Source organism: Capsicum annuum, chromosome 9 (assembly GCF_002878395.1).
Source record: "Capsicum annuum cultivar UCD-10X-F1 chromosome 9, UCD10Xv1.1, whole genome shotgun sequence".
Classification (NCBI taxonomy): domain Eukaryota; kingdom Viridiplantae; phylum Streptophyta; class Magnoliopsida; order Solanales; family Solanaceae; genus Capsicum; species Capsicum annuum.
This window is the reverse complement of record NC_061119.1, coordinates 103,647,279-103,791,457: the sequence shown is the minus strand read 5'-3', so window position 1 is coordinate 103,791,457 and position 144,179 is coordinate 103,647,279. Positions and strand designations below refer to the sequence as shown.

The 144,179-nt window shown below is 36.6% G+C and overlaps 1 protein-coding gene and 1 long non-coding RNA gene across 3 annotated transcripts; both read right to left on the bottom strand.

Annotated features, from left to right (window-relative positions):
* Positions 1-55,438: 55,438 nt before the first annotated feature.
* Positions 55,439-119,625, bottom strand: LOC107842393. 2 transcript variants are annotated; one of them, XR_001665732.2, is made up of 8 exons: positions 119,079-119,588; positions 118,019-118,118; positions 89,089-89,151; positions 68,581-68,695; positions 66,343-66,425; positions 57,782-57,843; positions 56,920-57,107; positions 55,439-55,658 (listed from the first exon to the last, which is right to left on the bottom strand). XR_001665732.2 is itself a non-coding variant. In XM_016686216.2 (7 exons), the coding sequence occupies exons 1-7, from the start codon at positions 119,279-119,281 to the stop codon at positions 56,993-56,995; spliced, it is 741 nt and encodes a 246-aa protein (XP_016541702.1). In that variant the 5' UTR covers positions 119,282-119,625; the 3' UTR covers positions 56,642-56,992. The 2 variants fall into 2 exon arrangements, 1 of the variants encoding a protein (XP_016541702.1); XM_016686216.2 differs by lacking the exon at positions 55,439-55,658 and having other exon boundaries at positions 56,642-57,107; positions 119,079-119,625.
* On the bottom strand, positions 115,950-118,012 carry LOC124887359. The gene is made up of 2 exons (XR_007044947.1): positions 116,348-118,012; positions 115,950-116,256 (listed from the first exon to the last, which is right to left on the bottom strand). It is a non-coding gene; the product is annotated as an uncharacterized LOC124887359 (long non-coding RNA).
* Positions 119,626-144,179: the final 24,554 nt, after the last annotated feature.

Sequence of the window (144,179 nt, the reverse complement as noted above, 5' to 3'; positions counted from 1 at the left end):
GGAGGCATTTTTAACTATCACATAAGAGCACAAGTTAAAAGCAGATACAGACACTGTAAGCATGATAGATCATGAAAGAAAAGAATGATTTCCTAAAACATCTTATATCCCCTTGCTCATAAATTTGGCACGCTTTACACCTATGATCAAGAATTTACGTATCACGGCTTGTTTGACTACCTAGGAATCTTATAACCTTAGACTCTGATACTAAGTTTTTAATGCCCCAAAAATAGGTCCCGAGACGTCACATGGTGCTCAAGACTATGAGTATCCTTAAGCTAACCCTGTAAGCCTTCTATTATATCTGAAGCTCATAAGAAAGAAATATAGGTATATAATCAATGCTAAAATATAGATTCTCTCTGAGCTAAGCTGAAATTATTTGAGCATGGTATCTGAAAATATTATACTTAAAAGTCTAAATAATCAACACTAGAAATTTGAATTATAACTAGAAGTCTAACAAACCTCTGCTACTAACAACTAGAGAGACACTGGGATAAACTCCCAGCTGACTTGAACTATCTATAAATACTGAATCAATTTCTTTAATGAACTAAAAAACTGAATAACTAGGACCCCTGAACTATGAGAACTCACCAACTATTGGGATGTAGATGGATATGCTCGAAATCACTTACACTGCAAAAATTAAGCACCTAAACATACATTATGAGACAATATAGCACATAGACGTATATATGGATTAGTACCTCTAGAATGTACTGAGTATATAAGGGTGAATGCATAAGTAAAACAATATCTCAACATTAGTGTAAATTTGCAAAAGAATGCATGCTAAGTGTATATGACTCACAATAGCTTGAATAATTGAAAACTGAGAATCATAATCATGAGTAATAAAGCATGCGGTATAAATCTAGTGAGTCATAACACTTAGTTCTAAAAGTTGTACTTGTATTCTATCTTGAAATCATATGGTCTAAGTGTAGAAAGGACACCTTTATATCTATAAACTAAAAGTTTAAATCTTATAGCCAATGTCTTATATAAAGCAATATCTGAATAAAGCTGTGGGCCTTTACACTTAGTTTCTAAAAGTTATTCTGTTATTATTTTCTGTAGTCTTTTCTATTAAGGGGTTTCTTCTAATTGACATATACTATGTGAACTATTATAATGTTCAACTTCTAGTTTCCTTATGGGAAGACCTAATGTTGGGGAGAGGTGTCATATTCTTACCAAGGAGTATGACCTAATCTAAGTGATCACATCTGTAGATGTCATCCTTAGAAATCGAAATAATCTGATAATCTAAACCAATGTTGGCTCATAATTTTAGGGCATGAGAACATACCTAACTCGGTGCTAAATACTACTTTCTTTAATATGTATTCTCATTCTGTTGGAAATCCATTTTTAAAACTAGTATAAGGGTTTACAATAAAAACCTCTTGTGAATCTATTTACTGTAAACTATAGTTAAATTTGTAAAGTGGATCGTTCTACACCAATGGCAAGAAAATAATAACCCTCCTAAATGTAGGTCAGACATTGGACTTTATGATAGGTCAAATGGTTTATGTCAGTTATATAATACCTTTCAATATTTCAGTTAGTATTTAGTAGGTCTCAACTCAGGTTTGCTTGACCAAAGCATACAGATTTTCAGTTATTCAGTTATGTAGAATTCGGTCTTTCAAATTATAGATTATCTCAGAAACATATTTATCCTTTGTCTTGCATTTTCTTTTTTTCATGTTCATGCTATTTTTCACATTCAGTACACAGGATCCTCGGTACAGTTTTATAGTCTATTTAATTTTACATGAGATTTACATACAATATTCATGTTTTACCATTTCCCAGTTTTAGTTTTACTTTTCTACAAAAGTAAAGATTTAAGTAACTAAGTGTAGTGATTCACCATCTTATCAGATTATGTGTTTTACTCATGCTTTGAGATACTTCAGCTTTCAATTTATCTCAGTCTCTTGGTGAGTCTACTTGCACCTAGTATGCATGTTTTAAGATTATGTATCTACTCAGTTTTACTTACTGCATTCACCCTCGCTTACTCAGTACATTCCAAAGTACTAATCCACATATATGTCTATGTGCTACAATGACTTATAATGTAGGTACAAGTTGTAGCCTACACATCATAATCAGACAGTTTGCAGCTTCTAGCTAGCAGGTAATGAGTTCTCTTATTTTGGAGACTCCAGTCAGTTGTGGTTCCTATATTTTATTTTGATTATTCATGTGTATTGATTAGTGGTGGTTGGAGTCATGTCCACACTATCAATAGTTAGTATAGTAGAGTCTTCATAGATAGTCATTCGGAGTCATGAAAATATGAATTCCAGTTCTTTCTTCAGTTTTATCAGATTGTAAACTTTATCAGTATTTTATTTATCTAGATTATGTCATGATTACATTTCCGTACAATAAATTTAGCAATTTTATTTATTTTAAATTAGTTGCTCAAGTATCATACCAGTTCATGGGTTAGCTTGGTATCACTTGTGGTTTTAAGCATCGTGTTATGACTAAGGGCAGTCTCAAATCATGAAAAACTTTGGACTAGAGCCTATAGTTTAGCATCCTAGGGTGTCTATGAATCCATGTCTGGTAGAGTCTTCCAGAATGATACGAAGATATTTGTACTTTTCTTGGAGAGGCTATAGGGCATTAAAGAAATGGTTCCCTTATTTTATATCTCAGATCATGCAGTAGAAGTGTTCTATAAGGAACTTGTCCATATTCTTATGTTAATCCATCCGTGCCATCTATGCCTTATTCTTAAGGCAATAGAAATAGCCATCTTAAATTCTTACAGATAGAGTTTTCTTAAACAGTCTTCATAGACAGTTATGGGATTGCACGCAGGCTCAAAAGTATCCCATCAGTTTTTTTAAGTTTTAAAGTTTTAAATATTTCATTCATGTTCATGAAAATCGTGCACTAAGCTAAAGCCATGTGCCCTCAGATCCCTTCTCAAAATCCTATGACAACATATGATCTAGAGTTAAAAGTATGAACCTAGAATTTTAGTAGCAATAAAGTGGGAATAGTATTTATATTAATTTAGTATATTATAGATTTATGGGGCTAGCTATATGAAAAGAGAACCAGTAGGCTTGAAATAGTGTATGCAAGAATCTAAGTATGTTGATTTAAAATTATATAGTGTTGATGTAGGGTATGTTGGTGTAATGATAATTCTCATGATTTAGCGAAAAATATAAGTTTAGAGATGTGATATTAGTAGAATATGAAGTAATTATGGTTCATTAAAGATTTGGGAATATCCATGTTAAGTGTTAGAATCTAAGTTTGAATTGTGGATAGTTGAGGTAATAAAAAGAAAAATTAAAATTCTAGATATTGTGAACTCATGGTATGGTGATACTCCTAAAAATTTTAAGTTAGTCGATGTTTAAGTATTGTATGATGATTATTAGGTCTATAGAAAGTTAAGAGTTTTATCTCAGAAGGAAGTATTAGTAGTAGGTTTTACACTTTCAGGTGTAGTCTTTTAGGGTGAGTTTATTATTTATGTGTGTTCTAATATCTTGGACTCTACAGTAAAATGATTGCAGTTCAGTTTAAAGTTTATTAAATGGGTCCACAGACTTAGAATGATGGCTTAAATCAAAAAGAGAGATGATAGAACAAGTAAGTAAGTTAGTCTCTCAGATTCTAGAATTAATGTCAGTGTATTATAGAACATTAGTAAGGGAGAAATATGTTTGACCCATTCTTATCTCAGTGTAACTTTTTGTACTTCAGTCAACATGATGTCTACTCATGCCTTACACATCATCTTTGTGATCATTGTTTATATTCATGCATATAATAGAGAATCATGTACGCTTCCAGTTCCTAGTAGGAGGAGTTCCTGTTCATTCCGCAGTAAAAATTATATTCGATGAAATTATGAACTCCAAACTCAGGTCATGCAGCTCGTGGTTCATGTACTCATGCTTTACAGTATGTTTAGTTCCAGGTACTCATGCTACACTCTTAATGATTTGCAAAATTTAGATCATTTCATGTGTATCTTCAATTTGATCTCATTAATGAATTCATGCTTTTGATACTCTATTCCTTAGGCCTCGGTTAAGTATCCAAGTAATGTATAGTGTTCTTTTATTCTTTAGGTCTTTATGTTCTAATCTTGTAGTGACCTCTTCTTATGTAATGATAGTGGTGAGGAGTAATTATTTAGATGGGAAATAGTAAATGTCTCATATTGGGGAAAGATTGTTGCATGTTTTTTGTATCTTAGGTTATAAGTCTAAAAGATGATTGAGGTAGAGCTTTGGATATCATGATTGATTGATAATTCTATGTGTGTCTTCCTAAGGATAGTGCAAAAAAGCTGTTATTAATAGGGATTTAGAGAATATGAGAAAGGTGTTTTCTGGGTGTTTGTTTAGAAGTTCATATGTGGTTATACTGATAGTCTTTAATGTCATGTTGGTATATAAGTGGATGGTTGTAGTATGTGCTAATGAATTCCTAGTAAGAGTTTAAATTCGGTTGTTGAAGTGGTAAGAAGAATTATCCTTGAGATAAAAGCTGTAAAGAAGCATGGGTTGTTAAATTCATGGTTCAGACTAGTATTATGGTGTTGTGTGTTGCATCTAGTAATTTTAAGTTAGTCTTGATCATGGTGACAGTATGTAGCTTAACTCAGACGTGGGGTTAAGCTTGAGCATTAGAAGTTGCATTGGCTAAGGCCTAATACATTTATAGCCCTACGTTCCATGTTATAGAATATTAAGATTCCTTACTCAGATATCTTATTCAGAACACTCTATTGAGTATAAGCTTTTAGTATAATTCAGTTCATATATCCAGTAATTCAGTTTAGTAGTCATGCAAATAAGCCCCTATTATTTTCCATCTTTCCATTTATTTTTACCATCCGGAGTTTCATGAATATGGATAGTCCATAAGGTAATTCATTCACGTCTATGCATGTTGTGAATTCAGTTCTGTCCATGCATCATGTTTCAGATTCAGCTATTTATTCATGACTCAGTTCATTAGTGTTTAGTGAATGATCTCAGTTTTTCATATGTTTCAGCTCAAACAGTGTAATACCCCTTATACGATCTTAATCTCACTATCTTATGATTCATAATTACATAAGTTATCATCTCACAGTTCTATGTGCATGATTGCATCATGAATATTTTAAGTGAGTTCTAAACTCTCAGCATGAATCAGCTCCTTATAGTAAATAGAGCCAAGTCAACTCAAAAATTAGTTTCACGATGGTTGTTTTAATATTTCAGCTCGGCTATCCTTTATTAGTAGAAATGTCATATGTACGTTATTCTATACCACTAATACTTCAACAAGTTCCTATCCATCATTCAAGAACGAATGATTCAAGGGGGAGATTATGTAACACCCCGCATTTTCAGGCTAGACTTTGAACTGTCGTTCCTACGTGTATAAACTCAAATCCCATGATTTATATTTGAATACATGACTCATTATCTTAATCATAGTGTGTTAAGTTCTTATGAGGTGAAAAATGTTCACAAGAAAAACTTAGAGCAAAGTTGAGCTAAGAGCCTTTGATTCGGCCATGTTTTGGTATTCAATTCTACAAGGGTCGACATTGAACTTGTATAAATTTTTATATAGGTTGAATTTTTCAGCTAAATATCCACTAAATTTGATATAATTGAGTTAGCTTTCCAACGATACCAATTTCGTCTTAATTCGATACCTGACCAAAAATTTATGGCCTTTTTTATAAGAGGCAATAGGGTTCGAGATTCGGTTGTGGCACGCCGGTCTCTTCCTTGGAATAAGGGGAATGATGCGGATCTCTCTCCCTCGAGATAAGGGATGTGATGTGGAGCTTATTCCTCCATAGTTTCAGATTCTTAAGGATCAAGGGGCACTTTGGTCCTTTCCCTTCAACCCTAAACATCCAAGGCACGAATTATAATGCCGAAAAAGGGTATTATTTTCCCATCATCCTCAAAATTTCTCATGTAGAAACCCTCCTCTTCAAAATCATGAAATATTCAACTTTCTCTCCAATAATTCAAGTATCCAAGATCCAAATTCAAGTTTTTCTTCAAGGATTCAAGCTTTGATTTCAAGATTCCTTCATGAATTTGTTCAATTAAGGTATGTGGGGGTTATGAACAAGGATCCTCTCTCATCCTTGTCCCCAAAACTTACTTTAAAGATAAAAGTTCATGATTTTCAATTAGGTTTCATACCCAATTAGACATGTTCTTGAATTATGATATTTTCATGAGATTAAAGGCTTTAAGTGTATCAAGATTTACCTATATTCAAGTTTCCTCATTAATTTTACATTCAAGCCATGTTATTAGCCTTATCATTTAAATTATGGTTCTATATGATTCAAACCCCAAACTTACCTGTCATGGTTGATCAATACCAAGTCAAACTGTTAAACTCGTATATTTATCCCTATAAATATGATCCCCTTTTCAAGTTCACTTACTTCTATGTCGTAGCCATTGATTTCATGTCGAATCCCTAAATTATGAATTTATCTATGTAATTATGTTGATTTCTCATGTTTAACACATTCCCATGTTCAAGTTCATGATTTTCACATGTTTGATGAAATGTCTATGTTTTGGGTCTTTGAACCATGATCCCATACTATAGTTTTTAATCTTTGTTATCGTATTTTATGGTCATTCAGTGTTGGCAGGTTATGAATACCCAATACCTATATGGTTTACATGATTTTCATTTTTTAAGTAACAAGCCAGTCAAACCATTATTTTAATATCATATTCAGAACACCATGATCATGTTGAGCATTATCAGTTTATGTGTTATAATTACCTCAGAATTTGTATGCATTTTTAATTTTAGAATACCATGATCTGAGCTTATCAGTTATCAGTTATCAGTACATTCACCAATTAGTATTTTATTGTCTTTCAATTGGGAGTAGGATTTAGCACTGAGTGATAAGTGTGGGTTCAGCGCACCTACTTCCCCAGAAAATATGTGTTGCCATAGGTTTAGGAGTCTCGCTAGAGAGTGTTTTCCCTTTCCCAATTTGGGATCAGTTTAGTGATCCATCTAGTTCAGTTTAGGTTCTACTCTGATGGCAAGGATAGAACGGTCCTACTCAACGTGGTCAGAATTTGGACTTCATGATAGCTGACATAATTTATGTCAGTTATATGATACATCCCACAGTTTTAGTTAGTATTTAGTATGTCTCAGCTCAGGTTTACTTGACCAAAGCATACAGATTTTTAGTTATTCAGTTATACAAAATTCAGTCTTTCAGATTACAGATTATCTCAAAAACATATTTATTCTTGTTCTTGCATTCTCAGTTTTACATGTTCATGTTATTTTTCATGTTCAGTTTACATACATGATCCTCGATTCAGTTTATTCAGTTTTACATAAGATTTACATACAATATTTATGTTTTACCATTTTCTAGTGCCAGTTCTACTTATTCTACAAAAGTAAAGATTTAAGTAACTAAGTGTAGTGATTCACTATCTTATTAAATTATGTTTTTTCTCATGCTTTAAGATAATTCATCTTTCAGTTTATCTCAGTCTCTTTGTGAGTCTACTTGCACTTAGCATGCATATTTTAAGTTTATGTATCTACTCAATTTTTCTTATTGCATTCACCCTCGCATACTCAGTACATTCCAAAGTACTGATCCACATATATTTCTATGTGTTACATTATCTAATAATGTAGGTACAAGTTGTAGCCTACACATCATAATTAGATAATTTGTAGCTTCTGGCCAGCAGGTGATGAGTTCTCTTATTTCGGAGACTTCAGTCAGTTGTAGTTCCTATACTTTATTTTGATTATCCATGTGTATTAATTAATGGTGGTTGGAGCTATGTCTCAACTATCTATAGTCAGTATAGTAAAGGCTTCATAGATAGTCATTTAGAGTCATGAAAATTTAAATTTCAGTTTTTTCTTTAATTTTATCATATTATAAACTGTATCAGTATTTTATTTATCCCAATTATGTCATGATTATGCTTCCGCACAACAAATTTAGCTATTTTATTTATTCAAAATCAGTTGCTCAAGTATCATGCAAGTTCATGGGTTAGCTTGGGAGCACTTGTGGTTCAAAGCACCGTGTTACGACTAGGGGAAGTCTTGGGTGATGACAAATATCGTATCAGAGTCTAGATTTTTAGTGTCCTAAGGTGTCTATGAAACCGTATTTGGTAAAGTCTTGTGGAATGGTACGGAGATGTTTGTACATTTCTTCATGAGGCTACAGGGTATTTCAGAAACATTTCCCTTATTTCATATCTTAGATCGTGAAGTAGAAGTTTCTCTAAGGATCTTATGCATATTTTTACATTAATCCATTCATTCCATCTCTGCCTTATTCTTAAGGCAATAGAAATAGCCATCTTAAATTCTTACAGAAAAAGTTGTCTCAGACAGTCCCCACATATAGTTATGGTATTGTATGTAGGCTCAAAAATATCCCATCAGTGCTTTTAAGTTTCAAAGTTTGAAATATTTCATTCATGTTCATGAAAATTATGCACTAAGCTTAAGTCATATGTTCCCTCAGATCCCTTCTCAGAATCTTATGACATCATATGATCTAGAGTTAGAAGCATGAACACAAGAGTTAGCAGCAGTAAAGTGGGGATAGTATTTACTTGATTTAGTAGATTATGTATCCATGGGGCTAGTTGTATGAGATATGAACCAGTAGGCTTAAAATAGTGTATGCAAGAATCAGAGTATATTAATTAAAAATTATATGGTGTTGATTTAGGGTATGTCGGTGTAATGATAATTCTCATGGTTTAGGGAAAATATAAGTTTAGCAGTGTGATATTAGTAGGATATAAAGGAAGTTAGTATAGTTTATTAAAGGTTTGGGGATATCTATGTTAAGTGTTAGAATGTTAGTTTTAATCGTGGATAGTTGAGGTAATAGAAAGAAGAGTTGAAATTCTAGATACTGTGAACTCATGGTTTGGTGATACTCTAAAAAATTTTAAGTTAGTTAGTATTTAAGTTATTGTATGATGACTATTAGGTCTTTTGAAAGTTAAGAGTTCTATTTCAGAAGGAAGTATTAGTTGTGGGTTTTACACTTTCAGGTGAAGTCTTTTAAGATGAGTTTATTATTAATGTGTGTTTTTATATCTTGGAATCTAGAGTACAGTGATTACAGTTCAGTTTAGAGTTTATTAAATGGGTCCATAAACTTAGAATGATGGCTTACATCTAAGGGGGAGAAAATAGAACAAGTAACCAAGTCAGGCTCTTAGATTCTAGTAGAGATATTAGTGTATTGTAGAACATTAGAAAGGGAGGAAGATGTTTGACCCACTCTTATCTCCGTGCAAAATTTTGTACTTTAGTCATCATGACGTCAACTCATGCCTTACATGTCATCTCCATGATCATAGTTTATGTTCATGCACATAATAGGGAATCATGTACTCTTCCAGTTTCTAGTAGGAGGAGTTCCAGTTCACTCAGTAGTACGAATCATATTCCATGAAATTAATTACTCTAAACCCAGGTTATGTTGCCACTTCGATAGATGGTTGAAGTCAAAAAGAAACTCAAAGCCCAACTATTTAACTATTTATCGTCAGAGGTTGAAGTCACCGGGAATTGAAGGGAGAAATTTGCAGAATGGTTGGTTGGGAGAAGTTTGAGAGAAACTGTCGAGAGAGGGGAGAGGGGAGAGGGGAGAGAGGAGAGAGGAGTTAGATGGTTGATTTGGAGATGTGAGGGGCGTGGGTTGATTACTTTTTAAAAGATTAAAAAGTTTTGAAAATATTAATTAAGTTCATAATTAATTTAATCAAGTTTCTTAATTATGCTTGACTCTTTAAGTTAATTAATGTCACCAATCTTTTATTAAAGACTTAAAAGACATCTTTCCTTCAATTTTCTCAAGATACAACTATTTTAGGTATTTCTTACAAAAATACACTAAATATTGAATAGAAAAAAAAATAGGTTATGCATTTATGCAAAGGGAATAAATTTATTTTAGTTCATATGTTAGGGATTTATTATGATTTTAATTCTTGTGATATTTGACCATTCATATTTATCTTTAATTAATTAAAGTGGGTGATTTTAAATTTTTAATCCTCCTACTCACAGGGGTGACCAATTTAATCAATTAATGCTATGAGGGCCAATTTTGGAATATAATATATTACAAGTATATAATAATTAATAATCTTTTATTATTTAACACTTTTTTTTAATTATTTTTTAACACACTAATCATCAGGTCACGTCGTAAAATACATTCCCAATAACAATATTTTGCTTTTTTCCAACTCCATTAATCTTCACTTTCCTAAAACTCTTTTCTTGAACTCTCCGTCTCTTTAATTATCTTTTGCTTAATTTTCTAATCACATCCAATATTCAACAAGATTTATTGAGGAAATTCACGATGGAGCTTACATCTGGTGATTTTTGCTCTGATTATATGGAATTTTCAGTTTCCCTCTTCATTTTTTAGTTCAACCTTAGGGTCTCGTTTTTTTTCATCCTTCTCGGATCAGTTTTTTTACAGGTTTCGATGAAGGTATTTTGGCTCTTGAAATCTATTATTTTTATTTTTATTTTTATTTTTGATGAAGCTATCAAATTGGTGTTTTATCTCAAATATCTGAAGCATTTTCTTATACATAAAATATGCACGGTTACTTTAGTTTAGTAGGTGAATATGCACGGTAGCTTTAGTTTAGTAGGTGATGGGTTTGTGTATGAAGAATTGTTTGTGGGTTTTTTGTTTCGTGTAAATTTTGTATATATTTCTTTCAAAAATTGTCGTGACTTTCTCTTCTATGATCAATGTCGATCTTTAATTATAATTTTAGAACCAATTCTATAAGTTATTGGACTATACAACCTTATGGAGTGAATTGAGTTTCGAAATTTTAAGATAGAGTTCTGCTTTGGGTTTTTCTAATTCTTAACTAGGTAATACTATTTTTAAGATACTAGTTTCTGTAATTTTATTAAAAATCTATGAAGTATTTTTGTTGTTGCCGTATTTCTATTTAAGATGGAATATTTTCAATCTCCCTATCAAGTTTCTCTTTTGGTGTTTACCTAAATGTTTACTACTGTAGCAAAACAAGAACCATTTACCTTAGAACTCTTTATCTTCTTGAAAAAAGGTTAATTTGGATGTATCTTTGATGGTGATTTTTGGTGTTGTTCTGTAAATTCAAGTACTTATAAGTTCTTGAAGAGATCACATAGTTGTTGTGTAAAGAAGAGAAGGAAAGTACGTGTCCCAAATTGTTCAAAAGATCGTAAAATCTGTGTTTAACAAGCTTGTTACCATTAGCCATGCCCAAAAATTAAGAACTTGGCAAATTATAAACAACACAACTCTACAATAATGATAATTTTTCTTTAGCAAGTACCTTTTGGGTTATTAAGAGGTGTGAATGGAAAATGAAAAAGTAATTTTTTTTCGAAAGATATTAAGAGAAAGGATGCAATTTGAACAGATACTTTTTCGGATTGAATGGTTATGACTTTTTCATTGAGTTGCATCTTTTCGAAGAGTTGTACCTTTATGAAGGATACACCTTTATGAACCATTGCTTCTTTTTATGAATCAATACAAATACCTGAATTTTTTTTACATAAAGATAATCATATTTGAGTAGAAAATAATCTTCTTCTTCAAAAAAACTCTCGTATGATTATTAAATCGTTGAGTGTGTTTGATGTTTTTGAAAATTTAAGGTACCGCTATTTTCAGAAAGAGAATTATTTTATCCTAGGAGAAAAGATTTCATAACCTCGGGTACTTGAGGGGAATAAATTTTTTAAGAACACACCATTTATTCGGTGGACTTGATTCTATAATTTTCTACTTTATTTTCTTTCTTAAAGTTGATAAACACTTTATTTTAATAGTTCATTTGATTATTCATTTGGACTTGTGTTTGAAGTTGTTGTAACTTCATTGTAGTTCTTGAATTTAGTATTGAATTTTGGTTTAAAACATATAGATTTTTTAGCCGGAGTAATAATCTTAAGAAATTTAAACTAATTTGTATTACTTGGTTTTACTATTCTTCAGTAAATAGTTTGAATTTTATATTGATAGTTCTTCAACTTTTTGAACTTGTGTTTGAAATTTTTGAAACTTTATTTTGATAGTTCATAAGATGGTTGAACTTGTGTTAAAGTTTTTAACATTTAGTTTTGCTATTTTTCAGAAAATAGTTTGAACTTCATTTTGTTGATGTTCATAAGTTGGGTTGAACTTATTGTTAAAAGTTCAAAGTTGTAAATAGAGAGTTTAAACTTCATTATTGTTCATTAATTTGAACATTTGTTTGAAGTTATTATTGAAAAATATAGATTTTACCAAAATTGAGAAAAACAATAATTTTAAGAAAAGTATAAAAACATTTATTGTTGTGCTTGTTTGGTGAAGGAAAAAAAAATTTATCGCTATTTATAAATCAAGTATTTCGTTAATTGTATTGGGTCTGGTTTTGTAGAGATTAAAATCTTTTGAAATCTATTCCCTCGATTAGGAAATATAAACACTTTATCAAGAAATCAGTGTGGGAATGTCGAAGAATCTAAAAACTTCATTGATTCATAAAATCTCTGTATTATTTTTGGAGTTTATAAATCTTGGGATTTTACTCCATTTGAATTTGATTCTGATTTGAAGTCATAAAAACTTCGTTAAGTTTCAAAGTTCATTCGATTGATGATTTGAAGATATAAAAACTATATCATTGATTATAAACAAGTTGGCTAAAGATTACAGATTTTTTTGTTAGTATTCTGAAATACTAAAGAGTATATCAAAGATTGATAGAAAAATGATGAATGAAATTGAACAACAAATTGATTTGATTGTGAATGGTGTTGTCCCAACGACAATCAATGTTGCATCATTAAGTCGTTCAAGTATTGCTCTAGCAATGAAAACAATAGAGAAATTAGAAAAATATTTTGATGTAAACTTCAAAGAATGACAGCAAATGATATCATTTTGGCTAGCCAAACTTGACATACAAATATTCATAAGTATAGATCCTTATATTCTAAAAAAATAATGATTGAAAATCAGTTGTCTGATTTGAAAGATCTTGCAAGTCATTCTAAGATAAATGAGGATAATGGGTTGAATGAAAAATTATCAATGATGATTGCAAATCCTGTTAAGGATGATGCTCTAAATAATAAGAAGATGAAGAAGTCTTCTAGACAAGAGAAAGAGCAGAATAATAAAATGTTCAAAGGCAATTGCTATATTTATAATATTGTTGACCACAAAGCTCTAAACAGTCAAGTTCTATATAAAGACAAGAAAAAAGATTAGATAACATGTTGGAAACAGTTAGAAAGATAGAAAATTTATGTGAAATGATCACTGAAAGCAATCTAGTTGGATATTCAAATGAATGATAGTTTAATTTAAGAGTCACTAGACATATTTTTGTAAACAAAAAAGTTTTTGCTACTTATGATCCCGCTGACTCCAAAGAAGTGATTCATGAGAAATATGCAACAACCAAGGTTGAAGAAAGTGAAAAGGTATTTTCAAAAGTGACTTCCGACAAGGTATTAACTCTCAACAATGTTCTCTATATTTCTACTATTATGAAAAACTTAGTGTCGACAATACTTCTCGTTAAAAATGGGTTTAAGTGTGTTTGTTTTAGAAAAAATTGTAATAAGAAAGAATGAAATGTATGTAGGAAGGGCTACCTCAAAGAGGGTTTTTATCAAACTTGATGTAATGGTTGTTGAAATAAAGAAAGCTGAGGTTTCTTTTTACTTGTTCGAGCTTAATGAATTGTGTCATGAATGATTAGGACATATCAATTACAAAATTTTGTGAAAACTGATTAACTTAGAAGTTTTGCCAAACTTTGAATGCAACAAATCAAAGTGTCAAATATGTGTGGAATAAAAGTATGCTAAGCATCCATATAAATCCGTTTAAAGAAATTTCAATCTCTTAGACTTAATTCACACAAGCATTTGTGATATGAAGTCAACACTAACTCATAGTGAAAAAAAGTATTTTATAACTTTAATTGACGATTGCACTAGGTAATATTATGTCTATTTTGTAAATAGTAAGGATGAAGCAATAGATGCGTTTAGGTAATATAAAAGAGAAGTTGAAAATCAGTTAGAGAAAAAGATCAAAATTATAAGAAGTGATAAGGGTGAAGAATATGAATCTCCTTTTGTAGAAATATGTGTAGAGAATGGAATTGTACATCAAACTACTACCTCGTATTCACCTCAATCTAATGAGATAGCAGAAAAAAAGAACTGAATCCTAAAGAAAATGATAAATGTCTTACTTATAAGTATAGGTTTAACCCAAAACTTATGGGGGAAATTATCCATATAGCTAACCTAATACTCTATAGAGTGTTCCATAGTAAAACACCATCAATTCCATATGAAAAATGAAAAGGAAGCAAACTCAACATGAAATATTTCAAAGTGTGTAGGTGTCTAGCGAAAGTTCAAATTCGTATGTCTAAAAAGGCGAAGATAGGACCTAAGACTGTAGATTGTGTGTTCATAGGATATGCAAAAGATAGTAAAGAATATCGATTTTTTATTTGTAAATTTGAACATTCGAATATCAATGAAAATACGATAACTGAATCAAATAATGTTGAGTTCTTTGAACATATTTATCTGTATAGAACTAGACGAATAGTCTAATGGAGGGGTCGAAATGACCTTGAGATGAACCAAGAGAGAATATACATAATGATGAGAATCCAAGATGTAGTGCACGTCAATGAACATCAACTTCAGTTAGATCAAATTTTGCAACATTTCTCCTAGAAAATGAGCCTCAAACATTTGAAAAAGTAATGTCTTCTTCAGACTCATCTTTTTGAAAAAAGAAAGTTAATAGTGAGACTGATTCAATCTTGAGCAAACATACTTGAGAGTTGGTTGATCTTCCTCCAAGAAATAAACCTTTAGGTTCTATGGATCTTCAAAAGAAAAATAAAAACGAATGATATTATTGACAAATACAAAACAAAAATTATAGTAAAAGACTTCAAACAGAAGAAAGACCTTGATTATTTTGATACATACTCACCTGTAACAAGAATAACGTCAATTCAGATGTTAGTTTCCTTGACGGCGATATATGGTCTTGAAATCCATCAAATGGATGGGAAAATAATATTTTTAAATGGAGAATTGGAGGAAGAAATTTACCTGGAATAATCCAAGGGTTTTGTAGTTCTTGGTAAAGAAAAAAAGGTATGCAAACTTGTTAAGTCACTTTATGGACTAAAACAAGCACCCAAATAGTGGCATGCAAAGTTTGACCAAACAATGTTAGCAAATAGGTTTAAGATAAATGAATATGATAAATGTGTTTACATTAAAGACACTCTTAATCACAAGGTCATTATTAATTTGTATATGGATGATATGTTGATCATCAGTAGAGACATTTTTGACATAAATAATATGAAATAAATGCTTAAGAGTAAGTTTGATATGAAAGACCTTACAGTAGCGGATGTGATCTTACGAATAAGAATTCATAAAACTCTCCATGGGTTGACATTATCACAGTCTCATTACACTAAAAAAGTACTTAACAAGTTCAAGTATTTGAATTTCGGTATTGCCAACACTCCATTAGATGTGAGCTTTGCACTTTAAAAGAATGAAGGTGAAAGTGACTCACAGTTGGGCTAAGCAAGAGTGTTGGGATGTTTAATGCATATCACGAATTGTACACGGTCAAACATAGCATGTGTTATTAGTAAATTGAGTCGGTACACGAGTAATCCCAATAAAACCTATTAGATGACAATGAAAATAGTTTTGGGCATCTTAAATACACTCAAAACTATGCTTTGCATTATAATAAATATCCAGCGGTCATTGAAGGATATAGTGTTACAAATTGGATCACCAGATCAAATGAAGCAAAATGCACGAGTGGATATATATTTACTTTAAGTGGAGGAGCAGTTTCCTAAAAATTGTCCAAACAGACATGTATTTCCCGCTCTACAATGAAATTTGAATTTATCATATTAGATAAAGCCGATGAAAAAGTTGAATGGCTCTGAAATTTCTTCAAAGATATTTCTTATTGTGCCAAACCATTAGCACCAGTATGTATACAATATGATAGCCAAGTGGCGATAGATAGGGTAGGGAGTATGGTGTATAATGATAAATCTTGTCATATAATAGGGAGACATAATATCGTTAGAGAACTACTCTCTAGTGATATTATCACCGTTAACTATGTGAAGTCAAATGATAATGTGTCAGATCCACTTACAAAAGACCTATCTAGAGAGAAAATTGAGAGAACATCGAAGGGAATAAGTTTAGGAACTAGGGTAAGTTAGTATGACAGTAACTCTACCTAGCAAACTGGATATCCAAGAGCTAAGTTCAAGAAAATCAAACAAAGTTATGACTGACGGTTCAATATTATCAATATACTCAACTCATTCTCATGATGCAGACAATATTTAGGAAACAAGAATGATGCTTATGGTGTGAAGCTTTTTAATGGTTATCTAAATTTGGCTGATTTGACCAAATAGTTTAATATATAAGATTGAACGTTTAGAAATTACCTACGTGAGGGTAAAGTGAAAGTCAATTTAAGGAGAATGTTAGTAAAGACCTATTCTCTGCTTTCTCATGAAACCAAGACCTATTTATCACTAAAACAAAAAAACAGTGAGAATTATAAACGGTAAAAGATTGATTGTGTGACATGTGTTGTCTAGGTGTACATTAAAGTTCGATGGTTCAAAGATATCAAATCTACCGATTGTTCGAGTGCATCTGATACATATTTACTATAGAAAGTTCAAAGGAAAATCCACTTATCTAGATGCAATCAGTTTTTGCTTGTTGATTACATACTTGTCCATAAATTTTTGATAAGATAGTCATTCCCCTTTCATGTGGCGGATTGTTGGGTTATTAAGAGGTGTGAATAGAAAATAAAATGGTGGTTATTTTTTTTGGAAAGACATTAAGAGAAAGGATGCAATTTGAATAGACACCTTTTTAGATTGAATGATTGTGATCTTTCTAATGGGTTGTGACTTTCCGAAAAGTTGCACCTTTATGAAAGGGTGCACCTTTCTGAACCATTGCTTCTCTTCATGAAGCAACACCTAGATGACTATAAATATCTAATTTTTTCTCAGGTAAAGACAAATATTTTTTAGTAGAGAAATAATCTTTTTCTTCTTCTAAAAACTCTCATGTTATCATCAAATCGTTGAGTGTGTTCGTTTTTTTTTTAAATTTAAGGTACCGCTATTTTTAGAAAAAGAATCATTTTATTCTGGAAGGAAAGACTCCATAAGCTCGGTACTTGAGGGGAATAAATTGCTTAAGGATATATTGTGCATTCGGTGGACTTGATTCTACAATTTTCTACTTCGTCTTCTTTCTTAAAGTTGATAAACACTTCATTTCGATAGTCCATTTAATCATTCATTTAGACTTCTATTTGAAGTTGTTGTAACGTCATTGTAGTTCTTGAAAGTTTTTCTTGAACTTAGTATTGAAATTTGGTCTGAAACACACAGATTTTTGTACTTGAAACAACTGTACCAATATTGTGTTCAATTTATTTTTTGATTCTATCGATGTAGAAGAAGCAAATAACTTATCATCTCGACAAGCTAAAGACGCAGAAGAAGTAAATAACTTATTAACACGATGCAAACCAGTGCTTTGTCGTAATAGGTATCTCGAGTCTAACTAGGATCAGAGACCACCCTGTCACCTAATCTAACCAACCAACATATATCCTGAATTAGATGAATTTTAAACATATAAAAAGATGTCGATTTAAAGATATAATGACTTTGAGATAAGTCTACTTCCTAGACCAATCCAACTAAGTCAATATGTCCAATAACCAATCAAACTAAGACAATAATCCAATATGTCTGTATATAATCCAAAACAAAATGGAACAATCATAAATCTAATATAGTCCATCGATGTTAGCCCCAATATCAATGTCAATGTCAAGGCTAATACCATTATCGGCACCGTCCATACCAATCTATAGTAATCCCACAAAGCCTCTAACCAAAAGTAAGATAATATCCGATCGGTACATGCCCCCAATCACAGTCAAAACCATAGTCTATAAAATGATCAAAGTATGTAAAGATATTCATGACATGATTTGGAGCCTTTTGAAATATGGAAGCTCACCACTTTAATCCAACACAAGCCGATCCCAAATTCAATCACTGAGCAGGAAAAGTAGAATGGTCGATTTCTACATCGCGTGGGGATACAACAACCGAAGATGGATTAGCGGGTAAACACTAGCATGCACTCAGGATAAAGATAAAACAATGTCAAACCTTAAAATCAATTAAACAATCATATGCATACACAATTATATAATTTTCTCAAAAAAGGCAAAGAGAAGAATTAGAAAAAGTTTCTAAAACTAAAGAATTAGAGGAAGCCTCTACTTCTAAAACCAAAACAGAAGATTTTAAAGAAACAAAATAAAATGAATGATCTAGATAAATTCGTCTATGCTATGGAAGAGCTTGATCTTAACGATCAAAACTACTATGTTCTTATAAACCATGGAGATACAAGAGGACCCCAAGAAAACTTTAGAAATCCTAAAGAAGAAGGAAGATCATTCATAGAGCAAGTACCAAGGAGTAATTTCGTACCTAAATCTAAAAAATGGAAAGACTATAATAGTCAATACCATATAAATTCTATAGCTAAATTCATGTCGAATAGACTCCCAATAGAAGACACTGAATTCACCCAATTTTTGGATTTAGACTGTAAAAGAGAACCAGGAGAATTTCTAGAATTATGGGATAAAAACCTAGAACTATTCTTCATCTCAGGGAAAGAAAATATTTACAGCAGTGACGAAAAATACTCAATAGCCACAAACACCTTTACTGGAAAGGTAGACAATTGATTTAGAAGAATATTAGAAGAAACTGAAAAAATATTCAGATTAAAAGCTTTAGAACAATTTAACAAATCAACTCGAGCAGGAATAGATCACATAGTAAGATATGTAGGAGTTGAATTCCTAGGAAGCCAAGGAGATATTTCTAAAGGAGAAGAAAAGCAAAAGCTGCTAGCTGCAGAATGGCTAGATAAACTTCAAATTTGTACAATAAATTATATTCAAGAATATACTTGCGAATTTGAAACATACTACTATAATTTATTTGATAGTAGTAAGGACATGACTCCATACTTGGATAAATACTATCAAAAGCTTCCAGGATATTGGCTAGCTATTTTAGAGAAGAATATGCTAAAGAAGGTTAGACGCATGACTCTTTAGGAAGAAGAATAGCCTTCCTTAACCAAAGGATTAGCCATCTTTGTATGTTACATAATATGCAAAGAAAAGATAAAAGAATTAATACGCAGATTTACTGTGAAGACACAGAAGCAGCATCTCAGTGGGGATGTCATGAAAGAAATTCTTTAAGAAGAAAAAGAAAAAACAAAGGATTAATTAAAAGAAAAAAAATTCCAAGGAAAAAATATGTACCAACAAAAAGGTACTTTAAAAATCAAGAAATTTCAAAACAAAATCTACTGATAAATGCAAGTGCTATAACTGTGGAGAAGAAGGCCATAAAAGTTATGAATGTAATAAAAAGAGAGTAAAAATATCTAAAATAGACAGAGAAGAAATTAAGTCAGACCTAGAGTCAGTTTCATCTATTAAAAGTGGAGACCTTTATATAGAACTCTATAAAGAATTCTCATAATCAAGTACTAATTCAGGAGAATGAATCAAGAAATTAAGAATATAGAAGAAACCACTTAAGTTGTAGAGGCTGAAGAATATCAGCAAGGATATTCATTAAAGGCAACATTTGATGGAGAATCGCTAAGAAAAATCCAAGGACTAACATTCAATCTTCGAGCAGAAGATAGTATATTCAGCAAACTACAAAGAATTTTTTCAAGAAATAGAATCTCTTATCATGAATACCAAGAGATTGAAAAGGCAATTGAAATCACTCAAACTACTGGCAGCCATAAGCTCAACTTATTAACAAAGCCTATGATCGAACAAATTTTAAGAACAATTCCAGAAATAAATAGGGAAAAGATGAATTATGTACATCTTGGAGGAATCCAAATAATGGTTAAGTCCACCTTTAAGGAGGAAATAAACTGTCCCATAGTAATTAACCTTTCGGATAAAAGATTTATTAATACCATAGAAGAAAATCTAGGTATTGTTGAAGAAAACTTGGCTTATACTAAATTACTATTCACTTACTACCCTAAATACTGTATATCATTAAAAGATGCAAAGTTTAACGAAGCCTTAAGTTTGCACTTTCATTTAAAAAGGGAAGATTTATTCAAACCATGTATCTATATACGGTTACTAATTCAAATTATGGAAATGTCTAAAAAAACAAAAACCTGGTCAAAATTGACCAAGAATGCACAGAAATAGCCAGAATAGTTGAAGTAGAGATTCAACAAGCAAATATTCCTAATGAATATGAAATTCAGGTGGGAAGAGCTCTAGAAATAGGAAGCTCCACTACTTCGAATCCAAGACTCTCAATAGAATATGAGAGAAACTTCATACGAAAAGGTAATTCCATGAGATTTAATAATGAAAACTTTAATAATGTTACAGAAGTTTTGGGAAGATTCTTTAATGGAAATGACTGGAACAAACAAACAATCCTAATATAGTCAGGATCATCAGCAAATCATGTCAAGGAAAGTATCCTAGATGGATTAATTATCTTTGAAGGTAAGCCTTATATTTAAAAAACATTTGAAGAAAATAGCTATGAATGTTCGAAAATGGTAAAATTATCAATACAACTAGGAATAATTAGAATAAGAGTTCCTTGCTATATTAACAATCATGAAAATGATTACAACATAATTCTGGGAGGAACATTTCTTAATAGCTTGGACCAATATAATATCCAAAAAGAAGGAATCCAAATAACCTTAGGAAATGAAACTTATTTTATTCCTAAAATTTAATGCCTAAAGAAACCTCCTTTAGAGTATCAGTATTTGTAGAATTTATAACCTACAAAACAAAACTGACTTCACGTTGTCAAATAGATAACGGTTCCAAAGTCAGTTTAGGAAAATCTTTTTTAACAAAAAATTGAGATTTAATAATGTTAATACCTCTGTTATTGGTATTATAGGTGACAGGGACAAATTAACGCATGAAAAGAAATGTAGAAATAATTTTAGGATATAAAATTATTTCTATAAAACATGTTTTTGCATATGATAAACTTGAAACTGATTTGTTACTAGGAATTGACTTTATCCAGCAGTATCAAAATTATTACCAAACAATATACATGGTGAGTTTTAAAACCCCATGTAACCACTTTATAAAAATCCATGAAAACATAATCCTTATATTTTAAAAAAAGAAAAGGGAATTTTTAAAAAGGAATTTTTAGATAACCTTAAAAACTACTCTTGTAAATGTCTCAATTTCGAGAAAATAAAACAAGATTTACAAGCCTCTTATGGAGAAAATCCATTAGAAAAATGGAATAATAATCATGAAAAAACAATCTTAATTCTTAAAGATCCTAGTATCATCATAAGAGTTAAACCCATGTTTTATAATTAGGAAGATAAAACTAAATTTAAAATTCAGATACAAGAACTCCTTAACCCCAATTTAATAAGAGGAAGCAGGAGTCCACACAACAGTCCTGCATTTATGGTAAGAAACCATGCTGAACAAAAAGGAGAAAAAGCTCAAATAGTTATAAACAATAAAGAAATAAAAATTATATTTTTATGGATATTTTATCCCAAATAAAAATCATTTAATTAACCTTGCTAAAGGAAAAACCTACTTTTCAAAATTTGATTGTAAAAGTGGTTTATTAAACTTTTAGAGAAATCAGTCCCTCTAACAGCATTTAGCATTCCTAATGAACATTATTAATGATTAGTAATGTCATTTGGGTTAAAAAATGCACCATAAATTTTTCAACGAAAAATGAATAGAATATTTTCTGAGAAAAATTTCCTAATTGTTTACATAGATGATATTTTGGTATGTTTAGAAAACTACCAAGAACACTTATCACATTTGAAAGAATTTTAAAATATTTGTGTTAAAAATAAAATTGTTTTAAGCCAAAAGAAAGTTGAAACAAGCAAAATTGAAATAGAGGTCTTAGGAATGATAATTTCAAAAAATGAAATAGAATCACAAACTCATATTGCTAAGAAAATAACTCAATTTCCTGACAAACTAACAACGAAACAAAAAATACGAAAGTTACTTGGTTGTTTGAATTATGCAGGTGAATTTATCGCAGATCTTGCAAAAAAGAAAAATCCTTTGCAAAAACTCATTCGAAAGTCAAATCGACTTGGATGGACTAATGAACATATTCTTTTTGTTCAAAAATTAAAAGAAAAATGTGCTAAGCTACCAAGGTTTAGACTTTCAGAACCAGAAGAAAACTTAGTCCTACGAACAGATGCCTCCAATTATCATTGGGGAGCATTATTACAAACAGATTTAAATGAAATCTATAGATACACCAGTGGAACATTTAACGAAGCCAAAGTTAATTACTCCACAAATGAAAAAGAATTATTAGCGGTAATAAAATGAATACAAAAGTTTTTCACATTTTTATTACCAAAACCATTTATTATTAAAATAGATAATATACAATATCGGGATTGCTATTTAATAAACTACCTTCAGAACCATAATACAGAAGGTTACACAGATAGAAAGTATTATAGTCATTTTATACTTTCAAAATTGAGAATATTAAAGGATCTCACAATGTTTTTTGTAGATTTTCTTTCAAGAAACATCTAATATGGACAATAGAACTCAGGTGTTGATCAACAGAATATGACAAAAAATGAATATCATTGATGACGCCATAATGAAAAAAGCAACATGTTGTTTAGCATCAGAGATGAACTTGTATCCTTTTCTGAAAAGGCAAAGAAATTATAATTTGAATTAAGTTGGCTTAACACTGATCAAGCTGAAAATATGATAGAATTCCAACTTCTTTGTGAACATCTGGAAACTAGATCCAAGGGATTATAATTCCCTAACAAAGTGGCAGGAGATATCTCACTAGCACCTAGTGCCAAAAACATCTCAACGATAAGCCCAGATATGCTGATAGCGGAGTCTTCGAACAAATACAAAAGTCAAGCACAAGGAAAATTCCTTAACAAAGTAGCAGGAGATGTCCTACTAGCACCTAAACCCAAAAATATCTCAATGGTAAGCTCGGATATACCGATAGAAGAGTCTTCGGACAAAGCCAAAAGCCGAGCACAGAGAAAATTCTCTAAAGTAGTGAAATCGGTGAAAACAGAAAAAACTTCTGATAAATCAAAAAAAAGAACTAACTTTTATTCAGGAAAATAGTTTGCTTCTTTTCAGGTAGGAAAAATTCATCCTAAAGAAGAAGAGTATCTGACATTCACAAAATAAATCTATAATCTACCAGAAGTCTGTAGAGAAACTTTCGGAGTCATTGAGACAAAAAGTCTATATCCAAGGATTTCCATCTTTCCAGGAGGATCAGCTAGTTTCACCGCCAAGTTATTTGAATTCGGTTACTTAGATCGTGTTTATTCTAAACCAGATCTATCTGAATTAGAAGGACTACCAATACAATTGACTAGTTCAATTAGAAATTATGCCAAGGATGTAGCAGTTTATTGCAGATTCTACAATATAGCAATGAAATCTCAAGATGATAAACTACATTTTTTCATAATTAATTATTTAACAACAGAAAAATGAAGAAACTTTAACATCAATGCAACTGGAGTTGATAAAAAGGTTCTTTTTTTTAATAAAAATGGATCCAAACTAGAAGGGCTTTAGGGATGAAGGTAGTATACCACATCCTTAAAAATAAATATGAAGAAAATCACAAAGTCCTCAATAGAGATACATACTGGGTCCTAATGACCAAAGGAAAGTCAAAATCAGTAGTCTTAAGGGACAAAATAACTGAGTTTGAAACACACCAATTTGCAACCACTCTAGAAACATGGACTATGGCGTGCAGATTCTTAGAATAGGACACATCAAAAGAAATGACGATGATAGCTCTTCAGAAAGAAATGACGATGATAGCTCATCAATTTCTGAAGAGATGTGATTTATAGTTGTAAAAAAAATCCAACAATGGCACAAAAGACGTAAAGCAAAAGCACTCACGTCAACATAATTGTCGGTACCAAACGAAAAATGATAAAGAAGATTAAACCCCATGATGTAAAAGCTGCCAATCAGAAAAAAAAAAGAATCTTATCTCTTATCCTGATAAGGGGCTAGAAAAGAAATAAAGATTTTTGAAGGGATGACCCTAAAAAAAATAAAAATTATAATTCTACTCCTCCTTGTATCTGTAAAAGGAGAGATAGAAATTCATAGAAAGACACTACATTTTTTTTGAATCTTTCTTTCTTAAAAAACTGCTGAGTGTCTTCAATATGAGCGACTAAGAAACACTTCTCCCGTCAGGAAAAAGTAACAAATTTGTATATGAGTGTAAGGAAGATCTGACTAAAGATTTTTCCTATATTGTAATATATTCATGAAATAAAAAGTTTATTTCTATAGCCTTTGTCAATCTCATAAGTTGGTGATAAATGAAAGTTGCGATCGTCAGCCTTAGCGGAGAATAAATGAAACAATAGCCTCATGTTAGGCTAAATAGTTTTTCATAACCGGATGGAGATACACTGCGATGTTGATACAGCCAGCATAAAAATAAAGTCAAAAGGTATAAACATAAACTCTTTCGCTCATGAACGTATTAACATAAGAAAAAATTTATTTTCATATCTACTTTACACACTCATACATACTATATGTTGCTAAGTACCTATAAGGAGTATTAAATCATGGATTTTCTATACTTATCATCATGAGAATAGTACAATCACAATTAAAGAAAATTAGAAGAAGGTTTTGAGAATCCAAAGCACTTATAGAAACTCTAAAAAAATAGCAGAGATATAACAAAAATAGAAAACCATCTTTGGAAAATCTATCGTTTGAAAAATACTACAAATATTTCTAAAAAAAATAATAGAGATATAACAAAAATAGAAAATCATCTTTGGAAAACCTATCATTTGAAAAATACTATAATACCTAAAACAGATTTTCAACCATTTCATCTCTCCCATCTCTCTAGAATTTTCTTTACATTCTTCCACTGTAATGGCTTCACAGCTGCCGGTGGAGCATCTCCGTCCACTGGATAAGTCACAATATGTGCACACAATTGATGTGCATAAACAACAAAATAAATCCATCATAAATTATTTCACAAGTGCTCAAAAAGTGCAAAAACTTAGAGAGGTATTAACTCATTTGACAGATGAATAGTGTAAAAATTTGGAGCAAATTTTGGATGAAGAGGAATCTGATGCTGAATCACTTAAGAGGGGTCATAGATTTAATCATGAAAATGATTTTCATGTGCAAATTCTCTGCAAAATCTCAAAAATAGTAAAGGGTGTGGTCACCGGCGGTGGAGCTCCATCGAGATTGATGGCGTCGGACCAATGCTAGGTGAAGGGCCACTCCACCGTGAGTAGACCCCACCAAAAATCCCCAAAAGTTACTGCTCCAATTGACCCTAATTTGAGTTTGAAGGAGGCATCGCCTGAAGTAAATTTTGGCGATGGTGGCACCGCTGCGTCTAAGAAACAAACTAGAAATCAACAACCCAAGAAGATGCGCCTCTCCAAGGAGAACACAACCCATAAAAAAACCCTAAATTCCAGTGAGCAAAATTCCCCCAGTTTCAGTTCTAAAGCAGCGCCACTAATGATGATTTTCAACGATGGTAGCGCCGCCATGGCTGATCGTCAAATCCAAAATTATCAACATAATTTGATGGAAAATTACCCCAGAAATCCTAATTTGTAAAAATCCCCAATTGATTCCACCCAGAATCAATCCAATTTTAAAATTAGGGTTCCAAATTCTTAACTTTTTGGCGGCACTATTTCGATTGGGGAAAACCAAAATTGTTTAAGGAATTTGGTACAATATACTTCAAAGAGTGTTTCCCCTCTGAATACCTGAATACCATGGCTGATTCCCCACAGAAGTCAACCAATTTGCATTCCGATGAATTAAATGGTGTTAATATGGATGGTATTACAGTGCAGTCTATTGGAGATCCTAATGGTAAGTTTTCTTCTTTTAAAACTCTTAGTGGTGCTGCAAATGATGTTGTTGATGGTATTGATGGAGATGAACTTGGTTTTGTGAATGGTGATTCTGATGTTGTTCATAGTTTTGAGGTTGATACGGAAGTGTTGTGTACTGTTGATGCTATACAACCCTTAAATCAGTTCTAAAAGTGTGTTCATAACCCCAAAAAATAGTCCCACAATGGTGAGTTACAAGGTGTGTTCTTTAGTGGAAATGATGATATGCAAGGTGAAGTTGTGTGTGAGAATACTATTGCTAATATCCTACCATGTAACCTGTCCAAAAAACCTGCAACTAACCCTAAAACTAATCATGCAAAATACTCATAAGACAATTATTCTTCCAAAAATAAACCATATATCCTAAACTCCAAACCAATTCAAATTTCTTATAACTTTGTATCCCGAAAAATCCCCGCATCTTGTCCAATCCCTGCTACATATGAACCAAATGAACCAAAAGAGAATGACCCAAAACTATCACAAGAAAACCCCAACACGACTTTTATTTGACCAAAAAATCTCAAAATACCTCTATCTCCAAAACCAACAGTTGCTCATTCAATGACTACCAAAATGAGAGCTCAAGAAGTACTGAAATTAGTCCATATTGACATTAACCCACCCAAAATTACCTCAAAACAAGGATTTCCAACTGTATTATTTAAAAGGAATGACTTTCTGGTGAAGCTAGCTGAAAAGTGTAAATTTACTCTCATTGGTAAATTTACAAATACCATACCGAAAATGAAGGTAATAAGGAAAGAGTTTTTGTTGTAAACAGAGCTTAAGGGTAGTGTGAAGCTTACTCATTTTAACTCAAGGCACTTATACATTGACCATAATAATGAGTACGATCATACAACTATTTATATAGGGGGACATCTGATGAGGTTCCAAATTTGGACCCCAATATTTAAACCCGATGAAGAAACTCCCTTGGTTTCGGTCTGGGAAATCTTGCCAGAGTTACCTTGGCACTGTTACTGCATGGAAGTAATAGCCCCTTTGTTGTCTCCAATAGGTAAAGCTTTGTTTTTAGACTTAGCTATTTATAAAAAGACAAGAAGAAGTATGGCTAAAGTAAAGATCCAAGTTGATTTGACTAAGCCTAGACCACAACATGTGTGGTTTGGTTTTGATGAGGATGAAAATGGTGAAGGCAAGTGTGAACAAGTCCAGTATAAAAGAGTACCAGAATTTTGCACATATTGTAAGCATCAGGGTCAGAGTAACTTAACTTGCACTATCAAGAGATAGAATGATGAGCTTAAGAGGAGAAAAGAACAAAAAGATATGGCTGAAAAGAGTGAAAATCAGAAACATAAACACATGGAAAACACCCAAAATCAGCATGTAATGGAGGAAGAAAACCCTCCACAACAATACACAATTCTGGATACAAGTCATAAAACTACCAAGAAAGCTTCAAATCATGACTAGGTGGACACAAGCAGAGGATTAGACATGTTACAGGAAGATACCACCAGCTTGAAACAAGATCAAGAACAATGGAAAAAGCAAAAAAGAAGAAGAAAAAAGACCAGTGTTTAACAATAAATGCAACAACAAAACCAGGAAAAAATGTACAAACCAAGAGCTTCTCAAGATACTCCAAAATTCTCTAAGAATCAATTTGATATGCTTAAACCTCAAAGCACCTCAGGTATGGATTTAAATGCTTCTGTTCCCTTTATTTCTGCTGGTGTTGCTTCTGGTGAAAAAAGGTGTTACAATCTTCTCCCAACTCCCCTATTGCACCTGTGTGTATTAATATTAAATGTAAAGATGGTGTAGAAGGGGTTGTGGGGTGTTTTGAGGGTTTAAAGGAAAGAAATAGAGAGGACAAACACTAACTTCTTGATGATGTGGTTGTTGGTAGTGATCCTATGGATTGTGAGACTAAAAATAATTCAGTTGCACTTGCTGATTTGGTCAGTGCTTCTACTGACCATTTAAGTAGAAAAAAGAATGAGGTTATAGCACGAAAGCAAAATAAAATGGAGAAGGAGGAGTTAAAAAGGAAGGATAGGGCTAGGAAGAGAGATAAATAGTATAAAGGTCAAAAGAGGTTTGATCTTGTTGTTGAACAACTAGATGATCATTTTCCCCCCTTCCAAGGAAAGATAAAAAGCCTTCTAGTTCAAAGGATTTGTGTACAGAGAATAAAGCTACTTCACCTCTTGAGGAAGATGATTATAGGGTCATTCACTCAGAAGATGAAGTAGGTTATGAAAACCAATCGATTGAAGAAGAAGAAGAAGAGGAAGTGGTATATCAAGAACTTATAAAAGCCTTTGGTCCTTCTGTTAATAGGGAGAAGAACAAAGAAAACCAATAGGTTTCAGCCAAAAAAGTTTTTTAGCAAAAAGGTCCTCTCTCTAAAGCAGGACCCAGTTCATCAGCCAATAGCAAAAAGGTCCTCTCACAAAGCAGGAATTTTTGACATCATGAGGGGTGCTAAGCTTTATCAGCTATATAGAGTTTCCTTTTTTTGGCATATTGTATGTCTCTTCTGTTGGGATATGGTGTTGATTACTATATCATAATAGAAGAGCTCTTTTTTAATGAACAAAACCATAGATTGTGTAGCCTAGTCATTAGGTTGTCTTATTTTCATGGAATTAATCTACTAGGTCTTATGTTAGTTAGCTTAATTTCTATCATTATGTTATCTTTTTATGGGAGGTCTTGGCCTAGTCCCCTTCCTTATACTCTCTTTCTTGTTGGAATAAAAAGCTTAGGGGTGTTGCTCAACCCTTGACCCAGCATAGGTCTACTAAAAAAATAATAGAGATATAACAAAAATAGAAAACCATCTTTGGAAAATCTATCATTTGAAAAATACTACAAATATTTCTAAAATTAACAGAATAAAACAAGAACTAATTGACACTCTACACAGAGCTTATATGCTGAAAGAAACATAGGTTTTTCTATATAAAAGTTATGAGGTTTTGATAAAGAAATTTGTTCTTTATACCGCCTAATGAGTTATTTTACTATTTTTTTAGATAAAAAACATTAATCACCATTCTTATGGTAATCAAATTAAAAAGAAATTTACAAGAAAAAATTCTTGGTAAAATCATTGACTATATTGTTTAAGATGATCACTCTATTCATGAATATTTATATATGGATAGTAATGTTGATCCATACTATTGGTATGATGATGGTTATTTCACTAATTAAGTAAATTAATATTAGTTTTAACAGTGGATTTCCTACAGAATGAGCATACAAATTAAAGGGGTAGTATTTAACACCGAGTTGGGTATGTTTACATGCCCTAGAATTACGAGCCAGCGTAGGTTCAGATTATCAGATTATTCTCATTTCTATATGAATGACAGTTATAGATGTAATCAATTAGATTAGATTATACTCCTTGGCAAGAGTATGACACCTCTCCCCAACATGAGGTTTTCCCATAAGGGAACTAGACGTTGGACACTATGATAGCTCACATAGTGTATGTCGGTTAGAAGAACCTCCCTAATAGAAAAGACTATAGAATAATCATAACAGAACAACTTTCAGTTTTTTAAAGATAGAGTACAAGTACAACTTTTAGAAACTAGATGTTATGACTCACTAGATCTATTCAATATGTTTTTCTATTCATGATTATGATTTTCAGTTTTTTAGATATTCCAGCTTGTGTGAGTCATCTATATTTAGCAAGCATTCTTTTACAAATTTTTAATAATATTGAGATATTGATTTACTTATGTATTCATCCCTATATACTCAGTACAATACAGAAGTACTTATCTATATATACATCTATGTGCTACATTATCTCATAATGTAGGTTCAGGTGCTCAGTTTCAGCAGCGTGAGTGATTTCGAGCATTTCCATCTATATCTTGACAGTTCATGAGTCCTCATAGTTCGGGGACTTAGTCATTCAGTGTTTTTCAGCCTGTTAGTATAAATAATTCAGTATTTTTAGATAGTTCAAGTCAGTTAGGGGTTTGTCCCAATGACTTTGTAGCATTAGTAGTAGAGATTTGTCATACTGCTAGATATAATTTAGATTTTCAGTATTGATTGATCAGACTCTTAAGTTTAGTATTTTTTAGATATTATATTCAGACAGTTTCATTGTAGCTCATGCAAAATCTCGCATTTTAGCTTTGATTATATATCTATACTTCCATATCATGAGCTTCAGATTTAGTAGATGGCTAACAGGGTTAGCTTAAGGCTACTCGTAGTCTTAAGCTCTATGTGACATCTCAGGGCCTATTTTTGAGGCGTTACAAACTTAGTATCAGAGCCTAAGGTTATGAGATTCCTAGGGAGCCATACAAACCATGTTACGTAGAGTCTTGATCATAGGTGTGAAGCACACCACGTTTATAAGCAAGAGGCTACGGGATATTTGTAGAAAATCATATTTTTCTATCATGATCTATTATTCTCAAAGTATCTCTATCTGTTTTAAACCGTGCTCTTATATGACATTTGAATATGCCTCCTCGTTGAATTAACGCCCACAGAAATAATAACCAGCTACCCCAGCCTGCTGACCCTCTAAATGAGAATGTATCACATGCTGAATTTTGGGTTGCCTTTCAGGTGTTTGCCTAAGATATGACTACTAATGTTTAGGGAAACTATCAGGTGGCAGTCCCACTTCAGCAGAATGGGGATTTAGCAACAGCCAAAATTCATGACTTCATGAGAATGAACCCGCCAGAGTTCTTTGGGTTAAAAGCAGGTGAGGACCCACAACTTTATTTGGATGAGGTAAAGAAGATTACCCAGATTATGCATGTTTTTTAGGAGGAAAATATAGAGTTAGCATCCTATAGATTGAAAGATGTGGCATATGATTTGGTGGTCATATAAAAGAATGGTAGAGGTGAGAATGCAGCTCCTATGAGTTGGAAGATGTTTTAGGATACGTTTCTAGACAGGTTCTTTCCGTATGAAATAAGATAAGCTAATGTAAAGGATTTTGTGAAACTGAGGTAGGACTCGATTACAGTGAAAGAGTACTGCCTTAAGTTAAACCAGTTGTCTAAGTATGCCCCTGACATGATGACTGGCCCTAGGGCGAGTATGAGTAAGTTTGTTACTAGAGTATCTGGTTTAATAGTCAAACAGTGTAGAAATGTCATGCTTATTGGGGACATGTATCTTACTAGTTTGATAATTCATGATCAACAGATTAAGGTAGAAAAGTTAAAAAGAAGAGAGAGGGGAAATAAGAAGGCTAAAACCAAGCAGTTTAAGTATGGCCAGACAAAGTATGGATCGTTCGCAGTTTCAAAATCATTCATCTATGCCAGTGCCATATTCAGCCAGTGCTCCCGCTCCTACAGCTAGACAGGAGCAGGGGGTAAGACTTTTATGTCCAGATCTCAAAATAGTGTGAGTGGAAAATCCAGTTATCCTCCTTGTGCTAAGTGTGGTAAGAATTATCTTGGTGAGTGTTTGTTAGGGTAGAAAGGTTGTTATAATTGTGGTAAGTTTGGTCATGGAATCAAAGAGTCTCTGCATGCTAAGCAGGAAAATAGGGACGCTCATCCCCAGACTCATGCTACTAGCGCACCAGCCCCTCTAGGTTGCCTAGTCCCTCCTCAGAGCGCATCATCCAGTATCGGTAGCGGTGAGTGCTAGAATCAGTTTTATGTTTTACCATCCTGTCAGGAGCAGAAGGATTAACCATATGTTATTACTAGTATGGTTTGTGTCTTTCATCTTGATGTTTATATATTGGTAGACCTTAGGTTGAATTTCTCTTATGTGACCCCATTAGTTGCAGTAAATTTTGAATTAGGTCCTGAAAAGATCCTAAGACCTTCTTGGTTTCTACCTCAGTGGGTGAGTCAGTTTTTACCAAACAGATCTATAGAAAGTTCCTTATCATTGTCCTTCATAAAACCATGTCAGCAAACATAATAGAGTTAGATATGATCAAATTTGACCTTATTCTTGGCATGGATTGGCTCCATTCTTGTTATGAATCTATAGATTGCCGCACCCGAGTGGTGAAGTTTCAGTTTCCAGATAAGTTAGTCTTTGAGTGAGAAGGTAATTCAATGTCTCTCAAAATTCATTTCATATCCAATCTTAAAGCCAGAAAGTTGATCTCAAAAGGGTGTATCTATCATTTAGTTCGAGTCAAAGACACTAAGTTTGAGACTCGAACAGTTCACTCAGTCAGTATTAGTCAATGAGTTTCCATATATTTTTCTCGAAGATTTGTTGGGGGTACCTCCTGATAGGGAAATAGAATTTGGTATTGACCTTCTTCTAGATACACAACGCATCTCTATTCCTCCAATATCATATGGCTCTATATGAACTTAAAGAGTTGAAAGAGAAGCTTAAAGATATTTTAGATAAAGGTTTCATAAGGCTAGTGTCTCTCTATGGGGCACTCCCATCCTATTCATGCAAAAGAAAGATGGTTCTTTGCGAATGTGCATTGACTATTGTTAGCTGAATAAAGTCACAATCAAAAACAAATATCCTCTTCCCTAGGATTGATGACTTATTAGACCAACTCTAAGGTGCAACTTACTTCTCAAAGATAAACCTTAGATCCGGCTATTATCAGCTTAGAGTAAGGGAATGTGATATTCCAAAGACAACTTTTAGAGCCCGCTATGGTCATTTTGAGTTTCTAGTCATGTCATCTGGACTTACCAATGCCCCAGCATCCTTCATAGACTTAATAAACAGAGTGTTCAAATAGTATTTGGACATGTTTGTCATAGTCTTTATAGATGATATTCTTGTCTATTCTCGTAGTGAGGACGACCATCCAGACCATTTTAGAATTGTGTTGCAAACTCTTAGGGATCACCAGTTGTTTTCCAAATTTAGCAAATGTGAATTTTGGCTAAGATCAATAGCTTTACTCGATCATATTATTTCCAATAATGGTATTAAAGTTGATCCCTAAAAGACAGAAGTAGTTAGAAACTGGCCTAGACCTATTTCTCTGTCAGGAATTAGAAGTTTCTTTGATTTATCTAGCTATTATAGATGCTTTGTTGAGGGTTTTTCTTCTATTGTATCCCCTATGTCTAGATTGACTCAGAAGAAAGTTAAGTTTCAGTGGTCAAATTCCTATTAGAAGAGTTTTCTTGAGTTGAAGACTCGGCTCACTTCAGCCTTAGTTTTAGCACTACCTGATGGTATAGATGGGTTCGTTGTCTATTATGATACCTCTGGGATTGGTCTGAGTTGTGTTTTGATGCAGAGAGGTAAGGTTATAGCCTATGTCTCTAGATAGCTTAAGCCTCACAAAAAGAACTACCCTACTCATGACCTTGAGCTAGCTGTTGTTGTGTTTGCATTGAAAATCTAGAGGCACTATCTTTATGGGGTGCATATTGATGTGTTTATGGACCATAAAAGTTTGCAGTATATATTTACTCAGACAAAGTTAAATCTTTATCAAAGAAAGTGGTAAGAATTGTTGAAGGATTATGATATAAGTGTGTTGTATCATTCGGGCAAGGCCAATGTAGTGGCAGACGCCCTTAGTAGATAGTCGATAGGCAGTGTTGCTCATGTGGAGAATGATAAGAGAGAATTAGTTTGAGAATTTCACCAGTAAGCTAGATTAGGTGTGAGGTTGGTAGACTCAGCTGAAGAAAATATTTGGGTTCAGAGTAGTTCAGAATCTTATCTAGTGTCTGAAGTGAAAGAGAAGCAGGATAAAGATCCTAGTTTGGACAATCTGAATGGGTCAGTTAAAGACCAAAAAGTCAAGGTTTTTCTCCCAAGTGGGAGATGGTGTGTTGAGATACCAAAGTAGATTGTGTGTGCCATGTGTTGATGATTTACGACAGCGGATTATGGCAGAATCGCATGGTGCGCATTACTTCATTTATCCAGGATCCACCAAGATATCTCGTGATCTATGAAAAGTATATTGGTGGAGTGGTATGATGAAATATATAAAAGGATTTGTAGCCAAGTATGCAACTTGCCAACAGGTTAAGGTAGAGCACCAGAGACCTGGTGGCATATTACAATAATTTGGTATTCCCACTTAGAAGTGGGAAGAGGTGAATATAGACTTTATGACTGGATTACCCCATTCGCATCGACAATATAATTTGATATGTGTTATCGTAGATAGATTGACCAAATCAGCCCACTTCTTTCCAGTTCACACGTTCTACACAGTTGAAGATTATGCTAAGCTATACATCAAAGAGTTGTTTAGATTACATGGAGTTCCTTTATCCATCATATCAGATAGGGGTACTCAATTTACCTCCCAGTTTTGGAAAGACTTTCAGAAGGGTCTTGGTACCCATGTTCATCTCAGTTCAGATTTTCATCTACAGATAGATGGTCAGGCAGTACAATACCCCACACTTTTACCTAGTTTGAAATCATCCCAAGTATGTTAGAATCTTACTTTGAAAGATGAATACACTTTTATATACATGGAATTTTTAAGATTTTCACTTTTTGTCAAGTGGAAAATTGAAGTAGCTTTCCAACAATATCAATTTTGTCCAAATCCGGTATCGGTGTAGAAAGTTATGGCTATTTTACAGAAAGCAGTCAAAACTACCCAGGTACGACGATGAGGGCCGACGGACCATCGAGCTACTGATGGACCATTGCCCAAACCATCGCAGCGGAGGTAGTAAGACCACATTCTGCCTAAGGATGATGGCTCAGGCTGACGGACCTTCGAGCTTGCGAGAAGAGTTTTCAATAGTTGAAGACTTGAATCACCTCAGCTCCAGTTTTTGGCTCTTCCAGAGGGTTCAGATGGGTTCATAGTGTATTGTGATACATCCATAGTAGGTTTGGGTTGTGTCCTCATGAAACATGGTAAGTTCATAGCCTACGCATCCAGGCAACTTAATCCCTATGACAAGAACTATCCTACTTATGATCTTAAGTTAGCAACCATAGTTTTTTCCTTGAAGATTTGGAGGCATTATCTCTACGGAGTTCATGTACATGTGTTCACAGAACATAAGAGCCTTCAGTATGTCTTTTCTCATAAATATCTCAATTTTCATTAGAGAAGGTGGTTAGAGCTCTTGAAAGATTATGACATGAGTGTCCTTTATCATCCGAGCAAGGCCAACGTTGTGACCAACTCTCTCAGTAGAATGTCTATGGGTAGTATTGATCATGTTGAGGACAGTAAGTAGAAGCCAGCTCAGGAAATCCATCAGCTTCTCAGACTAGGCGTTCGCTTAGTCAATTCAGAGGAGGGTGACTTATGGGTTCAGAGTAGTTCAGAATCATCTTTAGTTTTTAAGGTGAAAGAAAAGAAAGATAGAGATCCCAGTCTATTCAAGTTGAAAAAATTAGTCAAGGATTAGAAAAAAAGAGGTTTTCTCCCAAGGGGGAGATGGTGTTTTACGTTGTCAGGGTCTTCTGTGTGTTCCAGGTGTAGATGACTTAAGGCAGTGAATTCTTGGAGAAGCGCATAGTGTGCGCTACTCAATTTATCCAGGGGCCACGAAGATGTACCATAATTTATGGGAAATCTATTGGTTGAGTGGGATGAAGAGAGATGTTGCAGATTTTGTAGCTAAGTGCTCTACATGTCAACAGGTTAAGATAGAGCATCAGAAACCTAGTGGGTCTATGCAGGAGTTTAGTATTCCTACTTGGAAGTGGGAAGAAGTGAACATGGACTTCGTGATGGGTTTTCCTCGTACTCATCACTAGCATGATTCAATTTGGTTCATTATAGATAGAATGACGAAATCAGTTCATGTCCTTCTAGTTCATACCTCTTATTCAGCCAAGGATTACGCCAAACTCTACATAAGAGAGTTAGTCAGATTGCATGTGTTCCGTTATCCATTATATCAGACAGAGGTACCCAGTTCACCTCTCATTTCTGGAAAGCATTCTAAAAGGGTCTTGGTACCCAAGTTTATCTCAGTACAGCCTTTCATCCTCAGATAGTTGATAAACCAGAAAGGACCATTCAGGCATTAGAAGATATGTGGGAGTGTGAAATTGATTTCAAGGGTCGTTGGGATGACCACTTGCCTTTGATTGAGTTTGCATACAACAACAACTATCATTCCAGTATTCGGATGGACTCATTCAAAGCTCTCAATGGTAGGAGATGCAGATCTCTAATTGGTTAGATCAAAGTTAGAGAGGCCTCAGTCGTAGGGCCTAACTTAGCATTCGATGCCTCAGAGAAAGTCCAGTTGATCAGAGAAAGACTCTGGGCTGCTCAATTTTGACAGAAGTCTTATGCAGATGTGCGCAGAAAGGATCTCGAGTTTGATATTAGTAATTATGTCTATCTAAAGATCTCTCCCATTAAGGGAGTGAAGAGATCCTGTAAGAAGGGAAAGCTCAGTCCCTGATATATCGGTACCATCAAAATTCTCAGTCGTTTAGGCAAGGTAACTTATGAGCTCAAATTAGCTTCAGATCTATCCTTAGTTCATCCAGTCTTTCATGTCTCTTTGATCAAGAAGTGCATAGGTAACCCAGCCGTTGTAGTCCTTATTCAGAGCATAGATGTTCAGAACAACCTCTTTTATGAAGAGATTATATTTGAAATTCTTGCCTACCAGACTCGTAGACTGAGGAACAAAGAAGTCCCTCTAGTCAAAGTTCTTTGGAGGAATCAGTCTGTTGAGGGAGATACTTGGGAAGAAGAAGCAGACATGCAGACCAAGTATCCTTAACTCTTCTCTGCAAACTCAGATCTAGCTCAAGGTAACAATTCTCCTTAAGCTTATTCAATTTCATGCTAAGAATTCCATCACGAACTTGGTATTAAATGCCATTTCATATTAAGTCATACATTCATGTATCAGTTCAGTTATATAATCATGTATCAGACATGCATTCTCATTGTGAGATCCTTGGTTCATCAGAACACTCAGTCATGAATTCATGAATCAGTTATACATGCATCAGATATGCATGTTCGATATGATATATTCAGTTATCAATCATGTCAGTCATGAGATCATGTTACAGTTATTCATGTTCAGTATGTACGTCAGTTTATCTTATCCCCTCTCACTCAGTCTCATTCTAGGATGAATGTTCTCAAAGGGGAGAAATTATAATACCCTGTACTTCTACCTAGCTTGAAATCATCTATGTTAGAAACTTACTTTGAAAGATGAATCCACTTTTATATGCGTGAAATTTTTAAGATTTTTTCTTTTTGTCATGTGGTAAATTAAATTATCTTTCCAACGAGACCAATTTCGTCCAAATCCAGTATCGGTGTAGAAAGTTATAGACGTTTTACAGAAAGCAATTAAAACTGCCCAGGTGCAACGATGAGGGCCGATGGACCGTCGCCCAAACTATCACAGCAGAGGCAATGAGACCACATTCTTCCTAAGGACAACGGCTCAGGACGACGGACCATCAAGATAGCGACGGATCATCGCCCAAGCCATCACAGCAGACACAGTGAACCCCAATTCTGCCCAGATGCATTGGTCAGGACCGACGTACCATCGACACAGCGATGGACCTTCGCAATCACCGGCGCATAGTTTATTCAGTTTTTTAAAAGTCATTTTAAAAGGGTATTTGGGTCTTTTTCCACCCATTTTAACCCCTAATTATATCAGGCCAAGGCTCATAAGTTTATTATTTATTCACAACATCAAATTAGGGTTTCCTCTCAAAGATCAATCCCCAAGAACAAGAAACCCTAGGTGTATAATTTCATGTCAAGGATTCAAGTTTTCCTCCATCAATCTTCCAGAAATCATCCACCCAGGTATGTCATGTGTTGATTCATGGGTCCCTTTCACCCATGAAGCTCAGGAATCTCTTTTCATAATCCAAGATTTGTGTATTTATGAATGTTCATGATTTAAATTGAATTGAAATTCATCTTCATGATGTTGTGGGGGTTTGATTCATGTTTGAAATTACATATTCCAATGATTGACCCTAGGATGTGGTGATTTGCATAGTAATTACGATAAACCCTTAAATTTACACGTTGATTGATGTGTCCATGATTATTAGATGTGTTGATGATTTTATAACCAAAGAATACTCCCCATGTGCTCGATTAAATGCCTATGTGAAGGAAAAGTGTCATATTAGTATAATAATATGAAATCCCCATTTACGTACAAGTTTATACATGTCAAGTGTTTGATGAAATGTCTTAGTCAATGAGTTATGGATAGTATGGCCATTGTTGTGCTTTAGAACTTGTACTTCATGAATTCTACGACATTGTACTATGGATTGTAATATTGGTCATGTATTCAAGAAAGTTATGCTTTGTCAGTTTTATGCTATTGAGTCTTGGGGGTACTTGTACCTGATAATTAGCTGTGTGCCTAGAGCCAGTGTCATGTTTTCAAGATACTCTCAGTCAAGCCATGTTTATAGAAATTCAGACAGTCATGTGACTCAAGAAAACTCAGTAAACTCAAAAATCTAAGAAACCTCAGAAATTCAAAAATCTCAGTAGTATTCCATCAGTCAGTAGAAATCAGTAAACTCAATCCAGTCAGTTCAGTTAATCATGTTTAGTGTCTATCCAAATGGGAGTAGAAATTAGCACCGAGTGAACCCAAGGATGGGAGCCCACATGTTATATGAGGGGGTGATTCTTAGAAGCAATCCTTGTGTTCTAGAACTACATAGCCAGCGTAGGTTAAGACATCATAGCCTGTTATATGAGGGTAGATGAGGTGGATTAACCTGTTATATGAGGGTTTATACTGTTTTCACTAGAATCACCTGTTATATGAGGGTTACTCATAAATTGTCCTTACCAGTGGCACGGTATTGAAACCCTTCCAATTGGGGTTACAGATTAGACCCCAACTCAGCCATAATAGCATATTAGGGGCATGTAGGTTAGATGACTACTTCCCATAGTTTCAGCACAGAATAGAAACTTTCAGATACAATCATTCAGTCTCTATAATAGAACTTAGATAGTTTTATAGGATTTAGGACTGTCAGATACAGTCAACTCAGAATAGTATAGAACTTAGCTAGTTCCATCAGAACTTAGAATGTCAGACACAGTCGCTTAGTATCAGTTATTTCATTCATATAGATATCAGTATCTTCTATTATCAGTACTCAGACTCAGTAATCATGTTATCACAAACTCAGTTAAAGTTATTATGTAGTCATTCATGTATTCTCACGTTCATGTTATCTAGCCAGTTAGTATAGTTCATACATGTAAACTCTTTACATTCATCCTACCTCACATGCATACCAGTACATTCAAATGTACTAACGCATTTGCGCTATGGTGTTTTATACTATAGCTTCAGAAGTATGAGCTCCAGACCATTAGTAGCATTCTAGTCTCAGCAGTCAGAGTTAGCAGTGAGTCCTCATCCTTTGAGGAAATAACCATTACTTTATTATCTCATTAATTAATTTATTAGTTGGATTTAGTAGGGGACATGTCCCATCAAATCCTTATCCAGATAGTTCAGTTAGTTAGCAATTTTTCAGACTATTATGTTCAGACAATTTATTTCAGTTACTTTGGCTATTTCATACTCCATCCAGATGTTATGTTTTATTAGCTATAATATCTCAGTTTTGAACCTTATTGCCTTTAAGCCTTTATTTCCATATTTATACAGTATATCATGCAGTGTACAGGTACAGATATCAGTCATGGGTTAGCTTATAGTCCTTTGTGGTCATGAGCACTGTGTAACGTTCTGGGTACCAGATTCAGAGCGTTACAAACTTGGTATCAGAGCCTAAGGTTTAATAGTGTCCTAGGAAGTCTGAAAGTCGCTTCTAGTAGAGTCTTGTGCATGGGTGTGTTGCACGTCACATTTATGTACAGGAGGCTATAAGATGTTTAAGGAACAATTTCCTTTCTTTCAGTATTCATCTCATGCCAGTGAGCATAATCTCCAGTAAATCTCTTAGTCTAGTCTAATTCATTTCTTCCTTTCTTCTACAGAACATGCCTCCTAAAATAAAGAATGGAAATCAGCCAGGCCCTCAGCCTGAAGATCCTTTGGGCGAACATGTTTCTCATGCAGAGTTCAGAGCTGTATTCACTACTCTTGCTCAGTCAGTTGCTGCTCAGAATGAATGACCAACTGTCATTTCGACCAACCTAGTGGCTAATTCAGCTACAGCCAGGATTTGGGAATTTACCTAAATGAAACCTTCATCCTTTCTCGGGTGTAAGTCAGATGAGGACCCTTAGGAATTCCTTGACCAAATTTAGAAGGTTATGGAATCATGGGGGTTACTTCTAGTGAGAGTGCGGAGCTAGCTACATATTAGTTGTAGGATGTTGCTCACACTTGGTACAAATAGTGGAAGTTAGAGAGGGTTGTAGATGTAGGGCTATTAAGTGAGAGAAGTTTGCTACTGTATTCTTAGATACATTATTTTCTCTAGAGATGAAGAAGCTAAAGTGTTAGAATTTATCAACCTTAGGTAGGGCAATATGACAGTGAAAGAGTATTCTCTTAGGTTTACTCAATTAGCCAGATATTCTCCTCATGTGGTTGTGAATAATAGGGCTAAGATGAGTAAGTTTTTTTCTGGGGTGAATGATAGTGTAGTCAATGAGTGCAGGCTCACGATGTTGAATAGTTACATGAACATAGCTAGGCTTATGACTCATGCTCAATAGATAGAGGAGCAAAAGATTAAGATGAGGGAGAAGTAGAATAAAAGAGCAAAGACAGGTAGTTTCAACTTTGCTCAGCTTAAATCAGAAGGAGAAAACCGTTCTCAGTTTCATCCTAAGTTAGCAGTTCCATGTCGTTCTTCAACTAGTTCTCCAGCTCCTAGATTCAGAGACGGTAACAGAGATAGAGCGCTAGGCTCTAAGTCTCAGGGAAGTGTTAGTAGTACCCGCACCTATCCTCTTTGCCAGACTTGTGCCAAGCACTATCAGGGTATTTGTCGAGCTGGAAATGGTATTTATTTTGGATGTGGCAATCCAGGCCACAGAGTTAGAGACTGTCCTCATCCAGGTCCTTAGGGTCAGCCAAACCGTTTCTCAGCTCAGTCCGGTTGCCCAAACCAGCAGAGTGCCACCTCCAGCGCTACTAGTAGGCAACACCCAAATTGATTTTATGCTCTCCAGTCCTGGAAAGATTAGGAAAATTCTCCTGATATGGTTCTTAGTATGTTACAGATCTTTCATGTGTATGTTTACGCTTTGCTAGATCCAGGAGCTTCTTTGTCTTTTGTTACTCCCTACATAGCAGTTGATTTCGGAGTCATTCCTAAAATTCTAGCAGATCCCATTTCAGTCTCTACTTAGTAGGTAAAACTATCATAGCCCGGTGGATATACAGGAACTTCTCAATTATGATATTTTAGAAAGTTACTTTAGTAGACTTAGTCAAATTAGAGATGACTAATTTTGATGTTATTCTCAGCATGGATTGACTTCATTCCTGCTATGCCACAGTCAACTGCAGAAATCAAATAGTATAGTTCTAGTTTCTGAATAAACCTGTCCTAGAGTGGAGGGGTGGTACTTCATCTTTTAGAGGTTAGCTTATTTCCTAACTTCGGGCAACGAAAATGATACCTAAAGGATGTGTCTATCATCTTGTTTGAGTTAAGGACACTAGTTCTAAAACCCCTAGTCTTGATTCATCCTAGTCATGAATGAATATTTAGATGTCTTTCCCAAAGATCTTCTAGGATATCCTCTCGAAAGGGAAATAGACTTCTGCATTGATCTTCTTCCAGATACTCAGCCTATATCTATTCCACCATACAAAATGGGACCAACAGAACTCAGAGAATTGAAGGATCAGTTGAAGGATCTCCTAGATAAGGGATTTATCAGACCCAGTGTGTCCCCGTGAGGTGCACCAATCTTATTTGTGCTCAAGAAAGACGGTTCCTCAAAATGTGCATTGATTACCATCATCTCAATAAAGTCACGGTCAAGAACAAGTATCCTCTTCCCAGAATCGATGACTTATTTGACCAACTTCAGGGTGCCAGCTATTTCTCTAAGATAGACATTAGATTAGGCTATCATCATCTTAGAGTTAGAGAATCTGACATTTTAAAAACAACTTTTTGTACTCGATATGGTCACTTTGAATTCCTAGTTATGTCCTTTGGTCTTACCAATATCCCAGCAGCTTTCATGGATTTTATGAACCGTGTGTTCAAGAAGTACTTGTACATGTTCGTCATAGTCTTTATAGATGATATTATGGTCTATTCCCGTAGTGAGCATGATTATGCAGACCATCTCAGAATTGTACTTTAGACTCTCAGAGATCATCAGTTGTTCACCAAATTCAGTAAGTACAAATTTTGTCTAAGGTCAACAGCATTCCTTGGTCATATTGTTTCCGGTGATGGCATTAGGGTTGATCCTCAAAAGACCAAAGCAGTAAGAAACTGGCCCAGAGCTGTCTCTCCATCAGATATCAGGAGTTTCTTAGGTTTGGCTGACTATTATAGATGGTTTTTGAGGGATTTTATTCTATTGCATACCCTATGTCCAGATTGACTCAGAAGAAAGTCAAGTTTAAGTAGCCAGATCCTTGCGAGAAGAGTCTTCAAGAGTTGAAGACTCGACTCACCTCAGCTCCAGTTTTGGCACTTCCAGAGGGTTCAGATGGGTTCATACTGTATTGTGATGCATCCAGAGTAGGTTTGGGTTGTGTCCTCATGTAGCATGGTAAGGTCATAGCCTACGCATCCAGGCAACTTAAACCCCATGAGAATAATTATCCTACTCATGATCTTGAGTTAGCAGCCATAGTTTTTGCCTTGAAGAATTGGAGTCATTATCTCTATTGAGTTTATGTCGATGTGTTCACAATTCATAAGAGCCTTCAGTATGTCTTTTCTCATAGAGATCTCAATCTTTGTCAGAGAAGGTGGTTAGAGCTCTTGAAAAATTATGACATGAGTGTCCTTTATCATTCGAGCAAGGTCAACGTTGTGGCCGACGCTCTAAGTAGACTGTCTATGGGTAGTATTGCTCATGTTAAGGATAGTAAGAAGAAGCTAGCTCAGGAAATCCATCAGCTTGCCAGACTAGGCGTTCGCTTATTTGATTCAGAGAAGGGTGACTTATGGGTTCAGAGTAGTTCAGAATCATCTTTAGTTTTTGAGGTGAAAGAAAAGCAAGATAGAGATCCCAGTCTAGTCAAGTTGAAATAGTTAGTCAAGGATCAGAAAATAGAGGTTTTCTCCCATGGGGGAAATAGGTGTTTTACGTTGTCAGGGTCGTCTGTGTGTTCCAGGTGTAGATGACTTAAGGCAGCAAATTCTTGGAGAAGTGCATGGTGTGCGCTACTCTATTTATCCAGGGGTCAAAAAAATGTACCACAATTTGCGGGAAATCTATTGGTGGAGTGGGATGAAGAGAGATTTTGCAGAGTTTGTCGCTAAGTTCCCTACATATCAACAGGTTAAGATAGACATTAGAAACCTAGTGGGTCCATGAAGGAGTTTAGTATTCCTATTTGGAAGTAGGAAGAAGTGAACATGGACTTCGTGATGGGTTTACCTCATACTCATCACCAGCATTATTCAATTTGGATCATTGTTGACAAAATGACCAAATCAGTTTATATCCTTCTAGTTCATACCTCTTATTCAGCCGTGGATTACTCCAAACTCTACATCAAAGAGTTGGTCAGATTGCATGGTGTTTTGTTATGTATTATCTCAGCAAAGGTACCCAGTTCACCTCTAATTTCTGGAAAGTATTCCAAAAAGGTATTGGTACCCAAGTTCATCTCAGTACAACCTTTCATCCTCAGATAGGTGGTCAAGCAGAAAGGACCATTCAGACTTTAGAAGATATGCAGGCGTGTGCAATTGATTTCAAGGGTTGTTGGGATGACCACTTGCCTTTGATTGAGCTTTCATACAACAACAACAATCATTCCAGTAGTTGATAGCCCCATTCGAAGCTCTTAACAGTAGGAGATATAGATCTCTAATCGATTGTTTCAAAGTTAGTGAGGCCTCAGTCATAGGGCCTGACTTAGTGGTCGATGCCTTAGAGAAAGTCTAGTTGATAAGAAAAAGACTCCGAGCTGCTCAGAGCCGAGAGAAGTCTTATCCAGATGTGCACAGAAAGGATCTTGAGTTTGATATTGATAATTATGTCTATCTAAAGATCTCTCCCATGAAGGGAGTGAAGAGATTCGGCAAGAAGGGAAAGCTCAGTCCCCAATAAATATGTCCCTTCAAAATTCTCAGTCGTTTTGGCAAGGTAGCTTATAAGCTCGAATTGCCTTTAGATCTAGCCTCAGTTCATCAAGTCTTTCATGTCTCTTTGATCAAGAAATGCATAGGTGACCCAGGGTTGTAGTCCCTATTCAGAGCATAGATGTTCAGAACAACCTCTCTTATGAAGAGATTCTAGTCGAAATTCTTGCCTACCAGACTCGTAGAATGAGAAACAAAAAAGTCCCTCTAGTCAAAGTTCTTTGGCGGAATCAGTCTGTGGAGGGAGATACTTGGGAAGTACAAGTTGACATGCACACCAAGTATCCTCACTTCTTCTCTGCAAACTCAGATCTGGCTCAAGGTAACAGTTCTCCTTAAGCTTATTCAGTTTCATGTTCAGAATTTCATCGCGAACTTGGTATTAAATACCATTGCATATTAAGTCATGAAATCATGTATCAATTCAGTTATATAATCATGCATCAAACATGCATTCTCATTGTGAGAACCTTGGTTCATCAGAGCAATGAGTCATGCATTCATGAATCAGTTACACATGCATCAGATATGCATATTCGGTATGATATATTCAGTTATCAGTTATGTCAGTCATGAGATCATGTTCTAGTTATTCATGTTCAGTATGTACGTCAGTTTATCTTATCCCCTCTCACTCAGTCTCATTCTAGGATGAATGTTCTCAAAGGGGAGATATTATAATACCCTGTACTTCTACCTAGCTTGAAATCATCTATGTTAGAAACTTACTTTGAAAGATGAATCTACTTTTATATACATGAAATTTTTAAGATTTTCACTTTTTTTCATATGGTAAATTGAATTATCTTTCCAACAATACCAATTTCGTCCAAATTCGGTATCGGTGAAGAAACTTATTGTCGTTTTATAGAAAGTAGTCAAAACTACCTAGGTGCGATGATGAGGGCCGACAAACCATCGCCCAAACCATCGCTGCGGAGGTAATAAGACCACATTCTACCAAAGGACAATGGATCAGGCCAACATACAGTCGAGCTAGTGACGGACCGTCGCTCAAGCCATCACAGCAGAGATAGTGAACCCCTATTCTGCCCAGGTCGACGGTCAGGACCGATGGACCGTCGACCCAGTGATGGTCCATCGCACCCACTTTTTCATAGTTTGTTTAGTTTTTTTAAAGTCATTTTAAAAAGGTATTTGGGTCTTTTACCACCCGTTTTAACCCCTAATTATATCAGGCCAAGGCTCATAAGTTCATTAGTTATTCACAACATCAAATTAGGGTTTCCTCTCAAAGATCAATCCCCAAGAATAAGAAACCCTAGGTGTTTAATTTCAAGTTAAGGATTTAAATTTTCCTCCATCAATCTTTAAGAAATCATCTACCCAGGTATGTCATGTGTTGATTCATTGGTCCCTTTCACCCATGAAGCTCAAGAATCTCTTTTCAAAATTCAAGATTTGTGTATTTATGAATGTTCATGATTTAAATTGAATTGAAATTCATTTTCATGATGTTGTGGGGTTTTGATTTATGTTTGAAATTACATATTCCAATGATTGACCCTAGGATGTGGTGATTTGCTTAGTAATCATGATAAACCCTTAAATTTACACGTTGATTGATGTGTCCATGATTATTAAATGTGTTGATGATTATATAACCAAAGTATGCTCCCCATGTGCTCGATTAAATGCATATGTGAAGGAAAAGTGCCATACTATTATTATAATATGAAATCCCCATTTATGTACAAGTTTATGCATGTCAAGTGTTTGATGAAATGTCTTAGTCAATGAGTTATGGATAGTGTGGCCATTGTGGTGCTTTAGAACTTATACTTTATGAATTCTCTAACTTATTGTATAATGGATTGTAATGTTGGTCATGTATTCAAGAAAGTCATGCTTTGTCAGTTTCATGCTATCGAGTCCTGGGGGTACTTGTACCCAAAAATTAGTTGTGTGCCTAGAGCCAGTGTCATGTTTTCAAGATACTCTCAGTCAATCCATATCCATACAAATTCAGTCAGTCATGTGACTCAGGAAAGCTCTATAAACTCAGATATCTCAAAAACCTCAGAAATTCAGTAATCTCAGTAGCATTCCGTCTGTCAGCAGAACTCAGTCCAGTCAGTTCAGTTAATCATGTTCAATGTGTATCCAGATGGAAGTAGAAATTAGCACTGAGCGAACCCAAGGATGGGAACCCACCTATTATATGAGGGTGTGATTCTTAGAAGCAATCCTTGCATTCCAGAACTATGTAGCCAGCGTAGGTTGAGACATCATAGCTTGTTATATGAGGGTAGATAAGGTGGCTTAACCTGTTATATGAGGGTTCCCATCGTTCTCACTAGAGTTACCTATTATATACGGGTTACTCACAGATTATCCTTACCAGTGGCGCAGTATTGACACCCTTCTAATTGGGGTTATAAATTGGACCCCAACTCAGCCATAATGACGTATTAGGGGTATGTCATTTAGATAAATACTTTCCACAATTTTAGTACAGAATCAGAACTGTCAGATACAATTATTCAGTCTCAGTAATAGAACTCAGATAGTTCTGCAGGATTCAGGACTGTCAGATATAGTCAACTTAGAATAGTACAGAACTTAGTTCCATCAGAACTTAGACTGTCAGATACAGTCACTCAATATCAGTTATTTCAATTATACAGATATCAGTATCTTATGTTATCAGTACTCAAACTTAGTAATCATGTTATCATGAACTCAGTTAAAGTTTTTATGTAGTCATGTATGTATTCTCACGTTCATGTTATCCAATCAGTTAGTATAGTTCATGCATATGAACCCTTTACAATCAGCCTACCTCACATGCATACCAGTACATTAAATGTACTGAAGTATTTATGCTATGGTGTTTTATACCATAGGTTCAGAAGAACGAGCTCCAGAGCATCAGTAGCATTCTAGTCTCTGTAGTCAAAGGTAGCAGTGAGTGCTCATCCTTTGAGGACATGACCATTACTTTATTATCTCATTAATTAATTTATTAGCTAGAGTTAGTTAGGGACATGTACCATCAACTCCTTATCTAGACAGTTCAGTCAGTTAGAGGTTTTTTAGACCATTATGTTCAGACAGTTTATTTCAGTTGTTTTGGGTATTTCATACCCTATCCAGATGTTATGTTTTATCAGCTATCATATCTCAGTTTTAAACCTTATTGCCTTTAAGCCTTTATTTCCATATTTGTATAGTATATCATGTAGTGTACAGGTACAAATATCAGTCATGGGTTAGCTTATGGTCCTTCGAGGTTACGAACACCGTGTAATGTTCTAGGTACCATATTTGGGGCGTTATAGGCAGAGAGGACCATTCATACCTTAGAGGATATGTTGAGGGCATATGTTTTTTATTTCAAAGGCAGTTGGGCTGACCACTTTCCGTTGATCAAGTTTGCCTACAATAACAGTTACCATTCTTGTATTTAGATGACCTCGTTTGAAGTTCTTTATGGAAAAAGGTGTAGATCATCAGTAGGTTGGTTCAAAATGGGTGAAGCCGCTTTGATTGGGCTAGATATGGTGTTTGAAGCCATGAAGAAAGTTTAATTAACTTGAGAGAGATTAAAAGCATCTCAGAGTCATCAAAAATCTTATGTAGGCGTAAGGAGAAGAGATCATGAGTTTGAAGTAGATAATCTTGTGTATTTGAAGGTTTCACCCATGAAGGTAGTGGAGAAGTTTGGAAAAAAAGGGAAGCTTAGTCCCCGATATGTAGGGCCCTACAGGATTTTGAGTCGTGTTGGGAAGGTAGCATATGAGCTTGAGCTACCCGCAGATTTGTCATCAGTTCATCCAGTGTTCTATGTGTCCTTATGAAGAAGTACATGGGCGATTTATCTATTGTAGTCCCTCTAGAAAGTACAAACATTCAGAATAGCCTTTCTTATGAAGAACTTCCATTAGAGATTCTTTATCAGATTCGTAGACTAAGAAACAAAGAAGTTCCCTTGGTCAAAGTTCAGTGGTGAAATCAGTCTGTTGAGGGTGCCACTTAGGAAGCAGAAGAAGACATGCGAGCCAAGTATCCTCATCTCTTCTCCACGAACTCAAATTCAGCTGAAGGTAACAGTCTTTCTTAATTCAGTTCTTTTCCAGTCTCACATTCAGCTATATAGTTATCTTCATGTAAATTCATGCATTCGCAGATCAATTCAGTCACTCAGTATGTTTTAGATTCAGTCATGCAGCTTGTTTTAGTTGTGCATACCATCATATAGCCTCAGTTCCTCAGTATCTTCAGTTTAACTAGTCTCATTCGAGGATGAATATTCCCAAGGGGGGAGATAATGTAATACCCCATACTTTTCCTAGCTCAATTTAACTCCTAGAATGTATAGGGTCAACTTCAAAAATGAATAACTCTTGATGTATGTAGAATTTTCAAGCTCTAGACACACCAATGAGTAGATAATTGACTCAGCTTTCCAATAATACCAATTTTACCTGAATTTGATACTCGGTTAAGAAGTTATGGCGATTTTCGTAAAAGTAGTAGGGCATCGCAATAAGCACCGCACTGCGGTGAAGGGCAAATTCGTAGTTGTCCGATTTTCAGTGAAGCACTGTGATTAGCCCGCGTCGCAAAAAAGTTCCAGTTTTCGTTCGTCCCATTCCAGTAGCTCACCATGATTAACCTGTATCGCACCAAAATTTTCAATTGGACAGACACCGTGTCACGGTAGAGTGCAAAATAACACTCGTCCTTTTCCAGTGACGCAACATTTTGCTGCATTGCGCCAAAGGCCTAAATGGTAGTCGTCCATTTTCCAAAAAACCACCGCAATAGCGGCCCGTTGCGGTGGGTGGCAAAATTGGGATTTTTCAGTTTCGAGTAAAATTTTAAAAGGGCAATTTAGTCTTTTCACAAGGCCACAAATCATGTAAAATACATAATTAATCATATTCTAACCATTATATGCATATTTTTATGAAAATTACTCTCCAAGAAAACCCTAGAATTCAAACCTTCATCTCCAAGAAATCCAAAATTACTCTCCAAGAAAACCCTAGAATTCAAACCTTCATCTCCAAGAAATCCAAATTCCATCATTCTTTTTTCAAGATAGCTCAAAATTAAGGATTCTCAATTCAAGAACTTCAAGAATCTATCTTCAAGAAAATAAATAGAGATTCAACATTCAAGTTTCTTCATTCAATCATCAATTAAGGTATGTGGGATTTTCAACAAGGATAATCCTTTCATCCTTGTACCCGAAATTAGCTTTTGAAGTTAATTTTATATGAATTTATATGAGTTTTGAATTAGGGTTTATACCCAATAGTGCTATTTGCAACATTATGAGATTTCAAGTGAATTAGATGTTGAATCACATGTCTACTTTCGTATTTTCATGCGTATTACAAAAATTTTCAGATTTTGACTTAAATTATCAATATTTTCATTACTTAGCATTAGTTTTATGATGATTTGACATGAAATGGATGTATGCGTTATTAGCCTAGTTTGAATGTTGTTATTTCAAGAAGATTATGCTTTAAGCATCCCATGATTTGTTATATTCGGATTTTAAATAAAGATTTGATCTTTTGATCTCAGCTTAGACATGAAATCCACTTTACAGTTTCAGTTACAGTGTAAATTGATAGATATACAGTTGGTTTCCATTATAAACCATCATATTAGTTTTAAAAGTGGATTTCCTACAAAATGAGCATACAAATTAAAGGGAGTAGTATTTAGCACCGAGTTGGGTATGTTCACATGCCCCAGAACAACGATCCAACATAGGTTCAGATTATCAAATTATTCCCATTTCTATATGGATGACAATTACATATGTGATCACTTAGATTAGGTTATACTCCTTGGCAAGAGTATGATATCTCTCCCCAACGTGAGGTTTTCCCATAAGGAAACTAGACGTTGGATGCTACGATAGCTCACATAGTGTATGTTGGTTAGAAGAACCTCCCTAATAGAAAAGACTACAGAATAATCATAACAGAAAAGCTTTAAAAAACTAAGTGTAAAGGCTCACGATTTTGTTCAGATATAAAAGTGAATCCTTTTACACTTAGACAACATGAATTAAAGATAGGGTACAAGTACAGCTTTTAGAAACTAGATGTTATGACTCACTAGATCTATGTAATATGTTTTTCTATTCATGATTATTATTTTCAGTTTTTCAAATATTTTAGCTTATGTGTGTCATCTACATTTAGCATGCATTATTTTACAAATTTATAATAATATTGAGATATTGATTTACTTATGCATTCACCCCCAAATACTCAGTACAATCCAGAAGTACTGATCCACATATACATCTATGTGCTATATTATCTCATAAAGTAGGTTCAGGTGCTCAGTTTCAACAGCGTGAGTGATTTTGATCATCTATATCTACATCCCGACAGTTGGTGAGTCCTCATTGTTCGGGGAGTTAGTCATTCAGTTTTTTTAAGCTTATTAGTATAGATAATTCAGTATTTTCAGGCAGTTCGAGTCTGCTAGGGGTTTGTCCCAGTGACTCTCTAGCATTAGTAGTAGAGGCTTGTCAGACTGCTAGATATGATTCAAATTTTCAGTATTAATTGATTAGACGCTTGAGTTTAGTAATTTTCAAATATTATACTCAGACAGTTTCAACTTAGCTCATGTAGAATCTCGCATTTTAGCTTTGATTATATATCTATACTTCCCTATCATAAGCTTTAAATTTAGTAGATGGCTTACAGGGTTAGCTTAAGGCTACTCGTAGTCTTAAGCACCGTGTGACATCTCGGGACCCATTTTAAGGGCATTACATGTATGTTGTCACTGCAGTTATTGTATTGCATTTTATATGATTGCATAGTATGACTTTGGTTTGTAACATGACTAAGATAGGGGCAGTAATATTTATGAAGCTATGGTTCATTTGGTATTGATAGTTTTGCAGTGCGTTGCACTAATTATCATGTGATTATGGTTGTCATATGCCAAACTTATGGGGGCTCAGGTATAGTGATATGCTTGATTGGATGTTAATACTAGTTTTATCATTTATATCAGTATTGACTAATGGTTTAAAAGGAATATCTCATAGAACTTCTAGATTATATTTTTCTCACACTGATAGGGAAAATATTGGGGGTTTAGATATATCATAGGGTGTGTGTAAGTAACTTTAAAACATTGTGAAATTGTAGAGGGTTTAGTAAACCTATCATATCTCACTATGAATTGATCCATTCTACGTACAAAAACATATGTTGGAAAGCTAACGCATAGCTCTATAACTTATATTTATATATCAAAAGTTGATTCTGCTGTTATGGCTCCAAAATAATGAACACAAGAGAGGACAAGTTCTACCCAGTTTTCTAGCTTAAACCCCCCTATGTGCCACAGTTAGTATGTTAATGATATCTTTTGTACAAAATGTATTTTGTGGTGATTCTAGTAGGGGTGTGATAAAACCAAACCGACCGATAAACCAAACCGATAAAAATATTATTGGTTTATTATTATTGGGTTTTTGGGTTAACGATTTTTAATGATTTTATAAAATAAATATTGGGTTATTTGTTCGATTTGATTTTTTCTTATTGGGTTATTAGGTAAACCGATAACCCAATAATATATATATATATATATATATATATATATATATATATATATAAAATCCTTATTATATATTTTTCTTAATTTCTCTTTAATTTATACAAATTAACAAATCTATTATTTCAATTATACAAACTCTTAATTTCTCCTAACAACATTTAGTTCAAACTTAAAGATTCTTGTAAATTAAAACACATGTAGGATTTTTGGTTTCAATTAAGTTTCGTTTTTTTTCGTATTAGTTACTACTATTTTTATTTTATGAGTATTTTCTTATCGGTTAAACCAAAAAACGAACCGCTAAGGACTAAAAATCGATAAACCAAAAATCGATAAAAAATATCTTATTGGTTTGTTTATTGGTTTAGCATATTTAAAAATCAAAAATCGATAAACCAAACCGATAATATGTAAAACCGAACCGAACCGATCGATGTACACCCCTAGATTCTGGTCTTTTTGCAAGCCCAAGACATTTACCTACAACTTTCATGAAGGACATAAATCTTTATTCTTCCATTAACCTATTCAAAACTAAGCTATAACACTTGACAGAGGGTTGTCTGAGTTTATGGTTTTGAGAACTTAATGTAATTTACTCAAATTAGTCTTACTCTTGATGTTAACCTTGATTCATATAAACATGTTGGAATTATTAGAAATTCAAAAGTTATCTAATGAATGTGTCAAAGCTATATATACTCGTTTATAATTTGAGGAACTTGAAATAATTGTTTGAGTTACGATTTAAACTCTTCAAGCTATGGTTAAGTTACTTATGTGTAAAAAGATCAAGGTTTGTGAATAAACTTGAACTTGTACTCTTGTCACCTGTTTGTGTATTTTAAATGCTCATTGTATCATAAGCTCCAATTGTCTATTTGATCGTATCTAGTTGATGTGTTTATGGGTGGCAGCTCAGGGGTTACGATACCTAGCATAGATCGATCCCAATTGATGTATTTATGAGAGTCCTCCTCTCCTACCACGGATCAGTTGGTTATTATATCACATGTTACAAAATTTATAAAACAAAGAAATGTAAAATAAAGTAAAGAATGTAATGTATATGATTCCACAATTATAAAAAAGGTGGTCTTCTATCCTTGCCCATATTATTATACATTGATACTTGATTTCAATAAAGCTCTTATTTTGCATATGGTCATTTTATGTCTTACATACTCGGTACATTCTTTCGTACTGACGTCCCCATTGTCAGGGGGCACTACACTCATGTCTACAGGTTATTAGGAGGAAAAGGATCCTTGCCGCGTATGATCGAGTTCAGCTGATAGTTGGTATGCTCTGTTCTTTCCAAAGTTGCCGAGTCTAGACTAGACTTTGGCTTGTATAATTAATGAACGCTATGGGGTTTATCCCGATTAGTGATTAGCAATTTATCATCCTAGAGGCTTGTAAACAATTGTTGTTGTGGGTCAGGTAGTCAGTTACAGTCCAATTGTCCTTATATTATACTTTTGTTGCATTTATGTTAATCTTGATGGTGCTCATTTTTTTTTCAAATTAAACTTGGCATTGGCGGTCCACTAATGTTATTTGATTGGTTTTCAGATGATTTATTCATCAAGTGTGGTACTAGGTGTCAGTTGCACCTCCTCGGTTTTGGGGTGTGACACAACTACTGTGTAGTCTACTTGTACCTGGATCTGCACCGAAAAAGCATAGTAGGGGTGAGTACGATCCACTTGTACTCGGTAGGTATCATAGGTTGACTGAGCAAAGTGGAAAAATAAAACATATAAAATACACACTATTTACACGTCACTTGCAAGCAGAAAATGTCTCAACCGATAGCCTACACCGTCTCCAGTTCTACAATATACACATCTACCATGCACAAATACGAGAAAGAAACATGAGTATAAACATACACCAAATACAAGTATAAGAAAGAAGTACAAATATATAGATATCACATCATGAAAAATAATACAACACAAAATGAGCACAATATATATATATGAAATGCAATGAAGATGATGATAATGATGATAATGTGATTCTGATGCGATGCTCGAGGTTGTCGCACAACCTCCATTTACACCTACTGAGTTGTGCTTTCATGTAGGACCCATGGGGGTTCGCAACCCATACATAATTCAATATCCACTATCAATATTCATAATTCTCTTTGGCACATACATTAGCAGAGGATTTTTAAAGATGTCACACTTCTCTGAGAAAGTCGATACTGGTACCAATGTTTCATGAATGTATAAGATATGAGAAATAATGCTCACAACCAACCAGAGTAAGAATTTTTAAGTCCAATCAATATACCCATCATGTGAGCCAAAATCCACTCATTATACCAACCATCCATGAATTCAGTATAATCCATAAGCTAATAGAGTAACATAATTTCTATTTTAGGCTTTTCCCCCAAAAAGATATAGTCAATATATATATATATATATATATATATATATATATATATATATATATATATAGAGAGAGAGAGAGAGAGAGAGAGAGGACCCCACACGATAAGACATAGCAAGTAACATCTCAAAATCATTAAATAACATTACCACAGGCAATAATAAAGCCATATTCATGATTGATTTCCATACTCTTAACATGATTTTTATACCAATACTAACTACCCAACCTAGTCTGAAGAAAGTCAAGTCATAATCTATCTTAAATGTTGAAATTGGTATGAACAAGCCTTTAACACTGAACTTTCACACACAAACCCGAAATCAGCTAAAATAAATAAATACGAAATCTATGCTAAAAGAAAGTCAATGATATTCATATTACCCAATTTTTGATAGGGGTCAAAACGGACTCTCGAAACGAATTTTTAAAAAAGAAAGGTAAAATCAAAATTTTAGTCCAAAAATATATTCCCCAAAATTAAAGGAACTCATATAGGAAAGCCCAAGTGAGAACGAGTTGAAATTGAGGTTTAAATTGAAGAATTATCAATTTTAGGCCTTCCGACTGAAATTCCCAAATTTCAACTTTGATTTTAAGCTTTAAAAGGATTTAAATGATAAGGATCGAAGAAAAGTAATTGAAATAGGAGTTTGAAGCTTACCCAAACTTAAAAATGGAAGAAATTACCCAAACACCCGAAACTCCAAGCTCCAAGTCTCAAAAATGATGAAAAATTCCAAAATAGGACACATAATCCACCCAACCGTTGCTTACGTGATGGGGCATTGTCGCATAAGCAACCAGGCTGTCACTTAAGCGACAATCACTTAGGCGATCCTGGTGTCGCTTAGGCGACACTTTGACTGTCAAGCCAGTGTCGCTTAAGTGGTGCACGAACTGGAGACTTAGAGAATTTCAAGTCGTCGCGACCCCCTCGGAATTCATTCAAAATTTCGAGAACACAAATGAACTATGCTCCTAAACTAAATTCGACGCTCCGTACTCAATAATGGTATCAAATTTTCAAAAAAAAAACATCATTTTTACAAAGTTGAGCTCGAAACTCAATTTCACAACTTCCCAAATCGAGGATCAAAATGAGATATAAAAGCCGTAAAATCACACCAACTGGAGCAATTTGCTTTGTCATCTGATGCACAGACCAATAAATATTGACCAAAGTCAACTATAACACCTTATAACCACCAAAAGTTACAAACCTGCACAAGTCATCAGAATGTATTGAAAATCATGTCAATCCCTACACTACAAAAATACCACAATGCAACCACCTAGAGGGGTAAAATGGTTAAATCACACAGAAAAAAATAATTCACAAAAATCAAGTCATTACAGTTATTAATATCTATGGGCTATAAAACTTATGGACTATTCAAAATTCTAAGTTTTAACTTGAAATAATGTGTTGAAAGATAAAAAGAATGAAAAGTTAAAAAAAATTATTTATAAATTACATCATAATAAATATTTTTATGTATTAAATATTTTAAAAATTGTACAGATGTAAATATCAAATTGGTTCAATTTGGTTTGACCTGCTTAGTTAAAACCAGACCAAATCCACTATAGTCAAAAAGAAAAAAAAAAAATCCTATAACAAACTACTAGTCCAATTTTTCTTTTCTTTTTTTTTGGATTTAAATCAATTTGCAATTTAGTGCAATTTTTGCAGTTCAATTTTATTCACGCCTATTTACAATAGGCATCTTTGGTCAACATGGATCCGGTATTTGCAAGATTTGGGGTATACCACAGAATATGTAAAGTGACCAAATGCCTTAAAAAAACATTTCTACCTAGTACCTTGAAAAGCGATATTAAATCTACAAGTTCTTATTAGGATTAAAGAACTGGCACAGAGGCATAAATTAAATTACAAATGTTAGCTGTTTGACAGCTGATTCAGCTATGGTTTTTTCCCTAACCATTGCAAACTAGCACGCTCGGTGCATCAGAACCTTTCCGTCGAATATGGTTGAATTTACACTCTTCCCTTTTATTTTTAGGTTAGGCTTAGTTATGATGCACAAACAGTTGTCACTTTCACAATTTAGTGTATTCAAATCCCCTTCTTTTTCCCAATTGGTTAAACATATTACATGTACGTGTATATTGCATGCATAATAAAGGTTTGTCCATTTTCTCCAATTTCTTGTTTCATTTGCGAGGGGAAGAATATGAGTAGTCCATAACAATTGTGTATTGCAAGCTTGCAGCAAAAACATGGGATCTAAACTTATTTGCATCCATTGATTTACAGAAACAAGAATCCTTCCTACACTAACTATATTTACATGCTAGCCCAACTAACTACTAAGTAAATCAACAGCAAATCACAAAGCTAGATAATAGAAAAGGAAAATTAACCAAGATAAGCAAATGGAGTCCAAAAAAGCCAAAAGGAGCTAATCTTAATATAAATCTCCAGAGGAATAACCTTGACTAGTTTATTATTCTTACCCAAGTAATCAAAAGGATCTCAACTTCAGTAAACTCACACAAGCATCTACAGTAAGCCCAAGCCTCGTGGATCTCATGATTTATTTGGCAAGGGCGGTCGAGGTGGAAGGATTAAGCTGGCAAGCTCGTCATTTAGCTTTACAGGGAGGGGTGGCATCTGCTTCATTATTTCTGGCATATCATTCATGCTGCAAGACAGGGTTTTCTTAGCATGCGGTGAAAAGACAGACATACAAAAATCAAGTAGAATTACAGTTAAGGCTACAAAAAAGACTCATCACATACTATTGTCCACAAATTCTTAAGGAGACACATATTGAAGCAAACTCAGTTGAGGAAGATCGAGAAATCATGTACGGTGGTAAAAGTAGATACTTGAATAACATAATACCTAATTTTGTATAAGATTTCAAGGATTAAAATCTTTCAGGTTAACTATGAGAATAAAAAGTTCTCCTAGTTTCAAAAGTCATCACATATATTTTTCAATTATAATGCGCGAAGCATGGCCCCAATTTTAAAAATTTTCATTTTAACCCAAGGCGAAACAAAACATTAACTAATCTGGAGAATCAACAGCAGTCAATACATTCACAAATTGCTAAATGCTCATAACAATTATTCCCACCGTCCCAATTTATGTGATACACCGAGTGTGCACAAAATTTAAGAAAGACAGACATTTAAAACTTCTGGTTTAAGGCAACCTACAGATATTTGTGTGACCATTAAGATAAACTGAAAGTTTAAAGTCAAAATTCCTTCCAAGTATAGCATAAGATTCAATCCATGTACTCACTGCAAATAAAAGCATGCTCGCAAACAACTACAGTGAAAAGGGAAAGGATAATCCAGAGCATACTCATTTAAGATGTTGAGGATATTATTTCGAGCTTGAGTGAAAAGGTTAATGTTTTCTTGGATCTGCATGGAAATAGAAATAAAAGAAAGATGTTAACACTACCAATAACCAAAGCACAAATGATGCTTTGCATTGCAAATTATGAGGAACAACCATCCACAGGGATTTAACACGGAATACAACCGACTCGACCTTCGTACAGCATACAATAACATATCCATTGGAATCCCACAAGTGGGGTCTAGGGAGGATAGTGTACGCGGGCCTTACCACTGCCTCATTAGGCTGTTCCCGAAACTATGCAGTGGGTGAGTGAAATAAAAAGACTGATCTCACTAGCAAATATTATTCAAAAATAGAGGCATGTAGCACACCCAATAAACATACAGAGAGAGAATTATAGGAAAGGTGTTTACTGATTATACTGCTGACATCTAAGGAAATCAGTAACCAATCAGATCAGAGGATGTAAGAACAGGGAAAGGATACGAGAGATAGAGAGAGCACAAAATTTAGGGAAGGAAGATTCTAACAGATTTGCATTCCAACAAAATGCTGCCACTATACTATTTAACCATCCCGGTAACTTCATCCACTAACCATTCAAGGCCATCAGCCCGTGTCCATACAATGTCCAATATCATTGTGATTGTCTCCTCTCTTTTTTGCTTCTCCTCAACAATTTAACTGGCCAAATGTTTTCATCCACGGCTAGCCCATCATCCCCTGCAATCCCGTCTCCATTTTCTGTCATGACAAAACCCCCATCCCAAGTAAGAACCTTTTCATAAAGGTTCGGTAGAAAATCTGCCCACTCCTGAGCTGCAATGATGTAATTTGATGATCAGGCATTCCAACATAATTGTAACATGGAAATATGGAAAACGAGGTAATTCGAGCCTCATCCAGTAAATCCAGTGCATCTCATCAATTCTGTTAAGAACCTTAAATGGACCAGCGTAACATCTTTCAAACTTATGGTAGTCTTGCAATCTCATAAGAGTACTGTCTATAATAAGTATTTAATTTCACGGACACCCATTCTCCGACTGTAAACTCGATACGGTGTCGCTTCTTACTAGCAAATTCCGTCATCCTTCAATGAGCTTTAACAAGATTGTGCTTTAACAAATCCATCACTGCGTTACATTGAATCATATACAGCTCCACCAGTTCAATGGCACTACCTGTCATGACATATTGAACAGTAGTAGGAGGTTTTCTACCATTAGGGCCTGGAAAGGTTTCATCTCAGCGAGACTTTCTAGTACGTTGTATCGTACCAATACTCAGCCGAAGGTATATGTGCCTATTCATGTGAGCTATCAGCCATGAAACACCACAAATACTGCTCACACATACTTACTGAGAGCTTCAGCCTGACCATCCATTTGCACATGATAAGCAGTAATCATAGATGGTATTTTTCCTTGGAGTCTATGAATTTCTTCCAGATGAGTCCATAAGTTTGGGATCGCAGTGACAATGACCTGGGGATGCCCATGTAGCCTAATAATTTCAGAAGCAACTGAAGCAGCCAGAGTTTGAACTGTGAAGGTAGAAGGGAAGGCAATGATCGCCCATATTTGGACAATGTCGAGATTTTTGCCTTTCCCTTCAAGCCCGAAAGGCAAGTAACAAAATCCATCGGTACCTCCTCATACACTAGGGCTGACACAGTAGAGGCTGTAAAACCCATGCTGGATGTTTGAGCAATTTTTCATTTGTTGACATACTTGGCAAGCAATAGGTGAGAAATATAAGAGAAGAATATTATTGAATTGTTGTGACTACATTATTAACTGAGACCTATTATAGACACTACATTTCAATTCTTTTCCAAGTAGGACACTACATTACCCTCATATGTACCAAGCTTGTCATAGATGTAATTAATACCTAAGTTATCAGACTCTTCACTTTCGGTGCCACACCCGTGTCGACACGACATGGGTGTGGGTGTAGGATCCGTACCCGATCAGGTCAACTGATTTTAGGTACTTTGACCAAAATTAACAGGGGAAGTCCTGACAAATTTAAGAAATTTTGTAATCAATACAAAAGCAAAGGAGAAATTGAAGAAAATAGAATACCTTATATATAGAGATTTCTATGTTATTGCTTTTCCTTTTATCTCCTTTCAAGATTTTCAAGATTTTCTTCTTGAACGATATTTTCTCCCAAGTTTCCACATAATATCTCATAATTTATGTTTTATAACTCTATCTTTAGATATTTAAATTATTTTTCGCCGAATCCCCGCACCCGTATCTATCCCTAGATCCATACCCCTAAATCTTTAAATTGAGACTGTGAAAGATCCGACCTCTAGATCCGTACCCATATCGGACACCCGCACCCGAGTTCCAGCAACTAAGATTAATACAAGGACCATTGAGGGGCTTGATGAAGATATATGCAAGTTGATCACTCGATTCCACAAATTTTGTAACATCTCCGGAGAGTTATCTTTTCTATGACAAAGTTACAATCAATTTCACTGTGCTTAGTCCTCTCATGATGAACTTTGGCAATAAGTGATGGGACTCTTTTTCCATCTCATGACACAGTGAAGTTTGATTTTCTGATCACCTCATTAAGAGTTCGGACTTAATCACAGGACTAAACAGAAATCAATGATGCACGTTCGCAGAAATTATATTGAACTACCGGAAAAATTGAAAAAGGTCTAAATAATCTAGTCGAAAAACTGACAAAGGTCGCCGAATTAGGGTTCTGGCGATTTCCGACGACCTAAATCCAAAACAAAACGAATGAAAAGGCTCGCAAGGACTAGACAAACCTATTAGTAAAAGAATTGCTCAAATAACTTGTTGGAACAAGCCTGGAATCGCTAGAACAGGGTTGACGCCACCAGATTATTAGATTTGACTGGTGAAAAGTGGTCAAAATTTGAGAAAATTATATGGATAGAGTCCAAATAATGACACAACCCTACTGGAAAAGAGAAATTGTTGGAAAAGTGTCTCACACGCTGTCGCATGGTTAGATCTCACTGGATGTGACGATCTCCTAGAATTATTTAAAAAAGAACCGGCACCTTTTTTAATTAACTGAGTTGAGAGAAAAAAAAATTAAAAATTTACAAAAAAACTACTTACATTTATTTTAACCAAATTAAAGTATACTTAATTTCAACAAAAATAGTTGCACGTTTAGAGGAAAAAAAAAAACAAAAGAAAGCACCAAAATTTAACTAATAAAAAGTTCAAATGTTTTTTGAAGTAAAATAAATTTTAGATTTTTATAGAAGAAAATAAAATATACAAAATGAAATAGAAATAAATGACAGAATTTTAACCAAAAGCAACAATTTAGCTTACCATATAAGGTCATATGCATTGAAATCAAAAGAAGCAAAATAATACAACATACGGATGCACTTGAGAGGACTCAAACTCAAGCACCTAGTGTGGTTTTGAACCCACTCAACCATTTGTCCAATGTCGAGCCTTAAATCATGTGAGTTTAATTTAATACTTATACTAATTTTACAATAATTTTTCCTTATAAAACTAGTAAAATTTCGGACAAAGCAAGTTCAACTGAACCCACTTGATACCACGTAGGTCCGTCCCTGGAGACACTAGACCTCTTGGTGTTAATGGTTTTCGCACGACACTAATGAAAAGTGAAACTACGTAAATCAGAACTGAGGAGTCACCGGATAGACAAACAAAACTATGCAAATCAAATATGAGGAGTCATCGGAAATATGCAAATCAGATCTAAGGAGTTTCCGGAAAGAGGCACGGTGCTACGCAACTCAGATATGAGAAAGTAGTCCGAAAAGATACATGGTGCGCTATGTAACTCAAATATGAGAAAGTAGTCCGGAAAGATGCACGGGGCTATGCAAATCACATATGAGAAAGTAGTCACGGGAAAGATGCACGGTGCTACGTAAATTAGATATGAGAAAGTAGTCACTGGAAAAATGCATGGTGCTACGCAAATCAAATATGAGAAGTTAATTACTGGAAAGATGGATGGTACTACGCATATTTAGATATGAGAAAGTAGTGAAAAAAGTGAAAAAACTTCATGGCCAAACAGGCCCTTAGATTCTCAAAAGATGCATGGTTGGGACATACTCTAAAAATCAATATTCAGAAATTTACAGTTTTTCCTCTCTACACCATATGTTGGAATTGCAAAACTGTGTTCTTTACAAAGATGGGATTTCTTCCATATAAGGAATTTAATTGATTGTGAAGTGGAAAGGATTGACCTTTGCTACAATAGTTCTACAAGGTTGTTTTCATCCAAGATAAGGTTACCACTATTAGATAGGTCATTCAAGGGGACTTTTCTGCGTCCAAAATGCTACAACTTCCTCAATCAAACAACCTGGGTTTTTGGCCTTGGAGAAGATTTGGTTCATCAAGGCACCATTGAAGATCTCATGTTTCTCTTTGTTAGTGGCTAGGGAAGCTTGCCTGACTCAAACTAACCTCCAAGAAAGACGAATCCAATTATGTAACAAATACCCTTTATGTGAACAGCAAAGAAAAGAAATATGCCACCGCTTTATGCATTGGAAGGTCACAAGAAGTTTTCGAGTATGTTTTAGGCAATACTTTGCATATGTTAAATATGCCAAACTCCATGATGGATCTGTTGCATAGTTGGAACAAAGAAGATCTCAATAAGAAATCCAGAAGGTGTGGAATACCATTCCTCGAGCCATTTGAGGGATAGTATGGCTTGAAAGGATTGGAAGAATTTTTTAAGGCTAAGAAGTATAACAACAACAATTTGCCCAGTGCAATCTCACCACAAGTGGGGTCTAGGGAGGGTAGTGTGTACGCAGACCTTACCCCTACAAGATAGAAGAAGCATAATTAGCCTCAAAACAAAAAAAGTATATTTTTGCTAGCTTTTCAGAGCAAACCCCGTTCCTGTACACAATACAGTTGCAATCCTAGACACAATTGAGGAGTTCACCTTTTAAAACTATGCACTGGTTTAGTGAATAGCATGCTCTTGAGACCAAGAAGGTGAAATACCATGGGGTTTACAAGACACATGCTGAAAATCCTATTAAATCTTGCATCAGCCAGTCGGATATGCAAGGGAATTGGGCATCATGTCTTGAACCATTTCCTAACAAAAATGCGAAGACAAAACATCCACCAATCCAACAGAGGTTCACCAGTCCAACTATACAGGTTCTATGGAGAAGGAATTCAAATTGTCTTTGGCTAAAGTCAATGATAACAACCAACAAATCGCAAGGACACCACCAATATATTACCTGACCCATGTAAGGAGAGCATGTATGTGCAACCTTAGATCGTGACAGGAACATCCAGTACCACCCCTTCACATTGTTGTCGATGACTCTTCCAACGACCACCAAAAAACCAGGGTTATGGTTCTACTGTGCAGTTCACAAATTTAGAGACCTTAGTTGGATGTATTATGGTTGCTTCCATCCATGAGAAGCTGTACTGGAGAACCATTCATGTGTCCCTTAGAATCATACAGTTGTCAAAGCGCCAACTGTCAAGATATGATAGGATATCGCGGAGTGAGTCTGGACTTCGAGACATTGCAACTACTCCGCCAGGATACCATCAGAGACAAAGGCATCTGGCAAAACTACTATATGTAATGATTCCTCTTCTAGTAACAGTATTTGCCTTGGACTTGTGAGTTGACAAGTATTTCACGTCACAACAGTGGTAGAGATCCTTCTCTCACCAGTGGAGTGAGGCATATCAAGGGAATTTTAGTTGTTGCAGAAGTGGATTGGTTTTAGCTGGATAGGTATGGTAAAGGTGCAGTTGTGGATGTGCTAGGGTTAGCAAAGATGGTCGTCTTTTCAGCTAAGCAGGTTTAGAATTGGGCCCCTTCTTGAAGTTAATACATTGATCTTGTAAATGGGCCAACTGTATCACTTCCTCCAATGACTTGCGCATATATTATTAAAAGTTTCACATCAAAAAAAGGATGGACAATTGGTCTCATTATATGATCTTGGGCAATTCTCCCCTCATGGGCTAGCTTTTGGGGTTGAGTTAGGCCCAAGATCCATTCTTTACATAGTATCAGAGTCAGGTCCATCGCAATTCTTTGTTTACCGATGTCGGGCCCCCATATTATATAGTTCACGCTCCACTTAACGAGGTAATGGGTGTGCAGGGGATGTTAAGAGTCCCACATTGGAAAAAGGGATGGGCAATTGATCTCATGGACTTGGGCAATCATTCCCACATGAGCTAGCTAGCTTTTGGGGTTAAGAAAGGCCCATGATCCATTTTTTACATAAACCAACCCAATTATTTTAACATCCAAGCAAAGCCTAAAAATGAAGCATTATTAGACCAAGAAACTTTAGGGTAACACCATTGTTTCATTTGGAATGGCCAAAATGCATTTAACAAACCACAATCATAGAGGATTTTTGGTGGTATGGCAAAATGCATTTAATAGACGACAATCGTAGAGGATTTTCGGAGCAACTGGACTTTCGGTGCCCCCAGGGTCCTCTTTTTGAAGTGCACAGTAGTTTCTCAACAAAGCAGTTCCAATCCACTAGCTACTAGTTGTGATAAAGCCAACTGTACCATCCCAAGGCGTCACCATCGAGATGAAGAAGATGCCAACAACAACTTTTGATTATTGAAAAATGGAGTTGCAGTTGAAACCAAGCCTCAGGGTTGACCAACCATCTTAATTAATTGCAATCAGCTTGCAATGCAACATGGGAATCAGAAAAGCCAGTAGTAGGTTGTGGTGAGAGCACACTAGCCGAGAGCCAATAACAATATGTGATTGACAAAATAGAGTCTCAATCAAAGAATTCACCACCTGAAAAACCCAGGCCTTGGGTTGACCAAACCATCCTAATTCCACTACAGTCAACTGGTGACATGACTTGGGATGAGAGAAACTAGTAGAACATGAGGTAAGGAGAGCTTGGTGCAACAAATACGAAAGATTCCACCATGGGAGGATGGGAGGATAGAGGTGAGACACCAATGTGGCCATGTGGAACATGTCTTATATCCGTAGTCGATTGTTCTCCATAGAAATTAAAAATTATGCAAATTTGTGAGATAGAAATTGGGTTTCACGATCTAACTACGAAGGGTCATCGAGGGAGGGGATCTTAGTAGCAACCATGGTGGACAAATCAATAAAAACACCATGCGGAACTCATCCAATAACGTATACAATGAAAATTACATGAACAAGGTTTATTAATCATATTGCAGACTTTACTGAATTCGGTAACATATAAAAGCAGAGAAAGTGAGAAAGGGAAGGATAAAGAGAACGACAGCGCAAGTGGAAAGGAAGATTCTAGTAGAATTGCCTGCCTACAAAATACTGCCACAATACTATTTCACTATTACCCATTCACACCTAAGTCCATCAACCCATGTCTCATACATACTCCAATAATCTTTGTGATAGTATGCTTTCTCTTTTTGTCTTCTCCACAATGACTTAACTGGTCCAATATTTGCTTCAACAATAACTTAGCATCCCTTGCAGGTTTTCTTCATGTCATGGGATTTTGCTAGCAAATTAACAGGTGAATAACGGAATGAAGCTCAATGTGTTCAAAATCTTTAGCACTCTTGATTTTTTTGAAACAATCTTGTATGAGTACACATCCGTCTATATTATTATTTAATACTCTTGATCTCAGCCAAAAGGTCGAGAAAAGTACTGTTCAATGTCTTTATTAGTGATACAAATCTCTAGATCTGAATTCAAAGAAAGAATTCTTTCTCATGAATTCTAGTGCCTTAACTCTACACACGGCTCACAGAAGTTGAGCAATCAAAGAATTCAGGTAGACTATAGAGTTGCTGATTTCTAATAGGAAGGGACTTCAAAGAATAGAAAAATATGAATACAACACTGTCTCTTCAAGAATTGAACCTTGCCGCTGCAGGAGACAAAAATGAGATCAAGATGTCTATATTACCTCAATTCCTCCTACTGGAGGCAAAGTTTATGTAAGCTGGTTTTCCTTCATACTCTACAATGAATTCTTAAATTTGCCCCCATAAAGATAATCAAAGTTATGTTCACAGAAAAAGAGAGAGAGGTACACAGTCTGCCGTTATTCACGGAAATAATATTTCCTTCATGTGACACTTTCTGGTACATCTCAAATGTTTGACATGATTAATGCAACTCTCATTTCTTTGAAAATTCAAATTCATTTAAACAATTCAACTCATAGGAGTGACGTCTGCCCATCCTAATAACTTACAAATTATTTTTAGAATTACTTTTTTCTCTTACTAATGTAACATACAAGTCAAATTTCCTCAAAAACTCCATCAAGACTAAACTACATCACATGTAATCAATGAGAGTAAAAGCAAAAACAGAAAATGACCCTTAAACTACATCACATATAATCAATGAGAGTAAAAGCAAAAACAGAAAATGAACCTTATGGCTTGTTCACGTATATGGTCTGATACCATTTTGTCAACTTTAACAGAAAAAAAAAAAAAAAAAAAAAAAAGGTGAGATAGGTAGGAATAAAATTGTCAGAAGCGTCAGCTGACCTTAAAGACAGCAAAATTTGCAGATATTTGATCCAAGGCCTGAGCGTTTTGCTCAAGAAGCTGTCCAGTAGTACCACCAATGGCTGCAAAAATTACAAGAGATACACATATTCTTCAGAAATTCCAAACAAAAATAGGAGAAAGGAAAGAGAACTCAGAAAATATACAAGATTACTTTACGCTTGCATATCGCAACAGAAATACTGATTATTCTTTTAACCCCTTTATTCCATTTTGCATATAGTGATTACTGTAAGTTCACAGCGAAAAAGAGCATTCCTTAATTAATCCATGGAAAAGGACAGCAGATATTCTCCATGTTACATGACATCCTCTGCATGATATCCTTCTATGATACAATCCTATTTACTGCATATCAAAATTCCAGAAAGAATAGAGAAAATCCTCTTCTGCATTCTTGAAACAGATTTTGAATATTGTTTGCATGCTGCTATTCTCCATACTAAATGAAATCTTCTATGCAGCCACTGAGGGACTAGCTCTTCCAAAGTGATAAGCAGCATTCCAGATTATTTCCAATGTTATAAACTTCTAAAAATCATGACTTGGATTTTCAAAACACAAAGTTAAATCCTTACAAAAAATTTTAGAAGGGGGACAAACCGACAAAGTCTTTAGTAACAAGACATAATTCTGCATGAATTTCCTGCAGAATTTCCTCAAGAGGCATGGTAAAGAACTGACTGCGGTTTTGGAGTAACTATTGAAGAAAATAAGAACGGAGGACAGGGACTTAAAGGAGATCTAGTTCAAACTTTTCACTCACATAAAATAGATTCCCACTGTTTAATCCAAGTGAGAACAATTTGATTACCTTTGTTAAGCCCTAATGATTAGCACAGCACCATTGTTTTGGATGGCGAAAGGTGACAGAAAGGCGACAAGATTCCGCCTCGCCACAAGGCGAGGTGAGTGGCGCTCGCCTTTTGACGGGTGACGCCAATTTATATCAAAAAATTAAAATATTTAAATTGCATATATAAATAATCAAAATCTCAATAGCAATAACATATGAGCAAATAATTACAGTATTAATTAGTATATCTTATGATATAACTAAACTAGAATTTTTTTAAAAAACTTTCAGTGTACTGTCTAAAGAAGACAGAATTCAGAAAGAAAGAAAAAAAAAAGAACAAAAGTCAAAACAGTGCGAAAAAAAAATTGAGGAAGAAGTAACTCTTCAAGTCTGAAGATGAAATGGGAAAAAAAACAGCGGTAAGAAGAATCTGAAGAAAGATGAAGAAGAAATTAGAAGCAGTAATCAGAAGAAGAACAGCAGATATACGTACTGATTGAACTTTTGGAGTCGCCGAAAAAGTATGGTTGGTTGCCGGAGAAGTCTGGTCGAGTCGACTGATTGGAGTCGTTAGGTCACAGACTGAGTCTAAGAGTGCAACTGTGCAAATTTGGAAAGAGAACCCTAAAATTACCTTTCATCTGTTATAACCCTAAATTGGTCGCCCTTCTTAAAAATAAAATACGGAAGGCAACACCTTTCTCGCCTCTCACCTTTGTTGCCATGGTGTCGCCTTTTGAAGATGGCAGTGCCACAAAGCTAATAGGCAATAAAGGGTTGCCTCACCTCTTGCCTTTGGAGACAAGGCGCTCACCTTTCACAACACTGCACAACAGAAGTTTAGAGGATTCCCCTAGCCCTAGGTCGTGGAGTTAAAAGTTATTGATAAATGTCAGCTTTCAGAAATACTAAATTGGCTTATAATCAGACATGTCAATAGAAACTTCGCACTTCACTAGGAAAACAGATTAAAATTAAATGATTTGAGCTTATTGATTTTTGCATTTCAACTATTCTAGCTTTGAACCTCTGTTTTATGTGCTTGCTTTCAACATTAGGCAGATCCGAGAACAAGGGTAATCTCAGGATGAAACCTCAATAAAAGCATACCTCATGGGAAGAAAGAGCAGTTGGCTTCTAATGTCTAAAGGCCCCTGTATATTCACCAAGCCTTCATGCACAACTAATGCCACAATTGATGATCTCAGATTATGCATGTAGCAGACATAAGGTGATGTGCTAATCATATTCTCTATCCATTTCATCTTTCCAATTGCATAAACTTTCCTATACATTCAATTCCAGGCATGCCTATTTAGACACCCACACAAATGCAAGACTCCCAACATGGTTCCTTTGATATCTAATTCTCAAATTTCATTTGAAATGTAAACTCAGAAGAGTGAATAAAGGCCAACCTTTGTAGGAAATTCCGTCATCGCTGTCCATTGAAACAACAGATTGAGCATATGGAGGACCATTTGCACGATTAGCAACATGAGCAGATTTTGGCATAGAATCTGTAACTTTTTCCTAATATCAAAAACAAGGGAAGTATGTCCAAGAAATTATTTGACAAAAGTACTGAAAAGAGGAATCATTAAATGCTGCCAAATAAGTATAATTTTCTCTAAGAAGTCGTAGCTCAATTGCAAATAATTTTTTTTGATCAGTTGTTTGAAAATTTTAGGATGATTCACAAGTAATTTCAGCAAATATCTGAATTAACATCTACTAAGCTGTTAACACTCCGTATTTTGCGTGTACTTGTTCTATTTATATGGAACTTATGGTAACCTTGTTGTATAGGTAAGGGATCAAGTTTCTTAAGTGATTAGTGATGGTTTAAAGAGGATTTAAGGGATATTATAACGGCCATAACATTTCAGCATGTATACAACAAGTTAACCCCAGTGGAAGTATTCAAACGCGAGATAGGAAAGTGGTATTCCACCTCAAGGATTAAAGTAAACAAGTGTATATAAGTAGTAAATTAACACAAGGGATTAAGACGTAAAATATGGAATAAACTAAGTGTGCTGCTTGCTCGACTTAAATTAAGTTAGTAGGTGACAAGTAGGTGCATCACCTATTTTGACTTATTGACCAATTTAAAGAACCAAGTAGGTGCATCACCTACTAGAGCTCCTTTGACCAGCTTATTGGGCCAAGTACACCACCACCTACTTGAATTAATTCTAGCCCAAATGATTGGAAGAAAATGTGAAGAATGGGCAGCAAAGACCCAACAATTTAGTCCACAAAGGTGCAAGTCCAATGGCCAAGTAGGTGCACCTAATTGACAAATTATGGCCCAAAAATGGCATAGGAGAAGCTCCCTTTAAAGGAATTGAAACCAGCTCATTTGACCCATTTTAACTTAAACAAAAATCTGATTTCTTGAATTTTCTCTCTTATTCTCTCTTAGCTTCATATAGCAGCCATCAATACCTTTAGGGTTCTTAACATTATCCTTCTATATAAGTTTAGTTAAAGTAGAGTCCAAGCTCTTGAGAAGTGCAAGTTGAGGAAATAAAAATCCCCACCAAGTAAGGTAAAGCTACTGCCATACTGATTCTTTTCTTAAGCTTGAATTAATAGGAGTATATTCTGGTGGTCAATGGATGTTGAGACAGCCATGGAAGAGAGTCCCCTTTAACTTCAATTGTGAGCTCATTTGAGCACTTTAAATATTGCATTAATTGGGACTTATGAGACAATAATAGAAAGCAATGAGTTTATATTTTCCCTGCCACATTGTGATGATGTTTAGGGACTGTTTTACACATAATGTAATAAAAGGTGTAACTGAATGTGTGGAGAAGTTGTGGAGACATTAAAAGTCATAAACATTGCAAGGTGTGGGGATACACCACCGGACAGAATATTGTGTAAGCTTACTTCGCACTCCGTTTTATATATTGTTTTGAGGGTGCAATGAAGCCAAAATTATTTAAGGAGACCTTATCAGAATTTGTATTGTATGTGAATGTAATTGGAGGAGAAAGGGTTGAAAGAACACCCTTGAACTAATTAACTATGGGTTACTATCCGGCTACTGTTTTGGTGAGGTTAAACAGCCCGAATGTGTTGATTAGTAACTAATACTAGTTTTACTACTCACTTTATTGTAGATAAGTAATCTAAAAGGAAGGAGGTTAATTCGGGGTAATACCGGAGTTGTACAACAGGTATGTAAGGCTACTCTATTCCGTACTCTTTGGCATGAATCCAACACTTGTGTTACAAAGTAAGCTTCCTAAGTCCTACAACCAATGATACATAATGGTCGCATATGATCTCCCATGTAGCTAACGACCTTGTTTGTACTCCCTAATGTGTTAAAATACCTCAATACGTGTTTATTATCGAATCTACATGTCTACTTTCACTAGCAATTTTCAAGAGTTCTCCTTTTAGTCACATAAGATCCATGTGTTATTTTAGCTCCTAAGCATTTCATTTGTGTACAAACTGTTCCCTACCTCATTGTTACTACATTTAGTGTTCATTCACGTGTCTCTTACTGGTGGACTATTGTCCCAGAGCTCAATAATGTTATGACCATCAAAGTAACAACCTCAAACGTTAAATAAACTAAGTAACACAAGTCTGATTAATGCACGGGTGGCAGCTCAAGGGCGAAAGCCTAGCATGCGCCGATCCCGATCTCTTTAAATGTGGGTGGCAGCTCAGGGGCAAAAGCCTAGCATGGGCCGATGTCAATCTGTTTATATATAGGTGGCAGTTCAGGGGCATAAGCCTAGCATGGGCAGATCCCAATTTGTGTATTTACCACTGATAAGTTGGTCATTTGTATCACATGGCTTACAAGATTATAAAGAACAACAACAACAACAACAAACCCAGTTTATTCCTACATAGTGAGGTCTGGGGAGGATAAGATGTACGCAGTCCATACCTCTACCTCTAAAGAAGTAGAAAGGTTGTTTCCAATAGACTCCCGACTCGAGACACGGAATACTAGACAAATTCATAGTAAAGCATGGAACAAGATGGCATAACATAAATACGACACCCACAAGTAATAGAAAACAGAGAAAAGTAAACAGATTCGTAATAAAGCATGAAACAAGGTATCATAACAAGAATAATACCCCCACCAAGTAATTTCCTACACTAACGACCCAAACTGACCCTAGCCTTCTGCCCTAATTTGCGTCTTCCAGATCTTCCTATCTAGGGGCATGTCCTCAGTGAGCTGTAACTGCTCCATGTCCCGCCTAATCACCTCTCCCCAGTACTTCTTTGGCCTACCCCTACCCCGCCTAAAACCATCCAAAGCTAACCTCTCAAACCTACCAACCAGGGCATCCATGCCCCTCCTCATCTCGTGTCCGAACCATCTCAATCGGACTTCCCGCATCTTATTCTCCACTGGAGTCACACCAACCTTCTCCCTGATAGTCTCATTCCGAACTCTATACCCCCTAGTCAGCCCACACATCCAACGCAACATCCGCATTTCCGCCACCTTCATTTTTTGAATGTGGGAGTTCTTAACTGGCCAACACTCCACTCCATACAACATGGCCGGACGGACTGCCACCCTGTAGAATTTGCCTTTAAGCTTGGGCGGCACCTTCTTATCACACAACACCCCCGAAGCGATCTTCCACTTCATCCATCCCGCCCCAATACGGTACGAGACATCCTCGTCAATCTCACCGTTACCCTAAATCATGGACCCGAGATACTTGAAACTATCCCTCTTACATACCACCTGTGATTCCAACTTTACTACCACCTCATTCTCCAGCCTCACGTCATTAAACTTGCATTCCAAATACTTTGTCTTGCTCCTACTCAACCTGAACCCTTTAGACTCAAGAGTTTGTCTCCACCCCTCCAATTTATTTTTCATCCCCCCCCCCCCCCCCCCGCGTCTCATCAATCAAAACTACATCGTCTGCAAAAAACATACACCAAGACACCTCTCTTTGAATACGTCGCGTCAACACATCCATCACCAAAGCAAACAAAAAGGGACTAAGAGTAGATCCCTGATGCAACCCTGTCAAGACAGTAAAATGCTCTGAGTCTCCTCCCGCCGTCCTCACCTGCGTTTTAGCTCCATACATGTCCTTAATTGCTCTGATATATGCCACCGAGACTCCACTCACCTCCAAGCATCTCCAAAGCACCTCCCTGGGGACTTTGTCGTATGCCTTCTCCAAGTCGATAAACACCATGTGCAGGTCCTTCTTCCTTTCCCTATACTGTTCCACCAGCCTCCGTACCAGGTGAATTGCCTCCGTCGTCGAGCGGCCAGGCATAAATCCAAACTGGTTCTCCGAAATAGACACTATCCGTCTCAGCCTCACTTCGACCACTCTCTCCCAAATCTTCATAGAGTGACTCAATAACTTAATACCCCTATAATTATTGCAACTCTGAATGTCACCCTTGTTCTTATAAAGAGAGATCATAGTACTCCATCTCCAAGCCTCGGGCATTTTCGCCGTTTTGAAAATTTCGTTAAACAATCCAATCAACCACCTTAAACCAGCCTCGGCAGAAAACTTCCAAAAATCCACCGGTATCTCATCAGGCCCCGTCGCCCTACCCCTTCGCATCCTGCGAACAGCCTCTCTAACCTCCTCTACCTTAAAACATCTACAATAACTAAAATCTCGACACTCTTCTGAGTGCTCCAGCTCCCCTAACACAATAGCTCTATCCCCTTCGTCATTCAAGAGCCTATGAAAATACGACTGCCATCTATTCTTAATGTGGCCGTCCTCCACCAACACCGTACCATCCTCCCCCTTAATGCACTTCACCTGGTCGAGGTCACGACCCTTCCTCTCCTTAGCCTTAGCGAGTCTAAACAACTTTTTTTCCCCTCCTTTCTCCTGTAACCCCGCAAGTATATGTAAAGGTGGTTTATTAGCACTATCGATACATTTGTACCTAATTTTAATAGAGCTCTTGTATTATAAATAGTTAAATTTAAGCCTTATATATTCAATACATATTTTCGTACTGACGTCCCTCATGGTGGACTTGCATTTCATGTTGCATGCACAGGTGCTTCAGCTAATACACCTCCCCAGTAGGAGCACAGCAGCTATTGGTGAGCTCCAGGTTGATTCGGGGCTTTCCGAGTCTATTATATAGTTTGGGTATTGTATAGTTAAGTGCAAGAAAGGGGTTTGTCCCGACCTTAACTAAGTCCACCGTATCTTTTAGAATCTTAGTAGACCAATGTAAAGTTAAGAATGATAGTGTCTTGTCTTTTAGACGTTGTGGCCCAAGTCTTGCACATATAGTTTTGTGTTTGCATACATGATTTATTTTCATCAATGCATCGTATCCATACTTGGCAGAACCTTTCGATTATCATAGTTACATGCATGAAAAATACAAGGTTAACGGCTGGTGCCTGTCTCCGCCTCTATGGGATTTGAGGCCTGACATAAGTTGTCCAAAAGAATCTACACTTGAAAGAAATTATGGATAACACCAGTTCAAACCTAGCTAAAGTGTAAGTGTCATTTTTCCAATAGGAATTTTTTTTCCTTTTTTTTTTATGATTAAGGTAAATATGTTTTTTCGCTACGAAATTAAGACTAACATTTTAAAAACCACAAATTTTGGGTTGCGCAACCAAGGTCTGCCGCATTTGCTTCTATTAAGATTAAATTAACACATGAATCTGAAAACATCTGAATATTAAGATATGTACTGAGATTAAGGCTTCTGAACCTGAATACACATCTGAATATTAAGATGTTGTCCAAGATCTGAACAACGAATAATTAAGACAATTTGCTTTTAGTGTCTGATTGTGCATAATTTATCTTTTAAAAATTGCTCAATACAAAATTCAAATAAATAAGAAATAAATATTATAAAAAATCTCATCAGAGCAAATATTAGAATGAATATTTTATATTTGACAAATATTTTGAACGACCTGAAAATAATATTTAAAAACTATTGAAGCAACTTAACATGAAATTTGAAATGTTGAGAACTAATTTTTCTTGAAAGTTTACTTGCGTATGCTTTAATTTCACCCTTTTTTTTTAATAACCGTGGTGTCCGGGCTTGCTTGCGTGCACCTCGACTAAATCCACGGGATACCTGCCACCTCCCACCAGCAACAAGTACCATGTAACTCTGTCCACCAAGGCTAGAACAGATGGGAAGAAAACACCTAATGTTTGTCTCTGCTGGAAATTGAACCTAAGACCTCATGGTGCTCATCCCAACTTCATTGAACCACTAGGCCACACCCCTGGGTGCTTTAATTTCACCCTTTTACAAAGTAGCTGAAACTACATGTACATTAGTTCTTTTTAAATTGCATATGCATTCATCCATCTCAAACATCTTTTTGATAATTGTGAATATACAGATTAAGCATTTAAAACTTACAAGAATACCTTTTTGATGAGGAAGGGAGAAGTGATGAAATTTTTGGTGCACAAAAGAAGCAGGGCGAAAGTTTGGGAAGAAAAAGTAGAATATATTTAAAGAGTTTGAATTGTATTAAGACTATTACAGATTTGATTCATTCAGACCCACTAAAATCTTTTAAATGGGGCAAAACAAATGCACTTAATGAGCTAGATCTAAATAATTTAGATGCAGACCTAAAGGAAAAAAAATAAGCTAAATGATTAAGATTCAGATATCCATTAAGTGCAAACAAATAAGGACGTAAATAAGGGAGAGTAGACCTAACAAGCACGGAAGCACTCGAGTTTTGTATATCAAGAAAGACAAAACTAGCAACAACCCTCCATGTTTTTCTCAATCATAAAACCTTACAAACTGCAAACCAAATCAAAAAGGAAAGGTCATGATTTTATTTGTGCATGAAAACTTGCACCAAACATATATGCGTATCTTTTAAGTACGCATCTTATCTTTAAGCTGTATGATCTTGTACGTTTGAAGAGTAGCCTATTATCTTTTAAGAACCTTTTAGGTGAACCCATGAGATTGCTATTTGTATTGAAGGATGGATGCCTTGTGGAGAAAACTATTCAATCTTGTATGTCCACAATTTTTGGTATACCTCTTTGTGTACATGAGTTTCTCCCAATATTAATGAAAACATTTCTTGATAAATAAAAAGTATATATGTATCTTCCAATATGACCTACCACCTCATGTCACAAAATAAGCCCCAAAGGAGCATCTACAGTGTAGATAGTATAGTATGGACAAGAGCATGAAATGAAATCTGTCATAGACATTGAGCAAGTGCAAACAAATGAGGCCTTAAATTAGGGGGGTAGCTCTAACAAGCACGGAAGCACTAGAGTTTTTTATATCAAGAAAGACAAAACCGGCAACAACCCTCCATTTTTTCTCAATCATCAAATCTTACAAACCGCAAACCAAATCAAAGAGGAAAAGTCATGATTTGACTAGTAGGTGAAAACTTGCACCAACATATATGGTATAAGTATGCATCTTATCTTTGAAGATGTATGATTTTGTACATTTGAAGAGTAGTCTCTTATCTTTTAAGTACCTTTTAGGTGAACCCATGAGATTACTATTTGTGTTGAAGGATAGATGTCTTAAAGTGAAAACTTGCACCAAGAATATATGCTATCTTTTAAGTATGCATCTTATCTTTTAAGATGTATGATTTTGTACATTTGAAGAGTAGCCTCTTATCTTTTAAGTACCTTTTAGGTGAACCCATGAGATTGCTATTTGTGTTGAAGGATAGATACCTTTTGGAGAAAACTATTCAGTCTTGTATGTTTTCAATTCTTGGTATACCTCTTTGTATACGTGAGTTTCTCCCATTATTAATGAAAATATTTCCTGATAAATAAAAAGAATATATGTATCTTCCAGTATAACCTACCACCGCATGTCACAAAATAAGCCCCAACGGTGCATCTACAGTGTAGATAGTACGCACATGAACATGAAATGAAATCTGAGATTGACATTAAGCATAATGAGCAGGCAAACAATTGATCATTTCTTTGGAAGTGAAGGTGAATCAAAGCAAAAGGACCAAATCAAGTAGGAACCAAGCAAACCATCTCTCTCTTTCATAACGTTCACTGACCCCAGCCACCCCTACGTCACTGACCTCCAACAGTCGGCAATGACGGAGCTACGCCGGCAACAGGTAAGGGCTCTCTCTCCTGTGCTTCTCTCTCTCTCCAAATCTCCCCATCCACGTCTCTACCCCCTTCTCCCTCATTTCCCCCTCTGCCCCTTAGACACGGCTATCGTCGGCAATCTTAGGGTTCCGCCGGCTCGACTAGCTTCCGACGAAGGGTAAGAGTGGCAGCATTGGTCAGAGCAAGTTGGTACGACAATCCATCTCCCAGTTCCGGCAAGTTCCAGAGGTCACTCCAGTAGCATTCCGGCGACGCACCGGTGGGCTTGTTCCAACGACCCTTTTACCGGCAACCTAACCAACAGCACACAGGACCGGAACAGGACCATACCGGTGACATCTAAAACACTGATTTCTTTTAGTTACTTTGTATTTTTCTGTTCCGTCTACTTTTACTGATTATTTTATCTCTTGACATCTATTGAATTCTCTTGAATTCGTTTAATTTGTGGGATTGATTTTTGCTTGCTTATTCCATCTACTTTGTGTGTGCCTTATTTTTCCTATTGTTGCTTTGTAGTTACTGCTAGTGCTTTGTTACTATAGTTGTTTTTATTTCTGTGGGGTAGTGGTTGTGGTTGTGGTTGTTGACAGTAGGATAGGGTCATGTCCGAGGGGTTGGGGCGAGGGGCTGTGTTGGGGGTGGGGGACGAGAGTAGGGCAGGTGGAGGAGTGGGGGCAAGGTCTGGCGTGTTGCTAGAGTTGATAGGCTGAGGGTTGGGTCTTGGAATATAAGGACTCTCCAGGGAAAGTCCATAGAGCTGGTGAACATTCTTAGAAAGAGGAGGATCAATATTGTGTGTGTCCAGGAGACCAAGTGGGTAGGGTCTAAGGCTAGGGATGTGGATGGTTACAAGCTTTGGTACTCTGGAAGTGTGAGGTGTAGGAATGGAATTGGCACCTTAGTAGATGAAGAGCTTAGAGGGCATGTAGTGGAGGTTAAGTGGTTTAGCGATAGGCTAATGACTATTAAGTTGGTCTTTGGAGGGTTTACCCTGAACGTGTGTAGTGTGTATGCGCCGCAGGTGGGCTTGGACGGGGAGGAGAAGATACGGTTTTGGACATATTGGTTTTGTATATCGTAGACTACATATACTTCATGTCCCTTTCTTCCATACTCCTCGATATGGACATATCTGTTTTGTGGAAGTGGAGTTCCGGTTGAGGAGGCTATTTTCGTAATGTGGAGCTTCGGTTGTGGAGCTTAGATGGGAGGTAATGGGCGTCCAAGTCCTTCTTGTGGGACTTGATCAACTTGCGAGAGAAGTGATCTACCTTGTTCTCGATTTTGAGGATAATTAGTAACTTGGCTCATGGCATTTTGTGGTGAACTTGAAGGGTTGACTTTTGTATGCAAAGTCTCGGGGGCAATGGTGATGGAAGGGTTTTGGTCATGACCACTTGAGGAAACATGGAGTCGAGTAGAAGCACGAGAGTTCCTTCGACTCTCCATTCGATCCAACCTCTCATTCATAGTAGACATCTCTTCTCGGATTGAGGACATAGTCGTGAGCATACTTTCCATTCCTCGGTTGATAGTTTCAAGTCTTTCCAAGATAGCACCAAAAGCATTGTTGTCCATTGTAGCCAAGAAGTTACCTACAAAACAATAAACAAGTTAGTTGTTCAAAGAATGGTCCTCACACTCTCTCTTTAATCCTTTGTCCCTCGGATTTTCTCACTTTTGATCTCACAATTATTGTAAGTTTGCTTGTAATCCATGAGACGTTGAGAGGTGAACCAAGTCTGTACAATGACTCAAAAGAATAAAAATACACAAAGAAATGTAAACACAGAAAAAAATGGTTTCAAAACCAACTCACAATCTAGTAAATTGTCACTTTTTGTAAGTTAGTATTGAAATCAACAAACGAAACTAATGAGACAACAAAATGAAACTAAAATATAACAATTTGAGCTTAAAATTTTCGTGTGAACAGTAACTTGGGTGACGTGGCAGCACATCATTGGTCACGACCCCACAATTAGTTACTAGTTGAAGTTTACAAACTTTAGTTACTATGTAATGGAAACAATTGGTTTTGGAGGGAAAGTATATGTCTTGAATCTCCTTTAAGTCTAATCTTCAAAAGGCAAGACTTGACTTTGTACAATTCTCACAAAACAAGGTCCCTTGAAACAAGGAAAAGTGGTTGAAAAGTAGATGTCAAGTCAAGTGATGGCTCAAGTCTTCTCACAAACAACTTTACAACTTGTAGGTTCACCTTTTTGAATCTATATTACACTTTTAGTTGTCTTAAGTTGTAAGATGAGATGAAGAATAAGATGAACACCACAACAATCCTTCAAGAACAACAACAATATTCACGAATTCAAGACCCAACCGGCCATAAGTCACAAATTCTCACCCTAGGTCCTTGTTCACAACACAACTTTAACAAGTTCAAGCTCAAATATAGATCTAGACACCTTTTCGTGTTAGTGAATCAAGAAACTAACACAAGAAACAACAATACACACCAAAGGACTACTAGATCTAGACGCTACAAGCAACCTCGGCCAAGATGAACAATAAGAACAACACTTTCAAGGCCAAGAACAACAAGAACACAAAATTTTTTATTTTTTTTTTTATTTTCTTAGCAAGAAAGCCCAAGATTGGTATTGTAAGAACAACACCAAAGATGGCTCTGATACCAAATGATACAAGAATGACAATGGAAGGCACAAAACACATCCAAATCAGTCCACAATCTTAAGGATCTGATGACCAAGATGGAGACAACTCTCGGATTCACTATCAACAAGAAGAATACAAGATACAATGTGTATTTTAACACCAAAACAGCAACAACAACAAGAACGAGATGATCAAAAAGAAGACACAGGATTTGGATTTAACAATAACAACAAGAATACAAGATTACAACACAAACAATAAACAAGATTACAAGAAGGCAAAAGGATAGATAGATAGACCACATGAAGGTATAATATAATCTTAAGAACCCAAGAATGGACAATCTTGGACCCTTAACACTACATATAACAATAAACCTATCTCTTACAAAGACACAAGATCTGAATCCACCTCCCAAGCATCAATGTTTCTAAGCAAACAACAACAAAAGAGAATCCACCCTATTGTTGTATCCTAGTTTCGGTTTTGCCTCCAAAGAGAAGAGAGGACTTGTGTTTTCGAATGTCTTTAAGACTTACAACATCATCAATAAACTAAGTAAATAAAACCCTACATGTTCCTTATATATTAAAAAACAAATAGAAGTTAAAATGACCAAAAAGTCCCTTCAAGAATGGGCTGCCCCTTTAGTGTATGGAGTGGGCTATTTTGGTGTGTATATGGGCCTTTAATTACACTTCTCTTGCACATACACTTGGTTGTTTTCAATGCACACCCACATAAGTTTATTTACGTGATTATTCTCGTATCAAAGGGGGAGGATGGTAGAGTGTTGGTGGAGGATGGTCACATTAAGAAAAGATGGCAGTCGAATTTTCATAGGCTCTTGAATGATGAAGGGGATAGAGTTATTGTGTTAGGGGAGCTGGAGCAATCAGAGGAGTGTCGTGATTTAAGTTATTGTAGACATTTTAAGGTGGAGGAGGTCAGAGAGGCCATTCACCGGATGCAAAGGGGTAGGGCGACGGGGCCAAATGAGATTCCTTTGGAAGTTTTCTGACGAGGCTGGCTTAAGGTGGTTGACTGATTTGTTTAACGGCATTTTCAAGTCGGCGAAAATGCCCGAGGCCTGGAGATGAAGTACTATGATCCCTCTGTATAGGAATAAGGGTGACATTCAGAGTTGCAACAACTATAGGGGTATTAAGCTATTGAGTCATGCTATGAAGATTTGGGAGAGAGTGGTCGAGTTGAGGTTGAGGAGGATAATGTCTATTACGGAGAACAAGTTTGGATTTATGCCCGGGCGCTCTACGATGGAGGTAATTCACCTAGTGTGGAGACTGGTGGAACAGTACAGGGAAAGGAAGAAGGACCTGCACATGGTGTTTATTGACTTGGAAAAAGCATACGATAAAGTTCATAAGGAAGTTCTTTGGAGATGCTTGGAGATAAGCGGAGTCCCGATGGCGTATATCAAAGCAATCAAGGACATGTATGATGGAGCTAAGACCTAGGTGAGGACGGCGTGGGGCGATTCAGAACTTTTTCCTGTCTTGATAGGGTTGCATAAGGGATCTACTCTTAGTCCATTTTTGTTTGCTTTGGTGATGGATGTGTTGACACGGCGTATTCAAGGAGAGGTGTCATGGTATATGCTTTTTGCAAATAATGTGGTGTTGATTGATGAGACTCGGGGGGTGTGAATGATAAGCTAGAGGTGTGGAGACAGACTCTTAAGTCTAAAGGGTTCAGGTTGAGTAGGAGCAAGACCGAATATTTGAAATGTAAGTTTAATGGCTCGAGGGAGAAGGAAGAGGTGGTAGTGAGGTTGGATTATCAAGTGGTGTGTAAGAGGGATAGTTTCAAGTATCTTGGATCCATGAATCAAGGGAATAGTGAGATTGACGAGGACGTCTCCCACCGTATTGGGGCGGGATGGATGAAGTGGAGGCTCGCCTCGGGGGTGTTCTGTGATAAGAAGGTGTTGCCCAAGCTTAAAGGCAAATTTTATAGGGTGGCAGTCCGTCCGACCATGATGTATGAAGCGGAGTGCTGGCCAGTGAAGAACTCTCACATTCAGAAATTGAAAGTGAGGGAAATGCGAATGTTGCGTTGGATGTGTCATCTTACTAGGGGTGATAGAGTTCGGAATGAGACTATCCGGGAGAAGGTTAGAGTGGCTTCGGAGGAGGACAAGTTACGGGAAATCCGTTTGAGGTGGTTTGGACACGTGATGAGGAGGGGCACAGATGCACCGGTTCGCAGATGTGAGCGGCTTGCTTTTGATGGTTTCAGGCGAGGCAGGGGTAGGCCGAAGAATTACTGGAGAGGGGTGATTAGGCGATACATGGAGCAGTTACAGCTTACGGAGGACATGACCCTAGATAAGAAGATCTAGGGTACACGTATTAGGATTGACGGCTAGTGCCAATTTGGGTAGGTAGGGTAGGGCATTACTTGGTGGGTGTATTATTCTTGTTATGCTAGTTTGTTGCATGTTGTATTACGATCGCTTACTATTATTCCCTATAGGTGTCGTATTTATGTCTTGCCACCTTGTTCTATGCTTTTTGTATGAATTTGATTACTATTCGTTATCTTGAGCCGGGGGTCTATTGGAAACAGCCTTGCTACTTCTTTGGAAGTAGTGGTATGGACTGTGTACATCTTACCCCCCAGACCCCACTATGTGAAAATACACTGGGTTTGTTGTTGTTGTTGTATAGTGATTCCTATTGGATTGGTGTAATTGATAGTTAGAAAGGATTGGAGCATACAACCCAAAACCTTAAAGCAATAAATAGAGTGACGTGAGACCTTCATAAGCCCTTTGATGCCTTAGTATAGGTCATGTGAGGTATCTTTATAAACCCATCATTCTCCAATACGTGTAATAAAATTGTTGTTGGGTTCACACCCTGAATGTAGACTAACGAATATAAGTGGGTGGTTGGCCATGAAAACTAAAATTTTTGAAGTTGAGTTGGAGTTTGAGTTGAAGTTGGAGTTGTGTTTGTCCATGAATATAATTGGAGTTGTTTTTGAATTTTTGTGAGAAGAAAGATGGAAAAAGGTGAAAACAATTTTTTCTTATTTTTCACTTTTCCAAAAAACAACTTGGAGTTGTATTTGGCATTAAGTGAAAAAAAATTCCGAAAGAGTGAAAAAAACAGTGACTTTACAATGGAGGAACAAATGATTGTTTGTTTTCTCCTTTTCATTGCAGAAAAAACACCTAGAGACTATCTGGAAAACCCTGTTTTTCAACTTCTCTCGTCTGACGGGCTCTTCTACCCACCAACCATGTGAAACAATTCACCTTGGTTGGGATATTACACTTCCAGACTTATTCCAAGGTCCAACAACACTCCCAGGTTGTACCATTAGATCTCTTTTGTACAATCTTCTTAATGTAAAGCTCCCATCCCTTTCATGCTTCCATCTTATAGTATAAGGTTCAACATTTAGGCCCGAGAAATCACTCAACCTCTGTAGTAATTCAGCAACTCTGTCCACCTCCCAGTCATTCAGAAGCCTTCTAAAAGTGATGTTCCACCCTTGGGAAGACCAAGTCTCAGCAATAGATGTTCCTGGGTTACCACAAAAAGAGAAAAGATCTGAAAAGGCTTTCATGAGAAAATCTTGGCCAATCCATTTGTCTTTCCAGAAAAGAATCCTATTACCCTCTCCCACCTGTAGCATATATTATCAATCAGTTTAGGCCCCATAGGTGCTGGTCACAATATTGGAGGTCCAATGATCAGTTTGCCCATACTTGCTTATGATAGACTTCCTTCCAGAGAGCATGGACTTCTTTACCAATTCTCCCTAGCCATTTTAATAATAAGTGTGAGAACATAAGAGAAAAATATTATTGAATTGTTGTAACTACCAGTGTTGTAAAAGGCGAGCGCCTCGTCGCCAATGGCGAATGGCGAGGCGAGCCTATGTCGCCTCTTCAGTCGATAGTGAGGCGAAAATCAAAAGGCGACACCTTTGCAAGAAAGGCAACGTGGCGAGGCGAGGCGAGGCGGCGAAAAAGGCGACACCTTTTAATTGTGTTTTACAAAATTAGGGTTTTATGTATATAAGCTAATTTTAGGGTTTATTTACACATTTTAACACTACCAACTTATAAATTGGTGATTGCGGCTGCTACCATGCACCTCAGAAGTTTGATTCCGGCGACCGGCGACGAACTCCGGCGACTTCCGAAACTCCGGTAAGCAGTGATTTCTTTTTTTTTTCTTCTTTCTTCTTCTTCTTCTTCTTAATCCAGCGACTGAATATGTCTTTTGGTACTGTTATTTTTTTTCTTCCTCTTTTTATCTTCTTTTTCTTCTATTTTCCGGCGGCCGGCAACTCTGTAACAGTGAACTTGTAACAGTAAACTTTTTCTTCTATTTTGGCACTATTATTAATAGTTTTACTGCTATAACCAGTGGGACTATTAATATACTTATTATGTAATTTATTTTAATATACTTATTATATTAAAATACTTAACCAGTGGTAATATTAATATACTTCTTCTTTTTCTTATAACATTATGTAATTTTTTTTTAATAACTTATGTAGATTGTAAAATTAACATAGCATGAAGGTAATATTAATATACTAATTAAATTATTGGATCATTAACAGCTTTCAATTTCAATTGTTAAGTCATTTAAGTTCTACACTTTTAGTATCTATATACTATATATTTTTAATTCTTGACTTGAAATATTTCCTAATATATTAGTGTTATTGAAATTTTGATCATATATACGTTATTTTAATTGTTTACATTAATTGTCGTCGCACATTCAAAAGGCGCTCGCCTCGCCGCTCGGCGAGAAGGGGCCATGTCGCCTCTTCTCGCCTTTCGCCGTCCAAGACACTGGTAACTACATTATTACATTAAGGCCCTATTTATAGACACTATATTCCAATCCTTTTCCTGATAGGACACTACATAACAATCCCTTTCCAAGTAGCATTTTATATGTCATTCCTATTCTAACACTCCCCCTCAAACTGGTGAATAGAAGACAAATTTACCAAGCTTGTTATGGATGTAATTGATACGAGGATCGGTGAGGGACTTAGTGAAGATATCTGCAAGAAAATTGATAAGGACTGCTTTGGATGTCAGGGAGACCTCAACTGAAACGGAACAAACTGAAAAAGTGATCCGAAAAGTAGAAAACATCGCCGAAAAGTCAATGTGTCGCTGGAAAATTATCGAAAACTGGTATAAAATATATGGATCATCTCGAAATCAAGAGATGAGTAGATTTTGAAAAAAAATTGGCCGGAACATACTCACGCGCCGGATTATTAGATTTGATAGCTGAAAAGTGGTCACCATTTGAGAAAAAATTATGTCAGAATGATGAAACGACCCTACTGAGAAAGAGAATTATATGGGTAGGTCGGAATGATGGCACGATCCTACTGAGAAAGAGAAATTATATGGGTAGGGCCAGAATGACGGCACGGCCCTACTGAAAAAGAGAACTTATATGGGCAGGGTTGAAATGATGGCACGACCCTCCGCAAATCAGATAAGAGAAGTCACCGTAAAGACGCATGGAACTACGCAAATCAGATCTAGGGAGTCATCGGAAAGACACACGGTGCTATGCAACTCAGATATGAGAAAAAAGTCCGAAAAGATACACGGTACTACGCAAATTAAATATGAGTAGTCCGGAGAGATGCACGGTGCAACACAAATTTGATATGAGAAAGTAGTCAACAAAAAGATGCATGATGCTACACAAATTAGATATGACTTATGAGAAAGTGCGGGAAAGAAGTATGGTGGCCTAACTTTTGCTAATATGATCATTGGCTGAACGGACGACATATATGGGTTATAGCCGCCCTCCGGCACGGAAAGCTATTTGATTCTCTACCACGATTATAGAGGCTTTGATACCATGTGAGAATATAAGAGAAAAATATTATTAAATTATTGTAACTACATTATTACATTGAGGCCCTATTTATAGACACTACATTCCAATCCTTTTCCTGATAGGACACTATATAACAATCCCTTTCCAAGTAGGATTTTATATCCATCCCTTATTTACGGATGCTAGTCATAGTTGAGTATAGTAACCTTTAGTGTAAGGTTACTTCACAACTTGGTGAGTCATGATGGTATTTCCCCGGATAATGATTAATGGCTCTTGGCCATGATATAGTCATAGATGTGATATTTGGCCTATAAAAATGATATTCCTCATAGTTATGATATATGACCTATAGATATGAGATGCCTTATTGACATATTGTGCCTTCTAGATATGAGATGCCTTATTGATATATTGTGTCTCATAGACGTGATATGCCTCCTAGATGTGAGATGCTTATTGATATTATGCCCCCTAGATGAGAGATGGTTACAAATATGCCTTGTGGCTTATAGATATGTTATACCTTCTAGTTATGCTATGGCTTATAAATACGATTATTGATATGAGTTTCGAATACGTAAGTAGGCCTAAGGTCGTGATTATGATGTTATAATTATTGCGAACGTATTATTGGGCCAAAGGCCGTTTTATGATATCGGTTGGACATCCGAGAAGTGTTTATCCTTGTAAAGGATACGGTTGTAGTTTATGCATATATTGATGCTTATAGTTCCATTATTTGAATATTGGAGATAGCATGCATAGATTTGGTACATCCATGATCATTAAATCGGTAAATGATGTGATTCTAGCTAAAATATGATCTTATTACTGTCTTTCCTAAATAAGGGTTAAAGCCCACTTTTCACCTTAAAAACAGATTTCTCCATAACAATAATTGTCTGTCTTAATGGATAACTTATATTTAAAACAGGTTAATAATAATGTTTTAAACATTTAACCCAGACAGATTTCGATCTATGATTTGATACTACAGATTACTCCGGTCGTGAGAGATTCCGACCCTTTCTACACTTTTATAACGATTTAATCCCGAAGTTCACTCCGGGTAATAGATTTACGGATTCACGCTCCTTTTAGCCACAGCTTAATTCCGTGCACCTATTATATATCTATATACACCTCTCAGGTATGGGACGGAGGACGATGTTGCATTGATGATATAACTTTCGAGAAAACCCGATGACGGATTTTAGTATTGATGTTATATATATATGTGTGTGTGTGATGATTATGGTGATAATGATGATATACCCGTCAAGGCTGGAGGATGACTATGATGATATGCTTACATACCCAGCAAGGCCGAAGGATATTGTGATGATACCCAACAAAGCTGGAGGATACTGTAATAATGATATTGATACTCAACAAGGCCGGAGGATGATTATATTGATGTGCCTATGTTTACGTCTACCGGTTCGAGTCCGACTAGCCCTATGTATGGCAATTATATACATATACCTGGCAAGGCCGGAGGATGATTATGATTGCGATAGTTATGATGGTGATGGTTATGATGATGATATTATGATATTGATTATACCCACCGGTTCGAGTCCGGATATATTATGATACTTGGATTGGTTATGATATTGTGGATTCTTATGCATTCATCTTTGCATGTGCATCGCCTATCACCGGTATGCGTCTATATCTATCAGCCTATATGGGGGGTTACATAGGTATGGGTGATAACTATGCCTTGTGTTGTGTTGTATGTTGATTGAACATTCTGAGCCTAGGGCCGTGGGAGTACGTGAAAAGCTTGGTTAGGTATTGGTTGTCTGGACTAGCCGGTTACTCGCGTAGTCATTGATATTGTTATGATTATTGTTATGGGTAGTTTGTGACAGATTGGTTATTGATTTTGTATCGAGATTTGAAGGATATTCGGTGTAGCGTGGAGATTCCTAAGTATTGCTGAAATAGGATAGTCCATCCTTGATATTTCCTTAGCCTTATCATGCTAGTTTCGTGGCTATGAGTAGAATAGTTGCCCTTACTATCTCACTAGCTTTATTATATGATTGCTGGATACTTGGTTGCAGTTTCCATTCTATTGATATGTTATACATATCTACATCATCTTTGGAGCTCAGTTGGCAGTTGCCTACTGAGTACCACGTGTCTGGCACTCATACTACACTTTTGCAGCCTGCAGATCATAGTACGGGTTATCGCCGTTGATGTGTGCATCATGCAAAGCAGCCATGGTTCAAAAACTTAGAGTGAGCTCCTAACGTTCGGAGTATTACTTACCTCCCTCTTATGTGCTAGACTAATCTCTCTGTTGTATGCGGAAATAAGTTGTGTCAGTGTAATTCTCTTGGTATTTCATTTTTGTACTCTTATTATATTAGAAGCTTTTGTACTGATACCATCAGTTTTTGGGACTATATTATGTATTTGATCTTTTATTACCTTTATTCTGCATTCTTTCCTTTATCTATCTAGGTAGTCCGTTACTAGCCGTTCCGGACTACAGGTTTGGCTTGTTTACTGGTGGGTTATACTAGGCGCCATCATGACTTAAGAAATTAGGTCGTGACAAATCCCGCATTTTCTGAGATTAATTTTAAGTCTTGACACCACCTGGAACTAGGTTAGCACTTGTCTGAGGTAGTCCAACTGGAGCCCATCTGCATCACAGAACACCAAAGTATCAACTGCAAATACGAGATGTGAAACTGACATGAAACCTACCCCACCAACCACAGCCTTGAAACCCTTAATATCTCCGGCAAAATAATCATTGCTCTTTCCTGCCCATTAACTGTAATAACAGACCAAAATCTCCCAAACTTATTGAACTTAAGGGAGCAATAAATGTGGGTAGTCCTGTCACTGCCCCTCCACGTTTTAAAGGATTTCCCTTTAATGTCAGAAGCCTCTTTAAATCTTTAAATCTTTTGCACAGCCAAACTAAGACAGCTTTGCTCAGCTTCATCCGACTCAGGTATATCCTTGTACTCTCAACCCATTCGAAGTAGATCTCAGATGAAGAATCTAATTTCGTCAAATCGTAACACTTCGCCCCTAGGCGAAAATAGATTTTGTTAGCACCTAAGAAAGAAGATATATGGAGCTATGAAGAAGAAAAAGAAGATATGATGAATAATCTCCGGTGAAAGAAGTCCACCGGAGCTGGGTAACCCAGGGCCAGAAAAGTCCCTAGAGCTTTACTTAGGAGAATGTGCCTGGAGCATTTTACAATGGTTGACCAGACTTTAACAGTACAACAGAAGCTATTCTTTCTGAAAGTACAATTGTAAAGTTCCAAAAAACAGTCCTTTCATTGTTAATCTTCGTTTTGATGAATAAGGCACATAAACAGTGTATTAAGGTACTTCACTCTATTACATAGTCTCTCCATCCCGATTCCAATGACATACTTCACTAAAGCATAGGTACTAAAGTAACCGCGTTATTGTGTTTAAGAATTTGACCAGAAGTGGGTCAAATGTGTAGATAAAGATGACTTTTAACTTACTTTAATATCAAAAGGGGAACCAACAAACTTTTATAATCCAGAACATCTAAATGTATTGAAGAACCTGGATGAGCCCCCCCCCCCCCCCCCCCTTTTCCAACACAACACACGCATAAAAACTGACAGAAAAGTAGGATAATTCATTGGATGGCGGGAGTATATAATTAGCACTCCAAGAGATAATTGCAGTAAGGGGGACAGCTAAATAGAATAGAATTGCAGATTGCTCACCAGAAAAGCAGCATGCACAATATCAGGAAGCAACACTTGGAATGCTTTAAAAAATGTAATTCAGCTTAACAACCAAAAAAGCCAATAATCCAATTGTTTTTGGACATTTAAATTCCATACTATACAAATAAAAATCCCTGTTCCCCCTCGTCCTCCCCCCCTTTTAAGGGAAGGGGAGAAAAATTCAGTATTTTGTCATCAACATTACACCGGCTAGTATTTGATGAAGCATAACACTGCAAGAGTAAATGACAAATGAAAAATGACCACAACATGGTGATTCGGACATGGCTACATATGGGTCTATACAGTAACAAACTACAGTGACACTCAACAAAGACACAATACTTGCAATAGTAAATGACAAAATGAAAGCAATAATCTCTCCACAGTGATATGGACATGGCTACATATGTGTGTATACTGTAACAAACAACAGTCACAGCTCAACTAAGTCACCCTTGATGACAGAAAAGGCCCTTGTATTTTTGACGCCATAAGTGAAAAATGGTCGAGAACTAGGCAACACAAAAGTTGTAGTACCTTTTTGTCTTTATTTTTCCGTGAGTTATGATCATCTTTTCTTCGCTTTCCGATCTCCTTTTTCTGCCACAAGAAATAGATAAAACTTAAAAGAAGAACGAACAGGTAAAAAAAAGTCTATTCTACCTAAACAAATTAACAGGATTTATTTGCAGAAGAAGGGCATGTAATGCCTTCCAGCATCAGAACAGAGACTTTTCTAACAAAACCAGTATACAATGTTTTTGCACTTATCAGTACACAGTATTATAAAATTATTCTTTATGGAGTTCACAGTTAAGCAATGCCATTTTTTGAGACATTGAAGTCCCTGCTCAGGGAAGCCCTTTAAAACTAAGGGAGAACATACGCCCCCCATTTGGATCCTTTGTAAAATTTGTGATTTAACACGTGTTCAACTACAGTTTTGTCAAAGACGAAAAGTGTAAAAGTCTACATGGGATTTAATGGTAAACAAAATTAGAGCGTGAACTTGACTAAAATTGGTGCAAACAAAAAAAGTCTATTTATGTAATGGCATGGAAAAAAAATCACTATTAACACAAACAATAAATATGTGAGAGAGATTTGAGAAACTACAAATAAATGATAAATATGAACTAAATTTTTGGCACAAGGATCGGAAATTAAAAATAATTACTGATCATGACTAAAATGATCTTTTTTAAAGAAAAAGAATCAATTTCCAAAAAAAAAAAAAAAAAACATATCAATCATGAATGAAGAATCATTTTAAATTTCTGGTCCTTGTGCCAAAATTTAGTTTGAAGTATTTAATTGATGTTATGAAATATAAAATAGAAAAGAAGAAGAATTGAGAGAAAAGAGATAGTAACTCTTATTTTTCTTGAGGGATGGGAGGAATTGAGGATGATTTACAATGAATAAAACCCATCAATTTATAGGGGAAAATTCCACCTAAGATTTCTCCAAAATATAGATATTCCCTATCTTGATAAACATTTACAATATCTTGATAGATACTCAATATATCCTGATAGAAATTCACTACATCTTGATAGACATTCACTATAATGAAAATACATTTATACACTCCCCTTGAATGCATAATTGATAGATAATGTGCCTCGTTAAAACCTTACTAGAAAAAACTCAGTGGGACAAAAATCTAGTGAAGGAAAAACAGTACACATCTCTAATAATACACATTTCGGTTGCCTCATTAAAAACCTTACAAGAAAACCCAGTGGGACAAAACCTTGAAAGGAAAAAAGAGTAGAAGGCGTATTTACTCCCCCTGATGATCTAATCAACTTATCATGAGAACAAACAATTTCATGAAGAATTTTCTAGCTCTTCAATATATGTTAATATTCAAAATGCACATCTTTGGAATGTCGCAATCATTCATTTCAACTTATGAACTTCTATACTAGTAAACTCCAAGTTTACTATGACGTGTTTTTTACTTTAGTAAACTTCTTGTCTACTATGACATGAATTTTGTATCAATATACAATAAATTCCTAGTTTACTATAGCATGTAATCTCATCATACTTGGGTAACTTTTCACACTCATAGTTCTTACTATAATTACTTGGAGATATTCAAGTTTTCAATTATTCTACCTCTTCTGGAGGTGGATTGTGATATCTTCAAAACCAAAAACACATTCGAATTTGTAAGTTATACTAATATAGTCACATTCACCCCAGAGTATGGATCAATATTTAAAACAATCAAAATTCTCATTCCCCGGGAATGGAATATAACCATGCCTCAAGCGTATCAAGTTATGATAGCTTATAGCCTCTTTTAAGATATTACTACTTCAGGAGTAAACCGAAACATACATACGATTGTAGAGAAATTTTCTCTAATATACCTTAAAATCATAATAAGCATGTGAAAATATTATCATTTTTTGATGATTATTATCATATTGTACCTCCACGCTTATATTCGTACATTCAATCACTTATCTTCTTTCGGACATACTAAGCATTGCTACCACATTCACTTCAGAGAATGGATTCAATGAGACATGTTTCATGATTTTCAATCAAACACACATTATTTTGTCTTAGCTATCATTATCTCATTAATATAGTCCATTGAGATTCAAACTGAATGTCTTATCCACAAAAAGGCATTTTAGGCTATAAATTGATGGGACTTGAACCCAATATCTTATCATCATAGCGCATCGAAAGTATAACCCAATGACTTACCCTTTTGATACGAAGAGATTTGAAACCACCATCTTATCCTTAACCAACGACATAATAAGCCAACGTAGAATAAAACTCACCTTTGAATCTTTAAAATATTTTAAACTTTAATTAGAAGTGAGAAGAATATCATCTACCAAAAACATTACGAAGACAACACTAACTTGTAAGATAAAGAGCTTGCATGTACTTGTCAAGAGAATGAGAAGATGGCAAACAACTAAACATATAAACGTATTTAATTTTCATGATAACCAATTGTCCATTTTCCTCCTCTTTTTCTTTTTATAACTCGTGTAGCTATTTAGGGGCACACGTAATTAGCCTATGACTTCATATATACCTCCATTGTAATTGTGAAAGTCAACATGAAAATTCAAACTACCTAACTCTCCCAATGAAATTAAAGATGCAAGATAAATAAATAAAATGTTTGAATTCTGCAATAGTGTCATGTACATACTTACCTTGCAAAGGTCAAATCTAAGAGCAACGATCTTTTTTTCCTTTTTGTGAACATAAATCTTTTCAAGAGAGAAGATTACACAAGACACTCTAAAATTTAAAAGTCAGAGGCTCGTGTTGATAATGTGTTACGAAATATAAAGTAGAAAAGAAGAAGAATTGAGAGGGAAGAGAGAGTAATTCTTATTTCTCAAAATAATTCTTCTTTCTCTTGAAGGATGAGAAGGATTGAGGATGATTTACAATGAATAAAACTCCTCTATTTATAGGGAAAAATTTCTCCAAAAGATAAAACATTCCCTATCTTGATAAACATTTACAATATCTTGATAGATACTCACTATATCTTAATAGATACTCACTATATCTTGATATACATTCACTATATCTTGATATACATTCACTATAATGTAAATACATTTATAAAATTGATGTTTATTTACAAACTTTTTTTTTATGATCGTGGTGTCTGGGCCAGCTTTCGGGCATCTAGACTAATTCCACAAACTTTCTTGCATAAACTTCTTGATTTCATTTATCTAATTGTAACAAACTCATAATGTTCTCTTAACAACAACGCTAGTGTCTGAGCCAATTTACTCACACCTAGACTATTCCACTAGATATTTGTTATCCCCACACAGGTGTGGAGTAACTCTATCCACCAAGGTATAAGTAATAACAACAACAACAAACTCAGTGTACTCCCACATAGTGAGGTCTGGGGAGGGTAAGATGTACACAGTCCATACCACTACTCCCGAGGAAGTAGCAAGGCTGTTTCCGATAGACCCCCGGCTCAAGACAAGGAATAGTAATCAAAGTCATACCAAAAAACCTGGAACAAGACAAAACATAGATACGCCACATACAGGGAAAGAGTAAACAAAGACTAGTAAACAATCGTAATACTACAAACAACAAGAAATCATAATAAGAATACTACACCCACCAAGTAATGCCCTACCCTACCTACCCAAAAAGGCACTAGCCTTCCATCCTAATACGCGTCCTCCAGATCCTCCTATCTAGGGTCATGTCCTCAGTAAGCCGTAACTGCTTCATGTCCCGCCTAATCACCTCTCTCCGATACTTCTTCAGACTACCCCTGCCCCGTCTGAAACAATCCAAAGCAAACCTCTCACACCTATGAACCGGTGCCTCCGTGCCCCTCCTCATCACGTGTCCGAACCATCTCAAGCGAACCTCCCGCATTTTATCCTCCACCGAAGCCACTCCAACCTTTTCTCGAATAGTCTCATTCCGAACTCTATCACCCCTAGTAAGCCCGCATATCCAACGCAACATCTGCATTTCCACCACCTTCAATTTCTAAATGTGAGAGTTCTTGACTGGCCAACACTCTGCTCCATACAACATGGCCGGGCGAACTGCCACCCTGTAAAATTTAACTTTAAGCTTGGACGGCACCTTCTTATCAAACAACACCCCCGAGGCGAGCTTCCGCTTCATCCATCCCACCCCGATATGGTGAGATACATCCTCGTCAATTTCACCATTCCCCTGAATCATGGACCCAAGATACTTGAAACTATCCCTCTTATACACCACCTGAGACTCCAGCCTTACTACCACGTTATCCCCTTCCCTCGAGCCATCAAACTTACATTCCAAATACTCGGTCTTGCTCCTACTTAACCTGAACCCTTTAGACTCAAAGGTCTCTCTCCATAATTCTAATTTATCATTCACACCTCCCCCAAGTCTCATCAATCAAAACTACATCATCTACAAAAAGCATACACCAGGACACCTCGCCTTGAAGATGCCGCGTCAATACATTCATCACCAAAGCAAACAAAAACGGGCTAAGAGTAGATCCCTGATGTAACTCTGTCAGGACAGGGAAATGTTCAGAATCTCTACCCACCTTCCTCACCTGGGTCTTAGCTCCATCATACTTGTGCTTGATTGCTCTGATATACGCCACCGGGACCCCACTCACCTCCAGGCATCTCCAAAGAACTTCCCTAGGGACTTTGTCGTATGTCTTCTCCAAGTCGATAAACACCATGTGCAGATCCTCTTTCTTTCCCTGTACTATTCCACCAGTCTCCGAACCAGGTGAATTGCCTCCGTTGTCGAGCGCCCGAGCATAAATCCAAACTGGTTCTCCGAAATAGAGACTATCCTCCTCAACCTCAACTCGACCACTCTCTCCCAAATTTTCATAGTGTGACTCAATAACACCAAAGTATAAGCAGATGGAAAGAAATTGTGTACCATTGCCTCCATTGAGATTTGAACTGAAAACCTAGTGATTCTCCTCACTTTATTGATCACCCTTTGGGTGTTCCATAACAACTAATATATCAATTTTCCAGTTTTATTTTAGTGGAAAAGGGTCAATCTTTCCCTTGAATTATTTTAAATGGACCAAAAGTGGCCTTATTAACCAAGTAGCTCAAAAATGCCCACCCCAATAAAGATGAGAACTTTTGGGCAAAGAACAAAATGAAAGACAACATCCCATTTTAAATAGTTAAGGGATATTTTTGTCCTTTTCCACAACAACATACTCAATCTAATTCCACAAGTGAGGTTTGTGGAGGTATGAGACCTTACCCCTACCTTGGGAGCTAGAGAGGTTGTTTCCAGTAGACTATTTTTGTACTCTTCACTGAAATACAAGCCCACCAAGGCTACATATGTTAGTTGCTAAATTTCTTGAGAAATTAGACGTGGAGAGTTAGCGCAAAATCAAGAGTTCAATGTATAAAGCTCGTATGTCATTACATGAAACCTGTCATGCACAAAGATGTTGTAGACATTCGAACTACTAGAAAGATTTCACAAATGCCCTCTAGCAGCAGTTAGTTTCTGGATTTTCATTTGCTCGACTTAGTTAATTGGTTTGTAGGCTTTTTGGGTAAATAAACCAATTTTATTACCAAGTACAAATTACAAAGCAAAAAAAAGGCACTCTGGACAGCCCCAGAAGTCCAGGAACCTATCCATCTTTCTTACCCTCACTAGCACCATAAGCAACATAAGTTCTGAACATCAAACGGTGTACAAAGTTGAGCAATTACATAGGGTGGAAATTCAACTCTTGAAGAGCATTGGTAATCCTTGGGCTTATTCTCCCACACATGTGTGTGCGTCTCTTGGACAATCAGTTTTACTAACATTGGCAGAGTGTGCGCTATCTTCTGAAAAGTTCTTTGGTTTCTCTCCTGCCAAATCAAAAAGATACTAGCAGATAGGGCCATCCTCCACACCTCAGCTCATGGATGCTTACCTTTATAATGCATACTTGCCCACACCACTTCTTCCTCCCAGTCTTCACTTTGTCTGCTAATGCCTTGCCATTTTAGAATCTTCTTCCACACCTTATCTGAGAGTTCACAGCTAAAAAGAGATGTCATTACTTACTGCTTCAGTACCACACAACACACATTGTGTATCTTCCGCACTACCCAGGAAGCCAACCTATCCCTAGTGAGTAGTCGTCTTTCATCCCGAGCCAAGTATAGAATAAAAAGCCATTTGGGACATGTTGCATTGTTGCATATCAGTCTCCTCCATTCCACTTTTTGACATTCCCCCCTTAGATGTTGATATAGATGTTTGATGGAGAACTTGTCTAGCTGATTAACAAACAAGTCATTCCACCCAACAGCTTCAAGAACTCCATGAGCTTGAAGTATTTTCCTCACCATCCAAGATGCCTGAGGGGCCACAATACTCCAAATGGTCTCTTGCTTCCCATAGTACTTGTGAATCCATAGCACCCATAAACTTTCTTTTTACTTAGGTCCCACAACAGTTTACCAATTGCAGTTTTGTTCCAAGTGTGAATATCTAACAAGTTGAGACCCCTTGAAGTCCTAGGGTTGTATAGTTGCTCTCATGCAATCAAAGCCTTTTTGGAAGTATGTGTTCCCGTTCAAAAGAAATGTTCTACACAGGAACCCAAACCAATGACGGCCCAACATGACCCCTTCGCATTACTTCATAAGCATAGTCATGAATAAAGTAACGGAAATAGGCCCATAAGATATGAAGTTCAACGTACAGAATAATAAAAATAATTGTCTTGAAATACAACGTAAAACATATGTCTTGACACTGTCTATGAAGCCTAACATTAAGAATAAAATCTCATAAGTCAGAACATTACCCCGACTATACCATAAAACATGAGAAAAATGAAAATATAGATGAAATGACCAAATGTCTTCCGAAGGATAGAGGGTTCACCACTTGCTACCAGCTGCCCCAAGAAAGGGGGAGCGAGAGTCCTAGTACTGCACAGAACCACAGAAAAATGCTTCTACATCATGTAGCGTCCGGAGACGGTCAGTACGATGAGTACTGGCATGCAACCCAACTCAGGGAAAGGGGCAAAACATTTTTGTTTATAAAACAAGTAATAAAACGCATTTTCAACATTCATAATAGGAACGTATGGGACAAGGGATGTTGGACACAAAGACATGATCATTTAAAACTTACTTCTGAACTATGTGGCTTTCCACCAGCATTACGTAACCCACGGGCTATATGGGTCCGAAATTACCCAATGGGAGAGGCCTCAATCCAATTTTGTCACAAGAACTGAGATAAAGCTAAAGTCACGAATAGTCTAAAGCCACCATATCCTCATGTTAAGGAAAGCATTCGTCGTCCAATTAAGAAACTAGCATCCCTATGTCGGTAAAACATAGGTTTCTGGCGTTGGTCACAAGGACATGCACCTTTATGAACTACATATTTCTCTTTAAGCCCAATTAAAATATTTTTCATAAACATTTATCCATAGTCTTTCGTTACAGGCATTTCACATTTTGGTATCATCATACTAAGATTTGCAAGTCATCCATATCATGCCAAAAATAATTATCATGAAACATTATCGACTCCTTAACCCCGTCATTCAAAATCATATACATAATCGTCATGAAATTTTCATAAGTCTTAAAACATACCATAAAGTTCAAAGAACAGGGTGACATACTCATGTATCATTGTAATTCAAACAGCTTTGAAAAACTTGAAGATTATAATTTCATCATTTAACCTTTTGAATTCATATATGAAAGTACACCATTTTCAAATAGTCATTTCAAGTTCAAAACCCTCTACTAGTGATTAGAAAACAATTTGTAATAAGAGAGAAATCAATATTAAACTTTTCTTAAACGTACTTCTCAACCCTAGTTTCAAATCACCAATAGAATATGCATTATTGACAGTTAAATTCACACTTCAAGATAATAATAAAAGTAAGGAGAATTCAACATGCCTTTTGACAAAGATCGTAAAAGAGCAACCTTGAAACTTGACCTTAGGATCACCTTATGCAACCTTGAGATTTCTTGGACTTAAAGAGAATAAGATAGGAAATTTTTAAACTTTAGAAAAGGTGACATGAGGGTTTCAATTGAGACTTAAGGTAACTAAAAGAGTAGGGAAACGTTTAGAATATTTGGGGAACGATTTTGGGTAAGGAAAGGACCAAACGGCCCTTAAAAATGCGTAAGAAAACAAAGGATACGCCGCTGGACCATCACCTTCGTGCCACGGTGATATTGCAGAGGCCAACCTCCGTGACACCTTGAAATTGTGGAGGTCAAGCTCCGTGGCACAATGTTATTGCGGACCCTCACTGGAAAGCTCATAATTTTTACTCCAAACTCAAATTTACGAACCACTTGCGGCGTTGGAAAGAAGACTCAAAAGCCTTTAATTTGATATGTAATGGGCCACATAACTCTTCATATTCTATGAGAAATGCTCATTTGAAGTTGACCCTAGTAAAATCCAATACAAGAACTAAATAGATAGGAAAGTTCTCAACTCAACTTTGAGCTAGGAGATTTCTATGACCCCAATTCATCTCCAAAGATGTTTCCATACTAAAGAATTGATATTCACACTTATATCTAAATAGAAATCATTGGGTATGAGTTTATACACTTATGAAGGATGATTCAAATTCTAGTTCGAAAGTGTGGAGTGTTATAGGATAGGAATTTGGACGTCCTGTTTTCTATTCTTCCTAGAATCTTATCAAGTAAAGGTTAGACTTGCAAAACAGAGATTTTGGAATGTGCAGGGAATCCCAAAGATCTAAAAAGCATGCTGCCCTGTGAGAATCCTAGATCCTATAGGATTTCATCTTGAATGTCCCTTAGTACCCCTCCAAAGTAAATGGAGCTCTGTCTGCAGTTGCTACCAAACCAGAGGCTAACGAGAACTACTGAACCACATCATACAACAGTCTAACAAATACAGTATAACCTCTACTACAGAGTAGGAGATAATTTGCAAATCTCAATTGGACAATTTGCAATCTCTCACACTTTGGATGAAAATTGAAATCAGGGATATGCCTTAGTTTCTTAAGCAGTTTTGTCAGGTACTCCCATAGATAAGACAAATAAGTAGGGAGATAGAGGATCTCCTAGGACCAGAACCTTACTTAGCAGGAAGAGGTGCACTAGGATGGCCATTAATAAGAATAGAATATGAGACTATACTAATACAATGAAAAATCCAATCATCAAATTCGTAAGGGAACTGTAGGCAAATCAGCACCTATCTAAGGTAATCCCACTCCACAGTGTCATAAGCCTTCTTCATATCTACCTTAAGCATACATCTTAGTGTCACTCCTTTCCTTTCATAACCCTTAACTGATTCATTACTTAAATATAACGTTATTATTTATCAACCTACCTGGGAAAATGCAAATTGATTCTTATCTAACAATCCATCCATTACACCCTGCATCCTATTGGTAAGCACTTTAGAGACGATTTTGTAAAGCAAAGTGGAGCAGGAGATAGGTTTGTATCATGATACTTTTGGTAGAATGAGCTACTTCAGGTATCATGGTCACAATAGTACAGTTGATAGCTTTACATAATATACCTATGAAAAAGAAGTGTAGCCCGTCAATAATATCCTCTCATATACATGGCCATGCCTTCTTCAAAAAGTAGGCATGAAATCCATCACACTTGGGGGCTTTATCATCACTGATACCCTTCAAAGCCAGAACAACCTGCTTTATAGTTACAGGCTCAATCAAGTACAGTTGCTCAAACTTGTTCAACACTGAACCATCTTTCATTATCACAGGGTTAACAACATGCAACTGAGATGCACAAGTACCCAAAAGTTGCTTACAGAATCCCAGGATTTTAGTTTCAATATCATGCCTAGACTCTCTCTCTCACTAGACTCTCTATCTCGGTCCACGGCCTTCGGCGCCGACCCGACCCGACCACCGGCGTCGACCTCCGTCGCCGGTCTCCGGCGTCGACCTCCGTCGCCGGTCTCCGGCTTCGTCGCCGGTCTCCGTCTCCGTCGCCGTCGCCGGTCTCCGTCGCCGTCGCCGGTCTCTGGCTCCGTCGCTGTCGTCGACCTACGGCGCCGACCCTACCGCCGGTCACCGCCGTACCCTCTCTCTCCCGCGCCTCGGCCCTCCGGCCCCGTCGCCGTCGCCGACCTACGGCGCCGACCCGACCGCCGGTCACCGACGCTGACCGCCGGACCTGACCGCCGGTCACCGACCGCCGTCGCCGAGATCCGGTTCCCCCCTGCTGTACCCCCCCCCTTTTCTGTCCAGACCCCCCCTCCGCCGGCGCCGTACAACAGGGCAGCAGCTGTAGCTCGGTCTTCAGCCGGCAGCCGCGGATCCATCTCAGTAGCGATCCCCCGGCAGCAGGTCGACGCGGGGCTAGGTTGCCGGCTTGGTCTACAAGTGAAATCTGGTGACTTCTAACCTTTGCTTATTTCATTCTTCATTCTGCATTCTTTCATTCTTCGTATTATACTGGTAATTGAGTATAGTTTGGTTGCTGGAATATTTCCTTGAATTGGTGTGAGCCTTGTATTAATTGCTGCTGCTTTACTATTACCATCGTTTATGTCTTTATATCTTTATATTATCTTTATATTCTCTTATACTTTCGCCTAGTTGTGGCTGTGGGCAGTAATGGGTGGATAGGGTCATGTCCGAGGGGGTTGGGGCGGGGGGCAGTGGTGGGGGCGGGGGATGAGGAAAGGGCGGGAGTGGGAGGGAGGCAAAGGTTTGGCCGCGGGGGAAGTAGTGGAGGGCGTGCGGGTAGTGAAGATAGGCTGAGGGTTGGGTCTTGGAATATAGGGACCCTGCAGGGCAAGTCCATAGAGCTTGTGAAGACCCTTAGGAAGAGAAGGATCAATATTGCGTGTGTTCAGGAGACCAAGTGGGTAGGGTCTAAGGCTAAGGATGTGGATGGTTACAAGCTGTGGTACTCTGGGAGCGAGAGGCGTCGGAATGGAGTTGGCATCTTAGTGGATGAAGAGCTTAGAGGTCAGGTAGTAGAGGTAAAGAGGATCAATGATAGGTTGATGACTATTAAGTTGGTCATTCGGGGGTTTACCCTGAACGTGTGTAGTGCCTATGCACCGCAAGTGGGATCGGAGGGGGAGGAGAAGATGCGGTTTTGGGAGGCCTTGGAGGAGGTGGTGAAAGGCGTGCCAAGCTCGGAGAAGATTGTTGTAGCAGGAGATTTCAACGGGCACATCGGAGCGCTACCGGGAGGCTTTGGTGATGTGCATGGTGGTTTTGGTTTTGGGGAGAGAAATGAGGAGGGGGCTACCCTACTGGAGTTTGCGAGGTCCTTTGGGCTGGTGGTGGTGAACTCGGGCTTCCCGAAGAAGGACGAGCACCTGATCACCTTTCGAAGCGCGGTAGCCAGGACCCAGATTGACTTTGTGTTGCTTAGGAAAAGGGATAGGGCGTGGTGTAAGGATTGTAAGGTCATCCCGAGTGAGAACCTTTCGACCCAACATAGGCTCTTGGTTATGGATTTGGGTATAAAGAAGAATAGAAAGAGGAGAAGTAGGGAGTGTAGACCTAGAATTAAGTGGGGCGGCTTGACGCCAGTGAAGGCGTGGGAGATAGGGGAGAAGTTGGCAGGAATGGGGGTGTGGGAGTGTAGGGGAGACGTGGATAGTATGTGGGATAGGGCGGCTAGGTGCATCAGGGAGAATGCGAGTGAGGTGTTGGGGGTTTCTAGGGGCCGGGCCGGGCACCATCAGGGGGATTGGTGGTGGAATGAAGAGGTGGAGAAGAAAGTGGGGACCAAGAAAGGGGCGTATGCCAAGTTGGTGGAGAGTAAGGACGAAGAGGAGAAACGGGTAAACAGGAAAGAGTACAAGCTAGCGAGGAAGGAGGCTAAGTCAGCAGTCACGGCAGCTAAGACGGCCGCCTTTGAGAGCCTGTATGCAGGGTTACAGGGGAAGGGAGGGGAGAAAAAGTTGTTTAGACTCGCTAAGGCTAGGGAGAGGAAGGGTCGTGACCTCGATCAGGTGAGGTGCATTAAGGGGGAGGACGGTAGAGTGTTGGTGGAAGACGGCCACATTAAGAATAGATGGCAGTCGTACTTTCATAGGCTCTTGAATGACGAAGGGGATAGAGCTATTGTGTTAGGGGAACTGGAGCACTCAGAGGAGTGTCGGAATTTTAGCTATTGTAGACGTTTTAAGGTAGAAGAGGTTAGACAGGCTGTTCGCAGAATGCGAAGGGGTATGGCGACGGGGCCGGATGAGATACCGGCCGAGTTTTGGAAGTTCGTTGGAGAGGCTGGTCTGAGGTGGTTGACGAGATTGTTTAATGAAATCTTCAAGACGGCAAAGATGCCCGAGGCTTGGAGGTGGAGCACCATGATACCTCTCTATAAGAATAAGGGAGACATCCAGAGTTGCAACAACTATAGGGGTATTAAGTTATTGAGTCACTCTATGAAAATCTGGGAGAGAGTGGTCGAGGTGAGGCTGAGACGGATAGTGTCTATTTCAGAAAACCAGTTTGGATTTATGCCTGGCCGCTCGACAACGGAGGCAATTCACCTGGTACGGAGGTTGGTGGAACAGTATAGGGAGAGGAAGAAGGACCTGCACATGGTGTTTATCGACCTGGAGAAGGCCTACGACAAAGTCCCTAGGGAGGTGCTTTGGAGATGCTTGGAGGTGAGGGGAGTACCGCTGGCATATATCAGAGCAATCAAGGATATGTATGATGCAGCGAAAACTAAGGTGAGGACGGCGGGAGGAGACTCAGAACATTTCACGGTCCGGACAGGGTTGCATCAGGGATCTACTCTTAGTCCCTTTTTGTTTGCAGTGGTAATGGATGTGTTGACGCGGCGTATTCAAGGGGAGGTGCCGTGGTGTATGCTTTTTGCAGACGATGTAGTTCTGATAGCTGAGACCCGAGAGGGTGTGAGCGACAAATTAGAGGTGTGGAGGCAAACCCTTGAGTATAAAGGGTTCAGGGTGAGCAGAAGCAAGACAGAGTATGTGGAATGCAAGTTTAATGACATGAGGAGGGAGAACGAGGTAGTAGTGAAGCTGGAATCACAGGAGGTAGGTAAGAGGGAGAGTTTCAAGTATCTCGGGTCCGTGATCCAGAGTAACGGTGAGATTGATGAGGATGTCTCGCACCGTATTGGGGCGGGATGGATGAAGTGGAAGCTCGCGTCGGGGGTGCTGTGTGATAAGAAGGTGCCGCCTAAGCTTAAAGGCAAATTCTACAGGGCGGTAGTCCGTCCGGCCATGTTGTATGGAGCGGAGTGTTGGCCAGTGAAGAACTCCCACATCCAAAAGATGAGGGTGGCAGAAATGCGGATGTTGCGCTGGATGTGTGGGCTGACTAGAGGGGATAGATTCGGAATGAGAACATCCGGGAGAAGGTTGGTGTGACACCAGTGGAGTGCAAGATGCGGGAAGCCCGATTGAGATGGTTCGGACACGTGAAGAGGAGGGGCATGGATGCCCCGGTCCGTAGGTGTGAGAGACTAGCGTTGGATGGGTTTAAGCGGGGTAGGGGTAGGCCGAAAAAGTACTGGGGTGAGGTGATTAGGCGAGACATGGAGCAGTTACAGCTCACCGAGGACATGACCCTAGATAGGAAGGTTTGGAGGACGCGAATCAGGGCAGAGGACTAGGGCCAGCCTGAGTCGCTAGTGTAGGGAACTACTTGGTGGGGGTTTATGCATGTTAGGAGCCCGTGTCCCAGGTTTTATTATGGATCTGTGTGTTTTCCTTTGTTTTAGATTACTTATGGGTGCCGTATTTATGTTATGTAATCTTGTAACCTTGTGCTGTACTTTACTATGTGTTTGTGTGGTACCGCGTGTCTTGAGCCGGGGGTCTATCGGAAACAGCCTTTCTACTTCTTCAGAGGTAGAGGTATGGACTGCGTACATCCTACCCCCCCCCAGACCCCACCAGGTGGGAATACACTAGGTTTGTTGTTGTTGTTGTTGTAGTAGCAGTCCTCCTATTGGGTCCAATTATAGCCACTGCACCTTAAATTTTTGCTTAACTATGTTCTCTTCAATATTAAGCCACTTTTCCAGGTTCAGTTTAACTTCTTTTAGTCTCTGTGATGGCCTGAGGTTGTCCAGCCTATCTCATATTACATTGTATGTTTTGTAGTTACTGCCTAAGTATTCTTATTCTTTAATCCACAACATGAAACTCTGCCACATTCAGTGCTTTTATAGTTGCCTTTTATCCCACACTTCCTTCATTATCCCAATTTTTTGCCTTCGTTGCCAAGCCCTCCTGACAACCTCCTGAGACAAGCTAATACTAAGGGGTGAGTAACCTGAGCATCCCGAGTCCATTATCATCACTTCTAGAATAGGCATATCTAGCATCCATCTAGCATTCACTAATGACAAATCAATCATATTGTATGTGTGCCCATTAGTCCATATGAATGCCCTCCCACTATGCTTGAGAGTTGTCATGCCAGTGTGTACTGATCTAGCATTCACTAATGACTAATCAATCATACTGGATGTGTGTCCATTAGTCCATATGAATGCCCTCCCAATATGTTTTGAGAGTTACCATGCCAGTGTGTACCAGGAAAGAATCAAAATCCCTGATTTCAGCATCATGTAAATCTGATCCATACGCTCTACATATTGCATTGTAGTTCCCGAAGCTAACCAAGACTCATTATGCTACCCTCTGTTACTACACCTAAGTTTCTCCCATAATTTGCCTTCTATCATCAACGGTGTGCAGTCTATAAATGGCAGTGAACTTGAACTTAAAGTTCATAGGTTTGATAAGCACCTTTGAGTGAAAAACTGCTCATCAACTCCTAATATAGTACAATCAATAACCTGAGGATCCCAAATGATCACGATTCTCCCTCGATTGTTGCAAGTGTAATTTTCAACATACATCACTCTGGTGCAATTGCTTTTAAAACTTTAATTGCATGATGTTTCCTCACCATATGTTCAATGAGTGCTAGAATACTAACAATATTTATTCGAATAAGCAGCCTGGCTACCTTCTGTTCATGCACTTTATTCAAACCGCTTAAATTTCATGTTATTAGCTTCATTATTGACAAAGGACAATCAAAGCTCTTCACTTACCAGTACCACCTGGCCCTCTACCTCCTCCTGCTAGAAACTTCGTATCATGCTCATGAAGTATGCTAAACTCATTAGTAGCATTAAGGCGTTCTGTGCTTGGTCCTTACTTTTGAACTACCTTTGATACAGACTTGCTTTTCACTTCTTGCCATGACCGAGTAGGATTTTCCTGAATGCTTACAATTTGAACAGCCTGCACCTCATCCACTACAACTTCCCGATTCTCCCTAATGGTCACCTTTGGATCTTCTGCGTGACTAGTGCCAGGTATTTCAGTTGCATGTCCCATTGCTCTCCCTACCATTGCTCAACCATCATGTTCTCACTCTCCTTGGTAGTGCTACTTCATTCGTTGTTTACCATATCAAGGCTTTACCTTTGTTGCATCCTTATTAGGCTGGCACTTATGTCCTATGGTCAGGCAAGTAGGACAATATGTAGGTACCCATTCATATGTGATCTCTTGAGTAAACACTTCCATTTGGATCCTCCACTTAACTTGTTGTGCATAGGCTACGTAATATCCATCTCAATAACCACTCTCACATATAAGATTCTATCAACTAAAGGACTGCACACCCCAGCAATTCAATGGCAATTAGGGAATTTAACCCAAATCAAGATTACTTCCCTAGTGAAATCAAAGTCAGGCGACCAAGTCGGCACAATCATAAGCTTATAATTCAGCATATGGGGTCCAGAATAGAGTACCTCATCTCTATCCTTAAAACTATTAAACTTAACAAGGAAGTACCTGTCATTATGATAATAAACTATTGGTTTCGTAATGTAATTCCAATTAGCCACAATGTATCTTTTGGATGCTGCTATAGAAGGATCAACTCCTACCCACATAAGAGTAGCAGGGCATGTTTCCACATTACAATCTCAAATTCAATCTCATTTTTGCACAATTCGACTATGCTTTCTCTATTTTTCACCACAGGAGCAACGTACTGGAGCATCATTCCTTACGCTGCTAGCTGATTTACTTGAAATAAATTCGCCCAATTCTTCTCTGGTTCCTCCTTAGTCTTTTAATTAGGTTCATGGGACAGCTCTACAAGGGTTCACTACTGCTACATCGGAGCAACTGATGCACTAGTTTGACCCTCATCTGTAACATAGGTTTCCTGGGGCTTCTTTCCCGTCCAATTTTCATCAATATGGTGAGGGGGTTTTAGTTTCAACCTTTGGGGTTTTACTCCCCGTCAACCTTGGGCACTGTTCTATTAGAATTGGTTAAACCCATAGGCTTCCCTCCCAATTCCTTCAGATGAATTATCTCCCTTTGTCTCCATTAGCAATAATCATCTTCTTCCCCCTTTCCCTCAACAATTTCAGGCGTGGACATTACCACTACTATGCGGCATGCACCTAGAGAGAGGAGAGAATTCTCGTCACACATACAGCTTAGCAAAACATGAATGTAAACAGGTATCAATTGCTTGTTTTCATGATTCGTGCAAGTTTATGCTTCTTTCATATTGTTGGACATGATTTTGATGATGCTTTATTTGTTGGGTTTAGTGAATTAAAGCAAAAAAATAGCTCAGCTCCTGTTACTAAAATTCTGAATTGATTAGGAGTTAGGTATCTGAATTGGGTGTAAATCATAATTGGATGCTATTAAGTCTGGAAGGAACAATTTAAAGTAAAAGATGGATGAAATTGGAAATTATTGATTTTGTCGAATTTCATATAGTAAATTGCAGGAAAAGTTCATAAATCAAGATTTTCATTTTGATTCCAGGGGCATATCTTTGGATTCCTTACCACGAGGGATGATGAATTGAAAGTTTATTACCAGTTAAAATGTTGATGTTGTTCTAATTTTGAACAATCAGTATTAGGCAAAAAACAAAAATATGGGACGACATTACCCCATTTCGGTAGTGTTAGAATAAGAATAGGAATAGCATATTGAATTCTACTTGGAAAGGGATTGTAATGTAGGGTCCTATTAGGAATAGGATTGGAATATAGTGTCTATAAATAGGGTCTCAATGTAATAAAATTTAGAGACAACAATTCAATAATATTTTTTCTCCTATATTTCTCACATGGTATCAGAACAGGTTAGAAATATCAGACAAGATAACTCAGTCACCGTGCGTCAATTCTAGTGACTGATTTGGATCAATTTTTATTTTGTGGGTTGTGTGAAAAATATAACACCACCAAAAGGATCGAAAAGATCAGGCAACAAAAAACCCGACAAAAACCACGGGAAAATTACCCTCCACGCGCCAGCCGGAATCCAAAAATTCCGACGAGATCTGCTTCATGCGTCGGCGCGTGAGCCTATCTCCAATCAATTTTTGAGTTGTTTCTTTTTCTGTTGGGGTCGCCGGTCTATTCTAACTCCAACCACTTGCTCCTTTCCAGATTCCGACAATTATTTTGAGATTCCGACCGCCGGAACCCTAATTCCGGCGACATAATTTTTTTTTTTGGGGATTTTTTTTTTCAAAAATTCAAATCTGGTTCTTGGAATTTTTAAGTCAAATTCCCAAGATATCTTTTGGGCATGATTTTTTTTTTTTTGCTCCAAAAATACTGAAATTGGAAGTTCAAGTCCTATGATTAAATCTGAGCCCTTAATAACAAGATCAAAAAATCAAATGTCACAGTCCATGACGAATCGATGAGGGGAAGGTCATTTGGAAGACCTCGTCCTAGGTGTAGTTATTGTAAAAGGCTTGGACATACTCGTGGCATATGTTATTCTAGACCTAAGTGTAGTTATTGTAATAGGCTTGGACATACTCGTGGAATATGTTATTCTTTGCATGGTCGACCAACTAAAAATGCTCATATTGCTCTGTCTAACACCACAGGTGATCAACGGGTGTATTTATCTAACAAGGAATATAATGAGTATCTTCAGTATCAAGCAAGTAAGAATATATTTCTACTAATAGCCTCAACTACACAAGCTCCAACCTTTGGATCATGGGTTGTGGACTCAGGTGCTTTTGATCATATGGTGATAAATCACTTTTGTCTGATATTGTTTATTCGCAATCTCTTCCAGCTATTACTTCAGCTAATGGAATTCGAACAGCGCCAAAAGGAGTTGGACAAGTCAAACCCCTATCTTCTGTCACTCTAGACTCTGTTCTTTATGTTCCTGGTTGTCCTTTTAATCTTGTATCTGTTAGTCGTTTGACACGTGCCCTTGATTGTAGTATAACTTTTTTTATGATTCTTTTCTAATACAGGACCGCAAAACGGGACAGACAATTGGCATAGGACATGAATCACAAGGCCTTTACTATCTTACCGCTTCAATTTCCTTCACAGTATGCTCCGCTACAGATCCTCCCAACCTTATTCACAAACGTTTGGGACATCCTAGCCTATCCAAGCTACAAAAGATAGTGTCTAGTTTGTCTAGCCTATCCACATTAGATTGTGAGTCGTGTCAACTTGGGAAACACACCTGTGCTACATTTTCACGTAGTATTGAAAGTCGCTGAGTCTATTTGCTCATTAGTTCATTCCGATATTTGGGGTCCTAGTAGAGTCGGTTCACCGTTAGGATTTCGTTACTTTATTACTTTCATCGATGATTTTTCAAGATGTACTTAGGTTTACTTAATGAAAGATCGTTCCGAGTTATTCTCTATATTTCAAAGTTTTTGTGCTGAAATACAAAATCAATTTGGTGTTTCTATTCGTGCTTTTCGTAGTGATAATGCCTTAGAATACTTATCCTCCCATTTTCAGGAGTTTATATGACTCATCAAGGAATCATTCACCAAACATCATATCCATACACCCCTCAGCAGAACAGTATAGCAGAAAGAAAAAATAGGCATCTCATTGAGACTGCTCACACTCTTCCCATTGAATCCCATGTTCCATTGCGTTTTTGGGGTGATGCGGTCCTCACATCTTGCTATCTCATTAACAGAATGCCATCATCTTCGATCCAGAATAAGATTCCCCATTCCATACTATTTCCTCAATCATATCTCTACTCTATCACCCCTCGTGTTTTTGGGAGCACGTGTTTTGTTCATGACTTAGCCCCAGGAAAAGATAAATTAGCCCCTCGTGCTCTCAAATGTGTCTTCCTTAATTACTCTCGAGTTCAAAAAGGGTATCGATGCTATTCACCTGATCTGGGTTGCTACCTTATGTCCGCTGATGTCACATTCTTTGAATCTCAACCTTACTATACATCTTCTGATCATCTTAATATCTCTGAGGTTTTACCCATATCTCCAGTCTTACCTACACCAATCTTTGAGGAATCTACGATTACTTCTCCATCTCCAACTACAGTGCCACCACTTTTGACTTATCACCGGCGCCCACGTCCAGTATCAGTCCTAGATGATTCATGTCCTGCGCCTGACGCTTCCCCTCCTGCGGACCTGCTTCTTCCTAGTCAATCCGTTGCACTTCAAAAAGGTATAAGATCCACTCGTAATGCTAACCCACATTATACTTTCTTGAGTTATCACCGTTTGTCATCACCCCATTATGCTTTTGTATCATCTTTGTCCTCTATTTCTATTCCTAAGACTACAGGTGAAGCACTTTCCCATTCAGGATGGAAACAGGCTATGATTGATGAGATGTCTGCTTTACATATGAGTGGAACTTGGGAGCTTGTTTCCCTTCTTGCAGGTAAATCTACTGTTGGTTGTCGTTAGGTTTATACAGTCAAAGTTGGTCCAGATGGTCAGGTTGATCGGCTGAAGGCTCGCCTTGTTGCCAAAGGATATACACAGATATGTGGGCTTGATTATAGTGACACGTTCTCTCCCATGGCTAAAATAGCATCGGTCCATCTTTTTCTCTCTATAGCTGTCGTTCGTCATTGGCCTCTTTATCAATTGGACATTAAGAATGTTTTTCTGCATGGTGATCTTGAGGAAGAAGTTTATATGGAGCAACCACCTGGTTTTGTTGCTCAGGGGAGTCTAGTAGCCTTGTATGTCGATTGCGCAAGTCACTTTATGGTTTGAAACAATCCCCTCAAGCCTGGTTCGAAAAGTTTAGCACAGTTATTCAGGAGTTTGGCATGATTCGTAGTGGATCTGATCATTCAGTGTTTTATCGTCATTCTAAACCAAATCTGTGTATTTATTTGGTGGTTTATGTCGACGATATTGTTATTACAGACAATGATCAAAATGGTATCACTAACTTGAAGCAACATCTCTTTCAGCATTTTCAGACTAAAGACCTTGGCAGATTGAAATACTTTCTAGGGATTGAGGTTGCTCAGTCCAGCTCAAGTATTGTTATTTCTCAACGCAAGTATGCTTTAGACATTCTTGAGGAAACAAGAATAATGGAATGTCGACCTATTGACATCCTATGGATCCAAATGCTAAACTTCTGTCAGGACAAGGGGAGCCACTCAGTGATCCTGGAAGGTATAGGCAGTTGGTTGGAAAGTTGAATTATCTCACAGTGACTAGACCTGACATCTTTTTTCCTATGAGTGTTATAAGTTAGTTTATTGACTTCCCCCTGTGATAGTCATTGGGATGCAGTTGTTCAGATTTTGCGATATATAAAGTCATCTCCAGGTAAAGAACTACTCTTCGCGGATCGAAGTCATGAGCATATCATTGGATATACAGATGTTGATTGGGCAGGATCACCCTCTGATAGACGTTCTACATCTAGATATTGTGTTTTAGTATGAGGTAATTTGGTATCCTGGAAGAGTAAGAAACTGAGTGTGGTTGCTTGATCTAGTGCCGAAGCAGAGTATCGAGCAATGGCTGCAGCAACTTGCGAGCTGGTTTGGATCAAGCAATTGCTGAGAGAATTAAAATTTGGAGAAACTGGTAAGATGGAACTTGTATGTGATAATCAGGCAGCCCTTCATATTGAATCTAATCCAGTGTTCCATTAGAGGACCAAGCACATAGAGATTGATTGTCACTTTGTCTGAGAAAAGATACTCTCGGGATATATTGTTACAAAATTTGTGAAGTCAAGTGATCAACTTGCGGATATCTTCACCAAGTCCCTCACCAGTCCTCGTATTAATTACATTTGTGACAAGCTTGGTACATATGACTAGTATGCACCAGGTTGAGGGGGAGTGTTAGAATAAGAATAGGAATAGCATATTGAATTCTACTTGAAAAGGGATTGTAATGTAGTGTCCTATTAGGAATAGGATTGGAATGTAGTGTCTATAAATAACGTCTCAATGTAATAATTTAGAGACAACAATTCAATAATATTTTTTCTCCTATATTTCTCACAGGTAGTTCAAGGGTATTTTTGTCCTTTTACCCTTATTTAAAATTGGGTAAAACCTATCAATGGCCCCCTTATGTTGGCACCAATTTTCACTTAGACACTTCAAGTAGACCGTGTTCATTTTAAATGGATACCAACACCCATATTTGTGTTTAAAATGGATAAGGTCTACTTGAGGTGTCTAAGTGAAAGTTGGTGCCAAGATAAGGGGGCCGCTAATGGGTTCCGCCTTTAAACAATGCTTTTTATATGTGTTAGAGCGACCTTCTTTGTAGGGAGAGCATTTTTGAGTTTCTTGGCTAGCAAGTGCACGTTTGGGGAAAAAACAAAACAAAGGCAAACATGTCTCATGTTTTAATAGTTTTAGGGTACTTTTGGTAATTCTCCCTTTATTATTTAGAGTTTTCTCCTAATAATAGAGCCTAAGGATATTATGCACACGTTTAACAATTTGGTGCTTGTGCTATAACACTAAGGAAACGAGCCAAAATCACCCATTGTATTACCATATTTAACAACATCATAGCAAAAGAACTTTAAAATTGGCTTTTGACTCTAAAAATGATGATTGAGTCCCATTGTCTACTCTCTTCCACACACACAAATTCGCCAACCACGGTCCTATAATGAGAGACATAATTAAAGCATAAAATTTCCTACTCTTGAATATTGTAGAGATAAATCTTTATATTGCAACGAAAGAATGGAAATACAGATATTGAAATAGGAATGTTTCTCCTTTCTTTACAACAAGGAAACTTAGAAGGAGGGAGGTTCTAGGTTACTACTACAAACAACAACAAAAAAAGACACAGTTCTTGCATAGTCCTAATGGACTACTATTCCCCTTGTGTTAGCACCTTCGCACATTGTGCATGCTCTTTTTTACCAAGGTGGCAAATGTAATTTGACATTTCTCAAAATGTACTCTCTACCTAAGCCTTTTGGTCAGTATCACTTAATCAATTCCCACGTCCTCGAAAAGAACATTGTCCTCAATGTTCAAGTCAAGAACAGTGTTACTAGCACGTTCTCCGCCAATTGTCTCCTTACTATCCCTAAAAAAATCATCTTTTTTTATGAAACAAAATAAGAAATTTGCTAATTTTTTCAAGTTACTTATGAGTTATGAGAAAGTTACGGAGCTCTTCAAAAAGCTAGAATTTTAAGAAGGTTGTTGCTGACGTTAAAATAAAAACAGAAGTTTCATAATTACGAGATCAAATCTTTCACTTGAGTGATTGGAAATACCATAGAGCCCTATCTCAAGAGATCCAAAAAAGAAATTCCAATAGATTTGTTTAAACATTTATAGAGAAATGCACCTAGAATTTACTCAAAAAGCACAATTGTCCTAACTATCCACATGGTAGTTCCTCTGGCATGATTATAAAAACTCATTATATAATAAAACATCAAAACAATGCTTTCAGCTATTCCAACTGCGAAATGATTGAACACTTTTCCAGGTTCATTCGTTCTTATGTACCATGATCTTTTCAAGAATCTTTAAAGTGCCAAGTTTAACTTGTCGAGGAAACTTGGGAATGAAAGACATATTCCACAACTTGACTCTGGTACCGAAATGTCAAAATGTCAGACAAGCCATCATCCATCTTAAGCCTCCACTCTGCAACCCCAACTACTGCTATAATAATTATAATATCAAACTGTGCAAATATCACCATAGTTTCATCAAGCCACATTGAGTATTACAATCCATGAGTAATAGCTAGTTCAACATGTAGGAATAATTATTCAAAAACTTTCATAGCATCTCTAAGACTTGAAAGGTTCTTTGGTAAATTGATGCTCTTAGCAACTCCTTCACAAGCAATGATCCTCGGAATTGAACTACAAGTTGATTTTGTCGCTTCAAGTGTTCTCATAGATACGATTAGATCCCATGAATTGATATGGAATCCAAAGTGTATCACCAGTGTTAAAGAAATTCTCCAAGTGACCAATGTTAACTAGATTGTGTATGTTCCTTGGTATTGAAATTCTCATCCATGTTATGCTAAACCTTTTAACCAAGCTACAATAAATGACAGAAAAATGAAAAGGGCTTCCCTTGCCCCCTTTCACAATGTAATTAGGTTTGGGAAACATAGATCGCAACTAAGCACTGTTGTAGCTATATAGCCAGTAAAATTGCCAATGGTCCAGCTGACAATGCACCCAAACATTTATTTAGCTCCACGGAAAGTCATGCCCTTGGCATGAATTTAGAAACAACCACCAACATCATAAATGGATCCAAGTACATCTTTACCTTCTGATCAGTGTTTTTTGGAAGCACGAAATGCAAAAAAGCGACAAGAGCCTACCTCGCTTAAAGAGTTAAGCAAAGCGCTCGCTTCATTGAAGTGAAGTGTAATCCTTAGAGAAAGTCAAAATTAACTTTGCACAAATAAATAAAATAACTAACTAAACAGAAACTCAACAAAAACAATACTCCCTCCATCCTATTTATGTGACCCACTTTCCTTTTCCGTTTATCCCAAAAAGAATATCACCTTTCCTTATTTGGTAACTATTTAAAGGTGTAATTCCTCTTTTACCCTTATTGGTCCCACTTAATCCCTTGTTTTTTTACTTTTCTAGAAAGGACAATTTGGTAAATTTCATAAAGTTTTTACTTATTTCTTAAACTCCATGCCCGATCAAAAGTTGACACAGACGAAGGAAGTATCTATTAGCAAATCTTTTCATCAAACTTCACCCAAAAAAAAAAAAAAAATCATCAAGTAACTAATAATTTTCCATGGGAGGGGCTAAATTGAGACCAAATTTTTAGAGCCTCAAAACTAAATTTGAAACCGAAACAAATAACTAAAAAAAGAAATAAAGATACTATAAATAAACTGTCGTTACCATTATTCAAACTGAAAAGTATTGATAAAATACTATTAAAAAGTTTTTACATGAACCGACTTTGTACTATCAAACCAACTGAAAAGAGTTTTTATTTAAATAACATTTCAAAAGTATTTAATAAATAAACAGAATTTTGAAAAAAGTTTTTATTTAAATAACATTTCAAAAGTATTTAATAAATAAACAGAATTTTACTCTTAAACAAACTGGAAAAAGTACAACAACATAAGCAATGTAATCCAAAAAGTGGGGTCTGGAGGGAATGGCCCGTACGCAGCCTTACCCCCTACCTTGTGAAGGTAGAGGTTTCTGATAGACCCTTGGCCCAAAAAAAAATTCTTTACATAAAAAACTTAAAATTACTAATAAACTGATTTTTACTATTAATCAAACTGAAAAGTATTTATTTAACTATTAAATAGGCAACAAAATAAACTGATTTTGTACTACCAAAACCAACTGGCACAAAAACTTATTTTATTAAATAATATTAAAAAGAATCTAACTTTTACTCTTAAGCAAATTGAAAAAGGTTCTAATATAAGTACTATTAAAGAAATATTAATAAACTATTTTTTTTACTATTTAAACAAACTGAAAGAAAAATAAAATCTTCATAAAAGACCCACCAGCAATGGCAGCAGTCAGCAAAGAAGATGCAGCCACAACAGCAAAATCAAGAAGAAAATCACAAAAAAGGGTAGTGAAGCAATAATACCATATAGCAGAAAAGCAGTGCAGGAGAAGATAGAATGAGAAGAAAGAAGAACAAAGAAAGAAGCTTACCGCAAGTTTGAAGAAGAAACAGCAGAACCTAGCAGACAACAACAAGCAAAAAATATTCCTTCTTTTCTTCTGAAAAGACGAATTTTTACGAGAAAATTAAGAAAGTGACCGCTTCAGGGCTTCATGACTTCACGCTCGCTTCACGCTTCTCTGACTAAAGCGGCTCCCTCTTCAACATCACTTCGCTTCACATTGAAGAGGCTATACCCTCGCTTCACGTCACTGCGTTAAGCAGCGAAGCACTTGCTTTTCACAACATTGCTGCTCATGGAAAACAAGTTGGCAACCATATGACCGAAAAGACAACACGGTCAAGAAACACTCATAATTATCAGCAAACAGAACTTCCAATGGGTGGCCATAACTGTATAACGTTTCCCCAAGGAAACTCACAGTCCCTAATCAATAACAAAGGATTGACATGCAGTATTCTAAGAAGTTGATCTGCCAAAACAAACACTTCTTGCTCTTATAGTACCCGTCAATTTTGCCACCATCATTTTAAAAGCAATCCACCAAGCCGCAAAACTTGATCTTCCATAATGAAAATCCATCAGTTAGCACAAAAAACATTATTCCCCTAAGGACTGAAAAGGATAGATCGCCTTCTTAGCCAATGCCATTCTCTTCTACTTCATTGTTTGGGAGATTGTATCGCCGAATCAATGCATCAAGAACACAATGGAGTTAACTACATACGCCTAACAACCGAAAGGAACCAGAAAAGATTTCGTAATTACAATTTGTCTCTGGGAACTGTCATCAAACACAGGCCTCTAAATCAAAATCAATTTTTTTTTTTTGGAGAAAGGTAACATTAAATCAAAATCAATTTCAGCAAGAAAGATTTTTACTTCAGATTTCCAAGGCCATAACTTGAAAAGAATGTGCTGTGTCACACAATCTCTTCATCCTAAGATATCAGAAGAAACATTGTAGAAAAGTCTACCGATAAAACGACCCTATTTGAACTAGGGTTAAAAGGAATATGAAATAATAAATGTTAAGTAGAAATAATTGTAGGTAACATACTATATCCACACACATTATTATACTCGGGCATTAGATTGAACAGATTGCAAGCAACTCTAGTTTTCTCAAATTCCAAGCATTGTTCCATGTAAGTGTTGACAAGAAAATTACCCAAATCGGGCTCTCTAATGCAACCAAGGAGCATGGAATCAAAATCTACCTTAAGAACGGAAAATGGAAATAATAGACAGATCTACAAGGCCCTCTATTTCAGAAACTGTATTTTAGGATCATTAGGGAAGGATCGATTCACATGGCGATATATTATATAAATTCAACTCGTTAACGGGAAGCGGAAATCATAGAATTCAATTGAAGAGAGAACTCCGATCTCTTCAGCTCACTTATGGGGGGCTAAAACCTTAGAGTTCAAATGGACGAACGAGCTTCGATCTCTTGTTTTTAGCTAAAATACGTCTTCATACATCCACAACAATACTCCCCTCATGATGAAAGAGATTGTCCTCAAGCTCCAATTTCAGAGCAGTCATCAAAAACTTCCTGAATCATCCGATCCCAGCCCTAGCCAACTTTTCTTGAATCCAACATTGATAAATTTCATCCGTTCCACTTTGCCGAAGTGTGACTAATTCGTCCACTAAGCTGCTACTTTCACCAGGTTCAAATTGCCGAAAACATCTCTTAAATTTTTCCCAACTCATTGGGCCCTTTTCGCGTTTAAGATGATAATACCAAAATCGTGTTTCTCCCAACATGTGAAACCTAGCCACTCCAACCTTTTTTGCTTCCGTTGTATGTTAATTTTCAAGAAATCGATCACAACTATGTGCCTAAATTAATGGGTCGTTGGTGTCGTCATAAGTAGGAAAATCCATCTTTGCATACCTTGGTACTGTTGAATGGGAATTACCACTTGTTGGACGATACTGAACGGCCTACTAAATAGGGGATGTATTGCCTTTAGTAGCAGGAATTGTTGATTTGCCTGTCGTTAGGGTGTTACTCGACTCAGGTCTGTGTGGTTGTTGGTTCTGTGGAGCCAATTCCAAAGTTAGACAGTTGTTCTTGGATGACTTGGACAATTCTTTTACCGAAAGGTTGTTCCATTGCTGCACTTTTAGAGTAAGGGTTTCTGTTATCGCACGTTCTTCCTAGAATCTGGAATTGATCTCATCAACCATTGTGTTAGGCTCTGTTACCAAAATATTAGGATCTTTAAGAAAGGGTCGATTCACACGGTGATATATATAAAAAATCAACTCGTAAAAGAGAGAGGTTGAAACCTTAGAGTTCAATGAAAGAGAACTTTGATCTCTTCAACTCGTTTAAGGGAGCTTGACACCTTAGAGTTCAATGGAAGAAAGAACTCTGATCTCTCTCTTTTTGCTAAAATATATCTTCACATATCCACAACATGTATCCCCATTGGCAACAAGAAAAGGTTGTCTATCACGATTTTCTGTCATGATCCTGTATTAATCAGTTGCAATGAATTTCTCTCCCTGCCAATGTTTTGGAAAGCAAGAAACAATAAAAAACGAGAGTGTGCTTCACTGAGGCGAGTAGCGAAGCCCTCAACTTTTTAAAGTGAAGCGCCAATTAACACCAAAAAAAATATTAATTTTGCATATATAAATAATGAAAAACTCAATAGCAATAACAATATTAGCAAATATTTACAGAAAAAAAGAACTAAGTTATTATGCTTAAATTGTACACAAAAATTGAAACAAAAAAATGCAAGATCTATAACTGTCTGCATGGAGAAGGAAGAAATCCAGAAACAGGAGACGAAAAACGAAGGAGAAGAATGAAGAAGAAAGAAACTATGGAAAACAGAGGAGAAAAAACAAAGAAGTTGTTGGAAAGCAGAGGAGAAAGAACAAAGAAGAAGAAAAGGGAAGTGCCTAAACAAAACAACTTAGCTTTTGTGACTTGCGCCTATACATGGGTCTGAGAATGACCAACCCCCCCCCCTAGATGTGTGTTTTTAAGTCTATTTAAAAAATAACACCTCTCGTTGCACAACACCTCTCACCTCTCTATTGCTTTTCCCATCGCATAACACCTCAAGCCAACAGAGTGACAACCTCCTACTTTGCCTCACGCTTTAAGCACGGACCTATTGAATCTCATCTTGTTAAGGATTGTAAAAGAACAATTGATCATCAAGGTTGGACAGCATATGTAATAAAGTGAAGCTTTGAAAATAGATTTTCAACACAATAGGTACGTGGGATTCCAAGGCAGACACTTTGAATAACAGCTCTTGTATGTGACTATGGACCAAGTCTATGAGGTTGTGCATAATGGAAGTAGAGGACAATGCAATGTTGATGTGTCCGAACATACAAGGGCACTTCTCTTGATTTGCCATAATCAGGTCCAAAATGGTACTAAATTGATTGCAGAACATGGTAGAACATTAAAACGCATTGAGTACAAGTAGTAACAACATCAATTTAATGATAAAGCTTCCGTTGCAATAGGGGAATGGAATACAGACATTGAATGAGAAATCCTTCTCCTTTCGGCTAATGTCATTCATAACAGACATTCTTAAGTTTTACCCATCTTATGGAAGTTGTTTTATAAAGAATCAGGAGAGAGACTAGCTGCAAAAATGTGTGAAATCCCATCAATAAATGAATTCCTCCAGAACAACTACTTTCTGTGAGTATCACGCCCAAAAGAGAAGGCTCGAAAGGCACCCGATCGAGCCAATCCTTGCATTCGTATTATTCAAGGGTTTAAAAGTTGTACAAGCTCAAGCTTGCCTCTTTTTCTTTTTTCTCTTTTCTGATAGAGCAAAATTGCCTGTTACTAACATCTATACTACTAACTATACAAATAAATCGGTTAAGACCAGAAAAAAATCTTAAAGTGACCAATCTACAACATCTATGTTACTAAATATGCAATAAATTGGATAAAACCAGAACCAAAAAACTTACAGACATCCATCTACACCTCAATGCTACATCTCGAACAGTCTTGTCTTTTAACTGCATAGCAATTTTTGCATACCTAGATATGTTGCTCTCTGTTGCATATCTGCAAAAGTAAAGTTCCTATCTTCATTTAACCGTTTATGAGAATAGAAGTCAGCTATGATACAAATTACCAAGAATGTACAGTTAGGATAAGTGATGTTGTTTAGCAATGCATGCAGCAAATTCAGGCAAATACTGATAAACCAACAGAAAGAGTTGTCATTTCGGCTGAAATGCATGGTACAGTTAACCATAACAAGGACACTCGATATTCTTTTTGGGATAAATGTGATGTACGGGCCAGCTTGGGGTACCTCGACTAATGTCACGGGATACGTGCCAACCTCCCACCAGTAACAAGTATCACAACTATCAGGTATCAACAACTATCACAACTATCATCTCTCAGGTAACTCTGTCCACCAAATGAATTATCAAGGCTAAAATAGATGGAAAGCAATCACCTAGTATTTTTGTTTCTACTGAAATTTGAACGTGACCTCATGGTGCTCAACCCACTTCATTGACCACTAGGCTACACCCTTGGATTTCATATTTGTAATAACTAATAAGCCTTCATCAAAATCTTTAAACAGGAAAGACTAAGCAAAGCAGGAGATGATAGTTGTTCATCTAGAAAGAGAACAATAGTTAACGAGAACAAGAATTCTCAAGCCATCTGATTCTATAGCAAGCACTGATAATATATTTCCAAGTTGATTGGGTGATACAACGAGGTGCCATTGTCATTATAGATACTTCTAAGATAATGAAATGAATTACAACCAGCAGAATACAATATACAAGAGGGGAAGACATAATTATTTGTCATAGAAAATTGATTAATCCATCGAATTAGTTTACAACTTGTCTATTATTCAAAAGAGACACATCCACCACCCAATGGTTCCTAGGCAGAAAATTTCAAGATACAGGAAGTGTTATTTTCAACAATCAAAATCCAAGAATAAAAGTTCAGAAATGGTAAAACATGAAAAAGGGAGGAAGGATTTATACAGACTTGGCGAGCAATTCTTCGAGGAGGGATTGTTCGTCGGGAGTCCAATCAACAGAAAGGCCTGGATTGTGTCGTAGAGCTGCCTGTGTGGGTCCAACCACAGAGTTTTCGGGAACGGAGAGACCATTACTGGTGGCGCCATTCCCATTGCTGGTGCCTTCTTGACCACTATTATTACCCGCCGGAGGGTTCGCGCTCGCAGCCATCAAATTAGAAACAACTGCAGATTCAACTACAAGGAGTGGATATAGATAAGCTGAATCTGTTGCGTACAAGGAGTTTGGAACCAGGAAGCCAGAAGAAACGCCGACCGAAATTTTAGAGAGAGGAGAAAATCTGTACGGAACAGTTTCTAAATGATTTGGGTACTGATTGACTTGGATAAAGATTGGAATCTTTTTGGATTAGATAGTTGTTTGTTTAAACGAAAAGGGTTAATTAAGTATTTTTATATTTTAAGCTTTTACTTCTCCGCTCACGAGGCTGCGATATTTTAGCAAGTATATTTCATTTTGGGACTAATGCACATCAGATCCTTTGTTATTTGTAAATGATGATAGAAATCCTCACAAATTTTCAACATATTCTCTTTAAAACTAATTTTATTATTTTGTGTTGTCCATGTAGCGAATGGCTCTTTAGAGGCTAAACAAAAAATAATAGCAAAATTAAAAAGCAATAAATATAAGATTTTACATAAAAAATTTCTCCTACGAGAGTCTAAAGACCATGGTTCCTCTCTCAAGTTACCGCTAAATTTGAGTTTGTAAGTTTTAAGAAACTAACAATTATAGCACCTAGAGAACTAATCACTATAGCACATGTTTTCCCCCTGCGATATGTTTTTGTTGTGGCCTAACTTCCTCTACAACTCTACCTAGTTGTTGGTTCTTACAGCTCAAAACAACACTTAATACGAATCAACTAAAAAAAGTAAGAGGTTATAGTGAATCGAACTTCAAACAACAAGCAGTGTTATGAATGTGTTTTGATAGGAATATGTTTTTTGTTGTTTAGTTATTCTTACAATAAAAAGAATACTTAATATTAAGATCTTGATCTTACTCGATCTTTGTGATGAGCCTATTTTATTGTATACAAATAAAGAAATTTGTTTTGTTGTAGTATATTATTATGAACACTACCAGTCCTTTGTTGAGACTTGTGAAGGACTTGGATCTTGCATGTGCTGTTATGTTTTGCTACTTATTTGTTAATCATCAAAATTACATGTTATTAACCTTACACTTGTAGCATTATAGCTCATTGTTCTTAGCTTAATAGTTATCTTTTATTTTTATGATGACAAATTCATACCAAGAACATAACATGTCATGTAGTTGCATGAGCTCTTACCTACATACTTTCTCATAAGAACCAACTTTATATTGTATCATTGTGACTTAACAAACTTTAAGCTCTTAGATAAATCTTTCATGGGACCAAGCTTTCACTCATTGCAATGCAATAAGTGGCTAGGTTATGTGAACTTGATCATATCTATATCATTTTTACACAAGGATCAGACTCAATTATAACTCTGCTTAGGAATCTGATTGTTCCAACAACTATTCCAATATAAGTAGACTAAGCACTAAATTCTTTCCTCTTTAATTATCATCAAAGTTATGTGGTTTTATCACGGTTTTCAAAGTTATGTTATTATTCATTATCTTCCCCTAATGACACTGCGAAAAACGAAAAGTATTTTTATTCAGTAGTAATTAAAACAACATAATTACTTTACAATAAAACCATCTTCATTAGAACATAAAACAAGTTACATATTGCATCATACCAACAAAATAATTAGAAACAGGCTTGAGAACACTTTTAATTAGAGATTCGAATAGGTAACATTCCCAAATAAGGTTTTAGAAGGTACCCAAAATAGTAATGGTCATATGATAGACATAAGAGGAGCAGACTTTAGAAAATATGTTCTTTGGATAAAGACATGGGAATATTAGCTAGGGTTTTACTAAGTCTTAATTGTAACACTTCGCTCTATAACTATGTTAACCTTTAGCTTCTCACATTCAACCCTTCGGATAATGTTCTCCATGGTCACTTTCTCTTTTTCCTCATTTGTAGTTAGATCAGACATTAACTGAATGATCAAACTATTATTTTAGCACCTTGTTCTTTGGGTACAAAGTCACACTCATATAGAGTAGTTTTATTAAAAGTGAGTTAGATGGAACCCATAAAGTAGAGAATATGTTCCTTCTGCAACTCTACACATATGTTTGATCATCATATATGGTATATTAATCTTAACATTTTAATTCAGTGCTTCCACTACCATTGTATCTAAACAATTACCTTTGTTCCTTCTTTTTGATCTTAGGAAACTCACTCATTTATAAGCTCAAACATAAACTTGTAAAGGGATTTTATTCCACCTTTAAGAAAAATTCTTGATTCACTACTTTCTTTTTCTTGAGTGAACTTATTTATTAAGTTCAATCCACTTTTAGTAGGTCTAAACTCCATTCATTTTTTTCACAATCACAAAAGTCTCTGAAAATTAGTCCTACAATGACCGCTAGGTCTTTGTAGTAAAAGAAACATTGATTTCTTTTATAGTGCGCCTGGTTGTGTATTCATTCTGAAATCTGAATTTTTCATAGAATTAAGTCGTTTCATTCTCAGCAAAGGATTATCACCAATAAAGAGAGTTGTCCATTGTTGAAACTTTATTTTAGGTCTGAATTATTTCATCTCGGGTTATACAGTCACTGACGAATCAAATATTTTACCCCTCAACACTTTGTCAAGCCTCTTTTTCTACTTTCGAACTTCTGCCTCTTTTAGGAAAAAACTCTTCAACATTAGTCTCTTCTATTTATTTTGAAACTTTCTTTCTCTTTCTAAGTTTTATGATGGGAGATTTTTTTTCTTCTCCCATATTTCTCTACCTTCCTCTCCTCTTTAATCACTTAGTATCACAATAATATCATTATTACACATATTAGCATTACCTTAGTTTACTCTCTTCTTTTATTTGTTGGATTTTAAGCCATAATCAATAATTGTCTTTTCTTTGCTTTTAATTCTTCTAACTATGAAGTTATAAGGAGGAACTACAAACATTTTTTTCATGGACTTCTTATTTTTCCTTTATTATTCCCCCTTCATAAAAATTATTAGTTCTCTGCCAATGTCAATTTTTCACATTCAGTTTCCTCACCTTCAAAACCTAGTTTTTGTGACTTAGTGTTTTTCTTAACATTTACGTCTAGAGAACCTGGTTCTTTGACAGCTAATATTTTCATATCTTTTAAAAATGTATTCTAATTTCTTAATTATTGATTCTTATTTTTTTCTTATTATTGCCTCAACAACAACGTATTCATGCTTATCTTTCCTTTTATTTGTATTTCCCATTTTTTGACCTCCCTTATTAACTAATTTCTTAATTGGCTCTAGTTCTATTTGAGTTTTATCATTAGTTTGTATCTTAAAGAATTATTCATACTCATTTGACCCTTTTTCTTATTATGATGCATATCACATATTCTAATTGATTTTTTTACGATCCTTAGCATTAGATTTGAGATTTTTTAACTCAATGAATTGTTCAAGGTTTATATGATTCTCTTTTATGAATGGTTGGGCTTTTTGGGTGGGAGGGTTTATAGGATTTTAATAAGCAAAATTTATCTTTTTGATCTGTGGGAGAGTGGTTTGGAGTAATGTAACCATCGTAATGATCAGTTAAGAGAATTTTATCTTTTATAGTAAGCTTTTAGTGAATTTGTTTTGGTTTAAAAAATTGCAGTAGGAACTTTTTCTGTGCCCCCTTGATTTTAAAAGAGTGTAGGAACTTAGCATTTATATTTTACTAAATGCTAAGTGCACCTGGTTGTCAAGAGGACTTTGGTTATTATTGTGTTCCTTCAATCTTCAGAACTTCTCAGGTTCTTTTTGTATTTTTTTGTTTATAAGGTGAATCTTTTTTCTGTGTTTTACCATACTCATATTTTGATCAGCCCTTAGTGAGAGAATTTTTATCACGACCCACCTAGGTCATGACCGATGCTCGATAAGCACATACCAAGCAAGTTAACCAAGTTCACACTAAAAATTTGGTAGAGTTTCTTTTGTATTGGGATCAATCCATAAATTTAAACATGTCAAAATTTAGTAACAAAAAAATCAACATATTAAGTCTAAAAATACCATTATAATCAAAAGTTGATTACTTCCATAAAACTTTAGAAGGTCCAAGTCACACCTTTAATAATACAAGCCAAAATCAAATTTATAAGATCGGACTCAAGAATAAAACTCTGAGATTTAACTAAAATAATATACTCCTTAATCTAAAGAAAATAATGACCCACATAAAGCAAGTGTAGGGCTTACTAGATCCGTCGTCAACTATATCTATCACCTTGTCAAGTCAAATGGTCACCCTCGATTAAGTTATTGAAAAGAAAAAAAAGGAGTGGGGTCAGTCTCACAGACTGAGTGAGTAATAATATCAACCATAGCATTTTACCTAGGACAAACATATATAAAAAATTACGCAGTTTATAGATCATCAAAAATAGCTTGATTCAATCAGGTTGGCAATTCATGTATGAAAACTATATTCAAGTTGTTTAAATAATCACATTATTAATGAAAACTATATTTGAGTTGTTTAAATAATTACATTATTATTTATTAGGAGAATCCTACACTAGTATCAAGTTTAGTTTCTCACATTACCAATTTTCCATAGCCGTCTGACTATCCCATTGATCTTAGGCATATTTATACACCTAAGTGTCATTATCTACGCACGTGTAGCTTAGTTTTGAGGATAACTTAGCATGTGTATGTATGAATTTAGTCATTATTGGGTAAAATAGTGCTAAGAATCATTTTGATATGGTTTTTAGTGTTACTGACCCAAAATCAAGAGTCAAAATAGCTAAGGAAAGATTAGACGAGATAACTAGTTCAACCGGGCTAAGCTATTATATGGTTTTAAGGTGCTTTGTGTGTTGTATGGTCTAATTCTTATTATTATATGTTGTAGCAGTCTTTTGGAGTTTCTTTAGGTAATAAAGGAAGTTTCATATGAGCTATAAGTAATAATGGAACACGAGCAAGCTTTGACGGAATCTAAGAGACAAAGTCACACAAAATTGTGCCTAGTTAAAGCACCCTCCCAGTTGTGCTACCCATATCTATCTATCATAAATGCGCCACCCCATACTCTTGATGAAGATACTAGTTTAGATCTGCCCTCAACCCCATGTCACACCCATCAATACTATGCCAAGGCCTCTACGTCGCACACCCTATAGAATCGGGCAGAAGTTGGTTCCCAGTCCTAGTTTGAGTAGAAAACATGTGGTGCTTGTACCTAATTTTTATGGGGCTTGGATTGGATGAATTGAAGGCTATACAAGCATCTAAAAACTCTATAAAGAAGTTTGTAACACTTTGGGGCAGCCCACAACATAAAATCACAACACACACCACCCAAAACCGACTAAAACTTGGTTCTCTATGTTGTTTAAGTTGAGGGTAAAGTAGTCAATGCATATATTTTATATAGTACAGTTGATACATGACTTTTAGGGCTATATAAGAAGTACTTATCCATATTTACAAGCATATTTTTTAGGATACACGATTTGGGTAGGAAAAGCAGACATCAAGGATCTCAAACTAGGGTTCTTTCTTCTTATAATTTTATTTTATGAACTCATCTACGGTGATTCTTTGTGCTATATATTGTTTTGATGATGAGCAGCTGGCAACAAGGGACTAGGTCCCTGGATCTTCAAGGCTAAAGTAGATATGGCACGTGCCTGCATAGTTTTGTCATCTAGTATAATAAATAGCACAGGTGTTGCTTGTACTATTTAGGACACCTGGTGAAATTGCATTTTAACCCTATTCATTACTCTACTATAAAAGGAAAATGATGCTTCTCAATTGGTATTTTTTGTAAATCAAAAAGCTGAAGAAAGAAAAAGGCAAAACCTTAATGTTCAACATTTCTCAAGATTTAATTTCTTGTGTGTGCTAAACTAGCAAGTGTTATTAAGTCCAGCTTGAGTCTATAACAGAATTATTCATCCTATAAGAGTAATGTTATTTTCTTTTTTTGCTTTGAGAGTGATTATGTAAAGTTGCATAAGCTTGATACTAATTAGAGTTAATCAGTTTTGAGGGAGTCTTGACAGAGTTGTCAAAGTGAGCTTGTTATAGTGTTATTACAAGCAGAAGGAGCCTAGAGTTAGGTTCAAATTCGATTCTGTAATCAAGAGGTTGATTATAGTGAAATTTTGAAAGCTTGTGAGGGCAAGCCGTGGTTTTTCATTCCTTGAGCAAGGAGGTTTCCACGTTATATTCGGTGTTCTTTACATTTTTTGCACTGTGTTGTGTTCCTGGTTAATTTACTATTTTATTGCATGTGACTAATTTTGATAGACCTAGTCCCTCACAGTGTGGTCCAATCCCCAAGGTTTCAACAATTGGTATTAGAGTAGGAAAACTCTAAAAGGTTCATACCTAGAGTTATTTGGTTAGCATGGATGCTCCACCTAACCTGGACGAAGGGCAATCTACCACTAGTCTACTTAGATTTAATGGGCAGTACTATGGGTGGTTGGAAACCAGGATGTTTGACTTCATTATGGATGAAGATAGTAAGCTGATGGATATAATACTTGATGGTCCTCATATTCCAGTTAAAGAAGTCAAAGAACGAGAAATAACAAGAATGGTTGTTAAAAGTAAGAGAGAGTATGATGATGAAGACAGAAAGAAGATTGAAAAAAATTACAAGGCCAAGAAATTGCTAGTTTATGGCTTAGGGCCTGATGAATACAACAGGATTTCTGCATGTAAAAATGCTAAGAAACCTAGGATTGCTTGAAAATAGCTCATGAAGGGACAACTGATGCGAACCTTTACCATGAAAGAAAGAGAGACAATATAGAAAATCCATATAAGATTCATCTCCATCACAAATGAGCTACATTGCTTAGGAGAAGTGATTTCATTGTATAAGCAAGTGAGGAATATTCTTGGGGAGCAAAGTAGATTTTATTACTAAGGCAAGGAATCTGAAAACTCTCACTATGGATGAGCTTATTGGTAATTTAAAGACACATGAACTCAAGAAGTAGTAAGAACAAGAGAAGAGAGAAGAAAAAAGGGAAAAATCTCTGACACTGAAGGCATCAAAATCCGACTTTAATAAAGAAGAAACTGATGTTGCTTAGTTGGCAAAAAGAATTGTTAGAGCTATGAGGAAAAGTGGCCTATTTCAAAGAAGTGGAAGTATCAGCAAAGAGAGAGGCACTATGGAGGTTTGTCGCAAATGTGGAAGTCCTGAGCATTTCATTAAGGATTATCCAATGCATAAAATAGGCTATCAGGAATATCTTAAGACTGGAGGTGACAAAGGAAAGAACAGAGACCTGGTCCCTGTAAAATCAAGCAAAAGGGCTACAATTGATTTTGTAGTTAAGCAAGCCTTGGATGTCTGGGGGGATTCCTTCAGTGAATCTGAGAAAGATGAGAAACATAAAGATATTTCTATGATGGCAGTGGAGGATGAGAAAGTAACCTTTGATTCCTTATTTACTTTTATGGCATGCACTAAAGATGAAGAAGAAAATAAGGTAATAATTCCTGACATTAAAGAAAACTTAGAAAACTACTCTGTTTGAAAGATAAAAAATCTTGCAAATGTGCTGATTGATTCTATGTGTGAAATGACTACAAAAAAAATTGCTCTAGAAGAAAAGGTAGAAAGTCAAGAGCTTGAGTTAATTGTATTAACTCTCCAAATATCTAAAACTGAGGAACATGTTACTAAGTTAAAATCTAAAAATTCGGATTTAGTAAGTCAGCTAGAGAAAAAAATTATGCTTGTGATAAAGAGAAAAATAATGCTTTAGAAGAAAAAATAGAAGATCAGGAGCTTGAGTTGATAGCTTTGACTGTCTAGATATCTGAAACTGAGGAACAAGTTGCTAAGTTGAAATCTGAAAATCTGAGCTTGGTGAGTCAACTTGAGAAAGTAGTTGATTCAAATGGTAAAGAGAAGAAAGAAGCCTCAAAGTTTCATATCGAGCTTGGAAAAAAATTGAAGGATTCCCAAAAGTATCTCATTACTGCACTCCACAAGAATGAGGAGTTAGAAAGAGACCTAGTCTATTTGAGGGAAAAACTTAAAAAATCCCTACAATAGACTTCATCTTTACAGATCCTTTCTAACTTAACTGGTCAAGGAGTTAATACTGGTAAAGGCGTTGGGTATCAGTACAAAACTCAATCACCTGGGTCACATGGCAAGGTGGTTCACGATATGAGATACAAAGTCCATAAACCTTTATGCACTCACTATGGAAGAGATGAACACATAAAGGAAAACTGTCAAAGTTGGAATGGAGCAAGAATGATTAATGTTAGATATATCCAGCAAGGGAATACCTATCAAAAAGGTTTCAGACCTTTGAAAAATATAAAGAAGCTCTTATTACCTCGATGGGCAAAGAAGGATTTGATCACACCTTTATTCTCCTACTGGGAACTTTAACTCAAGTGGGTTCCCTGTAACACCCCGAATCTGGTACCCGAAATGCTACATGGTGCTCATGACCCCGAAGAACCATAAGCTAACCCATGACTGATATCTGTACCTATATACTGCATAATATACTGAATAATATGGAAATATGAACTGAAAGGCCATAAAATTCACATAACAGAAGTAAAACCTAACATCTAAACGGGGTATGTAATACCCAAAACAACTGAAATAACTGTCTGAACATAATAGTTTAAAAAACCTCTAACTGACTGAACTGTCTGAGTAAAGAGTTGATGGGACATGTACCCAACTAACTCCAACTAATAAAATAATTAATGAGATAAAAGGGAAATAATCATGTCCTCGAAGGATGAGTACTCACTACTAACTCTGACTGCTGATATCGGGAATCTACTGATGCTCTGGAGCTCATGTGTCTGAACCTATGGTATAAGAAACCATAGCACAAATGTGTCAGTACTTTGAATGTACTGGTATGCATATGAGGTAGGCTGAATGCATGGGGTTCATATGCATGAACAATACTGGCTAATTGACTAATATGAATGTGAGAATACATGCATGCATACATAGTAACTATATCTGAAATCATGATAACACAAGTATGCTAATGACTAACGTGACCAATGACTGAATTCTGATAACTGATAAAATGAGTGACTATATCTGACAATCCTGAATCTGATGGAACTAGCTGAGTTCTGTATTGTATCTGAGTTGACTGTATCTGACAGTTCTGAATTATGAAAAACTATCTGAGTTCTTTTACTGAGACTGATACTGAGACTGTGGGAGGTAGTCATCTAATCGGTATGCCTCAAAGGATGCATTATAGCTGAATTGGGGTCCAATTTATTCCCTGATTGGAAGGGTGTTAATACCGCGCCACTGGTAAGAACAACATATGGGTGACCCTAATATACTAGGTAACTCTAGTGAGAACGGTGGGAACACTCATATAGCAGGTTAAGCCACCTCATATACCCTCATATAGCAGGCTATGATGTCTCAACCTATGCTGGCTACATAGTTCTGGAACACACGGATTGCTTCTAAAAATCACATCCTCATATAACAGGTGAGTTCCCACCCTTGGGTTCGCTCAGTGCTAATTTCTACTCCCATCTGAATAGATACTGAACATGATTTACTGAACTGAACATGGACTGAGTTACTCACTTCCGTTGACTGACAGAATACTATTGACATCTGACAACTAAATGAGTTCATGAGATCATGGAGATTTCCTGAGTCATAAGTTTGTCTGAAGTCTAAGAATTATAGCTTGAATGAGAGTATTGCGGAAACATGACATGGATCTAGGCACACAACTAATATTTTGGGTACAAGTACCCCCAGGACTCGATAGAAGGAAACTGACAAAACATGACTTACTTGAACACATCACTAACTTCATAATCCATAATATATTTACTATAGCATTTATCAAATATGTGATCTGCATAAACTTATCCATACATGGGTATTTTATGATATCATGCAAGTTGGGCTTTTTTCTTCATCTAGACATTCAATCAAACACATGGTAGGCGTAGTATTGGTAAACAACATTATACAACAATTAAACATCATGATTCAATTCTAATTTCATCATTCAAGGGTTTAAACATAGATTTATATAGATCTACATCTCTACTAATCAAATCCTCATAAAATTTATCCCCCAACATGGAATAAAATTCAATTACTCATTATCAACATGAACAAGAGCAGCCCAATCATGAAATTCATAAAGGAAATCCATAAACTTAAACTTTGAAAAGAGATTCTTGGGCTTCATGGACGAAAGGAGTCCATGAATGAGCACTATGCATACCTGGGTTGAGTTTCTTAAAGTTCTTGAACTTGAAGAATTTGAATCTCTTAGTCCTTGAGGAAGATTTAGATTTTGTACTTAGTAGGCATCATCGGCTGATTGAGCTCAAATATAATATAAAAACAATATAAAGTAAGACAATAATCTTAAAGTCAAGTGATAGGATCGAACCTAAATCTGCTTTGATACCACTGTAACAATATCTATACTACTAAAGCCATAACATGACATACTATCTCAATATACTCCATAATCGCCATAACAACTGAGTATCATTTCGAAAGTGTAAATCCATATGCATAATAGCAAAGCATCTACTTGCCATAATCATCATCAACCATCTTTAGAACTTAAACACAAGAACTTACCATGACGTCCCATGTCGCCGAGAAGTACACGAAAGAGAGCACAACAAAGAACTAATCACGACGTCCCATACAACCATAGAGTACATAAAAGAATATCAAATAAGAACTCATCACGATGTCCCATACCACCAGAGAGTACACTAAAAGATTACAACCATTAATATAATAAAGCACAACTATTCCATCAATTGATCCAAACTGCGGGTAGCTTAATCCCGCCATGGCTCATTACAGAAATCTACTTCCAAATACCCATACCGTAATTTAACTTAAAGAAAGCAACATTGTCGTAGCATAGGCATGTAGTCATTAATTCTATAGTTCATTGATAAACACAACGTGAAGTCGATACTAGTTATCCTTATCCTTCTATGAATCAATAGATTACAAGTTTTATTATTACTAGCTATCAAATTGGGGAAAGCTACAAGCCACCCATATTATAGGTTATTCAACTTTTAAGGCCATTTTTAACTAGTATCTTCATGATATGAGTCATTAATTATGCGATCTCAACCTCACATATTAGAATATAATTTAATTAACCATCACACATTGCTAGGTCTATCATCACTAAGCGTGTCACAACCTTAAGGACTAATTTCCCTATTTTAATCAAGTAAAGTCCACCAACTAGTTTACTAGCTTTTTAGCCTCCAAATAGTAATCATATATTTTAGAAGTAACTAGTTATCACATGAGCCACCTTACTAGGCAAGATTTCATAATATAACCTCTTATTCAAGTCAAGGATATATATTAGGTTAGCCCTTGATTCTACGCAAGATTATTCATACCACTAAATCTTAACTCAATATTAGGCATAGATTTCCTCTAGTTGCTAATCTAGCATCAACAAGGGTCGCACCTCTTATATAGTGATTTGGAACAAGAAATGAATAACAATTTACCAAGAGAGACCTTATATTTCAATCACATAGGCGGTTGGCCCCACACGTCCTAACCTTACAAATATCAATGCATGTAAGTAAATTTGCCTCACACGGCATTGTAACGTTCTTACCTTTTCCAAATTCACCGAGCATCATCATAATATCAACATATTCCTCCGAATTCACCAGGCATCATCATAATATAATATATTCCTCCAGATTCACCGAGCATTGTAATAATATTAATATATTCCTCTAGATTCACCAGGTATCATCATAATATCATATATTCCTCCGGATTCACTGGGCATCATCATAATATTAACATATTTATTCGGATTCACTGGGCATCATCATAATATCACATATTCCTTCGAATTCACTGGGCATCATCATAATATCACATATTCCTCTGGATTCATCGGGCATTATCATAATATCAACATATTCCTCCGGATTCACTGGGCATCATCATAACATTACATCTCCCAATACAATAATATACATCCATATGCATAGACGAAACAAACATATATCCATATGCATAGCCGAAACAATTAACATACACAAAGGTTCACAATATAAGGAAGTAGGAATGTAGGATACACTTTCTATTTCACCTTACTAATAAGCTTCACACGTAATTGTAATACCCCATACTTTTCCTAGCTTAAAAAGTTTCCCAAGAATATTAGAAGCTTTCTTTGAAAGATGAATACACTTTTTGTATACGTAGTATTTTCAAGATTTTCACTTTTTATCATGTGGATAAATTGAATAAGCTTTCCATCAATACTAAATTCGCCCAAATCCGACACTCGGGTGAAGAATTAGAGCCCTTTTAGTGAGACAGTGTATCACCTGGGCCTGCAACGCGTCGCAGAGATAACTCAAATGGAAATTATCAATTTCTAGTGTTGCTCCGTGAGAGTGGCGCATCGCGCCAAACTTCTAGATCATAAACAAGGCGGTAACATAATAGTTTTGCATCGCGCCACCGTGCAATTTCCCATTTGTCACTTTTCAGTGACTTGGTGCGATAGTGGCGCATCGTGCCAAAGATAAAAATCGAGAAATTTTCTCATAAATTAAAGATGCATCCAAGGTTAAAAGGATCAATTTGTCACCCCTATATATACCCAATAACACATGATTTAGTTATTTTTCACCCAAAATATACTAGTTTCTCTCAAGAACAAGCTAGGGTTTCTATTGGGAATTCAAATTCAAGAAGGTTTTACCGTCAATATTCAAGAAATCACGAACTAAGGTATGCATAGTATTCATTCACAGACTCCTTTCGTCCATGAAGCCCAAGAATCTTTTTTGTAAAGTAAAGATTTTATATTTTCTTTATGAACTTCATGTTGGGTTTATTTTGTTTATGTTGAGAATGATCAATTGAATTCAAATCCATTTTGGGTGATTAATGTTATGTGGAATTGATTTGTATAGATGTATATTCGTGTGAACCTATGATTAAACCCTAGGATAATGAAATTAGATGTTGAATCATGATGTGTAATTATTGAAAATGCTGTCTACATATATTATGCCTATCATATGTTTAATTAAATACCGATATGAAGGAAAAATGCCCAACTAGCATGATATTATGAAATCCCCATGTTTGTACAAGTTTATGCATATCATATGTTTAATGAAGTACTTCAATATATGAATTATGAATTGTGTTGTTGGTTTTGTGTTCACGTAAGTCATGCTATGTCAGTTTCTTTTCATCGAGTCCTGGGGGTACTTGTACCCGACAACTTAGCTGTGTGCCTAGAGCTATGTCATGTTTTCACGATACTCTTCGATAAGCCATGATCCATATAACTCAATCAGTCATGTGACTCAGAAAATCTCAGAAATCTCAGTAGTTCAGTAATCTCTGTGATCTCAGTATTCCCACCAAGTCCCAGTAACTTCAGTACTCTCAGTCAATTCTCAGATCTCAGTAGCATTTCGTCAGTCAACGAAACTCAGTAAATTTTGTTCATCTCTACTAAACAATATCATTAGTTAATCAGTTCAGTTCAGTTGAATCAGTTCAATTTAGTTAATTCGTTCAGTGTCTATTCAGTTGAGAGTAGGATTCAGCATCGAGTGAACCCAAGGATAGGGACTCACTTTTTCTTCAGTGGAGGGTGTAATCCTTAGAAGTAATCCTTGTATTCTAGAACTACGTAGCCAGTGTAGGTTGAGATACACCCTACGCATTTAGGGATATATATATCTCATTTGGGTTACCTACTAGGAGGGGTTGACGGAAGATCTCCCTATAAGCGAGGGTATACTCACAATAGTTCTTTACCCGTGGCACAGTTTTGACACCCTTTTAGCCGGGGTTACAGGTTGGACCTCACCAGTTCAGTTTTGGGGTATGTCAGTTAGATGATTACCTCCCACAGTTACAATTTTATCATCAGTCTTAGCCTCAGTAAAAGAACTCAGATAGTTCTTCAGATTTTAGGACTTTCAAATACAGTCAACTCAGATATAAAAACAAACTCAGATAGTTTTATCAGATTTAGGACTGTCAGAAACAATCATTCATGTTATCAGTTATATTAGTTATCAAAACTCATATCATCAGTATTCATATTCAGGACTATCAAATATAGTCAACCAGACCAGTTCTTCATAACTAAAATTGTCAGATACAGTTATTCATGTATCAGTAACTTAGTATCAGTCTCTTAGATATCAGTAATTCCATGTTATTAGTAAAACTCAGTAGTCAAAACTCAATATTTAGTCCTAGAACAATCTCATTTACAGTTACGTATATATGCATGTATTCTGACATTCATGTTAGTCAGTCAGTTAGTATTGTTCATGCATATGAACCGAGTGCATTCAACCTACCACACTTGCATACCAGTATATTCAAAGTTTTGACGCATTTGCGCTATGGTGTCTTATACCGTAGGTTTAGAAGCACAAGCTCCAGATGACCAGTAGCATCCCAGTTCAACGATCAGCGTTAGCAGTGAGTCCTCATCTTTCGAGGACATGATGATTTCATTACTAATTCAGTTTTCAGTTTTATTTAGTAGTCGAAGTTAGTTGGGGACATGTCTCATCAACTCCTTATTCAGACAGTTTAGAGGCTTTCAGACTATAGCATGTTAGATAGTTATTTCAGATTTTCTTTGGCATTGTTATACCGCTCTCAGACATTGTTTATCAGATGTTCATTTAGTTTTGAAACTTATGGCTATTCAGTTTATGTTTCCATATTTTATGGTATATTATGCAGAATACAGGTACAGATATCACTCATGGGTTAGCTTGTGGTCATTCGGGGTCATAAGTACCGTGTAGCATTTCGAGTACCAGATTTGGGGTGTTACAACTTGGTATCAGAGCCTAAGGTTCAATAGTGTCCTAGGAAGTCTAAAAAGCCACATCTAGTAGACTCTTGTACATACGTTTGTTGTGCACCACACTTATGTGTAGGAGGCTATAAGATGTTTTAGGAACATTTTCCCTTCTTTTAGTATTCATTTTATGCCAGTGAGCATAGGCTTAAAGTTAAACTCTCAGTCTAATCTGCTTCTTCCCTTCGTTTACAGATCATGCCTCTTAAAAGGGCTAGCGAAGGGGGAAATGGAAATCAGTCAGCACCTTATCCCATCCAGCCAGATTCTCTGGATGAGCATGTCTCTCATGTAGAATTCAGGAATACATTCACTACTTTATCTAGTTCAGTCACAGCCCAGAATGAACGGCCAACTGCTGTTCCTGCCAACCCAGTGGAAAATTCTGCTGCAGTCAGGATTTAGGATTTCACTCGAATGAATCCACCTTTATTCATTGATTCCAAGTTCGAAAAGGATCCATAGGAGTTTCTCGATCAAGTTTAGAAAGTAACAGACATTATGAGAGTGACTTCTAGTAAGAGCGTAGAGTTAGCTACCTATCAGCTACAAGATATAGCCCATATGTGGTATAAATAGTGGAAGGTAGACAAGGGTACAGATATAGAGCCCATAGAGTGGGAAGAGTTTGCTACAACTTTCTTTGATAGATTTTTTTCCATAGAGCAGAAAGAAGCCAAAGTATTAGAGTTCATCAATCTCAGACAAGGTATAATGAGCATAAAAGAATACTTCCTTAAGTTCATTCAGTTAACCAGGTACGCTCCCCATGTAGTAGCAGACAGTAGATCCAGCATGAGTAAGTTTGTGTTAGGGGTATCAGGTAGAGTAGTTAAGGAGTGTAGGACTGTGATGTTGATTGGTGACATGGACATATCTAGGCTTATGGTCTATGCTCAACAGATTAAAGTGCAGAAGCTTAAGAAGAAGGAGAAAGAAAGCAAGAGAGCCAAAACAGGTAGTTATAGGTTTGGTTAGCATGGGTCACATGATGGTAACCATTCTCAGTTATGTCAAAAATATTCAGCCCCAGTTCACTCTTCAGCTAGTGCCTCAATATCAAAGTTCAGAAATGACCATAGAAATGGGGCATCAGGCTCCAAGGCCCAGAGTAGTAAGAGCAAGATTCTTACTTATCTGCTTTGCGAAAAGTGTGGTAAGCATCATAAGGGTGTGTGTAGAGCCGGTAGTTATATTGTTTTAGATGTGGTAAGTCAGGTCACAAGGTCAGAGATTGCCCCCAATCAGGTTATCTAAGTCATCTCCGCTCTTCAGCTCAGTTTGGTCGCCCAAATTAGCAGGGTACTAATTCCAGCGTTATCAGTGGGCAATGCCTAAACAACCTCAATGCACCTCAGTCTCGACAGGATGAGGAAAGTCCTTATGATACAGTCACTGGTAAGTTATAGATCCCTTATTTATATGTTCATATTTCTTCGAATTCAGGAGTTTTAGTTTGCTTAGTAGTACGAATCATTTTCCATGAACACAAAAATTTCAGTCTCAGGTCATGCAGCTTATGACTCAGGCACTCATGTTATATTTTACCATATGTTCAGTCCACATGACTCATGCTCTGCTTTTTGTGATCAGTCAAGTTCAGATTATGTCATGTATACCTCTAGTTTAAATCTCTTGAAGAATCCATAATGTCGGTATTTCATTTCTTAGGCCTTAGTCGATTGTTGAGGTTGATATAGTATTTGTTTGAACATCGGATCCTTGCCTATACCAATCTTTCCCCAAGTAAATTATCAGTATCCAGTCTTAGTACTTCAATATCAGTCTAAACCTCAATTATCCGAACCCAACATTTAGTTTCAGTAAGAATCTCAGTTACAGTTTTAGTTATAATACCAACTTCAGTTCAGTAATCAGATCAGAAACTCAGTTCAGTGCCAGACTTGCTTGACTAATGCTACAGCTACCAGTCACTCAGTTAGTAGTATTTTAGTACTTCAGCCTACATAATATTTTCGAACTATGTTATCCGCCTGGCTTTGCGTTCATGGATAATTCAGTATTTCACAAATTCACGCTTCGCTATCTCACGTTACTCAATTAGTCCTTTTCTCATGTTCATAAAAACTTTATATTCTTTGCACAGTTATTCAGACTACCGTTCAATCTTACATGCCCAGTACCTAACTATTAATAAGCACCTAACCATTAATAAGGCAGTATATCAAATAAGCCAGTCAGTAGGGAGTTAGTTTAAATATCCAGTATTTCAGTCTAGCAATCAGTCAGACAAGTTCGTACAGTTTGGTTTTCCATCTATTTGCATTATCTGAAATCTCATGAATGAAACCATTCTAAAATGAATCAATCATGTAGATGCAATCTTCGCTTAGTTCATGTATCATGCCTCAATTTCAGATCTCAGCTAATCAGTCACGACTCAGCTTCTAGGTGCCTTGTGCATCGCTTCAGTCTTTAATATCTTCGTAAAGCCTGTATTCTTCGAGGGACCTAGTGTCCCAAGGGGGAGATATCCCATAATTCCTCAACGCTCTCATGCCTTAAACTAAGTTCTCTTCGCATAAAAAATCTAGTTTAGAGTAGAGGGTACTCATAAGTTGACCCTCAAAGTCCCAACCTCAGCTGTGGGCCAGGTATTTAGAGTTTTAGTTCAGTTCATGATGTTCAGTTCGTATATCACGTATCAGACCAGACTCAATTAGGTTCTCATATTTCCGCTCATACATGTTTAGTAAGATGATCTCGGGTTCATTAGCATTTCTGGTTAAGATAACATTTCTCCTTAGTCTTACTCAGTTTCATGTTTAGTGTTCATCACAAACTTGGTACTAAGTACCCTTGCATATTTAGCCATGCATTCATATATCAGTTCAGGCATGTAATTATGCATTAGACATACATTCTCACTGTGAGAAATTTAGTTCATCAAAATATTCAGTCATGTACTCATAAGTCAATTATCAGTCATGCACCAGATATGCATGAATTCAGCTTATTAGTTATGCATCAGATATGCATGTTCAGTATGTTATATTCAACCATCAGTTATGTCAGTCATGAAATCATGTTCCAGCCAGTTATGTTCAGTATGTACGTTAGTTTGTATTCTTTCCCTCTCACTCAGTCTCATTCGAGGATAAATGTTCTCAAGGGGGAGATATTGTAATACCCCGTACTTTTCCTAGCTTGAAAAGTTTCCCAAGAATGTTAGAAACTTTCTTTGAAAGATGAATCAACTTTTTGTACACATGGTATTTTCAAGATTTTCACTTTTTATCATGTGGTATAAGGTGGGGAAATCTAATAAGCTTTCCATCGATACCAAATTTGCCTAAATCCGACACCCGGGTGAAGAGTTAGAGCCCTTTTAGTGAGACAGTGTATCACCTGGGCCTGCAGCGCATCGCGGAGATAGCTCACTTCCCGAACACGTAGATAAACTGCCGAAATAGTCATTTCCATTTTTTGAATGGAAATTCTCAATTTCCATTGTTTCTCCACAGTAGTGGCGCTTCATACCAATCTTCAAAGTTGCATACAAGGTGGCAATGTGATAGCTTCGCATCGTGCCACCGTGCAATTTCCCATTTGTCACTTTCCAGTGACTTGGCGCGATAGTGGCACGTTGCACCAAGGATAAAAATTGGAAAATTTTCTCAGAAATTAAAGACACGTCCAGGGTCAAAAGGTTCAATTTCCCACCCCTATTTACCCCTAATAACACATGATTTAGTCATTTTTCACCCAAAATATACTAGTTTCTCTCAAGAACAAGCTAGGGTTTCTATTGAGGATTCAAATTCAAGAAAGTTTCACTGCCAATCTTCAAGAAATCACGAACTAAGGTATGCATAGTTTTCATTCATGGAGTCCTTACGTCCATGAATCCCAAGAATCTCTTTTCTAAATTAAAGATTTTAGATTTTCTTTATGAACTTCATATAGGGTTTATTTTGTTTATGTTGAGAATAATCAATTGAATTCAAATTTATGTTGGGTAATTAATGTTATGTGGAGTTGATTTGTATAGATGTATATTCATGTGAACCTATGATTAAACCCTAGGATGATGAAATTAGATGTTGAATCATGATGTGTAATTGTTGAAAAATGGTGTCTACATATATTATGCCTATCATGTGTTTGATGAAATACCGATATAAAGGAAAAGTGCCCAACTAGCATAATATTATGAAATCCCCATGTTTGTACAAGTTTATGCATATCACATGTTTGATGAAGTGCTTCAATATATGAATTATGAATTGTGGTATTGGTTATGTGTTCACGTAAGTCATACTATGTCAGTTTTTTTCCATCGAGTCTAAGGGGTACTTGTACCCGACAACTTAGTTGTGTACCTAAAACCATGTCATGTTCTCACGATACTCTCTAATAAGCCATGATCCATAGAACTCAGTCAGTCATGTGACTCAAAAAATCTCAAAAATTTCAGTAACCTCAGTAGTTCAGTAATCTTCGTGATCTCAATATTCCCAGTAAGTTTCAGTAACTTCAGTACACTCAGTCAATCCTCAAATCTCAGTAACATTTCGTTAGTCAACGAAACTCAGTAAATTCAGTTCAGCTCCACTAAATGATACCATCAGTTAATCAGTTCAGTTCAGTTGAATCAATTTAGTTTAGTTAATCCGTTTAGTGTCTATTTAGTTGGGATTAGGATTCAGCACCGAGTGAACCCAAGGATGGGGACTCACCTGTTATTCAGTGGAGGGTGTGATCCTTAGAAACAATCCTTGCGTTCCAGAACTACGTAGCTAGCATAGGTTGAGATGCACCCTACGTGTTTAGGGATATATATACATCTCATTTGGGTTACCTACTAGGAGGGATTTACGGAAGAGATCCCTGTTAGCGAGGGTATACTCACAATAGGTCTTTACTCGTGGCATGGTACTGACACCTTTCCAGCTGGGGTTACAGCTTGGACCCCACTAGTTCAGTTTTGGGGCATGTCGGTTTGATGATTACGTCCAGCAGTTACAGTTTCAATCTCAGTCTCAACCTCAGTAAAAGAACTCAGATAGTTCTTCAGATTTTAGGACTGTCAGATACAGTCACCTCAGATATAGAACGAAACTCAGATAGTTCTATCAGAACTCAGATAGTTCTATTAGAACTCAGATAGTTCTATCAGATTCAGAACTATCAGATATAGTCATTCATGTTATCAATTATATCTGTTATCAAAACTCATGTATCAGTATTCATCTTGAGGACTGTCAGATACAGTCAACCAGTCCAGTTCTTCATAATCAGAACTGTCAAACACAGTTATTCATGTATCAGTAACATAGTATCAGTCCATTAGATATCAGTAATTCTATGTTATTAGTAAAACTCAGTAGTCAGAACTCAATATTCAGTCCTAGCACGATCTCAGTTACAGTTACGTATGCATGCATGTATTCTCACATTCAAGTTTGTCAGTCAGTTAGTATTGTTCATGCATATGAACCTATTGCATTCAGCCTACCTCATTTGCATACCATTACATTCAAAGTACTGATGCATTTGCGCTATGGTGTCTTATACCATAGGTTTAGAAATACGAGCTCTAGAGAACCAGTTGCATCCCTGTTAATCGATTAGAGTTAGCAGTGAGTCCTCATCCTTCGAGGACATCATGATTTCATTACTAATTCAGTTTTTAGTTTATTTCAGTAGTCGAGTTAGTTGGGGTCATGTCCCATCAACTCCTTATTCAGACAGTTTAGAGGCTTTCAGACTATATCATGTTAAATAGTTATTTCAAATTTTCTTTGGTATTATTATACCGCTTTCAGATATTGTTTATCAGATGTTCATTTAGTTTTGAACCTTATGGCCATTCTGTTCATTTTTTGCATTTTATGGTATATTATATAGTATACAGGTACAGATATCAGTCATGCGTTAGCTTGTGGTCCTTTGGGGTCATAAGTACCGTGTAGCGTTTTGGGTACCAGATTCGGGTCGTTATAGTAATATGAGCATAAACAAGAGCATGAGTCCTTAGAAGACATGCACAATAGTCACTTAACAAGATTATTCAAATCATTATCACAAGATAATCTGATAATCAAGTTCAACCATCACAACTCCTATGTTCAAATACTTTAGACAATTACCACTTATCTAGGTCGCTAAGCATTTACTTAGTTGAAGTTTAAGGTGGGTCAAGTACCACTTCTAAATCCCGAGAATGCCAAGCTTACTAAAACAAGTCTAGCTTCTACTCGGAATTATGCTAAGTCATCCATACCTCACCATAAGGGCTTACCAATCCTTTCTAGGTCTATAGGGAAAGTCTTCTCAAGAATCCTTCCTAAGTCAACCCAACACCAAGGTCATCTCCTATCTAGGCATTATGTAGGTCAAAACATACCTAAGGATAGAGGAGTATACCATTTATGTCTACTTAGAACAACTATAGTGTTCTCACACTAGTCATGAGACCATAAATATGCTAACCAAGGTCCTAGGCTAAGGGTCAAATATCATACTTTACAAATTAATAGTCTATAGAATCAATAAATCCCAAGTTCTCCTTTTAATCAACTATCGTCTAAATTCCCCGCCCAATCTCGCTATATATTAATAATTAAATTACAAACAAGCTCAATCTAGTCTACAGGTAAGCCTAACCTACCTTGAATCCAAGCAACTCACAAACAAATGAGTTTTTCCTTTCCTTTCCATGAAGTTTCCTCTTTCACAAGCAATGCTATCAACAACACAATCTAAGCATTACAATAAGAATGACAATGCCCATTATGGCACCATTGTGCCATGGGTTTCAAATGGACACAAAAACCCCAATTGGGTTTCACCCTTGGAAAGAAGTTTCCAAGACCAACCTATAACCCAACTATCTTTAGGGAGTTAAAACCCTCAAGTAATTTGAGTAAATCACTCAATTTTGTGGCTACAATTGACCCTCAGTAGTTTAGGGGTTTTGAGTTGAGAAACCATGAAATCAATACCAAATTAGAGAAATTCTTATGTTAGATATTAGCAAGAATCAATCACACAAGTTGTTTAAGCTCTATATCAACCCACAAGACACACTTAGATGGTTTTACACTCCATTAGGGTTTCTAGGTTAAAAGGGACGCATAAATGGCCAAAAATTCGTGCAATATAGCACTTAAATATGGACCAACCAGCCCTCTGATGGCGCGGTCGCGGCCCCTACATCACTGTGATTGCGACCTTGCGGTCGCACCTCTTTCACCGCGGTCGTGGCACCTCGGTGCATGCTTTGTTTGGTTGAAGCTTGGAACTTGGTTTCGAGCTTCGGCCAATGCCTTAGAATACATTCGGGGTTCGGTTAGAACAAATAAGATATGAAACCCACAGTTTTCAACCTTCCACATTCGCTGGCGAAGTCGGATTTTGCATACAAAGCTATTTTACTAAAGTTTTTACTTTACGGTCAATTAAGACTAACAAGACTTCAAATTGAGAAAAGGGGTTCTAAAACCCAAATGAACCGTTAGGTAACCGAACTATCAGTCCCCATAAGTCATTAATGACTTAGGACAGCTATGGAGAAACTCTATCGAAGGAAGCAAGCAAGAATATGGATAATGTCCTGAAGGGTCATTACAACATCTACTACTAAGGAGCTTTCGTCCCCAAAAGTTAAAGACAAGTAACTACCTGAAGTCTCAAACAAGTGAGGATACTAGGCCCGCATCTCACTCTCGATCTCCGTAGTAGGTTTCTCTATTGGGCGATGCCTCCATTGAACCTTGATCACTTAAATATCCTTAGTACACAGTCGCCTCACATTACTAGACAAAACAAGCACGGGCTCCTCCACAAAGGTCAACTGATAGTCCAACTGGATCGAGTCCCATTTATGCACATGAGAAGGATCCAGAATATAATTCCACAATATAGAGACATGGAAAATTGAATGGACAACGGGAAAGTCTAGAGGTAGAGCTAAATCATAGGCCACCTCGCCAACCACACGAAAAATCTCAAAAGGACTAATATAGCAAGGGCTAAGCTTACCCTTCCTTCAAAACCTCATCACACCTCTCATAGGTGAAATCAAAGGAACACACAATCACCCACTTTGAATCTCAGAGCACGGAGTCTACGATCAGTATAGGCCTTCTGCCTACTCTAGGCTACTCTCAACCTATCCTGAATTATCCTGACTCTATCTAATGAGTCCTGAAGCAAATATATACAACAGGGTCTAACCTCGAATGTGTCAAACCACCCTATAGGAGAATAACACCTTCTACCATACAATGCCTTATAAGGGGCTATCTCAATACTCGAATGATAAATGTTCTAGTAGGCAAACTCTGTCAAAGCTAAGTGTTGATCCCACTGGACTTCAAAGTCTATAACGCAAGTTCAAAGCATATCCTCAAGAACCTGAATAGTCTGCCCGAACTGTCCGCCAGTCTGTGGATGAAAGGCTGTACTCAAATCCACTCAAGTACCCAATCCTTCTAAAATGCTCTCCAAAACCTCAAAGTAAACACAGAACCACGATCTGATATGATAGACAAGGAACCACATGCAAATGAACTATCTCCCAAACATAAATCAGGGATAATCTCTCGACACTGAAGGTCATCTAAATGGGGATGAAATATGTCGACTTGGTCAAATAATCCAAAACAAGCCAGATACCATTGTTACCACGAGAAGTACGAGGCAAACAATCGATAAAGTCCATGGTACCCTTTCCTATTTCCACTCGAGAATGGACAATCTTTGAGTCAATCTATCGAGACGCTGATGCTTGACCTTAACCTACTGATAACCCTAGCAATGGGCTATGAAGTCTGCCACATATCTCTTCATACCATCCCACCAATACAACTGCCATAAATCTCTACACATTTTAGCCATACCAAGATAAATAGAATATCTAGAACTGTGAGCCTCATGCAGAACAGACTGAATCAAATCATTAAGTCAGGGAACATACATACGATCCTAAAATCTTAAGATACCCCCAAAATCCATGCTGTGTCTCCCAGAATCACTGGTCACTACCCGATTAGGGAGAAGGTATAACTTATCATCCTCAAACTGATAATCACGAATCTGCTTAAATAGGGAGGACCTTACCTCTACACAAGCCAAAATTCTTGCAGGATCTGAGATGTCGAGGCGAACCATCAAATTGGCTAAGGACTAAATATCCCATGCCAATGGCTTTTGAGAAACCAAAATACACACCAAACTACCCATACTCACCACCTTGTGACTTAAGGCATCTGCCACCACGTTAGCCTTACCCGAATAGTACAAGATAAAAATATCATAGTCCTTTAGCAACTCCTTCCATCTATACTGGTGAGCATTAATCTCCCGCTAAGTCAAAAGATGTTGAAGACTATGATGATCGGTGAAAATCTCACAGCGCAGGCCATACAAATATCCAAATCTTGAGCGTAAAAACTACTGTCGCCAACTCTAAATCATGAGTAGGGTAGTTATGTGTATACACCTTAAGCTGTCTAGAAGTATAAGCAATAACACGACCCTGCTGCATCTAAATACAACCAAGCCCAACACCAGAAACATCACAAAACACCATGAATCCCTTGCCCTCAACAGGAAGAGCTAATACCGAGGCTGAAGTGAGACAATACTTGAGCTTTCCAAAGCTCGACTCATACTCTTCAAACCATCAAAAAAGAACTTCCTTCAGAGTCAACTTTAGTCATAGGGGCTGATAAGGTAGCAAAGCTCTCAACAAAATACCTATAATAACCAGCCAAACCAATAAAACTGGGAATCTCAGTTGGAGACGTTGGCCTAGCCTGATCACAAATCGCTGAAATCTTAGTTGGGTCTACCATAATACCCATCTTGGATACCACGTGTCCAAGAAAAGATACTGGCTCAAAATAAAACTTGCAATTAGAGAACTTGGAAAAAGCAAATGCTCTCTCAAAACTTAGAGCACAACCCTCAAATGCTGTGCATGCTCCTTAGTACTCCTCGAATACATAAGGATATCATCAATGAACACTATGACAAAGGAGTCTTGATAAGGTCTGAACGCACAGTTCATCAAGTCCAT

Bases quoted from the DNA above. Each gene is read 5' to 3' on its own strand.
- LOC107842393 (XM_016686216.2), bottom strand. From the start codon at position 119,281: ATGGCTGCGAGCGCGAACCCTCCGGCGGGTAATAATAGTGGTCAAGAA. The intron at 57,844-66,342 runs GTCAGCTGACGC...ATTTCCATGCAG, and splicing joins CAAATTTTGCTGTCTTTAAG to ATCCAAGAAAACATTAACCT. The intron at 57,108-57,781 runs GTATGCTCTGGA...CCTGTCTTGCAG, and splicing joins ATCCTCAACATCTTAAATGA to CATGAATGATATGCCAGAAA.